The following is a 144179-nucleotide window of genomic DNA, read 5'->3' as shown; positions in this document are numbered from 1 at the left end:
GGGGATGCTGTTACCAGGTGTTAAGGAAGAATTGCCTCCTTGAGGCATAAGCCTGTGCCTCTCTGCAAAAAGCAGAAAACTGAAAGTGCATGCACAGACTCAGGTTTTTGTGCCTCCATGCTGGCTTTCCATCACTAGTTTGCTGTGGTACCAAATTCAGTGTACACATGCTACTTCTGTCTTCTACTGGTGTCGGGTGTTGAAGTACAGAGGCAGGGTTTTTTTTTGTGGCACAGCAAGGCAATTGGAGATAAACACAAAGAGAAGTTAAACCAGCCCTATATGCTCATGAGCAGGAAGAAACTAAGTTAGGTACTCACTACCAAAGTTATAAGGAAATTGCCTTAATTGAAATGTCTCATAGGCAAGGTAAGGAAGTTGCTCAAACCATATCAAAACATTGCATGCTTTCTTTGTGTGATGTGATAAAAGGGGTTACCTGTACCCTCCCACTCTGCTGGGCGTCTTGCTTGTAACTTTTGTGGAGGACTGCAGACATATGGATCACAAAAAATGACAGGTAAAAATCAGCAGCTAGTTGTTATTTTGCCTCCCTTATTGGCTAAGCCTCTCCCAGTCTTCCTTGTATCTGCCTCTCTTTTCATTCTGGTGATGCTGAAAGGAGCTCACACACCCTAGTAGCATAATCAAATCAGAAAATGAATGTGGATTCCTACTGAAGTACCTCAGACTTCTGACACCTTCAGAATTGCATTATGTTTATTAATTTCAACCTACAGCTTTTATAATCAAATGTTCCCTTTTCCAACAATAAATGTTAAGGGCAGGAAAAATGTATTTAGTATCTGTTGGAACTAGAGAGACAGTGGAGACAAGTAGTGCCTGAGTAAGTTACTGTTGCAGGTATTTTCACCTCCTGAAATATAAAACTAGCCTTCTGTTCTTAGTATCAAAGTGTGTGACCATATCAGATAATTGCTCTTCCCTTTTCTTATTCCCTCTCTCCTTGGGAGCTCTGTTCTCAAAAGGCAATAGTAGCTTCTGATGGAAATTTCTGGTAGTACAGTATGATTACAGAGGAGAAGAGTAGCGAGTGTCTCAAACAACTGCTAGAAACTATAAAGCTGTGGAGAAAAGTGCTCCTGAGTTTTTACTTTGTTTTTCAGCTGGGGAAGAAGTTTGATACTGGCAGATCTCAAAGTTAAAGGATGTCTCTTCAAGAAACAGTTTAGCTAAAGAACAGACCTCCTGCTAATTCACAGACAGAAATCCATTCCCAACTCAAAGTTTCCAGGTGCCTGACTTTTTTGGCATGTATCCCACAGGGAGTCTAACTAGGAAAGCAAACCCTCAGTGGCTCTGAGGGTCTGCATAATCCAGGGAAACTAGAGGAAACCTCTGAAAAAAATGCCCCATTGTTGTCCCAGGCAGTACTTTGATCTCAGCAACCATGTTCTTAATCTCATACATAAATGAACTTGCTTCTTTCAGACCTTTCATGCTATAGTCAACTCTGCTTTATTTGCATGTTGGATAAACTTTGTCAGCAGTTTTAATTCTACTTATGTTGTTTATCTTGCCTTACTATGAAAGCTTTTGGGATAATTAAAGTGAGCAAAGGCAACACTTCAATGTAATAAAGGGATAATATTTGGTTTAGTTCTGCAGACACCCAGTTGGTCTTAGATTGCAACAAAGATTTTCAGAATGGATTTGAGAAGATTATGTAATAACTGTGCTCAGCAATATTAACAAGCATAAGAATTTTCTGGCATTGCTGTCTTGGGCTTTTTAGGGTGGTTTTTTTTTGGTAGATCTGATCTTTTTTCTTAATTTGCATCAGGCAGAAATATGCAGTCTTGCAAAGTCCTCATGATGTCTTGGGAGGCTCATCCAGGAAGATAATGCTTTATCTGCTAAGGTTTGGGGCAGGACAAATGCCAAAGTACACTTGCTCTATAATCACTGTGATGATTTTAAAACACCTGGAGAATAACTCTTGCTTATCCTGCTAGGTAATCTGACAAAGAAAAATTATAAGTAGTATCCAGGCTGAGGGCAATACAGCACAGGGAAGAGTTGAAGGCAGTGGTGAAGAAAGGCACTTTGGGTATTTTTTGCAGCTTTTCCAGGATTCATTGTCTCAGGCATGTTCAAAGCTGTCATTGTTCATATATATATTCATAGGTGGCATCTCTGTTCCAGGAGAAAGACAAATTTGAGCTCTCCAGATGAGCAAACTGCAAACATTATCAGAAACTCTCTTGGTGTGAGAAAAAGTACTCAAAATAGAACCAGCTAAGGAATAAATATGAACTACATAAAAGAACTTGAGGAGACTTGTCCTCTGTCTGCTCTTCCACAAGCAGCAAGGGACAAGTCTTTCACCTAGGAAGCAAGCCAAGTGTATGGGGAGCAATGTCTGGTCAGGTATGTCAATAGATACGAAGCACAGGCCACTTCAGTCTAGTTCACACGAGTGTTGCATTGCCTTCTAAAGTCCTTGACCCCTTACAGTAATGTCTAGAGCTTGTGTTATACTGTGTCAAATGTTATGGGCTTTCAACAAATGAGCGTAAACAAGTCCTGATAATAGAAAACTTGTGTTCTAATGGAAGAAAACAAAGAAATGGTGGGAAGTCTTTCTTAAAACAGAAAAAAAGAAATTACATACTTCTGTGCTTCCATGGTTTAGTATGATCCTTTCCAAACACAAAGAGTATTCCTCTGCCAGTTTTAGGCCAAAGTATTTGGCATGTGTAGAGAGATATTAATAAGCACAGAGCAATGCCTTCTTTGCAGTGTAGATGATGCCGTAAGTATGTAAAGTAAGCCAAGAGATGCAATAGAGTAATTGCAAAAAGGCAGAGGCTTCTATGGGAACACAGCAGTTCTCACATGTAGAAAATCATATCTGGGAGATGTTGAAAAGCTCTGGAAATATATTGCCCTCCCTTCTGCACAGTGTGGTGGTTGCTTTCTAAAGTAATTTACTAAGAATGAAGGTCAGCTGGGATTGAACAGACTATGAGAGTAGATGAGATGATTTTGTTAAATAAAAATGGATGTTACGGGAATGAATACAGAAACTATCAAACTAAGAACTCATTTTAGTAACACTGCGTGACTTCTCAATATGGAGCAGCAGTCATAGGCCTTAGAGTCCCGTGCTGCTGCCAGCTGGACTCCTGACACTATACAGCAGTTCTTGTGGAATACAGAATCTTGCCCAAAACATGTGAAAAAGCTGCTACATAGGACAGAAGAGGACAGTCACGTGTGTACTATTAGCCTAGTATAATCCTACCAATTGCATGGCTAAAACGTCTTGAACTCTGTCATGTCAGAAAGCAAGTGTGAGTGCTATGTAGGCAACGCAATGCTTATACATAAACAGCTGTATTGTTTGAAAAGTTCGTGTTTCATGGTAAAAAATTTCTCTTCCTGAAGGAAACTAGAGTAAAAAAAAAGATTGAATTTGAGAGATGTGGTAACTCAAAGTAGCAGCATTTATATGTCAGCAACTTGCAGAAGTTTGTGAGACTATGGAATATGGTGCTGCATTTTTAAAAAGCAAAAAACTGCATGCTTACCATAGCAACCTTTTTGCTCCATAGTTCACATGGCAGCTTGCTCAGGAAACTACCACGCATGCCTTGGCAATGTGACATTATTTATTTGTGAAGACTTTATGGTGATTGACTGTTGAAAGAAACAGTTCCCAGCATCTAGATACAGCTGTTGGATGAGAGAAGAGGAATGAGAGTGTTTTATACTCTTCCTGTTCAGCAAAAACCTGTATCTTAGGATCACAAAAAGTGCAAAGATTCAGTGACCAGGACAGCAGTAGCAAGTGTCTGAGCTACTGGAGTTGATAAAAATCAACAGCACTTTAAAAGTGCTCTAGAGACTAACTCTCCTGCATAGACAATCCTCACAAGTTAAAGAAATTGAACTCCCCTCATGGGCACTTAGTTCACCGGAATGATTACAACCCGTTCTCAGGAAGTGCCTTCAGAGATTTCTGATACATTCTGAAAACTGAACCGAAATTACTAGTTGATTTGATGCCTAGGGGCTGCAGCGCAGCAGAGCTGAACAGATATGTGAGAGGGAATATCCCTTCCCTGAAGCAGATATAATTTGAGAATTCATCCTGATTTCTGTTTTTGAGAACTCCTGAGATCCCACAGAGACTGCACAGGCTGATTGGCATGTGGTTTTATGGGGAGGGTGAGAAGAAAGGTCTGCTCGTCATGGATTTCCCCCGCTGCCACTCTCACTTAAACATGAACAAGTTCTGAAGGAATCCACCAGGCTGTCCTGCTTTCTGCCCAGCAGGCTGGCTGCTTGTTAGCCTTGCGAGAGAAAGTAAGCAGAGGAGGCCAGGATAGCGGCTGTTCAGAACATTTCAGGGACCGCATCCCTGAAAGAAAGCACAAAAGCAACTGCAGAAGTGGTAGCCTGGTGCATCGTGCAGTTAAGTTTGTGATGAGAGCGCATGACATATCTCTCTCTGTTTCAAAAGTTGTTTTGTTTTTAAGATACCATTTGTCAGGGACCAGCTGCTCCACAAGTGCTGGGAGCCAAGGGTGAGAGAGAGGGAGGCAGAGCCAAGTCCTCTCTGACAAGGACGCAGGACCACAGTACCCCAACAAGGACTGCTGCACAGGGCTCGGTCAGTGAGGAAGAGCAGACAGGGGACATGTGGCCACTGCACCAGCCCCAACAATGAGGCTAGTAGGAGGTCAAGCCAGGGAGCCAAGTCAGAGGTCAGCGAGGTGCAAGACAACTTAGGCAAGGATGAAGAAGCAAGAGCCTGAGCTTAAATGCACCTCCTGAGTCAAGGAGAAAGAGGTGCTTCCTGGGCCATCTCACAGCTCTTTCTCACAACATAGCTGTTTTCACAGGAGTTTCATCCAAGGCTGCATGGTTGTACCATGGCAGAGCCAACCTTGAACACAGGCAACTAAATCCTGAGGAACAGGATGGAAAGATTGCAGTCTCCCCTTCTCACACAAGGCCCTGACATCCTGCATAATTTTGAAGACCTTCTGCTCACTTAATTTTGAAATCTAAACAGTTCCAGCCTCATGGTAATATGATATTTCATGGGTTCTTTGTTTTACTCATCTTTCAACCCATTACACTGTAGATGATGGACCTGGAAAACATACTGCAAATAGCAATGTATCAGGCATGCTAATAAAGTTGATTTCCTTCAAATGCTCAGTTACCAGGAAGCAGAATAAATGTGTATTATGAAACAATATTCTTCTGACTTGCTCCTCTCAACAGGGCATTGCAACCGCAGAAAGTATTAGAAATGGAAAACTCCTCACCTTGTCTTGGCTGACTGCCTTGCCTCCAGTACAACGTGCTGCCAACAGAGATCTGTGATTCCCTGCTCCCATTCCTGCTGAGCCTGCTCTGCGGTTCCAAAAATGAAAGTGGCAGCCACACAATTCTCCTTTGAACCCTTCCCTTCCAAACCTTCCAGTACTACTTCTTCTAGCAAACAAAGCAGCAAAAAGGGATGCAACAGAGCAGCTGCTGTAGTGGGGATGGAGCATTTCAGAGAGGCAAGGCTTAGCTTAGCCTTGACCCTAACGCTGTGCTATCATGTTAAATCTGTTTGTTACCATGTGAGCTTGAGAGGCCCACATTGGCAGATATGTGCAATGGTGTAAGAACTGAGTGTGCAATGCTGTGTATTGTTCAGATGGAACATGTTACAAACGGGGAAAATACTAATTAAGATATGGAAGGCAAGGACTGCTTGCACTCAGATGAGCTTGACAGTTCCCAAGGATGAACTCCCATCTTTCAGTTTGCTCTCTCCTCCTCTCCCCTTTTGACCTGATGTAGTATCAAAATCACCAAGAAAGCAGAAAGGTCAGATTCTGGGAGCATACTACACTAGCAGTTCTGTATTTGTGACTGTGAAATCAGATTTGACTTGAACTGGTCAGGAAAAAATATCCCTCTTCTTTTCCTTTGTAAATGCTGTACCTATTATTATTTGAAGTTGATTTTTTTTTTATCTTTGGGTGCTGTGACAAACCAAGGCTAGGTTCTGACAGACCTGTCTAAATGCCATCTTCCTGTAAATCCACCCAGGAGCAGGTGCAGCCCTCATGCTGGTGAGCCAGCCCTTGTCCCGTCTCGTCTTGTGGCAATTGGCAGGCGTGAGGCTGCAAACAGGCCAACCTCTTCTCTGAGGAGCCCTGCAGATGCGGTTGAGTGTCCTCTTTCTGGCTGATGGGATGAGAGAGCTGAGGAGCTTGGGACTAACGCTGGGAGAGAGCTAAGCAACCTCACTGTGTTTCTTTGCTCCCTTACTCCACCCACAAGCTGCTGTTTTGAGCTCAGAGCTGGAAAAGGGTAGGCGGAGGACTAGTGCTAGAGTTCTGGAGGCTGTTGCTGTGCAGAACTGCTGTGGTTTGTTCAAATGCCTTTTAATTGCTATGCTTCTTGAACACCCCGTATCAAAGTTGGACCCCAGACTGCCCATTTGCCCTACCCACGCACAGCTAAGCTCACTTATTGCAAATATTGCAGAATTTCTGCAGCCCTTGTATACCCACATGGTTTCTGATATCTATGCCAGGAATTGTTGTTTGGACTCTAAATGGCTTTATACTTTCTGGGTGGTTTTTAAATTGGGTATGCATCTCCTCTTGACCCATATTGTGTCAGCAGTTACGGAAGAGAGAAGCTGTGGCAGATGAGCTGGATACTGTGCAGAGTGCAACTGCTGCTCTTGGGTGGCTCTTCCTGGGGTCTGGGCATGTTGTGGGTTTGCAGATATCTCATCAAGGATTTCTCACTTCCTTTCCTCATTCCCTCTGGTTTAGATTTTTCAAAGTTTTTTTATAGAAGTGAAATGCTTGCCAGTACTACAAAGCCAATATTATGGTCTATGCAGAACAAAACCTCCTATTTGTATCAGTTGCATATCTGCAAACTTCTGTAAAGTAAGGTGTGCAGCATTTCTGCATAAATATGTAGCAGTAACACCCAGAAAAATGGCTCAGAATTTGGCAATCCTTTTACAATGCTTATAGTTACTTAATTTTTACCTCATTAGGGAAAAGCAACATTTAAGAGACTCCTACACTCTGTCCTGTAGCAGAGGAGATGGAATATAAGGTAGTTTAAGTTGTATTATAAGTAATCTCAGATTTTTTATTTTCTGTTTTTACATATACAAGGTCAAGTGTTGTCTCTGGTAGTCAGTGAGCTTACTGCTTCAGTCACTTAACAGTGAGAGGACCACTATCAGTTCTTGAAAGTTTGGTGAGAAAAGAAATTGAAACAGATAAATGATCTTTTTGACCGAGGGAGGTTTTAAAAATTCCTCTGACCCTGGTATCAAAAGAATTCTTTTCTGAGGTTGGAAAAGCTCTTTGCAAGGAGCTCATAGTTTAAAAGCACTGAAGCTGAACTCCTCAGACACAGCTGCTCTTCACAGGCTATTTTGTTTCACAGTCTTCCCTCCAGCGTGGTTCAAGTTTCATGGTGATTTCAACAAGCCCTTAAAAACAGCTGCTGCATTTAACGGAAAAGTCTCCTGGTTTCTGACACTGCCGAACTTTCCCTCTGAGCTCCTGACAGAATGGCTAATTTTGAAAAAAAAAAAAAACAAACCCACATGTGGTGTTTTATCATTATGTCATTTTTGGGACCAGCTTCAGCTAATTGAACTTCCCTCTTATGACACTGGAATTGACAGTATTTATAGCAACCTAATTTAAATTTTCATTTCCCCAAATGTATCTGCCGTTAATACTAAGTTTAAAGTAGTACTGCAATCTCCCAGCAGGCTCAGTTTTCTGATCTAGAAGGCTATTGTAGGTGGTATTTAGCCAGCTGCTAGAAGCCAGCCTTCTGATCTCAACAGTTCAGTTGTTAAACCAGCAGTAGTGTTTGCTTTTCTCTCTTTTTTTAATCAATTTGTTCATGTTAAACTGTTCTGGAATTTCAGTCCATTGGAAGAAACTGACATATGCTATAGATCTATGGACTTGTGAAGTTAAACTAAGTGCTCTAATATTTAAATGACAGGTTTCTTCTCCTAGGTGTGCTGTGAGTAGCAGGGAAGGTTTTTGCACCTTATGATTATGAGCAGCACCTCACTACTCATCTCCACCTCCCTCCTCCCCAAACCTCTTTAAAAATGAGTTAAGCTTCTTTGATATAGGTGCTGATTCGAGATACCATGTTTGTGTTCTCATATTTTTTTCATTGTACCCAACACTTGCCAGTAGGAAAAGAAAAGCTAAAGTACCACTTGGTCAACAGGATTCCCTGGCACAGACTAAAGACAGTTCAGACACTGGTCATAGTATCAATACTGGCGTTTTGTTAATGAGTCTTTTCATATCCCTCATGTCACAGCTTGCTTTTTCAATAACCAGTTGCCTTCCAGCTTTGACTGTAGCTTCAGAAAAATAAACCCTGTTGACATTTTATGCTCTCAATCATAAACCAGGAGATTTTTGCAGACTCTGCACAAATTTTTAAAATAACTATTGAGATGGGAAAACAAAATAATTCCAGATTGTTCAGTATTTTGAGTGCAAAGAGACAGATTTTTATTAAAAAAGAAATCTTTCCATCTTTCCAGTGTGTGTTTCCTACTCTAGTTGCACACTCTGAAGATGTATAAGGTTTACCTCTGCATAGGGGCCCTCCACTATTTAGCAGTCCTAGAAAAAGAAAAGGTCTAGTTTATGCTAGAAGACAGTCCACAGAGGAAACTGCTGATAGTGTGGCCAGAAATGATTCATTATTCCAGTGTAATCATGGCCAGAAATATAATTGCCTAGACAAGTTTAGAATTAGGCAGTTATTTGTTAGGAGAGTAGAACAGCATTCATTAATAATTATATCTTTTAAAACTGTGATTTTAGTACCTTCTTAAGAAATGTCATATCTCTGACCTACGCTTCTCGAGGTGAAATTTTGGAAGTGCAGTGCTAAGATAAAACTGCTTTGGTTTTGCTGTCTTCCTTTTCCCTCTCTTCCCCTCTTGCAAAGGTTGCATACCTGAAAGCACTTGGTTACCTTTTCCTTCATTATCTCACATAGGAAGCACAAAGGAAAAGACCTGTGTACAGCTTTTAGCCTATGTCTTCTGAAGCAGACTGTTTAGGAACTCAAAATACAATGCTTTTTATCCTGAATTAGATTTCCTTAAATGTAAAGGAAGTTTTTGGTTGAGTTAATAAAATTTTGAAAGAAGTCTGTCTGGGATACTGTACTCTGTACTGGTGTCAGAGGCTAAAGAGCACAGGCTGACTTTCTTTGGATGTATGTGATCCTGGCTGAGGCTGCCTTTGACATTAATGTACTAGGTGACAACAGGCTACAAAAGAAACAAGTGCAGTTGTTCCCTGTTGTGCTTGCCATCATTGGATCTTCACGTAAATTCTTGGTTGTAGTCAGCATTGTATCTTGCTCTCCAGCTACCAAAGTAATGCTTCACATGAGAAGAGGCAGAGGACTGCTGTCTACAAAAGAGGTTGCAGTTAAGATTCATTTGGCAATGTGATACTTAACATTCTTAATATGTATTTAATATGAACTTCATAATTTCCTTTTAGCATTTAACTTATTTCAAGAAAAACAGTTCTGCAGCAGCTCAAGTAGTTTTGATTATACCCTTCAAACTATACTTTCAAACACATGTATGAGAGAGACTCCATTTCCCTGTCAGAGAATACAGTAATTAAGGTGGAACTACTTGTTTTCATGTCCAGTTTCACCTTATTGCTAAGATCATGTTTTTACTTTTCAGTTTCTGTTACTGTCCTGTCAGCCATTTACCTCCAGGAATCATTGAAGTGACTGGAAGGACAGCTGATTTTTGCTCTTTCTGTGACTAATTTTATTAGCAGACAACAGAAACCTTCCATTTCAAGAGATCTTGCAGGAGGATGTCTGTCGTCTTTATGTGCTCTAGTGCTAAGCAACTCTTTCTCTTGCATTGCTGATTGTCCTGGATTTGCTTTGCAGAAGTAAAAAAAACAGGGCTATCTTCCCTTCTTGTTTTCTTTATTAAATCTCTACTGAAATTTGAAAGACTCAGAAACACTCCTTGAGGTGGATACAGGGTCTCAATTAATATTCAAACTATTTAAGAGAATGAGGACTTAGTATCTGCAATGACAGCAGCAGAAGATTCAAATACAGTTCAAATTTAGTTGTTTGGAGGGTGCAGCCAAAGAGGTTATAGTTGGCTGATCAAATCAGACAATGCTTTTTTGTTTACATTACAGGCAGTAGTTTAACATATTCACAGAACACATAAAAAAACCTAGTCTAAACAGATAGGATTTTCAAAATTTAGGAGGGTATGCTGTTTTTTAGTGATGCAAACTACTATCCAAGTATTACAGTATGTGAAGCATCAGGAAATTTGATAGAAGCTAATGCATTCTCCAAGCTCTAAAATTAAGCTGGTTATTTATGTACTGGCATATGGATTTAGGTGCTATATGTGGATACTTTTAAGGCCAACATGGAGAAATCAATATTTCTCCACAAACTAGCTCACCTAGAAATGTGTGACCATGTAACAGCATACAAAGGCTAATGAGTCCTTCTAACAGCATTACAACTTTGAAGTTTATTTACTCTATTTAGGAAAATGAAGGTGTACCTTGTACTGCACAAAGTGTTTGGTCTATTTATTGACATCTGTTTTCTCTGCAATTATTTTTCACATAGCATCATGCTGTCAATTTTTTTTTTCCATATGTGGTAATTAGAAACTAGACAGATGTTCAGATTTAATGAACTGGGTGCTTTAGTAAAAACTCTTAGAGACAAAGTATCCTAAAAAGGAAACTTGATAACTGATGTGCCAAAGTAATATTTGCAAGATTTTTATTCCCCGTAAAGAGCTAATGCTAACTGTTTTTTGGAAGAAAAATTTTGGTCTGGTTTAGATCTTGCATGTACGAGTGCATTTTACGTCCTGTGCATTGGAGTAACACATGAGTAGTGTCTTCAGAACTGTGGACTTATGCTGCAAAGGATTCGATCTTGGACATGACTGCCAAGACGTGCCCAAAAAGCTGAGCATCAGTAGGAATACCTGTAAATTATTGCCAGATTTACAAGTGCAGTGGAATGCATCCCAAAGATGAAGACATATTTATTGGATATAAGTGTTTAGGAGGGCACTAATGTGGTGGAGGGCTTTCTTCTGCCATAAAAGCACAAATTTGGGGTATCTGGTAGAGTGGAGATGAGGAAGGAAGGAATGAAAATCTTTAGCTTTGCTGTCAGACTAAAGACAACTGCACAATTTATTTCCCTTTCACTGCCTAGCCTTCATGTCTTATCTTTAAATGGGGTAGGTTGAAGTGTCCTACAACAACAGTGAACATATAAAGATTGAAAAATACAGTTATTAGGCAATATCACATTATGTTGAGCAGAAATATAAACATCAGTGGTAAATGTGGGCAGAGGCTAAACTTCTTAATGCATACATGAGCAAATCTTGGTGTCCTTTAATATTTACATGGCTAGATTTCTCTGGCCTGAAAAGCTGAGTTGTAAGTTAGTGAGAATCTGAGGTATTCCAGAGGCTGTGGACTCCGACTCCTATGGAACTATGAAAGCTTTCTGAGTAGTCCTGTAGTTCATGCATGAAGCATGTGTTAGGAGTTTATAGGCAAAAATTCCTTCTTCTACACCTCCACACCCTAGCTGCCTCTGAAAGGTGGCATGCACATCATTGCCACAGGTCAGCCAGGAGATTTAACTAACAAATACCTGTGTATGAAAGGAGCTTTGTGGAGATGTCCATTTTAGGATTCTCTGCAGTTGTAGGTGAACCATATTTTGTGACTTGGGCAGTGATTCCCAGTTAATTCTGTGTTACCAATAACAGTGCAATAGCTAGCTAGCTAGCTAGTTTTGGCAGAGATCAGTGTACCTCTGTGGGAGTATATAAAGTGCTTTGACCTGGCTTCCTAAAGCAGAGAGGCATGCAGGATTATGCAATCATTCTGTCTCTTCTTTCCTCTTTAAAGAGCTGGCTAATTTCAGAAAACTTTAACAATGGAGCAGAAAAGTAAAATCAAACATTTTTACAAAACTTCTAAGACCTTAGTTAGCAGCTGTGGGAAGAGAGGATCTATTACTGTACTGCTGGTGGAAGGGCCATGGCATGGCAGCATCCACACAAGAGCTGGATCCTCAGCCAGGGTCTGTTGGGCAACCAGTTTTGTGGTCCCTCCACCCATAGGACTGCCAATCTGTGAGTCTTTGTGACTCATGAAGAGAGTGTGGAGTGATGTGTTTGGAGAAAGGTGAAGAGGGTTTTTTCTGTTGTTACTGGTTTGGTTTTCTTTTAAAGCAAATCTTGGTATGGGCCTGACTGGTCTGGATTTCTACATCACCTTTCTCGCAACAGTAGACACATTTCAGTTATCTCTTGTAGACTTTGTGACAACCAAGCTAAAACCACTTTTCGAAAATGTGGTAACAAAGTTAATAGCTGTACAGATCCAGCTACACATGAGCAGAAAGGGTGCTGAGGTTCACAAGCATCATGACAGCTCTGGTTTGATTAAATTGACATTCAGCAGCTCGCTGTCTCCTGTCACAGAATTGTGCCTGTTCATCTGAAAGACTCAACTGTGCTCAGGGACCATCTCCCCCCTCTTTCTGATCTAAAATCTCTGTTAAAACTTGCAAGTATTTGTAATGAAAGGCCAGAGATCGTGAAAGGGTTTCCCAATATTATTCTTGTCTAACTAGCAACACTGCTTTTAAATAGCACGGACCCCCTTCTTTCCCTCTCCAGCTTCATTTGCTGCTAGAAGTATTTTTGATTTGGGCTGTGTTGAATTCCCCAGGGAAGCTTGAAGCTTGTTTGATCTGTGCCCTCCCAGGTGGAAGCAACTGTGCAAGACTGTAAAGACTAAAGTTCTTGGACAAGACTTTCAAAGCAAAGCGAGAAATTGCAGAAATTGACAGGAATTAAGGAACAGAAAGAAAATACCAAAGATGAAATATGCAGGTAAATTAATTTTATAAATACTTTTTTTTTTTTCATCTTAATTCTTAGTTTTTTATTTAGCTTTCTTAATTTATATAAACAGCAGTCTTCAAATCGTTATGGCATTTGGTACCCTTCCGAGTTAGTTTCCATAGCCAGGGAAGTTGCAGTGGATTTGCAGGCAGACCTCAAACCCTGAAACCAACATAAAATGAAAAGGGAAGAGAAACTCTATAAATAGCAGCACAAAAATCAAAAGCCTTAGTAAAGGAGTTTAGATTTTTTACACTATGTCATAGTTTAACCGTGCTCCGGACCAAACTATGCAGTCTCTCTCTCACTCCCCTCACCCTCCGAGAGAATAGGGAGAGATAATGTAAGAAAAAAGATTTGAGGCTTCAGATAAGGACAGAGAGAGATCCTTAAAGTTACCATTATGGGCAAAACAGACTCAACTTGGGGAAAACTGTTTGTTTATCACGAAAACCTAAGCAGGATAAAGAGAACAAGTTAACTTCCGCTCACCCCTTCCTCTTCCCACGCTTAACATTATCTCTACCTCCTTCCTCTTCCTGAGTGGCACAGGGGGGAAGAGGAAATGGGAGTTATGGTCAGTTCATCACACAACGCTTTATGCCGCTCCTTCCTCCTTGGGGGAAAAACTCCTCACATTCCTCCCATGCTCCAGCCTGGGGTCCCTCCCACGGGTTGCAGTTCTCCATGAACTGCTCCAGCACGGTGTTCTTTTCCATGAGGTGGGATCCCTCCAGAACAGCTGCCCCAGCACAGGCCCTCCACGGGCCACAGCCTCCTTCAGGCATCCGCCTGCCCTGGCGTGGGGTCCTCCCTGGGCTGCAGGTGGATCTCTGCTCCTGCGTGGGCCTCCATGGGCTGCAGGGGCACAGCCGGCCTCACCATGGGCTGCACCACGGGCTGCAGGGAAATTCTGGCCAGGAGCAGCATCACTGCTCCCCCTCCTTCTTCACTGACCTTGGCGTCTGCAGCCGTTCCTCTCACAAGAAATTCTTCACAGCTGGCTCAGTCAGACGCCTCTCAGGATCTCTTCTCATCTCCTCTCCACTTCTTGCAGCCGGGCCAGGCTGAGTCGAGCCGAGACGGCCGCCCGGTGGGAGGCCAGAGGGTGAGGCAGCAAGGCTCACAAGGCTTGCACTTACACCTCTCTGCCCCTCCTTCAGCTTCTTCACATCTTCTCTCTCTCTTTTTTTTTTTTCCCTTATTTTTCCCCTTCTTAAATATGTTATCACAGAAGCATTATCACGGAATATTCCATCACCAACTGGCTTGGCCCTGGCCAGCAGTGGGTCTGCCCTAGGCCCAGCTGAGTCCACCAGACAAAAGGGAATCTTCTAGCAGGTTCTTGCAGAAGCTGCTGCCACAGCCTCCCCCCTCCCCCCCGCCCCTAAACAAAACCAACACACATTATTACTTTCTAGGGTCAATGGACAAAAGATATCGTGGGCCAAAGATGCTATCTTAATATAGGGTAAAGGTTCTATTAATAAAATTGATACATTGACTTAAAAAAAAAAAAAAGGAAAAAAAAATAAGCAAGATCTGGCATAATGAAAGCTTTGGTCATGTGGGAGCTGTGCATTTCCCTGTCCGTGTGACCCTGACTGCCAAAGTTAGGTGTCAAGGATTTGCAGGCAATGTATCTGAAAGGTTATGTCTTTTTGAAATATGATATGCAATTTCCATGTGCTTAGCAGAGAGCTGCCAAAAGCTTGCTGGTAGACATGTCCTCCTGAGCAGCAGGTGGCCTACAAGCTTAGGGTCTTGATTGAGACCTCCAAATTCTGCCATGGTTTTATGTGGCAAACTTGGGGGATGAATTTCCCCTATGCTTTGTACTGACTTAGATGCCTTTGGGAGAGGGCAGGGATAGTCTCACTGCATGCAGTGACAACCAAAACACAAGACAACCCCAATTTTTGCTAACCAGGGTAAATGTATTTTGCCCTCTTGTCAATATGGATCATCCAAAATACTAGCAATAAAGAAAATAAAACAGAGAAGGTAGTGCATACTTTCAGTGATATGAGGATGGATTGTATCTGCTGATCACACCTATTCATTTCAGAAGCCTGTTGCTTTGGTACGCTGCTTTCTCTTTAGTGCTCTGGTAGATGTCCAATAGTTTGAAGTAGAGTGAATAAGGTAACTGCAAAGATGAACAGATTTGTGTAAACAAATGTGATTTTATACACCTCAAATAAAAGCCAGGGAAGTACTCTGCTGTGAAGGCAAACAAATGAATAATGTATAAGTACCTCCATTAAGTGAAAAAAAAAAATGTACCTTAAGGGAAAAAAAAGTACTCTAAGCTGTACTTAACTGTAAAAAGATGTATTATACAATTGAAAGGCTCTGGACTTTTAAATAATGATATAACTGACAGAGAAAGTGGTACCTCTTCTAGGGGGTGAGGAAAATAATTCTGAGCATCTTTGTGCCCTGTGAGCTATGTTCCCATCTCCTCACTAACAAAATCTGCTGGTGTCAGTAGTACTGTCATTTGCTTCCCTTTTCAGAAAAGCTGTTTAATGGATTTCACAACTGATCTACTACTAAATGAAATGAATTATAATGGCAGCTTTGTATTATGGGTCTGATTTTATCTGCAGACACAGATAAAGTAGGGCCTTGCCTTTCTAATTTAGTCTACCTATGGACCAAACCATGGTATGGGAAGGGGCACATTCCCTGTAGGGGGAAATTGTTTTTCCATTGAAGACAGATTATTTAATGAGAAGTGTTGTTGTTCTTCATGACTTAGAAAATGTGAAGAAGACTTCTACTGAATTGCAAATGAGTATGTGGCTGAAATGTGTCCAAGACAACTATAAACTACCATTATTTGATTTGGAGGAAAATGCTGGCCCTATGTGTGCTGCAAAGCAGGGATTAAGACAGCATCTCCAGGAAACCCCACTCCTGTGCCCTGACCAGGTAGAACTATTTTGTTTACGATTACTACATTTGAAAGGCTTCAGTTGTCTCTTGTTTTGTCTTTGTTCCCATGCAGAACAAAAACAAGTGTTAAAAGCTGATGTAGTGCTGAAGTATTTCCCCAATCCTCAAGAACTTTGCAGTTAGAGAGCTTCACAGGTGTTGGGGACTGCCACAGCAAGGTGGCAGGGCCTCTGTGCCGTTCCTAGGGGTGGAGAGCCGCGCATCAACCCCTGCTTTGATTTGCTTTTCTTTAATGGCTGATATTTCCTAGAAGCTGCAGTAGTAATGGACTTCCTTTCTGTCCTCCTTGGAAACAAACATGCATCAAAATACCTTCCTTTCTTTGTGAGGTGTAGCGGATCATGAAGATCCAGTGTGCAAATACATAAATTTTTTACAGGACTTAAGAGACTGTTAATGCTAGCTGTGAAGATGAATTTATATACTAGTGGAGTTGTGTTAATCTTACAAAAATGATAGCTGCTTTAGCCAGTTAAATCTTAAATTAAAATTATTTATTCCTTTAAGTATTAATTCTTGATGGATTTATATATGTGTATATATGTGTGTGTATATATACATATATAAAAATTGAAGTTGTATGCACCATTCTTCATTAATTTTTGCTTATTTTCTCTCCAGAAGTGTCAGGGAGCGGCTGCATTCTCCCTGCTTACAATAAGGCCCACTTACACAGGGTGCCGGTTCTTTGATGTTCTAGTAGTCTTGTCCTGGCACTACTTAACTTTCTCAGAAGTTAGTAACAACCGGTTGAAAATCCACCGGGAGGATTTCTAGCTAGCAAGTGGGCAGCTTCTGCTAAAGTTAACCCTTTATAACTTGTGGAAAAAAAGAGTCCCTTTGAGAGAGGAGTGAAGGAGGAGTTCTGTTGTAAAGCGCTGACAGTAGTTGTGTTAACTAAACTCCCAGCAGAGCTGAGAGTGGATGCTCTTATTCATTAAGAACTGAATGGACTATTTCACAGAAACCAGTAAATATATGCAGAGTTGAAAGGCTGTAGCTGCTGCAGGTAAAATAGCACTGGGTCTCATCATTTCACCAAGAGGTGAGATGTAGTATTTACTCTTTCTGATCCTGTTAAATCCTAAGGGCTTTGTCTAAAGCTTGTTGAAATCTGTTTAAGAGGCTATCATTAATCTAGATTGACTTTGTTTCCAAAATACTTTTGTGGTTTTTTTTTTTGTGGTTTTGGTTTAATTAATAACCTTTTTTAATCTTTCTGTAATTCTGTCTCCTATCCATTCCCTGGTATTGGCATACTGGACATTTTTTCTCCGGTTGTCTGTGTTATAGAACTGATAGAAAATGGCTGAAGTTAGATGAATGTAAATTTTCTGCAGTCCAGTGAATTTTGGACCTTCTTGACTGGGAGGAAGAGTGAGGTGTTAACAAAAACATGACTCCAGGTTAGTTGATGTGCCACTGGTACCCATGGCAGACTTCTGTGTGTTTATCACTAGAAGAAAATACAAAAGACACGTGTGTGGAAGTCCAAAAGAAAGCAGGTCAGCAAAAGTGAAAGAGGGGCCATCTTTTTTTTTGCAGAAGATTTGAAAGGGGCATCCATATTTTAAAATAAATCTTAAAACTCTGCATGGACTTTTTCCTTCAAACCACAGCACTCATCTCTTGCTAGTATTTCAAGGAATATTGAAATAGTGCAAATCTGAAGTAAGGGAGAAGCATAACATGTCAACTTATTGCATATACTTCTTTTAGAGTTTAGTATAGTTGAAAATAGTGATGATGTATAAATAGTTCAGGAGCAAATCCCCATGTAATTATTTTTAAGTGACTGGTTAACACCTAAATGGTTGGATGTTACAAATTACCTCTGAAATTGTTGAACCTCTTGTAAAAGAAATCACTTACAGTATTTTATGTATCTTTAAATTCTTGCAATGTTTTAAGTGAAAAGTAAGTGGCAATAACACTGCTGGTTTAGCTTTTTCCTTCAGTTAATATATACCCAAGTACTCTTCTAGCATTTTCATTTGTGTATCTATCACAAGATTTCCTATATTATGCCCCTATATTATGCTCTGGGAGTTTAGAGAGACACACTAAACTGAGGGGAAATGAGGCTTAAAAAGTAATTTATGTGATATTTTAGAACCAGGGCTCTCGGAAGAGTTTAAGTGCCTCTCAATTTGTATTTTACATATCTCCTCCCAAGACAGTCAAGCCATCTAGTGGAACACTCAGACCTGGATTTAGCATCCAACGGATCTCAGAAAATAACAGGGAGAACTAACTCATCACACAAAGACGGTGTGGTGGGCCAGTTTGTTTTGGTGGTCAGCTAGGAAGGATGGTTAGAAGAAAAATGCCAAGATACACAAAGATGAGTTGGTAAATTGGGATGGGGGGAAAGGATTTAGGCTTTTAACAAGAAGTACTTATCCCTGATTGGGTGCATCACTCCACTCCACTTACAGTAAAGCTTTTTCTTAGTACATTCGACTGCCTTTTAAATCACAGCTGAAGAGGAGACTCCTTATCTCCTAGTTCATCACTAATAGGACAACAGGTGCTCAAATCCTTCTATGAGAAATCAGCGCTAAAATGGTAGTTAATTCTCTTAATCTTGGAGTTTAGCAACTCAGTTGTAACTGTTCTGTATATTTTTATGTCTGAGTAATCTTAACTGTGATTAGACTAAGCTTTCCTATAACTATCACTCAAATACTGGTTTAACTTTAACCAGCTTGCTTGGCTTGGCCCATGTGGATTAATAGTTTAGTGAAAAACAACTTTAACTTTTTTCCTGTTTGCTTATTGCAATATGTGGAACATAACATTCAATAAAAATATAAACACATCCTTTATTATTAAATTCAGCACTCTCTAGTAGAATTTTAAGCAGTCATCTCTGAGACCTTTTAAGGCAATCTGTTTTCCTGAAGCAAGAAATTGTACAGTTCGGCACATTCTCTTTGCTGATTCATGTTAATACCTGTTTTTCTTTACTGTGGGACTGTTTCATATAAAAGTTTCTAATTACAGTCCTGAAATATGGACTTTAGATGTCAGGTTATGTGTAATCTTCACTCTCCAAGACTGTAAGAGAAAAATGGTCAAAATAATCTGATGGGCCTAATTCCAAGATGGTGCCTCTTAGGGCTGCAGCAATGCTATAAGAAACACGAGTGGGCAGGCGAGTGGGCTGGCCAGGTACTGCTAGCTACAGTCAAGGAGCAGCATTGCGTGTCCAGACACCATACAAATACCTGGCAGGCAGAAGTTCCTGCTCCGATGATCTACTGGCTTATGGGATACATTTTGGTAGTGTTCATTTGTGGATATTACTGTGTTCAAATATAATGCTTGGACAGGTAAACAGCAATCTAACTGGCTGTTGGCACAGATCAATATTTATTTTCCTCATGAAGCCAAAAGTATTGGTAACATGTTTTGCTGGAGACACTATAAGTGTTTCTGAATACCAACAGGGCAACACAAGTACCAGAAAACAAAAGCACTGAACTTGGGAGGGCAACCTGTGAAACTGCCCATCTTCATTGCTGGCTCCTTATGGGATTAGTATCCAAAGTGTGGAACTATTCTATTATTTCTGGAAAAAAAATATTTATTTGTTCGTTCTTTCTGTTATAGAGTAACTTTTAAAGAAATTATCTTTTTGTTTCCTCTTTTAAAAATGCTATAGGCCTTTTAATTTTTTTTTTTTTCCTTTTTTTCCCACAAAACCATGAGCGGGATAGAAAAAGCCTAGGACCAACTTGATAAGACATTTAACAATGCCATTAGTTCTCAGTGTGTTTCTGGCACTTGCATCAGTGAGCTGTTCTCTGTCTGGTTTGCTTTCAAATCCCACAAGATATAGCTTCATTTTTTAAATATTACATTTGCATGGTGTTCCCTAATCCAGAAGTTTGACTCCGAAGAGGAAGGAGCAAAGCACCAAGTTTCCAGGGCTTCCTCCCAATCAATAAGACAAGAAAGAGGCTGTAGGGAAATAAATACTTAGTACTTTCTATGGTGATCTGCGCCCAGGCTTCCTCATTTCTAGGGAAGAGCATCCTGTCATAGGGAGAATGAAGCTGATGGATGGGCAATTGTTACAGCATGCACCTGGGAAGGAGCAGGAGAAGAAATATGCATGCCAGTTCTTGCTGTAATAAGTATCTTTATCTTTGAGTCATCTGAGCAAATACAGCTGAACCAAACCACCTTGCAGAAGTGAAAAATCTTTTCAGAGTATCATTGCTACCCTGCTTTTGGGTTAATTCAAATGTTTCCTAAAAAAAAAAAAAAAAAAAGGAAATATCTTCTTTTGGCAGAAGCACTGAATTCCAAGTATATTTACAGGTGTGGGTGATGTACATGCATCCCTGAGGGGTTAGAAATCAAATATCAGGGAAAAGAGTGGTATTTCCTATAGATTACTTTGCATAGATAACTTTATTGTTCTCAGTGACATCCCTTCCACAGAAGAGTTATCTAGCAGAAATGCCAGGGCTTGAAACAGAAATGAATTTATTTGCCATCAAGATTTTCTAACAGTCATCTTGCAAATTACTTGAAGCAATAATACACATGTAGCTTCAGGGAAGCTTCTATCTCTATTTGAGTGAACAGAGCAGCGGCATAGTGCTTCTTCATTCACAAGACCGAAATCATCACATCCTTCGCTAGGCTCTTTTGTGCAGTTGCCTTGTACCTAGCCTTGGTGCTCCACCTATTTAGCTGAACTCAGTCAGAACAGTTCAAACAACTGTGAAACAACTTGTGGAGCAGTTTGAGCTGTGCTGTTCTGTAGCTCCTTGCAGGGCAAATAGTGTGAGTCAAGGCAGGTGGAACTTCATATCCTGAATTGTGCATTCAAATGCCACCAGGTATCTGGCCATTTCATGCACATGTTTTCTCCACCAGTTTAGGAATCATAGAATCATAGAATCATAGAATGGTTAGGGTTGGAAGGGACCTTCAAAGGTCATCTAGTCCAACCCCCCTGCAAGGAGCAGGGACATCCCCAACTAGATCAGGTTGCTCAGAGCCCCATCCAGCCTAGCCTTGAACGTTTCCAGGGATGGGGCTTCCACCACCTTTCTGGGCAACCTGTTCCAGTGTTCTATAACTCGCATCGTAAAAAAATTTTTCCTAATATCCAATCTAAATCTACCTCTCTTTATTTTAAAACCATTACCCCTCATCCTATTGCAACAGGCCGTACTAAACAGCCTCTCCCTGTCTTTCTTGTAGGCCCCCTTGAGGTACTGGAAGACTGCTATCAGGTCTCCCCGGAGCCTCCTCTTCTGCAGGCTGAACAGCCCCAACTCTCTCAGCCTGTCCTCATAAGAGAGGTGCTCCAGCCCTTTTATCATCTTCGTGGCCCTCCTCTGGACCTTCTCCAACTGGTCCATGTCCTTCTTGTGCTGGGGGCTCCAGAACTGGACACAGTACTCCAGGTGGGGTCTCACCAGGGCAGAGTAGAGGGGAGGAGGTTACAAAAAGCCTCTGCGTCTGACAATGTCTTCTTTACATCCACTAAGCAAAGATCAAAGGAGGAGGAGCGTGAAGACAGCTTTAAAAATAGAGAGAGACTTTGCCAATATGCTTGTCATTTAGAAAAAGCTTAATGTACAAATGTCATGGAAACAAGCTGTTCCCACTGAATAAAACCAATACGGTTCTTCATATTTCTTCCTTCTTAATCTTTTTAATTCAGAGGAAAAAGAAGACAAATGTTAAACAGCTAAAAGCAAATATTTTCTATGGTAGCAGTCTAGCCATCAGAGTTGTTGTTTTTTTTTTTGTCTAGTCCTCTTTGAATATTGTATGCTACAGTTGGAGATCTTTGAGCAGAAAGCTATCAGGAGAAGTAGATTTCATATGGGCGAAGTGTGGGCTACAGACAGATGCCTTCATACTGCCACCAGACACCAGACCATGTCTACATTGTTTGTAGAGGTTGCCTATGTCTTCTTCATGGCAGATGTCGACATGGCCTCCAACGGACAATTCAGACCCATCCATTGACCACTAAAAGAGAGGCTGAAGGCTGTGCCAGCTGAGGATCAAACCTTCTCTCTGCTCTATTTCTACCTCTCTGAAATTCATGGCAAAACTTATTTGAAAAGCCTACCCACTACTTTCCCATCTTTCTTCTGTTTACCTTCTGCTGAAAGAATATCTGCAATTCTGGAAGTGCACATATTTCATGCTTCTGTGTTACAGCAATTGCTTCAAATTGAAAATAAATATAGCTGAATCACTAAATACATTTTATAGGCTGGAGAAAACAGGGTAGCAAGGCAGGAAATATAATGTGGGAGTTCTGAAAAAGCAGTCTATTTCTTATGTACAATTTTAATGTTTCTTTTCATGCATTTGATAACTGAAATAAGTATAGCCTAATTTCCTACCACTGCAGTTTTGATACCAAATTAGCTTCCTCTGTGCGTAGATTGTGACTAAAAGGTCTGAAAGAACAGAAGATCTTCCACCTATTCCTGCATTATCTTCCAAAGAAGCTTGGGAAATCACGTGAAGCTTCTTTCTAGAACTGATAGGGGATGATGTGCTGAGCAGCCGGTAAAAGGTGTTACAGCACCTGCTAAGCAGGTGAATTCAATGGGCATAGACATTTTCTGACACATCTGTGGAAGTGGCCTGGCAGTGGTGCCAGCTGAGCTGCCTGAAGTCAACACACTCCTCAGAGGGTCCTAAGCCCAGCAGCAGGAGATGCTTTCAAAGTGTATAGAAACCACAGATAATGCAATGCCTTTGATTCACTGTTATTAGCCAAACTGACTGGAAGTTCTGTTTCAAAGGAAGCTAATTAAGCTAGGTGGCCTGCTAGCACATTTCAGCCTTGAGACTGTCTTCTGAACTCTCATGCTTAGGAGTGAATCTGTGGTCTTCTCCCTCACCATCACCAGCACAAGTGAGACTCTGAACTCCAGCCAACACAGATACCAAGAAGGGCTAATTGACATCTCTCCTTGCACCATTTTCCACTCCTCTCTCATATTTTTGGAAGTAGACTTTAATGTTTAACCACTTAGGAGCTAAGCTCCTAAATCTGATTGCCCAACCCAAACATCTTACTAGGTTTGTTCCCCTTGAATATTGATAACTGGTGCTGATGGAGTGCTGTCAGTTTCTATCTCGAAAGCAGGCAGCTGCCTGAAAGGGGCCTGCTGAGTGGCACAGCATTGCCTTGCACTCGTAGCAGAGCAGCAGACGCCGTGCTCTCTTCACAGCAGTGGCACAGCCTGTCAAAATGAATGAGATCTTATCACTCTTGAGGTGTGATAGGAAAAACATTTTTCAGTCCATAAGACCATTTGAGAAACACAAGAATGTAGTGATACAGTGATGCGGCAGGAAGAACGCATGGACTCATCGTAACCGCCAGGTTACCTGCCGCTGCCCTGCCAAGGGGGCCATGACTGCCCTCAGGCTGGGTCTTGCTATCTGCTCTCTCCAGTTACACACACTGGATCAGTGGCCTCCCAGGTGCCCCGCAGCCACCTCGCCTGTCAGATCAGTACTGGTGGCTGTGTAGCAGAGACACTAATGGAGGCAGCCACAGGTCCCAGTGCTCAGCAGCTGCTGGAGGCAAACGCATAGAGCAAAGGGTTGAGGGTGAGCAGGAGCAACGGAGGGAGTGTGAGTGGCATGCGCTGTTGAGAGACTTCTTCATCACAGTGAACATGCACACGCATGTGTTCATGTGTGGTAAGTGATGTTTGCAAAAATAAAGTCTTGGGGCTCTGATCATTACTGCCATGTTACGCACTGTGCCACAAGTATTTGAAACTGCAGGTTAAGCTTAGGAGTGATTCTTAAGACAGACTTCTCAATGCACACGTCAGGTTCATGTGCTGACCATTGGAGGTTTCTAATTTCTCCAGCAGCAATCTCGACTGAGATACTTTGAAGCAGCAGAACACTGCCACACTTCATTTGGCACAGATTTGTGCTACTCAGTACATTGCATGTGTTTGTTTGTTTGTTTTTTAACAGGGCAATTCTGAATGTGCAAAACTGCTCCTGAGGTTTTCTTTTTGTTTGATTTTTGCTTGAGACCACCTGAAACTTCATCTCTTGCCATTTTTCTGGAGGTTAGGTGCCTGTCTTTTGAGACAATAATCTAACACAAGTTCTTTCAGGTTTTCTTCTCAGTTTTATTACAGACTTTGGAGTTCTTTGTTAAAAAAAATCCTGCCTTATTTCTGTGTGATGAGCAGCCCTCCTACTTCTGTAACAGTTTAACAACTTCTCCACAGAAGTCAATGGCTAGTATTAAACACAGCGTGTCCCTATTGTTGTCAGAAAATCTTATTGCACATTTTCTTACTTTTCATTGCTACCCACAACTTTCAGATTTGGAGTGAGGCTTCACTTAAACTTCTTCCAAGCTCTGAAGCCTGTAGCTGGTCAATTTCGCCTACTTGAACATTTTCTTTTAACTTCCTTATTATTCCTGATGCCACAGGATGTTTGATCACTTCTCTGGGCTGGAGATGCTATTCCACTCAGACACCTGCACAGCTCCTCTTTAGACTCAAGATATCTGTAAATCATAGAATCATAGAATGGTTAGGGTTGGAAGGGACCTTCAAAGGTCATCTAGTCCAACCCCCCTGCAAGGAGCAGGGACACCCCTGACTAGATCAGGTTGCTCAGAGCCTCATCCAGCCTGGCCTTGAACGTTTCCAGGGATGGGGCTTCCACCACCTTCCTGGGCAACCTGTTCCAGTGTTCTATAACTCGCATCGTAAAAAAATTTTTCCTAATTTCTAATCTAAATCTACCCCCCTCTATTTTAAAACCATTACCTCTCGTCCTATCACAACAGGCCCTACTAAACAGCCTCTCCCTGTCTTTCTTGTAGGCCCCCTTGAGATACTGGAAGACCGCTATCAGGTCTCCCCGGAGCCTCCTCTTCTGCAGGCTGAACAGCCCCAACTCTCTCAGCCTGTCCTCATAAGAGAGGTGCTCCAGCCCTTTTATCATCTTCGTGGCCCTCCTCTGGACCTTCTCCAACTGGTCCATGTCCTTCTTGTGCTGGGGGCTCCAGAACTGGACACAGTACTCCAGGTGGGGTCTCATGCAAGTTTGGAAGGCAACAAGAGGTGACAATAGGCATAATTTTAAAGCAGAACCTCTTGCTCTAACTAAAAGCGTGTTGCTTGCTTCATGTGTAATCGAAGGTAGACTAGATTTACCTAAATATTTAAAGATACTAATGGGTTTAAGTGAATCTGAATGCAAGAAAAGTCAGCATAAAGCATTTTACGCTTCACTTCTCCATCTGATTTTCTCACTTGCCATGTTAGATTGCAACAGGTTCATGTTTGTGGCTTATGGTTTTTCTTGCACTGCAGCCGTGTTGCATATGTTGCATATTATGCAGAAACACTTGCAGTCTTCTGGAGGAGACTTTTCTTCATATAAAAGCCTGAAAATTCTTGACCTAATGGAGCTTCAACTGTATCACTGTAATAAAGTCTAATATACAGCAGCATGGTGAAGCTAATTCTGGCAACTGCCATTTCAGCTTTCTCAGAGCACGTCTACACACCCTAGCCCTGACTATGCTGCACCTGCTCCATCCATGTGCTGTACTGCCCAGCTGCAAGCAATTCCTGGCAGGAAGTCAAGTCTCCGCATTAGGCTTGGTGCAATGCTAAGCCAGAAGTCTTGAGCAGAGCTGCATAAATTAACACAACTCTCCTCTCCTGTTTACTGCCATCATCTTGTGCAGCAGACTGTTCTTGAGAGATGGGGCTTATTTGCTCAGGGCTGTGCTAACTCACTCTGTAGTGAGTGAAACCTGTGGCTTCTGGACCTGAGCTGATGCACAGATGGTGAGGCACTCAGGTGGGTCAGAGCCATGCCCATGCAAATCTAACTGCAAACTGTCTCCTAAGCATCTCCTTTTTTTTTATTCTCTCAGTCATGGAGAGGGCAAAGATCCTTACAGATACTCCTTACAAGGTCTGGAGGAAAAAGGCTAACAGGTACTACAGCTCAGCCGTCTCTGCACTTGTGCTAATAGGTACAGGATCAGATTCATAAGCCCTGATTGATAGATGTAGGTTAATTTTGTTATGCATACATAAAGTTCCACATTTACAAATGGTTGGCTCTGAATGTGCGTAAGGTCCACCTCAGGGCTGTACTGATATGGTAGTGCTCTTCCTGGCCAACACCTGTGGCTTGTATTTAGCTAGCCAGGAGGAAATTTGTGACCCTTCCTACCTGAGCACATAGATAAGCTGATGCGTGGGTAGGTTTCTGAAAGCAAGAGACAGTAGTGCAGGCACTTTCCCTATTTATTTGGCTGCTTCTCATCACTTAATTATTTTCAGAGGGGTGGACTCAAATAGGCAAAACGATTTTAAGGACTTTCCTTTAAAAAAGGAAACAATATGAGCAACAAAAAATGTCGCAGATGGAGAAAACAGACTTACTAATCATTAAACCTTCCTTCTGTAAATAAAACTTTCTAAGAATTCTTCACTTTTAGTTAGGGGAAAAGAAACAATTTTTTAAAGACAATTTCCATTTGCAGTACTGCTATGGGTAATAGGTTTTATTCTGAATATCAGACACTTATATTTAAACCGTCTCTTCTTTCATGCTTAGATCCGCTTTTACGGTGCAGTGTATCAATTTGAATGTCCACATATGATCAGACATGGAAAGAGTCTTACAAACTGAGCAGCCGTAAAACAGTATGCCTGTCATCTTTGACCTCTAATGATGACAGTGATTCTTACCCAGTCTGGGGAGCCACGGTTTTAAAATAGCTCATAAGGAAAAGTATGGACTTCAGAAGGCATTCGGAGCTTCTAAGCTGGATGCTTAACTTTTAGACAGTGAAGCTTTTTCTGTATCAGATCCATCTTCATGGAGCAACAGGAGGTAAAGAAAGGCTAAGTTGCACAAGTATGCCTGGGAAGATCTGCAGGCTTACCATAGATAATGATTTGTGGAATTAAGAACTGCAGAACATTTGCAAGTGTATTATCTCTGAATGTATTTTTCTGATCCAGCAAAAACCTAAAATGTAACTTAAAAATGCTATTTAAATCAATGTACTTAGTTTTAAGCATAGTGAGTAAGTCTATTTGTGATGCTACATTTCAGTCCTTACAGGCAAGATACCTTTGCTAAGTGTCATAAAAAATGCAAGGATTAGCAACAAGACTCCAAAGTAACCGATAAATGGAACTGGTGTCTGGAATGCAGTGAAAAGGAGAAGTTCAATAGCAACGGAAATCTGTATTTTCCTATTGTGAGACTAAAGCGAGAAGTGCATGAAGCTTTTCAACTGTAAAATGGTAAATATGCCATATCCTTTGAGAAAGATTCCTTGCCATTTGTAAACAATCTTTCAAAGAAAAATCTACATTCAAGTACACAGGCAGTTTCAGCTATCTGTCATAATGCTACTTTTTCCTTTCAGTGAACTCGTACACTGAATATGGCGAAGGAGCTTAAGTTTTGGAAACAAAAAATCAGTAATGGAATTTGTGGTACTACAAAACTCAAACAAGGAAAAATTAAAAGGAGTTTTGTATTAGGAGTAAGAAAATCAAACCCATACTGCTTTGTGCTCTCCTGAATGTAAGTTTACACCTGTCTTTTTTCGGACTGGATTCACATGTAGCAGCTAAGTGCTTTTCAAAACCAGCTATTAGAAGAAAAGAATCATCAGGACCAAAAATGCAGATAAAATATTTGTAGTGACCTTTAGAGTAAACTAAGAAATTGAACTGGAGTATTCCATGGTGTCATCATTTGTCGTTTGCTTTAAAACAACTTTAAAAACAAAGAAAGGAATCCAAAGAATTTGACTGTTACAGAACCCTACTGATGGGGATAGTCCCGGTACATCTCACAGCCCTGCTTCCATAAAGCTACTGCAAGAAGCAGGCTCCCAAGTCCTACTGTGTAAAAGAAATTGAGAGGCCAAAGATGACAGCTAGTCTTTCACATATGAATAAACCAGCTCAATACTTATAGCCAGATCTTAATTCAAACTTAATTCTGTCAGATTGGGAAGAATTTTCAATGTGGAGCTACAATTCTTTAAAAACCCAGTTGTACCATCAAGAGAAGCAAAAAAAAAAAAAAAAAAAAAAGAGTCTTACAAATATAAACAAGATGTTGTGAACAAGGAAAGAGCTAGTTCAAGCTGACACGACAAAAAGGAATGTATTCAAGCTGCAGCAAGTTTATTTCACATTCAATGACAGGAAAATATTCTAAATTAAACACAAAAAATGGGAGAATGGACAAACAAAAATCTTCAAGAAATAATTCTGAAACTGGACTATTAAATTACAAAATTATTAATCACCACTTCTAATCCTGCCAACAGTGTAAAGCGGGTGGCCTCATGACCACTCAAAATCTCATCTATTTTAGGACTAAGCTAGCACAGTATTAGCACTACATAGTATCCATCTTTTCCTTTGGAAATGAACTTCATAAAAACAAAAGCAGAACTGCAGATACTGTGCACACTGCTTATTATTTCCAGTCACAAAATACCACAGTCTGTAAACAAGGCACTCCAAAGGCATGCAACTGTCCTGCTCATCTAGAGGGAAAGATAGTGCAAAGTCATCATCTTTCTCACGGACGTAAAAGTGTTGCAGAAACTCTTGACGTTTTCATAAACAAGCAATGCCTCTGGATGTAACTTATATTCATCAGTTACATATTTTGTATCCCCAAAGAAGGCAGACCTTTATTTTAAATAGGCCTGAAGTGTCTGCTGTTTTTCAGATTATGTATTTGGTTTGCAGCATTTCGGATGGTGGAGACAACAGCTCTTCTCTCTTGTCCAGCATGGCTCTGTCCTGACATTCTGCATTACTGTCTTCGCTGCCTGTTGCTATTGTCCACAACTCACAACGTCTCATGGAGCAACTGGCATTTCCTTCAACATGGATGTTAGTTACTTCTAGGCAGACGTAGTGTTCCTCAGAATCAGTCAGCCGTGCCTACCTGTAATACTTAGCTAAAGTTTCACCCTCATCTGTAAATCAGGGGGAGCGGACGGGACTACTATATTTCATAAATAGCAAGTACTATGAAATACTTCATAAAGTCAAATAATTTCCTGTTTATAATTAGGAACTGTGAATGCAAGTTGCATGTGCTGAGCACTTAAGCTTACCTAGGTTTGCTACTCTGGAATACAAACCAGGAGAAAAGTCAGCCAGAACTTTTTCATAAATGTGTACACTATGCTTTGTGGGTTTTTTTAAAGAAAGCAGGAGAGATATTATTTGTGCATGAAAGTAAAGTACTACAGATACTCCACTGCCATAACTCCAGTCTACAGCAGATTTTTTTTTACAAGATTTTTAAATATTGCTAAAAGTTTCTTGCTAAGCTTTACTGCATAGCAGATACCATGGGAATTACCCAAACATAATGTATACAGAACATTGTGCTGCCATCACCCAGTTGTGTATAGTATAACTCTGTGTCTCAATCATTCACTCCAGAAACTTTAAACATAAAAAAATGGAGCGGAGAAAGTAGCAATCTAACACTTTCAAAACCCAAATAGCATTAATGGGAGACTTCCAGCTTGAAAGTTTATGCTTCTGTCTGGACATACTTACCTGGTACAATTACGAAACTCTGAGTAAATGAAAAGGACTTTACCTGTGCTTTTTGCATGCCAGTAGCTTTACAAATAGTCAGTTTAAAAGATCTTTGCCATGGGCATTGCATAAATAATTTTATATACATAAGTATATATGTATATATATTATCTATGTGTGCATGTACAAATGCATATTAAACAAAAGCCCTAGGAAGATTTTAAAAACCCACAGCATACTTCATAACTTATTTTCTAGGATAAACTGTATTTTTAATTAATCACTTCAGAAATCGAAGCTGTCAGTGACCTTTTAAAATGACTATACATATACAGCATACTGTTAGATGAATACTGATTTTTTTCCCCCTCCACTGCAAGCAAAGTTTAGAGAATTAGTTTTTATACTGAGAGATAATTATTAAGCTTCAATTTTGTTTCTTAAAAATTTATAATTAGGCCTTTTGATTGTGAACTTTCTCTTACTTGTTAAGTCCAAGTAACCAAGCAACTATGTGCAGAAATTAACCTTTTTATTATTTTGTATACTGTAGTAGTAAAGTTTGTTTGAAGTGCATGAATAAAAAGTTAGTGAAATTACAGGAGGAACAATCTAATATAGCAATAATAGGTGCATTCACTGTGCATCTGAGAGGAGGAAGGGGGAAAAAAAGAAGAGTTTTCACTCATTTTGGCCTAAAATGTGTTCAGGTTTCCAGGATTCTGACATCAGAACCCAGATAACACTGGTTAGAACCGTAGGGCTTTACAATAAAAGCTAAAATATTGACCATATGATGGCAAAAAGTCTTTACTTTGTGGTTAACTTATTCTCTTCTAGCTACTCTCTGATGAAGTTGGTGGCGCTGTGGAGGATGATCTTCTTCTTCTTGACAAAGATCGTGATCGTTCAGCACTATAGGCAACATGCTTATCATAATTTTGTATCTGAGCCTCTATGAAATCCCTCTGTTGCTGGCTGATTGTCTGGCTGATCAGTCCAGGGAGAGCTTGAATGCTACCAATTAAAGTTTCCAGTTTAGTTTCCAGAGTAACAATTCTCTTCTCAAAATCTTCACTTCTTTCATTTAAGTCAGAAATCATGTCATACATGATGTTTTGAGTCTGAAAGCAGAAGGACGTAAAGAAAGGTTTAGCGATATCTTACAAACATTGTAACAAGCAGCACAACTCTGTAAGGGTTTGTTAATGCTTCTGAACGTCACAAAAAAGGGTACGTCTATTATAACTATCTAGTCTTGTGAAATAATTTTCCTTGTAGAATCAGAATAAATTTTCTCCTTAATTTGTTGTAATATCTTTTGAACAGCACTTTAGATGTCAAGATCCAAATGAATTAGACAAAAGACCAGACCTTTTTTGGAAGTTCAGGTGCTTAGAAATACAGCATGCTAAGCTTTGTGAACAGTCAGCTGTGTAAGCCACCAGGAGACAAAAGGATCCAAAGCTGTGATCCATCCTTGACTGTTCTGTATTTCCTCTGGTTTTAAACACCCTCATTCTTCTAAGCAGAACACAAATGTTGTTCATCTGCTTTCTCCTTAAACTAAACAGATTTTCTTGAACTGGCTGTAATAAGAGTAGTTGGGTGGATTGTTTTTGAAATGTAGTGCAAGGAGTGCAAAACTCAATTGTATGTTCTCTGCTTCTGTGTTCTCCAGTCTATCTACCCTCTAAAAATAGTGCTTGGTTACAGGAAGTATATAGGGTGTACTTTAAAATGCCATAGTGATCAGTAAAAATGTAATCTGAAATGTGTTACTTCATAGAGACTTGGAAATGGTTAAAAATAATGACTGAATTTCTCCCTCTGATAGACTGAGACTTCAGATTAGACTTAATCTAGAGTCAAAACTGGATGTAATTCAGTAGACAAATTGGTTGACGTTTATAAACCATCCAAAGGGAATGAAAATTAATTGAATGACTGACTGCCTGAAGTGTAAAGCACTTCAGTATCAGATGAGCATCAATAACCTATTTCTCTGTCCCCTGTTTCAATATGCTAGCATAACCCTTGAAAGCAAAGAAGTCCACATTAAATAGTATCTGAAAAGTCCTCATCAGTTGCCAGAAGTATTAGAATTGAATGTATTTTCAGCAACTGAAGTTGTCAGGTGGTTCTCTAAAGCAAAAGGGGCATGAACACTGAAGAGTTTAATCTCTGCTTTGATGCACATTAAATTGAGGAGGGTTTTGAGGTACAGGAAGAGATGTACAAAAAACTCTCAGGAAAATCCCATTAATGCCTCTAATGTAGCCTCAAATTAAGATCAAAGTAACTGTTAAATAATGAGGTCTAATGTGAAACCTGGAATGCTATCAAGCTCAGCTCTCTAACTCTCTAGTTATTATTTTATATTAACGAAAAATCCCAGCAACGATAGACAAGCAGTTTGCAACTGAATAGCCTCTTTTACCTCATCTCAAATGGCTTAAAAAATGGCTTATGATATATCAGCAAAGTAGGCAGCTATTACTCATTATAAAAACTTAAACAAATGTAGACCTAAATTTAGCTGTCCGAAGTCACTGTTGTGTAAGACAACAGGAATAGAAAAACAGAACTTCTAATTCCAATCTGCATAAAAGCCTGTGTACTATGGTTCCCCACTGCACTGTCACTGTCATCAGGTGGGAAATCTCTTTACTATGCAGCGCTACTCTACTATAGCTCACTCACAGTTCAGCTTTTAGCATGACCACTGCAGTCACTTCAGGAGCTCCCAGGATCAGCCTCGCAATTGTGAAATCTTTTTCAAATGTACAAAACCAAGATGTTTTATTCAGTAAGTGTTACCACAAAACAGACACATATTTTCATTTTCTACAAATAACAAACTTGTTAACAATATCTGCATGTATAATGCATAATATTTTCACTTATAAACTCTTCACTTTGAAAGGCTGAATATTAAAACAACAGTAGTTGCCTACTAACCTTTGCCAGGTCCACCAAAGTGTTGGCTTGATCATTCAGTTTCCTTTGTTCCATTTTTACACTTCTTAATCTAAAAAGTGGAATTTTAAATCAGATTTTTTTTTGGTGGCTGTGGTTATATTAGGATTTCTAAAAAGCATGCAGAAAACTTACAAGAGCATATAACTGCATGGACAATGCCTTGATTACTTTGTGTAAAGTCAGAATTGGTCATGTGCCTGCTACAATGAGAAGCATGCTTCTTCAACACCGCAAAAAAGGAAAGAGCAAAGAAATGTGATGTCCTTGAGAATACCATTTGCCATGGTCAAAGTTGAATTCAAAAAGGGAGATAACAATTTATCCAGACAGTATGAAAGAAAGCCAAAACATTCCTCGAAGCCTCAGTATCGTGACAAGTAGATATAGGAAGAAACATAGAACAACTGGTTTTTTGTCATGAATGTTGTAGCAATTAAGAATCTTCCCATGCCTACATGACTAGATACAGGTATTAGCCCTGTTCTGTCGGAAATGGATTGGGTTAGCAGGTGTTTGAACCTGATGGAAATACAGTGATAAGTGAGTTTTTCTTTACTTTAAACAGAACTTCCATCTGACCAGCAGCTAAATAACCAACATACTTGCCAATACATTTAATTTTCTTACATAATTTGTGAATCTAAATATGATTACATTTTAAACTTACATTAGACATTCCTTTTCAATGTGCTATTTAAACTATAGCATTGAAAAAATATGAAAGAAGCAGGAAGGGTTTATTTTCCTTTGATGCCTACCTATCTGCATCATTATTAGTTATGCACATTCTTTGAAAGGAACATACATGACCTTTCTGGTGTATTCCCTGAAACAAAAACAATGTTTTTCAGATTAACTACTAAAGGAGTGGTTTGTCAATGTGATTTTCACAAATAAGCAATTTCTACCTTAAGTATGAATCATTTGTTCAACATTTCTCAACAGAGAATTACTTGGACTTTCAATTTTTTTTTTTTTTTTTCTGATGGCTGTTCTAAGCAGAAAACAGTATTTTTCAAAAACAACACATCAATTTATAAACAATGTGTGATAAGATACCATGCAGTCTAGTAATATGTCAAGGGCCACCCAAGCTAACCATTTGGTTAGCTGTCAAATGAAAATAAATTTGGCAGCATTTTGTGGCAGGTGCATTGCTAATGCATACTCTGCCTGTTTCTCCGTCATGGTGTTACTTAGAAATCTGGTTTAAAGAAAGCCTTCTTGGAGATATTCCAAAATTAGGAAGTTTCTGTTGATATCTTTACTTACTGAGCACTTCCTTTCATATCTAAGCTAAGTACCATAAGAAAATAAGTTGTGAAGAGTGAAATATCTTTTAAAACACATGGAAATAACTCTATTAGGGTATAAATAGTTTACAGAAAATTGACATTCTTGCAGCTTGTTACTGCAATGTCATATGCCCTTCCTTCCCTGGGGGCTTCATTCAAAGCACAACATATATGCAGACTGTAGGAATGGTGCTTTCAAAGGCTATAAGCTGGAGCTATTCTAAAGCAAAAAATATAGAGGAGTCTTGAAGGTATGGAGTTACATCATTATAGTCTCTGAACTGAATAATTATTCAGAGGTAAGCATGTAATGATTTGACTGGAGAACGATAACCCTCGTGTTTTGGTGAGCATCTCTCAAAAAATTTGCAGAATGTGTTTTCTTCTCTTCTTAAGATTCATTGACTCATCTGTTTGCCAGTCAGTATTTAAATTTTAAAATTCCAAGAAATCTATTGTTATTGTAGCAATACCAGTACCAGCTGACACCAACATGGTAATTCCTCGTGGTAACCAACCCAATACCTATCACGGACTGTAAGAACGTATGTCTAGGTAATGGCAAGGCTTTAGCTGCAACAGCTGGATTTAAAGAAAACTGTCAGACTTTTGTCCTTAAATTCATTAAGAGAAAATGTGAAACATCTTGATTTTATGAACTTCACTTATCACAGCAAAAGATCATGATTCTGGATCGCGTTTCCATGGCAGCAATCAGACCACTGAAGTTCACAAATAAAGACTCTCTTTTTGGCATGCAGACAGTGGTAAATTCTGCAAATTTAGAAAAGAACAGCTCATACAACTTACTTCCGAGCTCTATTTTCATTTTGTTGAAATAAAAAGACAAAACAAAAGAAAACAAACTGTAAAATATACTAAAACAACCAAATGAGCACAGTGGGCTCGATTCAGCAGGTGGGAAGTCCTAGGGAGTTGCTACTTCTTTCAATCTAACTGCCTGAGGTGGAGTTTAACTCATTTGCATTAATGAAGAAGGAAGCTACAATAGCTTCAAGTCTTCCCATTAACTATCATCAGGAGATCTTCTTACTCATACAATATATAAAATGTACATAAAATACTATAATTTAGAGTGATGATTTCACCTTCATCTTATTTAGTGTGCATGAGAAGCAAAAAAGACCCAGACTAGTCGAAGGCAGTTTTAGAACTGTGACCGTGAGTTTGAGACTGTTATCATGATCTGCTCTGGTTTCTTGTATAAAACTGGCCCTGAAACTTCACTCCTTTTATTTCTGTCTACAGTGAAATGGTTGGAAAGTTGAAGGAGGGAGACTAATAAAAACATAAGAATCCAGAAGGATGCAAAAGAGCCATAAATTATCATGAGTCATTTGAGAAAAGTTCAAAGATGCAAAGTGACAAAAATAATTTGCAACCATCTACTCTGCTACAGCTGGAAAAAAGCAAACTGCTAGAGCAAGGTTTTAATTATGGCACATTTGTCAGCATATTGAGAAAATTATGTTGGTTTTTTCCCCTTAAATACAGAAGTTTTATGAATGGGATACAAGTGCTAAAGGACAGAGGAAATGCATTATTAACATAGCTCTTCAAAGTTTGACTGGGACAACTACGAAAAAATTACTGCTGCGACCTTCTTCACTCCACCTGATAAACACACTTTTAAAGGTAGGTGCAGAACAACACTTTTCATCCTGTGAAGCTTTTCTGGGCTTGAACGACACATAAAGCTGCAGATCGAGCCTGCTGTGCTTTTTAGATTCTTCTCTGAACATGTGCACACACACACACACACACACACACACACACACACACAAAATAAATAGCAAAGTTAAAATGTTAAAGAATAACCTTTGCAATCTAGGATTCAAGTCCAGCAAAGGATGCAGAGGACATGCCATCCTCTATACTAGAACTCCTGCAACTCCCTTCCGCCTCCCAATCCTTTAAGCTAAGCAGGATGACCAAACTGGGAAAATATACATAAAAATGCTTCGACTTTTGTAGTCTTTTTATTTCTTCAAGTATTTCTGCAATAGCACAGTTAACATTTAAGCCTGCAAGTTTGCTAGATATAATATAATAATGAAGGTTTACAGAATACTTCATACCTTAAGCTTACCTACACATTGCTTTAAAACATTGCTATGAAACAGAGAAACAATAACTGTTAGCCTAAATTCACTAACAGGAAATACGACAACCTGGCCTTTCCTTCCAGTCTTTCCTGCAAGATGACACAGGTGTTCTCTTCATGATGGATGCTTCCCTCACATCTCCTCACAGGTTGGCTCAGACACAAACCCACACTCAAAAATTATTGAAATATCAGTTTGAAATTAAACTTATTTAATTTATCTACATCTCCCCAGTATCTCATGGAAACTACTTTCATAGGCTGTACAAATGGCTGCCTCAGGCTGGATGGGGACATTGAATAAAGCAGACAAATAGTGGCAGGGGTCCTGACCATTCCTCAAGAAGAACTGTGGTTCCCAGGCACAAGTCTTTTTTCTCCCATGTAGTCCAAGGAAGAGTAACTGAACCATTGTGCAATTCTGCTGGTTTTGATGTGCTTTATGAAAAATATGTATAATGAATTTTTTAGATAAATACTTACAGTCTGGCAATACCATAATTCATCTTAATCCTACTACTGGTTACAGTTCTCAGGCTTGTTTTCAACCCCTTAGGATTTCAGTAGAGGGGAAGAACTCATCTGAATCATGCCAGAGGTGCCTGAAGGTCACACAATGACTGTTGACATTTTCTAGAATGGATGTCAGGGGACATAGCTGACATACCCACATTTGATTTTATGCACTGAGAATATATGGTGGAGAGAGGCAACTAATTGCTGTTGTGCTGTAAAACTGACGCTTGATGCATAGTCTTTTCAATAAACACTACATACATACTCATAAAGTCTCTTCTATCACATCATTCTGATTTAAAATTATTAAAACATCTACTACAAATGAAACTTTTTTCATTTTCTTCTGTCTACTGTAGCTTGTACCTTACTACCTGTAAGCAAATATGTAACAACAAAGGACAGTCTCAGTGGCAAAAGACAAAGAAAGTCTTAGATAATTCAAGAAGCATGTGAAACTTCTGGAAAAATACAAACACGTTTGATTTACCCCATATTGGACATACACAGCCAGCATACCTTTTAATTTTTTTGTAAACAGATAATAGAGTAAAACCTTACAGTTGTCTTACTCTTAGAGACAAATCAACTGCAAGAGCAATGTTCTATGAAGGGTGAAAAACAGCGAGGAGGGAGAGAAGGGAGGGGCAGGATGGGACACAGGGACTAAGAGTGACTATGAGGGAAAGGGAAACTAGGAGAGAAAACACTTGGCGAGGAAAATCAAAGCAAATAGTACTTACTGATGAATAGCTTGCAAGAATTTGCGTTGATGTTTCCTTACTTTTGCATGGTCTATCTTTTTAACCAGCTTTGTGTTTTTATAAATTAACCATGTTTCCCTGAGTACATTGGCCGCTGCATTTTTCACCTGTTTAATAAAAGAAAAACACCAGGCTGACAAAAGTAGCATCATGTCGTATTTTCTCTCTTCTGCTACAAACTCTTTCTAAAGTACTTAAGACCCTGCCTAACTGTGGGAAGTGGGTATATCAAGAAGCTGGAGTACTGAGGGCAGAAAGCAGTAACTGAACCAACGGGACTGCTGAGCAATTTCTATGTTACTTATAAGCATGATATTCAGACTAGCTCTCTTTGCACTGGGGAATAATTTGTCTCTCTGTAAAGAATTAGCACCATTTGGTGTTTATGGCAATATAAATTACAGTGAGGAGAGACTAATGCATTATCTGTATTGCAATTAAATGTATTTAATAGGATCATAAAATTTCTCTCTTTCTTGTTCTATGGTTAGTACCACTTAATTCTCTTAGCAATTTAGCAGTCTTTTAAATTTCCAAAGCTGTTTGAACATACTTTTTTTCCTTTTTTTTTTTCTGTCTTTTTATTCTTGTTTCTTTTTTACCATTCTCCGAGGAGACAAAAAGTATCTTGTCAATTAATGTGGCCACTGTTCTATTTCATAAGTGCTTTGAATTTTTTTACATAAAATGTTAAAGGTAAGAGTACCTATAGTCCCTTCTTAGCCCCACCAAAATTTTTCATGAATGCTTGAAAACAACAGACAAAGAATTTCAATGCTATGATGATTAATGACAGAATTACTAGGTTACTTGCAAAGGCAAACTGTCCTTATTATTCATCTTTATTTTCCCTCCCTCCAACTTTGTATCATGCCAGTCACTGCAGCATCAGAGCTAAGTCATTATCTAGGAAAAGGCATTGCAGGAATGTTATGCAGTAGCTCTTTCCAGTCAGAAGTTCCCACCTTGTTCCTGTAGAAGTGTTGAAGAACCTTCGTTCTGAATTCAACGGAAGCACAATCCCATTTTAGAGACTTTCCCACAATCTCTATCTAGTCTTTGCATAAAATAAACTTTAAAAGGTGCAGATGAACACGACTCAAAATCTAGACAATATTTACAAAACTGTTTTCCCTCCTGAAAGACATTTTGAGCTCAGCTGTGAGATTACACTGGAGAAGTGCCTGTTTTAGGAAGGGACAAATGTTGCCTGTGGTCTACGATCAACAAGACCTTCACTGACTAAAATATGAGTGTAAATCAACAAGCTCAGATATGACACTTCAAGTCACACACCCTTTATACCTATGTAAGAACTGTCTTCCCACTCATCCTTAGTCTTTCCCCATCGTGACTGCTTACAGGAGATACAGGCTGTTAGTGGTGACCAGCGTAGAAACAAGGGAGCCAGCACAATCAGAGTGGTGTGCTGATGTGTCCTGGAAACACAGCATGTAGAGACATGACACAGCTCTCCGCAGCAGAGGAGCATGGCACCACTGCATGGAGCTGTGCTGAGGCTCCCAACCTCCTTCCCGCCTGAAGAACAGCCACAGCTTCCAGCTTAGGCATCGGCATCCCTCTCCACCCAGCAGTAAGGATAAGCTCTGCTGAGTTCCTGTTGTGAGTGTAAGGACCTTCCTTGCCATATTTGCTCTTCTCGATAACAAATATTAAACAAGTTGAGAGGACTGTGCAGCTCCTACTCATTTTCTTGCTCCCTCAAAACTGACCTGTTTCATTCCAATAAAGGATTTTTATTGCCTTGTTTGCCGCATTCTTTAATTTTCCAAGATGTTATTGTACTTTAAATATATATTTTATACAGAAAATGTTAAAATATTTTTATGAATTCTAATGATTTCTAGAGGGCTTTTTCAAAATAATGTCTTCTAAAACATCTTTCAAGGTACTTCAGTACTGCATGGCACTAAGTGAACCCTGTGTTGAGTACACAAAACAACTGCAAAGAATCTCACTCACAAACTGAATATGTCTTTTTCTTAAGAACATCCATCTTAGCTTGAAATTCTTCTATATATCAGTCATTTCACCTATTTTAGCTACAAAAATCTATTTATTCTTCTCATACGCTACATGAAAGCTTTTTAGTTTAATAGAACAGTCTCTAGTTTCACAGCACTTAACTTTTGGTTATACCAATTATCTTCCAGCTGCAAGGACCCTCTATAGAAGAATGTTCAAATTCTCAAAATCTGCTGAGAACTCAGTTGCCCTCAATTCAGAGAAAAGGTCAAGGCATTTGATTCCTTCTCCTTGCAAAATCACACCCGTGAAAAAGTTGATTATGAGAACAGAGCAGATTATTTAAAATAAATGCAGAAAGAAATTAACACCCATTTCCTTTTCAGTTGTGAATATAAAGTGTGACTTACTCTTTTAGTTAGCTGAGTGTCCATCATGAAATTATGCACATGTTTTTCAGCTTTGGTAAGTTCTAACTTCCTTGCCACCACAGCCACCACCAGTGCAGTGCACCCAGCACCCTGAAAACAATAAAACAAACCCCCAGGATGTTACTACTTCATTTTGTAGAGTTTTTATTGGAAGTTTCTCCTTTGTTGTAGAAGTACAGCAGGCACCAGATGATTCATTCCTGGTAAATATAGTGAACATGCTACAGCTATTTCTGTTCAGAGTAATAGGAAAAGTCAGTAATTACAGGCTGGTAAACTGTCAAGGCATCAAAATAATTAGTGAGCAGCATCATTTAAAAGTTCTGCTTTTTTTTTTTCCCCGCAGGGGCTGGAAATTTGAACACATCACACTTCTAGTGCATAAACAAAAGGAGTGACCAGAACAACTTTTAAACCCAGAATATTGGTAAATAAATGCAGAATACCCTGTTCTTAACAACTGTCTCAAGGTTACAGTTACTGCTAAAGAGGAAATAACATCAATTAGAATGTAGCACACAGAAAAAAAAGAAAAGTTTCTTAGGATTTTTTTGTAGGGCCTAAAAGAATAATACATTTAATATTTAATCACTTTAGTATACTTCCCTGTTGTTCTCTGAGTCCTTCACCAATCTCTTCCTATAATAGTTCTGCTTATCTTATTACCATTTAAAAAAACGCACATGCACAAGACCATTTATTCAAAACTTGGATGGAGAAAATGTCCATTTTCTAATTTGTGCAATGTACATGTATGGATATGCATATATATTCATGACATGTATGTTCAAAAGAGGCCCAAGGCAGTAGGTGCCTGTTGCTTTGAAATGACAATGCCTTTCTAAGCATAACAAATTTAAATGGATTTTTTTATTGGCAGGGAAGAAAGGAAAGGAGAATAAAATGAGCCAGGTAATGACAAGTAGCATCTATTATACACATCTAGAGGTATCATTTACTCTACAGTATTAATAAATTCTGCTGCCTTAGAACTTTTTTTTTTTTTAAAAAAAAGCCAAATCTTTACAGATTCTTTGTAAAAAAAAAAGTACAACAATCACATTAAATATATGAGGCTGTGTTTAACTTGCAGGTTCACTCCAATCTAGTTGTTATCACACCTGTATCAGTTCGTCTCCAGTATAAAGCAATCTCTTGCTGCACATTGAAGCTTACCAAATTTTCATTTGCAGAGCTTCCTTCCACTCTTTCTTTATTTCTCCCATCTACACTCTCTCTATTCCCTACCTCTATAACTGCTTAGGCTCTCCAGAAAATCCAGAATAAATCTCTGAATCTAGCTTTCAAAATACAAATTCCATTAATAAACACACAGAGACTGTAAAGTAAATTAACTAATTAGAAACACTTATTCACATAGTGTCCTCAAAAAATGTATCTGCTCTCTCTGCTTACTTACTGAGGCACCCAGTGAATTTTCTGAAAGTCTTCAATTAACTAATTCTCCATTCCCCTGGTATATTATTCCAAGAAATCCATCTGCTCCCTCAAAACCACCTAATTATTTGCAGTTAGTTCTCACCTATCAAAGCTTCTATCTCCAACAGCTCTTAACATTCCCTTGAATGAGTTTTTTTTGTAATTTTGCTCCATTTCATGCTTCTCTCCTCTCCTCAATACTAAAGCTACTTTCTACCTTTGCTGTTCCCTCTCCTTCTGTTCTTCAGCCCTGTGTTGATAAAAGTTCAAGGAGAGTCAAAATGGGGCTACAGGTTCCTTTGCTTCTCCAGATCTCACTACATTTAAAAGGAAGAAGACAACCAATGCAGCTTAAGGCTGAGTAATTCACAAATGCACTGAGCCCTCTGAGGAGTAGCCAAGAGATGCTCTACCATATGCCCTGCCTCCCCAGAAAATAGACAGCTTTCCTTTGGTCTCTGTCCTGTGAAGGAGGGCAGGACAGAAGTGCTAATATGCAGAAGACTTCTCTGTGGGCAAATAGATAAATAAATTACCCCATACAGTAGCAAGAACGTGAAGAGAACAGCAGGCATCTCTGGGCCCAGTATGTCAGGATAACAGGGGCCAGATGATTCAACAACATGAGTTCTGCCTGCTTACAGCACGAATGATAAAACAGAAGGAGATTATTAATACAGACACCACTGGCAAAGTGGCACAAACAAGCTGCTTATGGCAAGTTACCAGGGAAGAGAAATATTAGGTCCCCTTTTCCAGCCTCTCCCAAAAAGGCTGTAGGAATGCTGACAGACAAAAGGAATTCGGTTTGAGTTGAAATTATTCCCGTTTCTGCGATTAACTGTCATGCTTTTTCAGAGTGGCACAGCAGCTGTACCAGCCAAACACTGTTAGAATCAGGAGGTTTCTACCTCACATGAAAGACACTGCCTGCAGCAGCAGAATATTGCCACCAGCAAGCTATGACTACCACCTCTGCTGTGTGTATGCACCATCTTCCTTATCTCCAGAACAGCTTACTGCAACAGCAAGGTATTCTAGATTGAGGTTATCCCTCTTGGCTTCATGGGATATGACGGGATCTCAGGATATGAAAATGAACTTTTTTAGCATTTCTGCAGAGCAGGAAGTATTATATTACCTGCATGTTTATGTTTCACAATACCTTGAAGGAAAACAAATTACGCTCATTCTTTAAACAACTAACAGCTTACAGAAGTAAGATTGAAATTCCACTCAAAGTACATGATGCTAATTAATTTTATGTTAAAGTGCTCTGCACTATTATACGATTCCCCTAAAGATCTCAGCATCCCTAAAAATACTAATAAATTGAGAATTATTCCAAATTGCAGAAATGAAACAGAGGCGATACAGTTGCTTCAAAATGGTAATATCTTAAGCATCATACTTGCCATGTTTTTGAATATCCTGATTCACATGAAGATCAGTAACATAAATTCAATGAATTCATGCTCATATGTTCAGGGTTTTTTCTTATATCGATACTACATAATGCAGCAGCTACTTTTTAATTAAAATTGCTTAGACTAAGTAAAAGCACCTTGATAATTGTTTGAACTGCAAGAAGAAGAGAATAAAATTCTAAAAAGTATTTTATTTGATTACTGCATTTTATAACCTCCAACATAATTTGTTTTATTCTGTTTTGAAGTAAATAAAATAAATCACTGCTTCAAGCTCCCGCTTAACTTTCAGGGGAATTGTATATCATACAAAGGAAATGAAAAAGGCAGGAATGTATATATTTTCAAGTATCAGGGCAGTAAGTAATTCTACTTTGAATTTGCACCCCTCAGTCAGTCCCCTATCCACCTCTTGCATTACAGAGTTACTGTAGTATATTTTGACTTCATAAGCAGCTTGATTTTAAGGGCACTCAGGACTCCCAATATGACAAAATTTCAGGAAAACGAGAATCAAAGAATGAATATTCAAAACATTCCTTCATTAGTCCACTGCAGCTTTAGCTAGAGATAGGTATATATATGAAACCTACCAATGTCTACACCATTGAAGAGTTCATTCAAGGTGTGGCTAAAGTAAAAGATGAAAAAATAAGTGTCATGCTTCAAAGAATTAAAAAGCATCAGTTTGTGTTAGTTAGTAAATGTTCATAACAATGTAACTCAGAACTAAAAGGTCTGACTTAAGGCTATTTCACAAGAAAGGGAAAAAATGGCCAAAACGTCAATTAATTCATGCTGACTATTCAGATTTTCAGTGATCTCAGGCAAATTTGAAAACGAGACAATTTAGTTTTCACAGTTTCTCAAAGTCGCAGAATTATTTTTCTATGCAGATAACTTTTGTATGTGTTCACATGAAATTAAGCATTAAACAGTTAGAAGCTGTGTTGACAATTTAGACACAGCTGTTAAAAAGCCTAGACACAAATTATTACAGCACATACAGTGTAAGCAACTTGGGCAAGCCAAAGTTAGACTATATTGCTCATTTGCTCAATTTCATGGAAAGAGGCAATAGCAGAATTAACCACCCATTGATCTGATCTCTTTCACATATTCTATGATTAAGGGTTTGTCAGCAATCACCAGTTTTAAAAGCTGATCTACCTGAATTTTTCTGTTTTCCAGAAAGCATGTACAGGCTGAACACACTTATCTACTATACCAGGAGAAGCTCTTAAAGATCACAGATTTAAAAATGGGCTTCTCTAAAATGACAAGACCAGGATTCCACCGATCAGCTGAGCAATGCCTCTTTTCAGTTTGGAAGGATCTGAAGATGAAGCACATGAACCTTATCCTAAATGCATAGTATTTCTTGCTTGATATTAAATGGTGCATATTAGTCTTCAGTAAAAGCAAGAAGTCTGAAAACAAACACATGACACATCCTTAGTCTTTCAGTTGGACAAAGCAACAAACACTGGACTGTATAGTGACATCAGATCTCTGAGAGTGATGTAAAACTGGCATTTGTGAGCAGCACAATCTTGAAAAACAAGGTCTACAGCCATTTACACTGGACAGAAGTCAGCTTGACTGTCAAGCTATTTAGCTGCTGTCCTATATGAAAACATTTTGATGTATATGCAAACAACTTCAGGACATTCTTCATCTCTTTAATTCTAAGCATGCTACTCCAGTTCAAGACAAAGAAAGATGCCTTCAGTTCAAATGCTAATACAGGTAAGCAATAGTCCATGAAAGCTCTCTTTCGGTACCTTCTCTGATGTCTTGAATCCCAAGTAAGTTGCCCTGATAGACATTAAGTGTATGTCGGTATTTGACTCACATGTATACTTAGGTACTTGTTATATACTATTAGGCTAATTATTTTCTCAGTTATACAAGTCTAAATGATGACTGATCTTCCTTAGAAAAATGAATGGAAGAATGGACTAAGTTGAAGGAAAAAATAAAATGTCAACAGGCACTGGCGTTTTAACATCAAGCCCCATACTATTTGAAAACAGTAAGAGAAGAAAGGTGCAATTCATTGTATTTTAAGTTACACTTTAAATTTAGCAACTGAACAAAACACTTAAAAATGCCGTTCAGAACAAAATAACTATTACTTGGTGTTATCTTTCAGTTTACCCTTAGGCATCATAAACTGCAACTTTCCTTATCTGTCTGCACAGTCTCTCCTCTTGGCACTTAATTCTGAATTATTGCAAGCTTCCTTTCATCTGCTTTAACAAAGCAAATTATCTCTTTCTTAGCCATATCAGGGATTGCTGCAATGGATATTTTCTTTGCCTGACATTTTTGTTAGGTTACTCTGCTCTGTGTCCATCTATTCCCTTCTCTATGGCATATAGAACATTTACCCTCAGTTGCAGTATTTTATGACTACTCTTCCATCTCATCAGTATGGAAGCAATGGATTTGAGCTCTAATAAGCCCCTGCAGGCAAAATCCTTCGCATCATCTCTTGACTTCGGAAAAGCTCCCTGGAAACATGTACAGATCTAATATATAGTCTTCTTTCAAATTCCTTCCCTTCTTTTTTAGGATATTACTTACTACAAAGCCTAGCAAAACCAGTGAAGGTACCTAAAATTCTGGTGTGTTAAGATCACTTGTTTTGATCCTACATAATGTCTCATTGTTCCTCATACTCTTTGCTATCTGGAGATGGCAAACTGTTCAGGAATTTGGATTATATATTTCTACTGTCTTTACACACTACTGGTATCAATAGGATCAGGTGTTACAGTCCCGAAGTGCTACAGGAATATAAATACAAATAAATAAAGATGGTAGGTCTGTATTAACCAATTATACTGTACACATCACAATACTAGACCTGTCCTTGCCTTTATTCTCCTTCAGATGCTGCTGTGGTTTACCGACATTAGGTATCAGTATACTTACTATATACTATACCAGCTGCTATACCTTTAGCAGTCCAGTCACAGTCCTCTGTCCTTCTCTTCACCGATGCAACCCATCCTGAGCTTTCTGCTGTTATCATCAGAACCACTACACCCAAAGTTACCACAGACAATTTTACATTACGGTACACCACAGCAGACATAGCCATGGCAGCCACAGGGAAAAAGCTCTGCCAACAGTCCCCTGTTGCCTTAAGTATCAGTTGAGGCTATGAAGTTCAGATCAAGACCATGCCTTTCCTACTGCTTGCAAGTGCTAAGACTGAGGGTTCTCACTGATGCAATACACAGTAATAGCAAAAGTGCAGGGTTCAGGATTCAATAAAGTCTAGCATTTACATCTTACATTGTGGTAAGGGCCCAATTTTAGTGATAACCAAAGAGAGGTGCTTTCAACTCTTCAACTAAAGGGTGAGCTAAGTCAAAGAATGGTTAGGACTGGCTGATAAACCACACTGAAAATAGCCGCTGGTCAGCAGAGAAACCCTGTAATCCTCTAAGTAAATACCTCTGGCATTTCCACTTGGTTCTTTTTCTAGTAAGGTTTCAAAATACCTTTACAAGACAACAATGAATTGAGCAATTTTTGCGACTGCCTGGAGGTCATATATATGCCTGGAGGGTGCTGTTGGCAAAAAAAGGAAGCAACACTGTGTATCAATGTCTCAGCCGAAAGTCTCCTGGCAGCTTTGGTTTACTGGACTGGAAGTGAAGTGCAGTCTTTAGTGCTGTAGTTGTCACAAAAATGTCCTGCTATACTTGCCTGTAGCTGAAAGAAGGCATTTGCCACACTTCTTGCTCATTTCCCTTGGGATCCACTGAGGGAGAGAGAAGGTCCGCTTTGCAGACATATTGTTCTGGTGGGAAATTTAGCTCTGCACCAGAAAAGGCACAACATTCCTCCTGCTGCTCTGCATAAAATGAAAATCCCGTAAGACTTCAACCAAGGTACTCTGTTCATTTGGCTCTCTAGAAGTTGGACTTGGAGGACCACCAGGGAAGGGGAAAAAAAAAATTAAAAAATCTTGCTTGAAGTAAAAAAAACCTCTCCAAAACAAGCAATGAAAAGTTAAGGGAGGACTCCATCAACATGACAGACAGAAGCTAGGGAAATGGTGTTGTATAAATGTGGTTTTGCATTTGTCATAGTTTACTGGGAGAGATGTGTAACCTTGCAACACTGAAACAAAATATGATGTATAATAGGACAACAACTATGCCGTCTCAGCCAAAAAGGTGACCTGAAACAGTTTTGCATTATTTATACTTTCATATATTCAAGTTTTGCCTGGCTACTATTGTCTTCAGTGGAGTTTGTCTGCACCACAGCTAGAATGCTACTGCAACATTTAAACTTCTAATCTATACAACAGCAGATGATCAGATTCTTTTACGTCTAATCAGTCTGTAAGGTTTTTAGCAATGCTGCAAAAATAAAAATTATGAAGAGCATTACATGTCATATACAAATATGAAATGATTGAATACTCTCAGATACAGTAACGGGCAGTGGGTATAAGGGTGAAGTAAAGTCCTTTCCCTGAGTAATGCAAGTTGGGTACTGGGAAAGGTTTCTGAGACAGCACAGAAAATGATGACTTACAAAAAGAACACAATTTATCTTCCACAGGGAAACTGATAAATGATAGTAATGTTGACTTAGAGAAGCCCAAGAATTGAATGCACCCTGGCAGCTGGGCTCCTGGGTAACCTTCAATGGTCATAACAGTTAAAAACCCCCTGGAGATCAAGACAGTTTCTGCCGATGTATAAAAAACCTTCTTCCTGAGTAAAGAGGTGAAATCTGATTTTGCTAAACAAGCAGGCTCAACGGTCTACAACACTGACTGGAAACGTTACTTTAATAATTCAGGATGACGGCTACCGATGATGTTCTTGTCCAAAACCTTTGTCTAAATACAAAAGTTGTATGAGAATACATGTAAAATATATTAAAATTGCTCTATTAAAATATGAAGTTATTGCAGATGAAACCAAACCAAATTGGATTTTTTTCAAAACAAAGCAGAAGTTTTGCTGTAACAGTCATCGCTTCTGGTCATATCTATGTACACAAAGATAACACAGGGCAATTGCTGTTCATTCCAGCCAGTAACTGACTGCCCTTGAACTTGCTGAAATACATCCGTAACTCCTAGCTAGACCTAAGTGGGAAACAGTTTCCCTGGCCTCTAACACGTCAAAAACTTCCCTGCTCTACTAGTACGAACTGAAGACCTTTTGAGGATTTTTTTCCCTTAATTTTTCTAATTCTAAAAGACAGTTACCCTTTCCAGGAGATTTTGTTTACTCAAATGGAGGTACAGCCTCTGCTGTCCTTTCACATTTTATATTTCTGGCCTAACCACCACTACTTCAGAGATTACTCTCTGGAGCTTCTCAACTAAATTTTGATAATTTATTTTTCTTTACTTCAGTTAGAAATTTCATCGCAACAAGCCATAGCAATAAAATAATACTAAACTATGTTTGTTCCTTGACAAAAGTTTCTATTCTGGCAATATGGTGTGCTGGAACAACAGTAGAGGAGATGAAGAATTTCTGAGCAGCTCAATTTGTAATAGCTTCACCTCTAATAATTCAAGCATCATTAACTGTCTTCTGCATATTACATTTTTGCTTGACACACTGTCCAGTTAGGTTGTATTATGTTAGAAGGATTTAACACAATCTGTTCTGAATCCTGATGTCACATATTTATTATTGAATTCTCAGAACCAACTGAATTAATTTCTATCATGTAAGTGAGACATGGCCTTGAGATGCTACCAATTTGCATGAAAAGCTTTTCATATTTTCTTGTACTCTCAGGAAAGTAACAACTGAGCTGTGTTCTAGATTTTTTAAATTCCTCCAGTAGGTTTCTCATCCAAAAACTACTCACCGCATTGCTCTGACCTTTTACCACCAATACTAGAAAAGATTAAAATATTACAGATTCTTGATCAATGTGCGAAATGTTTTAGGTAAATCTTTAAATAGCAATACAATCTATTATTCTTTTACTGTTATTACAGAAAATTGAGTTGCTTCTATCAGATCAACCACACCTATCTACCTACAAAGCAGCATATTGGTCTTTGTCATATCTTTTCAGCTCTTTGAGTGTAATTCAAAATACATTTCTGTGTTTCATAAACAATTATGTGTTTTCACAACTCATTACAGAGTTAAACAATGTAAACAAAAATTTTCATTAAAAATCCCACAATGTTTTATTATGTAAAATAATTTATGACCTTTTTGTACATTAGCCATAGAAAGTTATATAAAATGATTTTAATATTTCATTGCTCAAATCTGATGTTTACTTTCTTTTTTCTAAGAATCATCACAGAAGATCTGCAGCCAATGTTAGCTATGCAGTTAGAAGCTACTTTTTTTTCTTCTTCTTACAATCTAGTAACTATTAAATTTCAAAGATGTTACAGTTCAGATTTTGCTACCAATAAAAATCATATGGTTAAAAACCATACTACTCTAGGTGCCACATTCCTCTTGTAGATAGTCCTCTGTATTTGTTGGTAAGACCAGGCTGAGCCTAAGACAGAACTGTATGCACAAACACCACAATTTAGCCCTAGATAGAGAGTCCCCTATTCTCAGAAACACCTCATCCTCATGACTTTTTTTCATGATGCATAGGAAAGGAATAGTGATTCTTTTGAACTAAATGCAGACTTCCACAAGGACATTAAAAGTTGCAGCATGAGAAGCTTTAAGATCAGATCTGATTCATTTTTGATTCACAATCTGGAACTAATAAAAACCACGATCCCTAAAGTCAGCTTATACACATTGACTGCATTACTCTAATGAGAATTCTTCACTTCATGAGCGGTGTTCAAATTCTGTATTTTAAAAATGCTACTTAAAAGTTTTCCAAAATAAACACCTAATCTGGTCCACCACTATGATGTAAATCTAAGAAAATCTTCCTGATTTATTTGATTCATTCATAGGCTTAATGATCTCATTACAGTTCATTTCAATAACAGAAACATTTAAGCTGCACCTTCAGTGTTAGTGAAGTAGACACTCTGAAATAACAGTTGTTTCACTTAAAGCAATCCTCATCCAAGCTATAGCCAATCACCCTGCGCATCCTGTGGTAAAACAACTGCAGCTCATCCATTTTACTGTTGCAAAGCAGTTTTGACCTACTAATTCTGCAGGTCTGCTTCTAACTACTGGTGGTTGGCTCTGCAGAAAGATTCTGCATCCTTAGCTTTGCATCATACAATAAATGCACTAGCTCAACCAATAATGCTGGATGCAAAAGGAAAAGACTCCTTTTCAAATCTTGCAACAGATCCTTGTATTTGGACTGGGAGGAATGGATTGCCATTATTTTATCTTGCGTAGGTACAAAAGCTTACAAAGATCTGTAGAAATTATCCATCTCACAGTCTATAATTATACATCTTCACATACCCTCTCATGCTTGCGCCTCCTTTTACTCCTACCAATCTCTACTTCCCTTCTTTAAATGTTTGCTAACTTCATTACACTCCTCATAAAGCAAGGAAAATTTGGCAAACCACTCCAAGGCCCTATCTCCAAAAAGCCATTAAGGAGGTGGAAGTGCTGCTTCTATGCAGCAGTTCCACTTGGCACTAGCACAAACAAAGCGCTCCACCTCTACCTGAGCTCAGCCTGCTGACCAGGGTCTGAGAGATCTGCTTGGGTATGCATTGATAATCACAGATGGCATCTTCTGTGGGCTGACAAAACTCCAACAAGCTGGATGGCACGGTGAAGATGCCATAGGTCTCTCAATCTCCTCTATATCCTGCTCTGATATGAGTGACAGCACTCATATTTCTATCCATTCATCACACTCTAGCAGATGTACCTAATGTATACAGAGGGTAGAAGACACATTTACTATCCTACGTACAGTTCACCTGGCCCACAGTCTACTATTGCTCATCTCATTGAAAAAATACGGACATGTAATCGAGCTGAGGTACCCAGTTCAGTTTCACTTGCCTGTCTGTAAAGCATCTCTGCATTAACTCATTGCACTAACTCTGTATGGCTCTGTGTCAGTATCTTCATTAAAGATTCACCTATTTAAGTGCTTTGGAAGACCAAAAAGTAAATTGTTCATTATAAGAGTACATATTTTTCCAGTATTTGCCGCCTTTGTTCAGTTTTCTTTCTTTTTTTTTTTTTTTAATTTTTCTCATACATCAGACTTCTTTGCTGGCTTACTCTTAAAAACTCTCAAGGCTTTCTTCCTTTTAGGATAATCTAAATATGTGTAAAGATTTTCCTATTTTCCAGCAGTGTGCATTTGTAGAATTTAAAAGATTTCACTTGAACTAGTGCCTCAAGATAGCAGTAGCTGCAGAATCAAGAGCCAGCATAACTTGGTGCCACCAGCGGAAGGCATGAAGTCTACTTCACGGCTGGAGCACAGCACAGGGTTTGGCCTGGGCAGTCCAATTTCCATTACAGAAAAAGCAATGCTGAAGGCAGAAGTGGGCGGAGAGCCAGAGCACGTGGGCTCTGCCTTCACTGGAGTCAAGACACTGAAAGAGCCCTCCATGGGCCACCAGTTTTGCAAAGCCAATATTAACTCTTCAGTGGTCTGTGTAATTATCCTTGTATTCACAAGTATTTCTATTTATTCTCCCTTCCATCCTTTTTAGCAGGGACTTTATCCAAACGCAAAAACTCAGTGGTATTTGGTATTGATCACACTAATCCAACAACGTATTTGCTACTTCAGATGCTAAGGAATTACATTTTCCCTCTTAAAATCACATACATGGTTTGATTTTATTTGTTACCTTCATTCAGCAATTATCCTGGTGTACCTTTTAATTAGAACATCAACCACTCCTATTGAAATAAAAATCGGTAAGTCTGTTCTTTTAGGATCTTATCTTTTCTACAACAAACATTAGTTACCGTACAATTTCAGAAGAGTAGCTGGTTTTAAAGAATTATGTTCAAGACCTATAAGCTTTTTGGTATTATTATGTTCACTGTTTCATTCTTCGTATCTTTCAGATCCTTCATTTAAAAAAAAGAGAAATTTCAACATCTGACTTTCTCTCATTGCTCCGTAATTTTTTTTTTCCTCACAGATTATATTTGCCAAAGCAATATTGCAGATGTCCTTAAAAATGTAATTAGGGGTCAGGCTTTCAGTATTGTTTCACCTGTCATCACACACTAGCTACCTGGCTAGTTTTTGGTTAAGAATATTTTCTGTCTCTGGAGGTATTTATCCCAAATTCATTACCATGAGACTCTGATTGGAGCCTTCGTGCTTCCAAAGCAGCTTTAGAATTTTTAGTCATTAAAAACAATCAAAGGCATGGAGGTGAGTATTATCCATACATTTTACAAGTCTAATTTTCAATGGAATCTTGTTTCAGTTGTGAAAAAGAAATGCAAATGCTATGTATTTGTCAGTACTTTAGTTTTTCACCAAAGTAATCAAAGCAATTGCCATAGTTTTACATCTGAATCCAAACGGTGCTACCATAAGTAAAATGACAAATATATCTTGTCATCCTATAATTTCAGCTTCTGTGTAGTTCATTCACACGTACACAGACTAACACTTGCAATAATCTTTTTGCAAGTATTTTTTTCCAATTTTGTTTTTACCTTGTTTTTGTCATAATAAAATCATAAGCCTACCCGCAACCACTCAAAATAACGATCCAGATGCTGCTATCATTTGCACTAGCATAAACGCAAAAGCAGTGAGAAACCCAGAGATGATCAGTATCAGTATTACTGTTCTCATTGCACTTCTGCAGGGCTTTGAAGGTCCTGGATTTCTGTTAGCCTCTAAGTTTTTTTCATAATGTTGAAAAGTGCGGAACAATTTGAGTGAACAAAATTATCTGATACCTGCATCTCCAAGTACTTGCTTCTTATTTCTAAACCATGCTTGGGAAGAAGAAAAGCTTTATAACAAGGTTCTGTCCCCATTCTGCACACCCCCATGGCAATACATACTGCTTGTCCTCTTTTTTTCCTAATGAACTTATGACCACATTTTATTCTCTCTGGCATCACGATACAGCTCAGAAAGAGAAGCAAAGGCAAATACCCCAGAAGATGGCAGATTTGAGCTTAACCAACAGCCTTTAAAAAAGCCTTTTGAGTCATTCCTCTGCTTTCAGCCTGCGCCTTCCAACTACATCGCAAACTCTGTGTTTAAGGAAATATGCATTTGCCACCACCAGTAAAATGTACTGGGAGTCTTTCTCAATAAAGATCAATGACGTGAAACCTGTGAGATGTTTTGAAAGAAAAAAAAAATCATTTGGAAAAAATTCTTAAACATTACAAACATGCATTGATCTATTTCACTCTTTGAACACAAAATACACAAAAATACACAAAAATTTTACCAAAACATCTGTTCAAAAGGGGCAAATATTTGATACCATTTGTTTTCAGCCATAATCCCAATTTACCTGTTTTAACAGAAGGTAGACATTGGAGCTGTATTACTTATGATCAATGGCAAAATTTCAGAAACAAGCATGATTCTTACTGTTACACACAGTACATACGATGCTCATTCTGCCGATCTCATTCACATACAAATAAAAGTGGCAGAGTCCGGAGCTTTTTTTACTCCAAATTTACTGTAGATATGTGCAAATTTCCCAGACATTATAGTATACCACCTTACTCCTTGTCTAACTTTGACCAAATTGTGCAATAAAGAAAAACTAAAACCAGACATTAAGTACAGTTACTAAATATAGACTGAATATGCATGGACTAACAATTGCTGCCTTGTATAAACTCTTACAGTGAAATTGCACTACATAAATCCACTGAAAACAATGGAATGCTATGGACAGGACATTATTAGACTTACAAGAAATAATGTAGAAAACTATGCTCAACCAAAATGCTTTAGGAGATTATCCATCATCACTTTTCCTTGTTTGTGAGTAACTTAATTTTAAGAAACCAAATTCAGAACTGTAGATTCATTATTAGTACTTTTCCAATTACACATGTCCAAAGATAATCAAGATTATATGATACCTTAACATTTAACAAAAGACTCTTTTGAGATTTTGAAGCTGCAAATTACACCAGGGTGGAATTTGTTTCTCTGTATTTCATTGCACAACTGCTAAATTTTACCTAAAGAACAAACCCCTCAATTCCATTACCAGGAATGAAAGACTGTGGGAATGGTGCAAGGAAGTATATATACTCTACAAGCCAGCAAATAAATATTTCTTCATAGCTACCACAAGTTTTGAGATTAATTGCAGCAAACTTAATCTCACATCCAATGAATAAATTCAGAAACACTCACCATGATTCCAGTGAGTAAACAGACTCCTTTCCCACAGTATGTATTAGGTACCATGTCACCATATCCAATGGACAGAAAAGTTATTGAAATCAACCACATTGCTCCAAGGAAGTTGCTAGTAACATCCTGTTGATCATGGTACCTGAAAAAAATAAAACAATTTCTCTATCATTAAAACTTTTTTAAAACTTTGGTGTCATCAGAAAGAAATCTCATTAACTGGTCACACAACCATTCCTGTATTCTATAGTTATTTCCTTTTTAAAAGAAGCTATAAGGAATTAAATAAAACTCAAATACAATTACATCAGCGATAAAGAAACAGAAGGAGCCTCAATAGCACCAGTAGTAGAGATACTCAAGATGGTTTACAATTCAGCATTCTGTTATTATTATTAAATAAAACCCAGAAATCTCTTGTTCTTTAATAGAATCTCTTCATCAACGGTACAAGTCCTGTTAATCCTCTGCAGCGGCATAAGACACCAGTTTACTATAGCTGCTGCAGTCTGAGGCAAATATGAAAGTCAGAAAAGGATGCGTTAGCAAGCAGACAGCAGACAGCCCCTCTGTCTCCTTGGCCTAAATCTAAGTCTGTGATTGGAAATCTAATAACAAGCTATCATGTAAATGCTGACTTAGACAACCTAAGATCTTCCCTCTCCTTCAACATGTTCACGATAAATAGAAAAGTATGCCATTGTATTTCTCGTCATCAGAAGACAGAATAGAATAGGATGGAGTATTTCAGTTGGAAGGGACGTACAATGATCATCTGTTCCCACTGCCTGACCCCTTCAGGGCTGAACAGAAGTTAAAGCACGTTGTTAAGGTCATTGTCCAAACACCTCTTAAACACTGAACAGGCTTTGGGCATCAATCACCTCTCTAGGAAGCCGCTTCCAGTGTTTGACGACCCTCTCTATAAGGAAATGCTTCTTAATGTCAAGTGTAAACAGCTGACACAGCTTTGAGCCATTCCCACACATCCTGTCACTGGATACCAAGGAAAGCTCAGCACCTCCCTCTCCACTTCCCTTCCTCAGGAGGCTGTAGAGAGCAATGAGGTCACCCCTCAGCCTTCTTTTCTCCCAACAAACCCAGAGTCCTTAGCTGCTCCTCACAGAACATGCCTTCTAGCCCTGCCACCAGCTTTGTTGCCCTCCTCTGGACATATTCAAGGACCTTCTCATCCTTCTCAAATTGTGAGGCCCAGTACACAGTACTCAGGATGAGGCTGCCCCAGCACTGAATACAGCAGGAAAATCACCTCTTTTGACTGGCTGGCTATGCTGTGTGTGATGTACCTTAGGATACAGTTTGCCCTCTTGGCTGCCAGGGCACGCCGCTGACTGCTGTTGAGCTCAGTGTCAAGCAGCACCCCAGATCCCTTTCTGCAGGGCTGCTTCCAGCCATGTCTCACACCTATGCCCAGCACTACTCTGTCCTAGGTGCAGAATACGGCATTTTTACTTGTTAAATTTAATCCCATTAATCATAGCCCAATGCTCCAATCCATCTAGATCCCTCTGCAAGGCCTCCTGTCCCTCAGGAGAGTCAACAGTACATCCCAGTTTGGTATCCTCAGCAAACTTGCTGATGGTGCATTCAACTTCTGCATCCAGATAGCTGATAAAAATATTGAACAGGGCTGGCCCTAGAATTGAGCCCCGCGGAACACTGCAGGTGACTGGTTGCCAGCCAGATGTAGCCCCGTTCACTACAATCCTTACAGCTCTGCCCTTCAGCCAGTTCTTCACCCAGTGCTCATCTCACGTGTGAAAAACTTGCCCAAAAGGATGCTGTGAGGGAGAGCATCAAAAGCCTTACTAAAATAAAGAAAAACTACACTCACTGTCTTCCCTTTGTTCACTAGGAGATTTTTACCTTAAATATAGCAAAATATCCCTTTTTTTGTTAAATAAGCTATTAAGTGTAATTTCCTGATGTGCCATTTGTTGTCTTAGTTTTAATATTCTAGTTGCATATGTTTATTTTCTCCTTCAAAGAAATCAAGTTCAGATGAATAATCTAGTCTTCACATGAAATACGCACTTAATCAACTGGGAAGCCATAAGGACAATTTTTAGGGCCAAAACCTGTTGTCACCACTCACTCTGTGGGGGAAAAACAGCCTAAAGGAGGTGGAATTTTGCGTCCCAGTCAGAGCAGCTTTGCAACAGAGAATTTGCAATCTGTGGCAGCCGCTGCAGCCTCAAGGTTGCAATAACCCCTGCAGCTGCTGGGAAGCCTAAGGTTAGCTATCCATGCTGTTGGATCCTCAAGGCTATTATTTTAACCAGTTCCTAAATCTGTGTCTCACAGTGGGTCACAGAGGGCCATTAGGGAATTAGTTCACAAATCCTTAAGCAACCTGCTTTCCACAACCGAAAAAATTGCGTCAGTTTTCTTCCTTTCTGGACTGCTGTGTCCAGAACAGAGCAGGAAAGCAGAGTGAGCACAAAGAAATTCAGGAAATTCCCTGTTCTCTCATTTGCAAGATATTCTTTTTAAATATCTGCAAAGTGCCTTCTTCAAAGTCCCCCCTATGCCCTGATGGTTCCAACAACCTGAAAACTTTTTCACTGCCAGAGATTACAGCAAGCACTCCAAACAAGTCTGTTCCACATTTTACTTGTACTCTTCTCTCTCCTGGTGTCAGTGTTGTCCTTCTCACATCCTTTATACAAGCTTTCAGAGGTTTTTTTTTTTTTGTTCTGCAGCTAGAACAATGCAGTAACAGCCCCCATGACAGTGACACAAATAATAACCACAACAGCAACAAGAGTAGCAAGAAAAATGACAGCAAACTTGATTTAACTCATGACCACAGAGCTTTGCACAACAAAAGAGAACAGACATAGGTTTTTTTCCAGTCTGCACTAACTATTATTTTAGTCTCCACTTAACAAACTTAGCAAATAACGGCTGTGAAATTATGGATGCAGGGAGAGAGACATTCATCCCACCAGGAGGCAAGATGAAAGCCTGTGCATCATGCAAGTCCCTACAGAGTATCAAGTAAGTGATAAGACCTACAGGTTTTGGACAAAGTTCAGAGAAGGGTGCTAGAGCTACAATACATATTCTAAGGCTAGCAACTCAGTTAAATACTAATAAATGCTCACATAAATATTTATAATGCATTTCTTAATGCCCCTCTGGGTTTTGAACCTCTCCATTTCCGTACTTCTGAGAGAAAACAGTTTTCCTATATAAAATGCAATGCTTTTGATTTTTTTCTACATTTTGTCCAAATAGTTACATCCTTACAAAATTTCAGCCCTACATGTTGATAATCTGGATATGACTGAAAATAGAACATTCAAACCCAACTCAGTAAATTAGTGAAATAAACAAAAGTTTCAAATAAAGAATGCCAAAAACTCTTAAGCCTTGAACAATACAGGGGAAAGATAATGGAGTCTTTCTCCATTTATCCTCCTTTTACCCATGCCAGAAAACACAGAAGTCAATCTACACATAGATCATTTAACAAAAGTGACATAGGATTAGATTTTAAAAATCATAACAGTAGTTTTTCAATTTTCGTTGCAGATATGGATCTTAATTAGTAAGGTTCTCTAGATTAAATTCCATCTGCATTTAGTAGCACACTTCAAGGACCTGTTCAAGTGTTTTTATTTTGTTAGCTCAGTGCTCTTAGATTTCCTACTCTGAATATTTCACCTGGTTGTGATTTTAAGGTTATAGTTCAGCAATCACATGGGCACACTTAACTTAAAAATCATCACCAGTATTTACGACTTCACTGTGGCTAAGAAACAAAGGATACCCTCTCTATGGGCTCAACTGCTCAAGCATGGCAAAGCATGCAAACTACAACCTAATTTACTCCTTCAACAAAACCAAGAAACCCTCTTTTTCTCTCACAAGAGTACAGGGTAAGTTGAAGGACTGCCTTCTCAAGTTAAAAATCTGTAAGTAAAATAGAGACAATCTAAAAAGGGGGTGGAGTCACCATCCTGATAATCCCATCATTTCTACATCAATCTACAGGCAGGTGGATTGTTTTTGTCCTGTTTTTTTGCAACCTCACTTGTGATTTTTGAATCTCTGTGCTTAGTAATTCTAGTACATGCCTACATCCTTCCGATTTTCGTAAGATTATAGCTGTGCTGGCATATACGTCCAAGTGCTCTACTATGTCATTAGGCGCCACCATCACGTGGGATTCAAGACTGAATGAGCAAAGCCAGGGGAATCTTTGGCTACTCTGTGTCCACCATCAGGTAGCAAATTATTACATCTATATCAAAACAGGAAAAACAATTTCTTTAAAAAGTAGGAACTGCAACGTCTTATTTGTACAGCCAAGGGAATGGCTTAAAATGAGCATAAGAGGCACTTAAATTGCTTTATTTTGGGCAGGGGGAAAGAAACCTACTCAATGCCTTTTTGACTTGCTGTCAAAGTTATCACAGCCCTAAAGACTGAACTCTATTTATGCATGGAATAGCAAAATAAGCACAGCAGAAGTTAAACTTTCCCATGTTTTTCCATCAGTGCACCTCTAATATGTTGCACTCAAGTCATCAGAATGGCTGAGAAAAGTCATTCCCATAACCGTATTTTTCACTTCACTATTGAGACTATCCCCAGCAGAGCCAATTGCAATGGACATTATAGGGAGGAGAAAAGCCATCCACATGAATAACTGGAGCAGAGCTGTCCTGCTCACTGTCAGTCGGCGTTAGCCACTACAAACATCTCCTCCTTCCAGCTGGACTGTGAAAGACAGCTTGGATGTAACACACTTCAGAATTCAACTGCAGTGTTCCAAAACTATCCATTCACTCTGTATCTGAGAGCTCTGAAACAGCTCAGAAACCCAAAAGCTCAGAAGGTAACGAAAAATAAACAAAGATTTCCTTTCAGTGACAAGTTCCACACAAAGCAAAATCCAGTAATTGTCAACCTACTTCCAAAGCATAAGCTTTTTTGTAATTAATCTTCAGTTTGATAAAGGTTTTTATTTATTATAAAGATTTTTTAAGAATTTGAATAACGACAAAAATATTTATTTAAATATTTAAAGCCCACTACTCTTAGACAATACAAACTTGCACTAGAAACCCAGCGAGTCATTTGAAGATAAGAGCTAGCAGTTTAATTGTGTTAAAACTGCAGCTATAACTATGCTGATTTTCTGGATCAGGTCCAGCCTCACACAGCAGCAGAATAAAGGGTCATTTAGAAAAGCTGTCTATTCCCCTGTGGCAGGAAAATCCTTGGCTGAAGTCACACAGGAGTAAGTATTACTTATCACTTTTTCTCTTCTTCTCTAATAAGGAATGTGCTAGCAGACAGGCAGTGCTGCAGCTGGAACACGCTACTCACCAGGCAATCCTCATCCTGTGAAACTCTGCTATCCAGTTCTCATCAACCAACCTATATAAGTCCTGAGACTACTCTAATTTAAAGAAAAAAAAAAATAGCTGAATGATTAGATTTGTGCAAAAATAGCATGGCTCAATTCCTTCCCAAACCAAACTGAGTGGGAGTTTTACCATTCATCTCAGGAAGACACAAATGTATTCCTCAGCTGACAATACTGCAGTGGCTTGGGTTGTCAAAGTAATATTCCAGATTCTTTATCAAACCAGTTCTTCTGGTTTCACTATGGGTATTGTGATTTCCAGCACTGCTTTCCTTCAGAACTATGTTCATACTTGATGATGTTTCATTTAACTGGTAAAACATCCACTTTTTAGCTGCATGCAGTTATCACATGTTGACATCCTGACAACTAAGACAAATGCATCTTACAAAGTGACGAATAAGAAGAAATCAAGTATAATATTAAGCTTGACCACTGACACATTAATTCACATCTAGTAGCATCATTTCAGTTTATCTTACCTCCATAAACAGCCTCTGATAACTTTGCCATCTTTGGTTTTGTTTCTTGAATAAGTCAAGTAAAGAACTGAAAAAACAACTGAAAATATGACCCTTTTTCTGGGGAAGAAAATGGCCTCCTTTTATCATAATTATGAAGAAATTCTTGGCCAGTGCTACAATGGCAGTCCAGACTGAGTTTAGCCTTGTCAAACCTTAAAAACTTTTAGACTAATAAAATCTGGAAACAGGCTTAGCCCATTAAATCAGAAACTTGTCAAGACTCTGCTGAGACACTGATTGATCTAACCAGCTATTAGAGCTCTCCCACAGTATCAGGCCATTCTGTTACTAAGTGCCTTTTTAGTCTTAGATAGTAGGTACTGTCAGCTTTTTATCTGTTTATACAGTGATGATAATAGGTCTTTTTATTTCTTCTCACTTCCTCCTGTTTAAAAGAAAGAAAGAAAGCAAGCCCCATCATGGCACTTGGAAGGAACAGCGGTGCTGACACCCACTCTAATGAAGTCAAGGGAAGAAATTTTGCCTGCCTGGACACGTTTAGGATGAGAAAAGCAGCTTGAAAAGCACATGTCACTCTTTGTCTTTTTCTAGCATGTTTGCTGACATCCCCCAAATATTTACAAAGACCAACAAAAATGTTCATGTCACAAAAAATGCTTCATGAAAGTGCAAAACACCAAATGTTTGGATTTCATACAGACAGACTCACATCAGCAGCAGTCTTGAACTCAAACAAAAGTAATGGGTGCAAGTAAGCTGTCTGGATTGCTTCCACAGGGGTCAAAATGTTCATGGTTTTTCTATTAAGAGTATTTGTGGACTATTTATGGAAAACTAATAAATCCAACAGAGAAATGTTAACTATAATTATGTAAGTAGCATATGTTACTATGTTAACTAAGACAGATGGAAAAAATAATCTAAAAGAAAAAAGGACAGAGGAGATAGAGAAATCAACACAAAATAGAAGGGTGACATGGCATATTTTAAGAAATTTTATGATTATTCTTGAACATAAATTGCAGTTGAGACGTAAGTGTTAAGACATAAAATTATTTAAATCCCTAGCTGCTGTCGGATATCTACATCTCAATGCTTAGGCAATGGGTAACCTGTCAGTAGAGAAATAAGGACTAATTACCATTTTTTCAAAGGGTATCAAACTTTGATTTGACCTCCACTGGTGAAGATTTTTCCTTGTTTTCCTAGTGCTGCAGAGAGCTGTTGTTCTGCTAAATCAGTACATCTGTCTGCACCCATAGTAAATGGAAAGATTTTCCATCCTTCCAAGAGAAGCCATTCAGCTACAAACATAATCTGAAGATATCAGTTGCTGAAGCTCCTTGACAGTATTACCTGCCTTTCTTTTTTTTTTAAAACTTGCATTCAATAAATGTGTAAGAGTGTTAAGGAGAACCTGTTGAATCAATACTGCAAGTATTGGGAAACTGGGAAACCTTTAAATTTGTGACAGAGAGCAATCCACTAAGAGGAACAGCAGCAAAGGTATGAGTGCTCAGTATCAGGCCCTCTTTAGCAGGGCCTGTTGTGAGAGGACAAGGGGTAATACTTTTAAAATAGAGGGGATCAAATTCAGACTAGACATCAGCAAAAAAATTTTTACAGTGGAGGTGGTGGAACACTGGAAGAGGTTGCCAGAGAGGTGGTGGATGCCCCATCCCTGGAAACGTTCAAGGCCAGGCTGGATGAGGCTCTGAGCAACCTGGTGTAGTTGGAGATGTCCCTGCTCCTTGCAGGGGGGTTGGACTGGATGACCTTTGAAGGTCCCTTCCAACCCAAAGTATTCTATGATTCTACGATAGTGTGCTAAAAAGTACTACTATGAATAAAGTGATTAACTACTGCTTCCAAAGGTCTTAGTCTATATGAAAACACTAATGTGTCTTATGAAAGTTTTTAGAGAGTTTAATCAAGGAGCATTTTTTCTTGCCTCGATTAAGAAACAGACCTAGCACCCTGCAAACCCCACCTTTGCAGCTTATCCCCCAATATAATATGTTTACTCCCACAGTGTTCTTTTCAGCAGTTTTAAGCTATTTTGTTCATGCAGGGGCAGAACTGAAGTAAAATCTTAACTTCACTGTGGTCAGCAGCAAAGATCCCATTGACTTCAGTGGGATCAGATTTCTATTCCTTTTTTTTTTTTTTGCCAGAGTTTCCACTGACCATCCTTTAAAATGTTTTCATTTACTGTTTTCATGCTTATCCATTTCAGAATTCTTACTTTGCCTTTCTCTTCATCTCCTTATCCACATTCTGGATGTCCACAAAGCTTTGCTGTTATGCGTATCATTATGTATATCAAGAAACATCCTAATAAAACTGCTAAAGCTAATTAAACTTTAAAAAAAAGTAAAAATGTATGCGTCTCCTCTTCAACATTTAGAAGCATAATAATGAAATGAAATGCTTGTTTGGGATTTAAACTTAGCTATAACGTATATTTAACTTCCAAAATGCTTATTGTGACTCAGTAGAATAACACTAAAGATCTTGAACGGCTGTATCCAAAATCTTAAACCAACCTTTAACTCCTAGAGATCTGAATGAGCTCTACCTGCAGAAGGGTTTTTTAAACATATATCCTGACTGCTCTGAAAAACAATCAGGTTCACTGTGTCTAAACACAACTCCTTTTAATAAAATATGCACAAGAGAAAGAGAAAAAAAAGTAAGGCAAGGCCAGTAGGGATGTCTTTCTGTCTCTCAGAGACAAAAGCTGGGACTAACAGTAGCATAACTGATTCTTCCAACTTCAGAAAACTTATATTAATTATCCTTTGTGCAAAATTTTGCTCAATGTTAAGTATTTTGACTAATATATTTCATTATATCCAGGCAATCTTCTTTCAGATAGATCTAGCTTCCTCATACTATGGAACAGGCTCAGGGCTCAGCTTCTCCCAGCTCTACTGAAATTTGTTTCCAATTGATGTTACTCTATCTCCAACAAAAACAGTTTTCATGTTTCACAGGGTTGCCTTCAAATTTTAGAAACTAAACTCTCTAGCCTTTCACAACTGCTATATACATGTCCAAACTGTGCAGAAAAACTAAGCATGCTTCATATCGCTCAAGTGCTAAGAGTCAATCTCAGGCTCTAATGGTTGTTGTTAGCCTCTCGATTAAGAGTAGCAGCTGGCGCTGAAACAGTAAGGTCAGGAAGAATCTTTACCCATGAACTTTGGCACGCGTAGTAAAATGCACTCCATAATTCCATGATCATATGCTACTTTTTAGTCTTTACGAAACACACCAGTACCTTTTTCAATGCAAAGTACAGGTCTCCTCCACGAACAACTGTAGTGCAAAATATTTTACTGTAATACAATTTTCTGCTTCATTTTTTGGAAATGAAAAATCATCTTTAAATTTTTTATAGCTCTCTGACAGTCCTCCTGCATGAAGTTAACCATCTTTATTGCAGCTTATCATTATTCTGGTAGTCTTGACTTTCTGAGCTTTTAGCTCCGTACTTCACAGTTCGATTAGCCTAGATGCTCAAAGCTCTGACTAAAAACCAAAGAGCTCAAAGTCCTTTATAATGACATCTATATTTAAAAGCAAATCTCTTAAATTAGACATCCAAAAGTTGCATAACTCCAAAATTCTTCACTTTGCCAAAAATAGCAGCATGTCCCAAAGCAGCAAAATGGCCCTTTAAATGCCTCAGGGTCCACACGTGAAGCAACATGGATGGAAAAATTCTTAGGGATCAAATAATCTATCAAGCTTCCCACAATTCACAGGAAAAAGAGCTATTGATACCCCTTTTTTTTCACTTTAGCAGCTTAATGATGAGAGCATTCACTATGGGGAGTAAATTTGCTTTAAGTCACTTCTCAAGCACAAAGCTGATTGATATAAACAACTTCTTCTCACTGTCCCTACCTGTTAAGACACAGATGGTGAAAGGATCTCTGAATATCTTTTTGAAGCTATTTCAACTTTAAATGGAATTCAAAATGAAGAGAGCATGACTAACCTAGTGGAGAGAGCTACTATCTAAAAGGTTTAGGACAGGAGCTGGAGAAGGGAATGTGTCCATTCCAATCCCTGACAAACCACTCCTTTGAGTAACCAATAGCTCTGCTTTCAAAGCAAAATTCAACAAGTAGTCCATAAAGAAGTGAGACTGCAAACACACTGACTAATAGAAACAAAACCCAAAATATCCAAGAGCTGCTCTTTCTGTAGTTCTGTACATCATGTTTATCCAATGAGGTTCAATAAAAAAGCTACTATAAATACAGTTACAACAATATTATAATGCATTAATATAAAAGAAGTAAACTGAAGTGACATAATTAATCTTGAGCGAAAACTTTTATTTTTCAGCAGTGCACTTTGTAATCTTATTTTTAAAGATATATATACGTATACTTTGCTTCTGCAGCGATGTTTTTTATTACACAGTGTAAACTTTGAAATTTGTCCATACAGTAAGAATGAATCTTATTTTTAAGGTTTATTTTATTTTTTTTAAAGCCTGTAACAGCATTGCTTAAAGCTGTGTTATGATAGAAATATGAATCATTCAAAATCAAAGAGTTTCTTAATGAGCTCTACTGAATCATTCTTTATATTCACTAGCAACTAATTCCTTTTTAAAATTTTCCCATCTTGCATTTTGCATTTTCTCTGGAGACATTCTGTTACTATTTTATACACAAGCCCCCATCCTTTAGAAGGAGGAGAAGTTTGTATTTTGTTCTTTTTTTAAAGTTGAGATCATCAGAATCAACTGATCTGTAAAGAATCTGAAGTAATTTGCTGAAGAAAAACTTCAGAAACAAAAGTTTTAGAAATTAGAAACATAATTAAATATTATGCACTTCAAATTAAGCCCATCTGTTTTTTCTGACATAAAATGGCAGAACTAGGTAAAAGTTAGTCTGTCTTTTCTCCTGTATGTAGGAAAAGGGGGGAAAAAGAGGAGGAGGGAAAATTATACAGCAAAGATTATGCTGAATTCTCAGAGAAGACTTTCTGACAAACTGAGCACTCTGAAGGTATTTTTCTCTCACGGATCTAATTTCTTTGATCATTGTGCAAATTCTATTTTTTAATATCTTGTTTTTTCTACAGCAGAAGCTGATGTATTGCTCTCCATAAAAGAACTGAAGCACAAGCTCACAGCCGTTAAGTCTGCTTTTTTTTTGGTCCAAACTTAAAAAAACCCCTCAACTTCTGGATCAGACTGGAAGCCTGCAGTCAGTGTAAAAAAATTAATTGACTGCCTCAGATTTGGGACTAGGCTCACACCCTCTCTCATGGACACCACTGGACCATATACTTAACTTAAATCAAGCTGAAGTGGACTTATCCCTTGAATTTCCTGTCTTGAAAGGTTGTATTGAGTTTAGATTGTGTAAGTCACACTGCTTGAAACCAGACAGATTTTACTGAATATTTATAAAGACAATTCCAAACCCAAAGCCTGTGTACTTTTGAGAGTCATGTGAAAGTTGTGCTACATTTCACTAACAGTTCGTTACTGATATACTGGGGACAGTTAGTACATTTAAAGTCATGATACATAAAGACATATAAAAACATAACTATATATTGCTATTTATCAAATGAAACAAGTAAAGCACTTGTAACATACATATTTTCCACTTATATTTTTATGTATGAAACTTCAGCATGAGGCTCTCAATATTTTTTTTTTTTTAAAGTGTTCTCCTTTTTCAATTCTATTCTTTTCACCAAACTGATTAGAAGGCTAGGAAAATACTTCAGGGTGAACTTTGTCATGAATCTAGAGACATTCATCAATCAAGGTTGGATCAAGAAAGGTTATCTACACAGAAGACAAATTTTTGTGTCTCCCTAGTGCTGTATGCCTTACAGTGGAGAGAGTGCATACATTGATCAACTACGGGATAGACTTCTGCCACAAAGCTCTAAACGCAAAATGCAAGCTGAGAGAATACCATCGTTTCAGCCAGGCTATCAGGAATGAAATATAGCTGTATGTACTGCTTAACTCTGATGATGATAAGACAGGATAATCCTCATTTGCTTATACAGACCTCTGCAGTGCCACATTTGAGGACAGAAGTATTGCTCAGCAGAATGCACCCAAAAAGAAAATGCTTAACAGACCTTCACCATAGTATGTTAAAAATGCCAGATGCAGTTACAGTTTTCTTTGCTCCATTTTAGGCCTTGACATGTTGCAGTCCAATTCTGTAATACTGGGAGTGTGATATTATAAAAAGTCTGATTTTTCTGCTTTCTTCCCCACTTTCTCATTAAAAAGATTAAAATAGGCTTTCTGGTTTTGCTAATTTTGCATTTTCAACGAAATTTGTTGTTTGTTTTCAGGACAGAATGATTTTTAAGTTCACTTACCCTGCAGGGATCATCCTCATTTCGACAATAAACATTAATGAAAAAAGAAAAGAAGGAACAAGAAAAAAAGATCTTGCAGTATTTTCTCTAAAGGCCATGCACATGACAGAGTTCCTTCTACTGCCATTTTTTTTTTTCTCGAGACCATTTTGTCGCTTGGTATCTTCACCTGCACTCAAGACTTTCTGACTTTTCTATTGATTTCAGTGAAGCACTGAAGAAAGGAATGAAACTGTGCTCTGAAGGAACTCAAGCAGGTAACATTTTCAGCAAGAAAGAGCACTTATATATTGTCACTCTGTGTTGTACTGGAGGAGAGAAGTCTGGATGGAGTGGCAACTGAACTTACCTTTTCCACTGTCTACACTTACAGCACGTGTCTTGCAGCCTATATGCTGGAAAAAAAACCTTTAATAAAACAGATATTATCTAATGCCTATTGATAGCTGCTCTACTGGTAATTTCTATGCAAATCATACAGTACATCTATATGACTTTCATATTTAAATCTTTGGTCATGATTCAGGGAAGCAAAGACGCCATTAGGGGTCATACACAGGAAGATGAAATGTTAAACAAACTTGAAATCTAATTTACAATACTCTTTTGGCCCTAGAAATGAGACGAGTTCACTGATGGGACAAACACGGGGAATAGTATATGCACAAACAGGTCTAATTCTAGCAAGAAGAACGTTGCCCTTAGGGAGACATTAGTCCTCCTCCTTTCACTTGCTTGGCAGAACTGGTCTTCTGCAAGACTTTACATCTACAACAGAAACTGAATCCAATGGGAAAAAATAAAAAATCACAGGCATTTGTAGAGCTCTACACATGACTGCAAAGCTACAACTTTCCTGGCATTTTAACTGTTTCAATTGTTCAGCTTCATAAAAAAAAAATCTCTGAGATTATAACTTGAAAGCATTACAAGGGATAACAAAAACAGACTTTTTTTTTCAGTTTTGCTTCTCATTTTAAATGAGTAATGACCACCATCTTACAAGTCAAAGACACTTAATTCCATTAGCAAAAGTCCATGACATTCAAGAATAAACAAGTCAGAGATACTCAGCAGAAGATGTTTGGTTTGGGAGAGGAAGAGGACTAGACACTGAACTGAAGAGATGTTTTTCATTCTAGCAGATTTGCGAACACTTTATACTTAAGTTGTATTTCTGTAGCCACAAAATATTCATATAAAATTTATAAACAAGGCATATTTAACATAGACTGAAAATTTTCCTGTAACAGTTCAACTACATTTGAATGTTACTTCTTATAGAACGCAAGAAAAGATGTGACTAAAAGTAAAATAATCTTTCATCTTTAAAAGAAAAAAATCTTGAGTTTCTCTAGATTGCAACTTTTGAATTCAAGTTCCCCCCCAAAGGGGAAGAGGACAAAGACTTCCGACTATACGGTTTAAAAATCCCTGGAAAATACATCAGATCTACAGTCTTACTTTTCCATGCCACCCAGCTTTAGTCAATTTGTTCTTTAGGTTCAGGAGTTGTGACTGAAGAGAAGGTGTGGAGCTGCATTACACCCACACAGCCTTCTGCAGGGGATGGCCTATGTTTTCTGAATACCTCTCCCCAAAGCATTAGAAAGCAAAATGTATGCATACAGAATTAACACCATTTCCTGCATTTTCACATACCTTCCTTTGCTCCTCAGAATGGGTACAGCTAGATTGTATCTCTACCTGTACAATAATTTTAAACTACATAAAATCATTAGCACTGCTATCATACTGTAATAAAACTTTTTGCTGGGCAAGTTCAAATCATTTTGTTATTCAGTACAAGGACACTACACCAAACAACAACAGTAAATACACTTCTCTGCATGGAATAGACACAAAGAGCTTAAGTGACTTTGTCCAAGGTCACAACAGAACTGTAGGATGAATTCTCTATTTCATGCTTTAACAAACAGATCATCTTCTGTATCATTTAATAATGGCATTTTCCCCTAAAAATTTCCACTTTTTAATACTTTTGTGAATTTATAAATTATTTGTATACATTTAGTATACTTCTGTTGGAATACTAAAACCTTCACTTCCATGTTTTCTACTAGCAACCGCACTACTGCTGGTTACCCGAGTAACAGCAAAGCACCAGGGTTGATCCTATTAGAACCATGCTAACATTACTTCAGTCTACATTTTTATTTTCTTTCGAAATAAACTGAAAGTAGAATGTGTAGTTCCTGATGCAGATCACTGCATCTCCAGCAGACAGTAGAACATCAGGCCACAGCATCTGCTTCTTGGCCAATTATCTGTGCTAGACCTCATTTTCCAAAAATCAAGAGAAATCATACTCTTTTCCATCAGGAATACAATCGCTGAAGGACAACAGTGTCCTGCTGTGGTACACTGATTGCGTCAGCAGGTCTTCTGCCTCCCAGCACACAAAGAACAAGGAAGGCAACCGATGTGCTCTGCTCATGAGGAGATTCAACTGCTTGAGCAAATACCACTCTAAAAGTAGTATTAGCAAGAATCATCATGCACAACTACTGTTAAATACCGGTAGGCTTAGAAAAGGAAGAAAATTGATGCTGTGAGTATTACTGAGAGCTGACAAGTGTCTTTGGTGTTAAATTAACTAAATGTAACATATAATTTGCTTTTGAATACCATGGAAAGAATCTACTCTGAAAGCCTGCAATTTAACACGAAAGTTTAAGCAGCTGAGGTTACAATTTTAGAAGCTCATTAGTCTGAAGGTGTATGATGATTTTCTGAAAAGATGAATGATTAAAAACAAAGTCAAAAGGAAAAGAGATTTGGGCATGAAAACTTGATCTGACATCTCACTGTTGAATTTCAGGCAATGTTGCATCTCTATGATTTCAGATAGTGGGAAGTTTTGTAGGTTACATCTGCATTCTTTAAAGTATAAAATACCATAACAGATCACTTTTAACTCAAGGAACTACAATATCAAGTATCTTCTTCACTCAGTGAAGAGACAAATCGTTTCTATCAGAAAACTATTACTTAATGTAAATAATTTGCAAGGTCATTTCCCACATATGCTATTGCATGCCCAGAAATATGCAGTCCAGCCCCTGGACTGACACTAAAGTCAGAAAGGAAAACATTCTAGAAAATTCTCAGGTGAAGTCAGTTAAACTACGTGTCTACAGAACTGATAAATTTAGGTTATTCAATAACAACAAAGAGTACAGTGGCTGACAGAGACAGGATAAGGATTAATGTCATCGCTCTGTAAGTACCAAAAGCAAGCCTGAAGCAGTGAATCGATGGTGTACTTGCCAAACCACACCTGCACCAGAGTAAACTCCTACCAGCAGCCCACTGCAAACCCAGCAGTTGGTGTGCAATATTTTAGAAACCCATGTTTAAGTTACGGCCTCAGATGTACTATAGCCAAATACTGAATTCCAAACAAAGCCACTGACCATTCTGACGTGACTGATTATAAATCAAAATACCTTCCATGCTCTTCCATATTCTCCTCCAGAGCTGGACCAAGGGAGCATCTTCTCCCCTTCACATCTCATATCCTACATCCATCCTTCATCTACTGGAGAGGTGGTAGCAGTAGAAAATAAGCCAAAAAAGGAAAATGGACTCAGCTGAAATTCTCCTCTCCCCTCAATCAGCATCAAGCTGCAAAGAGACTAAAATATTTTTAGTCCCTTCCTTTTACATCAAATTCTTCTGTTTAACACTCACACAGACAGCTAGGCCAAAAATGTCCTTTGACTCCTTGGTTTTTTTTTTTTTCTATTTCAAAAATATTCAGACAGCATGAGACAGCTAATATGCAGCAAACTAAGGGCAGGAAAGCACTACAGGCTCATAGTCCTTTTTGCAAACAAAGACAAGGTACTTCAGCTAGTTTTTTTTTTTTCAAATATTATTATCTCTTGTGTTCATGCAAAACAATATAGACTTTAAAGATAATAATTAGGTACTGGTTGAAGTCTTATAAACTATGACACTTCCATATCATGGAACTGTTAACTCCTAGATAGCTTAGCACCAGTTATTCAATCGGTACCCATTCCTGAACACAGATTTTCATGGTTCCAGCTGACTTGTATTACGAAAGCATGAGATCACCATGTAACAGCTTTAACCTGCATAGGTTTTGACAGCTTAGCCCCAGATTTTTAAAGATTTTTAGTCACATCTCTACTGTTTGCTCTACTGTGCAATGACCAGAAGCGTATTACTTTCAAACTGTGTCCCTTATGTCTTTGTTGGTCTGGTATTGATCCTAAGAAAGAAACACCCAACCAAAGATACAAGGATTAAATAAAATGAAAGTCCAGCTATTCTGCTCAAGCAGCAAGATGCTAATTATCTAGAAATGAAGAACATGTTCCAAAATTCATATGCATAAGCTAGCAGTGCCTTGGGTCATAATCACTAAATTTTACCCTAACTAGAAGGAACTTCACCTCCTCTGCTTGAGAGGGACGGTTAGTAGCTCAAGGATTCATGAAGTAAAACCCCAATGTAGAAAGGTATAAAGTCCTAAAGGAAAAAACAGAAGGCCAGTCAGGTCACGCTGGGTGCCAGGGAGGATCATCCATCGATCAGTGCCAGCAGCACAGCAAGAAGCGGCAATGCAGCAGCACAAAGATCTGTCCCTGGGAGCTGTGGAGGCCAGACCTTCACCACTTAGCACACGCCTGCCCAGCCAGCAAAGGCTCTTTTGGTGTCTTACTGGGGTGGTGAGCTCCTAACGTTTAGTCTAGTAGTTCACTAAATTCCAGCTAGCTTCCAGGTGCATTAGTAAGTAATAATTGCTTTGCACTTTCAAGCTGTGCATATGCTGCTTGCAGAGTCTCTTTGCACCTGCTGAAGATGCCTAAATAATCTGCCCCATAAGAGGGGTTACAGCATTATTGTAGGCAAGGAAATTAAAGCATAGCTGGAGTAAGTGAAAGCCCTGGATTGCAGAGACGGCTCTGGAAAAGCTAGTTTTTAGTATCCTAATCTCCTTATACAAAATCCTGATCTTTGAAATAATACATTCATTTGTTCATGCCACACAAGTCTCAATTCCTAGGTTTTTAAAACCCTTCTGCTTTGTACTTCAAAGTTGCCTACAACTCAAAATACTTTTAACGCAGCCTGTCCAATGAGACAACTGCTATGTAGCTACATTTGTATCTACTCAAGTTTACAATTATTAAGAATACCCTTTAACATGGCCTGCTTTATTATGCCATCATAATAAAATAAGCACTGGTGGAAAAAAATACATCATCGCATTCCTAAGACCGAGACACAATCTTGCAGTCCTGGCATACCCAAAATATGAATCCTATTCAGTTTATATTAAGAAAATAATTTGTTTCCTTTTCTAGGTGATCATGATTATCACATAAGACGATCTTAACAGTGATATTAATAAAAATCTTCTGTCCTACAGTTACATCTTTAATCATTCCATCATTTATTGTTTATGTATTACAATGTTTTATCGTTTCAAAGATGGTATAATCCGTTTCTTACTGTTATTTCCACCTTTTAAGTAGTCTTTTGCAAGTCATTTATTTGTAAATATTTAGTGAACTAATGGAATAAATACATCTTTTAAAAACAAAAAAAAACCAAACCCAAACCAGATGTTTTATTCCTAGTTATTGCCAGACATCCTTCTCCATTTCTGTTTCTCTCTCTCTCAAACGCGCACTGAGATAGATATTCCGAGGTGATGGTAACACTGCTTTTCATGCGCGCTGATCACAGTAACAGTGGTTATTTCCTACCATTGCCAAACCTATTTTCAGACCTGTACACAATTCCTTACATCTGATAGTTAAGTTTGTACCCAAGGCTTATCCCAACAACCACAGCAACTTGGCATGATTACACAGTCAGGATGCAATCATTTTAGATCCACTTTAGATCAAAGGCCTCGCAGTCAATGCAAGTCCATTGCCTTTCACAGACTTTGCATCAGGTTCCAAACCAGGTTCTGCAGCCCCCGAGAGTAACACCATCTATTACTGTTTCTGCTCTTATCCTATTCAGGTAGCTGCTACTCTGGGACATTTGGAGTATTTTTTACCTTCACGGCACTTTCCAGTGATTGGGGACTGGTCTCTTCTGCTGTCAAGCTTGGCACCAGAAGATAACACTTACGCACTGTCACAGATGCCGTAAATGAAAGTATAGCACAGAGACCCAGTTTTGTGCCAGGCCATTCCAACTCAACCTGATGTATGTTGCAGTATAGCTGCTTGCATACATAACAGGAGTACAGCTGACTGACTCTACTAGATAGTGGATTTTAAGATCCCACTGCCAGAATGACATGAATATATCTTCCCCTCTGCAACTGAGACTAGAGAGCCTCTCACCTCAGCCTTCGCCACTTCTGGCAGCAAGTCTCTGTGGGGAAAACAAGCCAACTAGTCGGGCATTACTCCTGCCTGGGCAGTGTTCTCAGCGCAAGCTGTCAGCATGGTTGGCATCGATCAAAACTGAACAGTTCGTCTTCAACTGCTGTATCAACACATCATCATCATCTGAACACCTCTAGTTTTCAGAAGTGTTCAGCTCCCTTTTTTTCCTCACTGCACATCTAACACTGAGATCCCAGGAACACACACACACCACTGATAACGGTGGAGGAGAAAAAACCAGATCATAATGCATTCATTCTGATTCAGTTACCCAAATACAAATATCTAAAACATACTACAAATGTTAGACTGTAGGGTATTTTTATAAAAATATTTTAAGTAAATCAGCATAAACAAAAATGAAAAAGGTGTCTGGATTTCAGTTCAGAAATACCATTGAAATGTCACAGAAATACCAGTATCAGGATATGAGAATTCCTGTGGTTTGGGCCAAAATGGGGAAAAGCCTTGTCACTTGCAGTTAAATAAGAAGGCAAAATGTCCTTCCCTCTACCACTTTGTCACATGTCCTTTGACTAACAATCTTTTTTTTTTTAATATAAAACCAGTTGAAAAAGAAATACTAAGGGTGAGTTCCTTGGAAGAGAGGCAAGTGAAGAGCCTGACTCTTCAGGGATAGCTGCCTGCGAAAAGTGTGCCCATCTCATAGGGGGAGCCAGGGCTGTCATGTCAAGGTAAGTCTCCCTAATCCCTGCTGTACACATCACTCCAGTTTGGTAGTGCCTGATTTCTACAGCATTAATTTCTTACAGTCAGCAAGGCAGATCAAGTCATGCAGGTAGAGCTGCGCCCTCTTCCACTCCTACTAAGAGAAGGAAGCTGACATTTCAAACTTGACACAATGTAATTTCCACCACACTATCTCTCCCCTGTAATTGACCTTATAGACTTTAATTTTTAAGACTGAATTGTAAATCCCCATTTTGGGGTGCATTTTTCAAATACATTAAGCTACCAGAGCAACAAATTACATTTTGAAGTGATAAGAAATTGATTTCTTTTTCAGTTTGATCATATTTTCTAAAGACTGCATTTAAAGTATTATAGTAAATAGTTTTCACTCCTTTTGAATCAAAATATTCTGAATAGTTTAAGATGTTAATTAAAATGGGGAGGAAAAAAATTAACTACTGCATTTAAAAATACAAGGACTAGAGGATGTATCTTTGGATCCAGTAATGAAATAACGATTAAAAAAATTCCATAGATTGCTCTCGTATCTGGAAGAATTTGCAGTGTGTACAACCAGTCTTGCTGAACAGAAGAAAGATCGTTCCCTGAATTATATTTTACAGACCCAAGATTAATGAAAAAAAAAAAGGCATTTTGTCCTTGAGAGCAGTTAAGTACTCCTTTGTCGCCATTCTCATTCTCTTCAGACTTTTGTGTTTTGAGAAATAGTTTTCACTTTGTTCATCCTTTTTATGAGACCTTGGAACTATATAGTTTTTCCATTTAATTCTGTTCCCATGCAACTGTTGTACATATAAATCCTTTGTAAATAAAAGGGAATTTAAACTAAAAAAAAAAAAAAGTTTTCCTGTTTTAGTTTGACGACTCTGAAAAACAGATATATGATCTTTTTTAAGTAAGCAAGGATATTTTTTGGTGATTTTTTTTTAACTTTTAGTCTTTTGCACTCCCTTCCCCCAAGTTGAGTCTGCTATTTTTGGACTACAGAAACACCGATCTATGTTGGCTTCATAAATTTTTGGGAAGGGATGATTATATCCACTGAGTTACTGCAGCAGTTATTGTAACTTTCCATAGCTATGGGGCTAATTCTGTAAATCCAAACAAACGAAATAATATGTTGCTACTTGTATTCCCAAGATTCTTTTGCTGAGAATACAGAAACAACATTGTTCCAAAGGGATGGAAAGTATTAATTTAAAAGAATAGAGATCAACCTCTACATGCACTAGAATAGGTACCTCTGCTTCCTCCATTAAATGTACATAAACTGTTTCATCTTCAAGCAGCTTAGGAACACATAATTCAGCTCTTCCTTCTGGATACACCTAGCAAACCGTTTTTTTTTTTTATTTGGATCAATTGTACTTTTTTTGTATCTGGCTTATCTGTATCAGACTTTCACTAATGTACTTCTTTGACAGACTCCCTTGTTGCCTTCATTGTTAGATTAAACTATATCTGATGTCTACTGGTAACATTTGAAACAAAAATGTAACCAGTTGCATCTGGTTTTACGTTTGAGTTGCTTTGAGGTGTAAATGCTATAAAAGAGTAACCTAACATTTACAGTTAATCTACACTTAGCCTGCAGAACCAGGAATTAAGACTAGAAGGCAGAGAATCATTCATTCATAGCAGAGATTTAAGTCAAGATGATGATGGGTCATCTTCGATCACTGTTGTGTTGAATATTTAACAGTTAACTTCTGCCACCACTGGAGAAACCTGATTGCAAGTAGCACATTTTAATCTCAGTGAGCCAAGAGAAAGAAAAGAACCATGATAAATGGCCAGCACTGTCAAGATACAAACAATATTTGATCTGTTGACAGCAATTACACATATTACTTAGAAAAAAGAAAAATCATACCTCATTGCTTCTGAGCTATTGGGGCTAAAAATAGGTTTTAAACTAAATACCCAAGCTTAGTCGGGGGGGGGGGGGTTGTTTTGTTTTGTTTTGGTTTTGTTTTTTCAAACTACTAGCAAGAATCTTCACAGTGGCGCTGCGGAGACTGCTAAAGGCAATTTCCAGTGGAGTGCGGCCTTGGGATTAAACACACAGCGCAGACCATCAAATAAGGTTCTCAAGCCAACCAAAGAACTCAAACACATGCTGCAAGGAAATCAGATAGCTAAGAAACATTTTATCCTGCATGAATTACAACTGAAAGTCCCGGTGAATCCACCTGTGTGTATCAAATTAATCCTTAATGTTTGTCTAGCCATTTTTATGTGTGAGCTGCTTACTGGAAGCTTTGTGATGGTATCATATTTCCAAGAATCAAGATGGATATTTATTTATTTGTAGAAAACAAGAATGAGCAGAGAGTAGAAAAGGATTTCACCTTCAAACAAAGATGGATTTTTTTGGTGTGTTGTTTTTGTTTGGTTGGTTTTGTTTTTGTTAGAGTAAGGAACGAATATGGAGCAGAAGCTGAAGGAAGGAAGAAATGCTGACTAAACAAATTGCTCCATTTGAACTGACTTCATTATCAGAAGTTAGAAAGGTATAAGCAGAACCGAAAATAGTGCCAAAAACGTGCTCTCTGAGTAAGCAGAAAATCCACTTCTGCTCTCAGTTCTGCTGCTGTAAATCCACAGTAACTCTGGGCATGTGATATGAGCTGTTCTGGATGTACAACAGTGCAACGTGGGCCCACGTGGCTCATGTTGCCCTGACACACGTGGACATCATAGCCATGTGTGCATTCAGAAGGCAAGGACCTTTCTTCCTTTGCACAGAAAAAATAAAAGATCAACAAGAGTGACTACCTTCTACATAACCTAGAAAAGCAGCACACTTCTCACAACAGAGACAGGTCTTCTCCAAATGAGCAAAGCAAGTCTGTCAGGCTTTTCAATGACATAATGCAATACATATACACTTTTTTTTTTGTTTGAGAAACCAACTGTTTCTATTTTAACTGCTATAAACAACTGATGACCATGTACAGAGCTATTTCAGTAACAAGATCAGTATGGGGAGCTGCAAAAAGTAATCTGCTTACAAGGCTTGTAATTTGTATAAGAAAGTAACATATTCATAAGTGTTCTAAATCGTGTGCCTCAGAGATGTTATAAACACAAATGTCTATTAAGTTAGACCTAATAAAAAATTTAGATTTTCATTATGAAGCCCACATATGACAGACAGCAATATACTGATGCTCTCAATGAAAAGGCAGATATTAAAACTTATGTAATGTAATCTTCCCTTCAAAACAGACATAAAAACCTAAGAAATAAAAAAGCAAGAGTTGCTGGCATTGTGCATACAGCAACACTTCTGTGCTTTCCCCACCTTTTCCTCCCAAATACCCTCAGCCAGATTACTCTGCAGCCCTAGCAACCTCTTTATACTCAGCTGGCTGTCCACCATCATTATCTGTACCTCATTCTGCTCTCATGGATGACCTTAAACTGCAATCCTGGAAAATACCTTTCTCACCAATGCAAAGTGTCACTTGCTATAATTAGCATTCTGGGAGCTAACAGTACAGCTACCAAGGCATTGAGAAAGACACACGTCCTGCCTTAGTTCAGCGTACATGAAGTGATTGATCAGATGACCATTAAAGCAGTGAAGTCTTTATTCAGACGGCCAACTCACCAGCCTCAACCCATAACCTGCCTGTACAGGGTTTTCCTTAGAGAGATGGATAATGATGCTCTTTCATGTTATCTTCCTCACCTCGAAACGTGGTGCTTCCAAATCTCCCTTCCTATTTGCAGGACAGCCTTCAACAAGAAAAATCTGACTTTGAATAGAACAGTCTCAAAATCAGGCTGTCATTCAGCAGCAACAGCTTTTGCTGAGCACACACACCTTCACAGTAAGGACACTGCCTACTGCGACTCCCTCCCTCACCAAGGACATTGAATAGCATGAGAATGTTTAAACTCAATTCCAAAATTTTAACATTTTAATCTATTAAATCTTATCACCATCACCTTGTTGCAATTTGGATGGCCGGACTCAATACACTGAAGAAATATTAAAACTGCTAGTGCAAAGCTTTACGTAAAACTACTACATAACATAAATTAAAGAGCTTGGTGCTAGAGTGATGCTGAGAACTATTTAACACCATCAAATTTCACTCAAGTGAATTCCCCCTCATCAAAACAAAGCCACCAGACTCCTAATTCCTAATTTCTGCTAAATGTCTCAAAATTCATTAGGGTTTCATGGATAGTGTCAAGCAGAATAGCAAATACTCCTTCTAATTATAACATTTATTTTCAGAATCATTTTGTGTACATAAAATAGTCTATTCCAACAAATAAAGATTCTCTCTAGTCAAAACTGAGGAAAAAAAAATCAAAAGCAGATGAAAGAACTGTATTTTATTTGTGTAAACTAAACTTCTAACTACTGAGCAAATCAAGGCCATTAAGATCTCAGGAGACATCTGAGGACTATGACCTCTGCACAGCACAGAATGGAGTCAGTGGTTGCATCTGTCCTTTCCCATGACAAATGGCTACTGTATCCGTCTCCAGACAAAAAGGGATGTTTAGCTTCAGATGGCAGAGTGTTAAGAGTATTCCAATGGGTGGGGTTCTGGAGTCTTCTTCTGAGAGTTTTTAAAAATGTACTTATCTATGGGCTATGGATCTACATGTTTTTAGTGGACTAATTAGTGAGTGGAATCCAGAGCCAGTATCATTCACTTAGCTAAATACTTACATATTCCCTTAAGGGAAAATGTGAGGCAAAATACGCAAAATTGGCTGTGCAACTAGCATGAAGGACATAAGTATCTAATTCCCAAAGCCAAGATCTATCCCTTTTAGTATTCTTGAAATATAAAACTAACAATTTTGTTAAATGTGAAGGAACATAATCTTGGACTGGACTCCACTGTCAGAAGTTAATTATGCTAGACATATTAATCTAATACTGACTTCTATATTTAACTTGCTTTTAGTTGTGTTTTGTTTCAGTTTTAGAGGAGTCAGTGGCTATCCAGCTTACTGTCCAAACCATTACAATCAATTCAAGGACAGCAACTGCAGATTAAAATGTGGAAAATCCATTACTAGGTTAGCAAAGAGTAGAAGAAAATTCAGCCTTGTTTGCAACCCTGAGTTCAGTGTACCTGGCCAAACAAATAAGCTTCTTCCCAGGATCACAGTGATGCAGAAATGCCTCAGTTTCTAAATAGAAATAAACAAACCCACAAAATAAAAACTTTGTGATAGTTTTGTCTTCACTCTCCCTGATTGGAAAATGGGTGAGGTAGTCTTTGTTTCTTTTACTTTTAGTATTAGTTATACACTACACATTCTTGTCCTGCCATCTTTATACTAAGAAATAAATATGTTTTACAAACATGTGTATCAAACAGTAGCTAATATTTTTTCAGTAATTTTCACTGAGAGGCACAAGTTTATAAGCTAATTTTGAATGCACATGTATTAAAAAGTTAATAACACAATGACTATTCAATGCTATTTTTCGTAATTATAATAATACAGATTATTAACCAGTGATACGTAAAACAGTGACAGCAAAGGATGCTGATATTATTCAGAGCCACTTCACAAGTGACAACTTGGGAAACGCCCAAGCAGACACTCAGGAATTCCTGAGCAGTAATTCTGTTGAAAGAAGAGTGGTAGAAACAGAGGTGAAGAATGTGAGACAAAGAGGAGAGGCTTTGCAGAAGTCAGTTACATCTGAAACAAGAACATGCTTATCAAAATACAACTATTATAGACTGAGTTGATATCTAGAGTGCTCCGTCTGCTCTCACTATTCCAATATTTTGGAATTATAATATGTCACTGTTAACACAGCATTTTCAGAACATTCTTAAAATAGCATTTTCATAACATTCAGAACCGTTAACATAGCATTTTCGGAACATTCTTAAACGATTAGTCTTGCCATAACATGAGGAAACAACATTCACACAAAGCATCTACTGCAACAAACTACATTCCAAAATTCTGGCAATTTCAACAGTAAAAGCTACAATATCAACATCATCTCTACACTCAGGTTGTAAGATCAGCTATTTTTCTTTGTAAGAAATTGAGAAGTAATGCAAGGAGTAACTTCCAAACATAACATAACAGTTGGTGTGCAATTTAACTGCTGATTTAAATCAGCTAGCTGTCACAAATAACTCCCCTAAACTGCTTCTAAAATGGGCAGATATGGAAAGGAAGAGGAAAAACAAAATGGTCCACAACCAGCAGCAGAAATGCATTAAATACATTGAAGATCTTCCAGCTTCAGTAAGGAGAAATTCATTCCAGGATCTAAGAGCTGTCCCAGGCATTAAATCTTTCATAGAGAAACATCGTAATTGCCTCCTTAGACTTAACCTATCTTATATTCCTAAGCAATCCTATCCAGTCAGAAGCTCATTTCTTTTTTGTTAAAGCTATGCTTGAGAAATTCAATTTCAAGCTGTCAGCACTGATAGCCATTTATTCTGCACCTACACTAAAATCTGTGGGAGGGGAAGGTTGGAAAACTAGCTGAAATGGATGGAAGTTTGCCTCTCAAATGCACTTTTTCTGATTTTTAGGGGAAGAAAAAGAGTTATATTACTGTTCTGCCTGTTTCCCCTTTTTGATCTTGCCAACTCCCCAAAAATATTTTGCACTTTTTTTTTTTACAGCATTATAAAACTAATATTTAAAAACTCCAAATATTTTCCATTGGAATTTTATCTACCTTATCCTCAATAAATTTAACGTACAAACAAAATAAATGAAAGCTGATATCAATGCAGAATATCAGTAACTACTCTTAAAGACATTTTATAGTATCTGTCCACTGTGTTTTAGCAAATATACCTAAAATCATATCAAAACACCAAAATCAAATTATAATGCTCCAGTAAACAGCATGGCACAAACCTCTCTGTAGAAGTCCTTCAGATTAAAAGGCAAAGCATTCCTGACAATCTGTGACACAAAATACAACCCAAATGACACTCAAAATATCAAGGACCTGGAAGCTCTATTCCATTAAATATTTACGTCCCCTGAACCCAAAACTGAAGAGGCAAAACAAGAGAGAAAAATAGAAAGACAGACAGAAAGAACTAAACAAACAGAACAACCTTACCTTTCACAAGCTCGGACAGTCCATGCAGCAATTATCCATAATGAGATACTAAAAACCAACAGTACAGTTCCTGGACATATTGTCATTAGAGTCTTCATAACAAAACGAGTATTGAAGTTTATCTTATTTAATGCTCCAATGCTTCTAGATGAGGCATCAGTGAAAAGTTTGCTATGCAAAAGCATAACTCTGGCAATAAGATATAGTCTTAAGAACATTGGAATAGATAAAATAATATCCACATCAGCTGTTGTTGTGGATGGAGCGTAAGAAAAGGCGAGCCGGGCTGTCCATGTGAATGTATAGTTCCCAGGTATGGGATGTATAGCACACACCAGTATTTCCAAGCAGATAAAGAAAATACGCTCATAAGTCATGGCTATTCTCCAGTCATCTGCTCCATTGTCCACCATGAACAACTGAAATAATAAAATATAAGGTTAACTTTAGTACATCATTAACAAACCTTGTTATAATTCCATTTTAAAATACCATAGTTTTCAGAGCTGCTAATGACCACTAGAAAGAAAATAAATGTGCCATTTTTGAAAATGATATTACTACATCACTATGAAGTGAAACATAATTCTAGTTAAAACAAAAAGTATTTTTTTATGCACTATTTTGAAAACTGTATATGAAACTGAATTTTCACATATTATTTACTAAGAATTCCTCACATTTTCCTTAATTGTCATTTTCGATAAAACAAAACTCTGGACCAGTTAAGCCTTGTCTCTTCAAAATCTAAGTTCATAAAATAAAGAAAAATTTAAGAAAGTGTTTTCAGAATGGATATCTAAATTATAAATTGAAAATACTTTCTAAGATGCAACATTAAGCCTGCCCTAGAGTATACTCATAATTCAGTTAGGACAATATCATAGCTTCTGCAGAACCATTCAAGCTTTCTTTAAGCTTCAAGCACCAATATAGATCAATGTAGGATGCAAATGTACACCAGACACTACACAAAGGCTCAAAAAGTTATCTCATGGTGAAAACCTGAAAAGCAAAGGCTGGCAAATATCAGAATAGCCCAGGGAGTCAGGTGGTGTCTACCAGTAGCTGAAAATTATGTGTACATGTTGGTTCTTGTACAATCAGGGCCTTCAGTTTGCCACTCAGGAACAAAGGTACTGAAACATTTCACACTGTTTAGTAAATGATGTTCCTGATGATTTACTAAATAAATACTTAATCAAACAGTATTTCTCATAGTAGAGAGTAGTGGTATGCAAGTTCCTTTTCAAAAAGGAACATAACCCATACGACAAAGAAGATGCAATCTCAGTGATACGAGAAAATCTTCTCAACACTTCAACTATAGTCTGAATCTAAACAAGGGCTGTTCAGTAAACAGGTAAGAGGAAATAAAAAGAGGTTTACAGGATTTTAAAAATTAGATTATTCAAAAATAATGTGTGAGAAGCAAAAGTACACAAAGAATATGCTTCTTAATGTAAGAAAAGTATTTTCAGCACACTAGACACCATACATACAGCCAAAAATGCAGTTACTCATCTGCACTGCTCTTTGCCCCTTTCCATCTTTCAAGAGTTTAAAAATACAAGCCTGATCTCTCTGTGTATGTTTTTTTGAGACTGAAAACACTCTACATCCTCCTCCCAACACACTGTTTGTCTTTCAGAAAATTGCTCCAGTCATTTGATTAGAAAAGTGATAACCACAAATTAACTTTATTGTACTTGACCTGATACTAGAAGAAATAAAGAAGTTACCCATTGTAAGAAAAAAAAAAACAATGAAACAGATATCTGTATCTGTGGACCTGTTTTTCATCCCTTTATGTTCTCTCCCTTCATCTTACTGTACTGGGTGTTGGTAACAAGATTTTGGTACTGAGAAAGCTGCAGGGGTCATGTTGGTGAGAAGAGGTCAGGGGCTGCTCTGCTATGGACTCACTGCAGAACATAGCTGAGATCATCAGTAACACTGGTGGTGTTTCTGTGAAAGAATATTTAAGAAAGGTCAAAACACTGCCCAGGCAGTGAAGAGTTGGGGGAAAAAAAGTGTGAGAAACAACCCTAGAAATTCTAAGGTCAGAGAAGAAAAAGGGTAAGGATGTGCTCCAGGCACTGGAATAAAGATTTCCCTGCAGCCTATGGAGAGGAACATGGTGAAGGAGGTTATCTCCCTGAAGCCCATGGAGAAGACCATGCTGGAGCAGACACCTTGCCGTAGTTTAGACCCACTTGGGACCAAACTACACAGTCTCTCACTCACTCCACCAATCCTCCAAGGGAATAGGGAGAGAAAATACAACAAAAAAGGCTCAAGGATTGAGACAAGGACAGGGAGAAATCATTGAAGTTACCATTATGGGCAAAACAGACTCAACTTGGGGAAAATTATTTCTTTATTACTAAAACCAAAGCAGGATAATGAGAACAAAAAAGAGAGGCTGTTCAGTAGGGCCTCTTGTGATAGGACAAGGGGTAATGGTTTTAAAATAGAGGGAGGTAGATTTAGATTGGATATTAGGAAAAAAGTTTTTACAATGAGGGTTGTAGAACACTGGAACAGGTTGCCCAGAGAGGTAGTGGAAGCTCCATCCCTGGAAACGTTCAAGGCCAGGTTGGATGAGGCTCTGAGCAACCTGATCTGGTTGAAGATGTCCCTGCTTCTTGCAGGGGGGTTGGACTAGATGGCTTTTAAAAGTCCCTTGTAACTCAAATGATTCTATGATTCTATAAAATAACTTCCCCCGTACCCCTCCCTCTTCCTGGGCTGAACTTCATTTCAATTATCTCTACCTCCTTCCTCCCACTGAGCGGCACAGGGAGGGAAGAGGGAATGGGGGTTATGGTCAGTTCATCATGTGTCGCTTTACACCGCTGCTTCCTCCCTGGGGGAAGAACTCCTCACATTCCTTCTCTTCCAGCATGGGGTCCCTCCCACAGGCTGAAGTCCTTCATGAACTGCTCCAGCGTGAGGTCCTTTTCCACGTGGTGCAGTCCCTCCAGAACGCTTGCCCCAGCACGGGTGCTCCACGGGCCACAGCCTCCTTCAGGCATCCGCCTGCCCCAGCATGGGGTCCTCCCCGGGCTGCAGGTGGATCTCTGCTCCTGCGTGGGCCTCCATGGGCTGCAGGGGCACAGCCGGCCTCACCATGGGCTGCACCACGGGCTGCAGGGGAATCTCTGCCGGGAGCAGCATCACTGCTCCCCCTCCTTCTTCACTGACCTTGGCGTCTGCAGCCGTTCCTCTCACAATGAATTCTTCACAACCGGCTCAGTCAGACGCCTCTCAGGTTCTCTTCACATCTCCTCTCCACTTCTCGCCGCTGAGCCGGGCCAACTTGGGCCCAGACGGCTGCCCAGCGGGAGGCCAGAGGGCAAGGGCTGCAAGGCCCACAAGGCTTGTGCCTCCTCCTCTCTGTCCCTGTTTCAGCTTCCTCACATCTTCTCTTCTTTTTTTTTTTTTAATTTTTCCCCTTCTTAAATACGTTACAGCAGAGGCGTTATCACTGAACATTCTGCTACCAATTGGCTCAGCCCTGGCCAGCACCGGGTCCGCCCTAGGCCCAGCCAAGTCGACTGGACAAAGGGGAAACTTCTAGCAGGTTCTTGCAGAAGCTACCACCACAGCCCCCGCCCCCCGCCCCCCTCCCAACTAAACAAAACCAACAGATACCTACGCTGCAGCCCATGGCAGATCCTGTGCCAGGGCAAGATGGAACTGCAGAGAGCTCACACTGGAGCAGTTTCTCCTTACAAGATCTAATGCCCATGGAGGACCCATGCTGGACTAGGTTCAGCCTGAACGGCTGCAGACCGTGGAAAGAACCCACACTGGAGCACGGGAAAAATGTGAGGAGGAAGGAGCAGCAGAGAAGCACTGTTGTGGTCCCCTCTGCCGCTCATAGGGGAGAAGATAGAGGAGTTGGGAATGAAGTTGAATCTTGGAAGAGAGAGGCAGGACAAGGTGTCTTAGCTTTTGTCGTTGTTTCTCACCATCCTACTCTACTTTCAACTAGCAATGAATTAAATTAATTCCCCAAGTTGAGCCTGTTTTGGCAGTGCTGGTAATCGGTAAGTGACCTCCCATTTTTATTTCAACTCACAAACTTTTTCATCGTATTTTCCCTCCTTGTTCTGTTGAGGAGGAAGAGTGAGGCTGTGTGGGGGTCTAGCAGCTGGCCAAGGTCAAACCACCACTTATATATAAGTCAAACCACCACACTTATATATAGTTCTTACCTCCACTGCAATACTGTTAAAGACAAAGAAACACAGTATTGAATCAAGCTAAAGTAATGCTCAGTGAACTCAATATATGCAACATGAGTGGATATACTTTCTTTGACCTGTGGTCATTCTGCAGACTTTGCATACTAGATATCTGAATTGATACTGGAGGACCAATTTATGTATGTATAACCGAAGGACTGCTGGTTTGCATTTAACAGATGTACTATTTGGTATGAAGGGGGAAACTTTCAAAGTGCAGTAAGGCTCAAGCACATTTAATTCTTGTGATTAGCCTGTAAACGCTGTCAGTTAGATCACAGAAGTACTACATCAGTTATGAAGAGGTCAAGGGATTTAGAACACTGAGAATACAGATGAACAGTAACCAGCGTGACTGAAAAAGAGACAGATGATATATCTCTCAAATGCTGTGTGGATTTTTGAAGAAAAGAATAAAATAACAACAGAGTTAAAAATCTCAGTTCTCAGGTACATATGAAATACATGTCAAACTGGCAGTGTTTGAAAATTTCTTTTAAAGTTTCAAAATCTGCTGAAAAAAGCAATGGTCTTTTGTCCTCCCCTTTAACTTACCATCTTGACAGATTTCAAAAAGAATTCTATATACAGAAAGCCAATTAAAGAAAATGATACCTTAAGCACTGATTCAATTTAAAAGATGCAAATAGAAGAATGTTGAGTTAAACCAAGGCATTAAAACTTGATCTTACAATTTTCATAGAAGAAAATGTTATTTAATCACTGAGTTTTTTAAAAAAAATATAAGATGTCATTATGGAATACATACTGGGTAACATATTCACCTGTCAGTGGAAGAAATCCTAGCGCTACAAAGAAAGAAGTTTCTCAGTAGTGCTCAGTGGAACACGTGATGTTTGCAGACACAGAAGATCCCTATCAACTTCCCTTGAATTCAGCTGCACCAATTTCTTCTAAGAAAAATAATATTTTTAAGTTATAATCTCTTCAGCTATCATATGAGATGCAGGAGGTGAAAACACGGAAGGCAGAAAACACCAGAACCCACAATGGACCACAGATTCAGTACAAAAATTTCTATTTCATAAAAACATTAACACTTCAAAATCATATTTATGAAGAATATTTCCATACAATTCTGTGTCTCTAAATTCAAACTAAGATGGATATTAAACACCCTGGAACAAATATGGACCTCTAAACCAGGCTGTGAATAACAATTAAATTGGGACGTATCAAAATGACACAGAAATTCATGTGCATTTTATATACTTGCAATTATGTAACCGACTAAATGCAAGTTTCACTTTTAATTTGGAAGATAATGGAGGTATTTGTGTGTGCCTGGTGCTTGGCTAGGCACATTTCCTATTTGGAAAGCAAGGAAGGTAAATGAATGAAGAGACAGAACAGCTGAACAGCACAATTTAAAAGGTATGTATACAGCCTCTCAGCTGCTTTCAGTCAATCCTGTTATGATAGCCATACATTCATTTCCAGATACTACTTCCCATTTGAATAGAGAATTATGCTAGCAATAAAAAGAGAACACCATAAAAGAGTGAGCAAACACTTCCTACAGAATTAAGTCTTATGCTCCACAGAGAGGTCAAACTCTAGTCAAGGTCAAAGATGTTATGTCTCTTCATAGCTTTCAAATTTCTTATAATTATTCAGTGTTGAAATCTAGTGCAAGTACTTCATCAGTGTTCTGCAAGGTTCTTCTAATAGGAGGCTCTCATATACCTTTACTAAGTCTCCACTCTATAGGAGAAAATTTAAAGTTATCTTCACCTGAAATTATGTAATGTATTTCCAGCATGTTGTGTGTAAATGCAAATCTTTAACTCCAAATAAATGTGATATTTGATATTTGTAATGCCATACAGTAAAAACATAAAAGTAAATATAATATCATAGATATTTATACAGGTATGTGTATATTTACACAACACATTGTTAAATTCATGTAACACCAGATAAGAAAAAGAGAAACGCATTCAAAGTAGACAGATAAGGGATGAAAAAGACCTTTTTCGATCAGAAGGTATGTAATTAAATGGTCTGTAAGTTATCTAAAGGCCTGTCCTTCACCTTGGAGAGCCTGCAGGAGTTCCAGAGGGCTGCTGTATTCCTCATCCTAAATACGAAGCCACAGAGCAGAGATGTTTGTAGGTTTAAGTCGTATGTAAAGTCATGAGGCATCAAATACCTTCTGTATGCAAAGCACAGAAAGCAAAGGCTACGTTTTTCACTAAATTACATGAGGGTTTGTCTATCTTATATTTTCCAGAATGTTTCCCACATCCAGAATTAAAACCAAACTTTCTGGAGGCTCAGTAGAAATTGATCCACAAGGTCTTGTGGATACGGCTATCTAGCAAATGAAACATGCTTAGTTCACTCAAATAGGAAAGCTAAACTGCTCTACCACTTACACATGTATACAAGCACTCCTCACGCCCTCCCCCCAATTATAAAAATGACAATTTAAACAGAAGATTGTAAAAGGCTATTACTCAGCATCAGAAAAAAAAAAATTATTTGTATAGCATATTTACTTAAATTTGCCATCTCAGGACAAAATGAGTTTTTCATAGTTACTGATATTTTGCTAGAAACACTGTGTACGTCAATGCACATGAAGATTGTTTTAATGTGTTCATGTGGTTAGCTGGTGGCTAAGCAAGCTCCAAATACTTCTCTCAAAGACTGCATTTAAACCTTACCGTCTCAGGAAGGGATGCGCAGAAGAGGCTCAGACCATTTGTAGTCTTTGTGAACCCTGTTTTCAGAAGTGCAGCATCAAAACCTTCACATTAAAAAACATCTGAATAATACATCTCGGTTACTCTGACAGGCCACATACAAACACAACCATTTCAAAAAACAGGTATGTGGTAAACAACATTCTTATCAGGTTTACCTATGCTTTTTTTTAACCTCTATCTCTCAGATCATTCTGAAAAACCTAACCCAAATACTCTATGAGGTTTTTTAAAGAAAGGACGTTTATGACCACATAAAATAACATAGGGTTAAATTCAGCCTCAGCACACAAAGTTAAATGCTGCCCACTCTTATTTCCTTTCTGTTTTAAATCACGTCCTGGCAGTATTCCTTTTAGCTTCCTTTTTCCAAAGATATTCAGAGGCATTGGTCAGTATTATTAAATGGTACTGGCCAGACTTTCAGCTCTCTTGTTCATCTCAAACAACTGTGAAAGAGCTTCACACCACAACAGCCTACAATGCTAAAAGGCCACTATAGGAGTCAGCAATTGCTGAAACATATGTAATTTCTTTTCATATAGGCCTCTCCATATGTATGTATGTGCTCCAGGGACCCAAAGAAGGTGAGATGCTCCTAAAAATGCCATTCTTTCTATCCAATAACTTTCTATGCAGGTAATACTGATAAGAATTGAAATCCAAGGACTACAAAGGGAAAAAAAAGGACATTCCAAGATATCAAGATTTCTTTCACAATGCTATGGAGAAAAAGAACCCCCTGAGAAAAGCGTCACTATGCATTGAACTAAGAAATCATCACAAGCTCACAAATATATAATAAAATCAAAAGAATTAGATAATGAACTTATTAAGAGAAAGATTTTAAAAATTATTAATATCAAAACAAAATATTTTTTCACTTTCATTATTAAAAAGATATTTCACAAAAACAATTGCTGGAACTATCACAGTTGAGCTTCCTCAGATCTGTAATCAACAGGGAGATATTTAGTTCTATTAATTTTTATGAAACTTGAACCAAATCAGAGGTCAGAAATAAAAGTCCGCTACTTAGGGTTACTATATTCATTTGAGATACTCAGTAGACACACCAGTAAGTGACTGAATGAAACTGACTGAATCAGGAGTTTCTACAAAGTCAATGTCCACAACAGTTATTTCTTTACTTTGATAATATTATTAATTTACCAGCTATTTCATTATACCAAAGTTTCAGATCGCACCCTCTCCTGCTGCTTAAAACACAATGAAAATAAACTCCTTAAGTTACCACACGTAGAAGGCTTCCATCCAGCACCAGTAGTTCCCAAAAGCTCTTGTGACTGGAGTTGACAGTCAAAAAAGTTCCCTGAGCAGATACAGAAGGAGCATGACTTATTAAAGTTCTGAATATCGCTAAGTGCAAGGAGGATAACAGAGAAGAAACAGTGGAGGTAGGTCTCCTGCATATACATGCAAATTGAGAAAATGGGACCAGGTCACTGAAATAGCATTAATCTTGTTTTATAATATTTATTATTCTGTTATTTAAAAAGCTGGAAAGAAATAACAAAGAAAATAAAAAGAATATGTACGTTACTATGTAACACGTGTATTTGCCAGAGAATACACTGGGTGACCCAGAGCAATCCAGAACAGCAGCTTCATACAATTGACCGAGATGGAATGAAAAAGATACATTGTTTAAACCACAGCTTTTTTTTTTCCCCAAGAACCTAAGGACTGGGCAAGGTTATTTGGATATAACTAGCCCTTAGAAAACTTTTAAGCACCTAACCTAACCACATCACAACTGGTTCAGAGCTCAGCTTCCATCAGCTGCCATTCCACACTACCCCCTGCTTTTGGTGGTCTGCTCTAGCTCGCTCTTACTGCTGAGAGAGTGCAGCAGGACATGAGCTATGCCAGCTTTCTTACATCTAAAAGGGAAAGTTGCAAAGAAATAGTGAATTAATTGCTTTGGTTCCCTTTGCACTTTCACAAACATAAACAAATGACCACACTGAACAAATTACCATGCCAATAAAATAATCCCAAAACAACAACAACAAAAAAAAACCTCTTTAGAAACATCTTCTGGTCTTTTAGGTCTGCTACAACTATTATGCTGATCTTGGCAGTACAGGGATGGAAACACAGATTTTAAAGTTAGGGATGAATTTAGTTTTGCACTGAAGCAGCAGTTGCAAACTTTCATGTATGAAGAACACAGCACATCTTCCCACAAAATAACCACGCTATTTTACAGAACTAGTTTTTAGAATGCATTTTTAAGTGGTCTGTGTTCTATTTTTCCCCATGTTGAGTTCCTCAGAAATGAACTCCGACTCTACAAACTTCTTGCAGAAGTCACTGGGGACAACTATCTACATTTCACTATTTTTATGTTGTTACCTTTAAATTATTATTTTACAATTTTTAATTTAAGATTTGTTTTTCTTCATTCAGTACTAAAAATAATTTGTTCTACAGATTACTGCATGAAGAAATGCCATCTCCCAAAACGGCTGCCATCTGCCACTGTTCCCAATGTGAGAGGAGCCTCACTCTCTTCAGGGATGATCAGCTTCACTACTCCTAGGAAAACTGTAACCAATTAAAAAAAAAAAGAAGTATTTTCTGAATAAATTGGCAATATTTTTGCAAGTGAATAAGGGAGACAGAAGTTAAAGGAAGAAACACAAAATCTGCAGCTAGATAAAATGAGCTGACTCATTCATTTTGCCAAAGGAGCACACCAGTGACTCTAAACTTTGGAACTTGTTTTTAAGGAATGACTAGTGCCAACACATCATATACACAAGAATCTCTCCTTTCATTTCCTCCTTTAGTTTTACTTATGACATAAATACTTCAAGTATTTGGGAAAGTTTGTGTGTTTGTCTTTAAAATGGGTAAATTTTTATTTAACTGACAAGGGGTGAATATACATCAGCACCACAGGAATTTTAAAGTCCCTGTAGTGTTTTTACTGTCTCAGAAACACAGTTAAACTGGGAACTTCAATTAAGGAAATGTTTAAATTAACTCCAAATACAGAAATACAAGACCTAAGTAATTAAGCATTGTCCTAAAGCATGACCACCTCAATAAGGGAAACGAAGAACTGGGCAGCAAGAGAAGCAGAGTGGAGTTAGATGTACTTGTGTATTTAAAAATCCTTATAAACATAGTCATGCACTAATCCTAAATGTATAGAGGCATTCCTGTAAGAACTGCCTCTGTAATTCACCCTGGAAAGTAAAACTGGGAGGAAGAAGCAAAAAAGCAGCAATAAAGCAGCACTAGTACCTGTTACTCCTAAAGGCCTAAAGTGGGCTTCTGTCTAAACCATATAGCAGAGAAAGTCTTCAAACTGCTTCAAAGATTAAGTTAAAATATCTTTAAGAAGGGAAACTTTCAACATCAGGTTAAATAAACATAGATACAAGTCTCTTTACAGGTATTTATCTGCACTTCTTTATAGGTAAAATACTATTTTATTTGATCACTCCTAATTACAACTGCAGCTGCTTTCTTGGGGAAAAAAAAAAAAAAGACTCCCAAAAAACCCAAATTCTGGCATATTCTGTCTAACACATCTTAGCACACACAGTTCTTATTGCTGTCCCATTAATCACTTGAGTGTTATAGCTTCATCAAATCTATATAGCTTACAGTAGCTCTCAGGTAAAAGATGCTGTGTCCTCAAAGCTACTGTTTTTTTCAAGAAGTCCAAAAATCAAACACATGAAACAAGTTTCCATGGAGTGCTGCCAACCTCATTATCTTCCGTGGTTTAAATGTAAAATTATTACTCAAAATGTTTTTAAAAGCTTTATTTTCACAACTATTATGCTCAATGGGACAGTCCATGGTAGCAAAACATCTGATCTCCAGCAGTTAACACAGAATGACACCAGCCACAACATACATACAAAAGTCACAGGTGAAATTACTAATTTTGGATGAGCTGACATCTCTGATCATAGGACGGATATAAAAAAAACCTGTTCATCTTTTTTTATTTTCCTTCCAAGTGCCAAATGGCAGGGGAAAAGAATAGTCTGCCAGCTTACAGCTACACTGACAGATTCCTCATCTGGCTCCACTGCATTCCATTCTGTTGTTGGCAGGTAGACAAATGTCTATTCATATATGGCTGCACATAAAGGCGGAGAATGAAACATTTTCCTATCTGACAACCAAAACTGGAAAGTAGACTGGCCAAGGGTAGTAACCTTTGATCTTTTTTTTTTTTTTAACACATTTTGCCACTAAACTATCTTAAAACTATATGGCAGGTGAACTGAGAATGCATCATGCTCAGCACTGGTCTATCCTACCACATAAGGATTTAGGTTTTTTAAACTATCACACTGCAGAAATCACAACAGAATGCAAGTTACTGGCTTTTACCACAAAGCCTAAATTTGAATGAAAACAAAAGGATGAGGTGGGCTTAGTGTGAAGCCACTTTATCCCTGCCACCATTCAGACAAGGATCATGTTCAGCAGTAGCTGTCACAGGGTACCTTTTCAGCTATACTGGAATTTGGATGGATGAGAACTTCTCCTGTATCAGTCCATTCTTTATGCAGAGCCCACGAACAACTCTTGGGCAGAATCCTACAAAGGAATCTGGAAACAAAGGAATCCACTACAATCGGTATGTAGCAGCTGCACAGCAATATCTGAATTTTACACCTACTGCAGAGAGCAGCTCTGCAGGCAAAGAAGAAGTTGGTAAAGAGCATCCTTAGTTTATTCATAAATCAACATCTGCTCAAGAGTTTCAAACTCTTCTTGAATAGATATTTTAATAAAGACAAAGGTGTTAAGGATCAAAACCTTAGCATATAATGAGGATGCTCTAAACTGAGAGGCTCTGAAGGTCCCACTAATTTAGGTACTCACAAATACAGATTCTCCTCTGAAGTCAAAATATACCTCAAACGTGTATCACTGGTGTAAAAGCGGTAACTAATGTTGTACCAGAAATACACCGAGAATATTTTTAACAAAAACTTAAACCTAGGTGCTATCAGTAAATGCTCAGTGATTACTGTTGCTAGTTGTATTTATTATTTGTTTCAGGTAGGAAACAATTTATTTTGTGCTGTCTCACCACATCTGAATATTCAGTCTTTCTCCAGTTTCTCAAACTGAAATCAGGGTTCTATGCACGTGAATTTTATGGATGTAATGGTACAGACTGAATCAAAGCTACTATACAATTTTTATTTTTGAATAAAGATATGCCTCATTCCTTGGCTGCAATAGAGCTTATTCTTAAAAACATAACAGCCATCACAAAACAAGAAACACCATTCACCACCTGGGATGAATCTTTGTTTTGTTAAGAGACTGAAGATGAAGCATTGCTTCATAATGCATTATTCTAGTGAAAGACACTATTGTCAGAGGTCAGGGGTAGGGCAGGTGTGAATGTCTGCATACACCTGCAGTAATGCTACAGAAGTTGTAGTGCTATGAAAGCTGGAATAAACAACTGTAATAGAAATAAAATGTTTCATAAATATTCCCAACAGTATCTCATTATGACATACTGTGAAGGACTGCATTCATTTTACATTGCCGTGTTTGGGACATCCGCTAAAGCAGGCTGGCTTTTTAAATTATAGGCATAGCTGAAAGGCAGCAAGTGTCTTATTTACGTGACAAATGACTGATCTGAGCACAAGACAGCAAGGCTAAGCTTCAACTGTAGTTAGAAAGCCTTCCTCAGATTACTTCCACAGCACTTGAACTCTTCATCTCCATGTTCCGTTTTGTAAAACATCATTTAAGTGACAGAAAAAAACGTTAGGATTTATCCAGGTAATTCCCTTTGACAATGAAAAATACAATATAAATGCTTGTTATACATGTGTTTCCTTCTTTACAGATTAACTTCCACCTACCCATCAAACCATAGAACTGATGTATAACTGTTCATGGAAGACACAGCTACACTCCAAAATACTACAAGTAACAATACTTTTTGTAGACTACAGATAAGAAAGCTCAGAAAGCTCTTTACCCATATCTATTGATATGAGCCCACATATATTTATTTCTCAATTATTTTTATATCAAATACGCTCTTTTATACGCAAAAACTTACTTTGCCTCTGATATCTTCTTCTGAATATCCAGACTCAATATCAAGCTAAGGTCCCTTCCCACAGACGCATCCTTAGCAGCAGCAGTGGTTTTGCAAGACAAACTATACCCAAGAGTTTTATCTGTAGAGCCACGTAACTCTTTACTTTTGACCCCCATTGCTTCTGCAGTCTTCAAGAACTTTCTGATATGTATTCAATTAGAATTCAATAAACAATTCTGTTGGTCAATCACACAACACAGAAGCCAGCTCTCCCCTGTTCATCAGGATAGCTCTACAGGCATAAAAAGTTTAGAAGGTGCCACTTTGACAGAGTAGATTTTCCTTTTAATAAATATGCTTCTTTACAGAAAAAAAACAATTCAGAGCAAGTTACTCTTAAAAAGACTAAGAGTAGGAATTTTAAAATATAAAGGTATTTAAGGCCTCCCCATTGGTTTTACTCTATATGGAATTCACAGGGGTATTTCCATATGCTGTGAAAAGGCTTAGTATTTCCTCAAAAGGGGTTTAATTCCAAAAGGACCAATAGTCTCCATCAAAATGAATGAGATAAGGAAGCATCTTAGAAGATGTGCACATCCCTCTTCAGAATTCATCCCTCTTCACTCTGTCATAGAGGAGCTAACACTCACATCCTTTTGTTTTTACAATGTCAACATAAAACTATGTTTAGTTCTTCTGGTTTTATTCAGTGAGGGAGGGGGGATACAGTGGTAGCTTCTGTAAGAAACTTCTAGAAGTAGTTTCCCCTTTGTCCAGTGGACTCAGCTGGGCCTAGGGTGGACCCGCTGCTGGCCGGGACTGAGCCAACTGGTGACAGAATGTTCCCTGATAACACCTCTGCGATAGCGTATTTAAGAAGGGGAAAAACAGGAAAAAAGAAAAAAGATAAAAGCTGATGTGAAGATACTGAGTAGGGGCAGAGAGGGGGAGGCGCGAGCCTTGTGGGCCTTGTGGCCCTCACCCTCTGACCTCCCACCGGACAGCCGTCTGGGCCCAACTCAGCCCAGCTGCAAGAAGTGGAGAGGAGATGAGAAGAGATCCTGAGAGGCGTCTGACTGAGCAGTTGTGAAGAATTTCTTGTGAGAGGAACGGCTGCAGACGCCAAGGTCAGTGAAGAAGGAGGGGAGCAGTGATGCTGCTCCCGGCAGAGATTCCCCTGCAGCCCGTGGTGCAGCCCATGGTGAGGCCGGCTGTGCCCCTGCAGCCCATGGAGGCCCACGCAGGAGCAGAGATCCACCTGCAGCCCAGGGAGGACCCCACGCCAGGGCAGGAGGATGCCTGAAGGAGGCTGTGGCCCATGGAGGGCCCACTGTGACAGTAGTTCTGGAGGGACTGCACCCTGTGGAAGAAATTACCCACGCCGGGGCAGTTCACGAAGGACTGTGGCCCATGGGAGGGACCACACAATGGAGCAGGGGAGGAATGTGAGGGGTTCTTTTCCCGACTATGAAGCAGCGGTGCAAAGCAACAAGTGATGAACTGACCATAACCCCTCTTCCCCGCTGTGCCGCTCCGGGGAGGAAGGTAGTAGAGATAATGTTAAGCTTGGGGAGAGGGAGGGTTGGGGGGGAGGTTATCTTGTTCTGTGTCTCATTATCCTGCTAGTTTTAGAAATAAATGAATAGTTTTCCCCAAGTCGAGTCTGTTTTGCTCGTAACGGTAACTTTAAGGATTTCTCTCTGTCCTTATCTCAAACCTCGAGCCTTTTTTCTTATATTATCTCTCCCTATTCTCTCAGAGGGTGGGGGGAGTGAGAGAGAGACTGCGTAGTCTGGTCCTGATCGGGGCTGAACTACGACATTATTAAGGACTGTTTTCACACAGATGAAGGAGTCCAATTGCAGGAACTGTTCAAGAAGGAAAAGCAAAATGAATCAGTAAATTACAAATGTGTGACTCCCAGCAACTACATTAAAACAGTATTACATAAAATATTTATAGGTGATATTAACTGTACATTTTCAGTTGCAAAGGCCTGAGTTCAGATACACTAGTTTAAAGTATAAAATGTTCATGTTTTACCACTCTCTTTATACAAGAATTATTTCTAAGCTGCAAAATATGTTCTCATGACAATCTCTTCTGATCTTCTGACAGCCATAAGAAGAAATCACTTAATGTAGCTTTCATTAAAATAATGGGACAAAGTCAAGCTACACAATTTCTTTAAAAAGACAGTGTGATATATAGGTATTTTACATATCACATTTCCTGAATGGAATTTTTTCCATTCACATTTTTCAATGTAATGTAGTTTATGTTATTTTAAAAAAAAAAAGTTACATTAAACTCTATTTTTCTTTGTGTTGTCATGATGTGTAACTTTCCTCTTTTCCACAGAATAGAGCTGTGGAAACTTCCCCACAAAATTAGTTGTTTTTCTGCGTACTTTACAGTTTATTTTCAGCTAATAAAAGAAAGTTTGTACAATGACCAATATATCTAGCTTAACTGCAAGCTAATTACAAGATCAATTACAGTGTCCTCTCAGGGGTAGTTTACAACTTAAAAGGAGCTTCATAGGCCCAGAGCAGTAATTCATCTTCTAGCAAGGGAGTGTGACAACAACTTTCAGCATCAAAATCAAGGGTGAAAACAGCTGATTGAAGTTGCACAGAAGCCTCCACACAGCTTTTTAACTATCCCAAGTCCTACGCAGCAGCCATTCCTTTTCTGATCTCTGCTCAAAACGGACCATAAACGTGTCTCAAATCAAATTCAAAGCCCAGAATACTACATTTAGTAGATCACATACAAACCAGAATCACAAGAGTGTTTATATTCACTTGTCAGTCTTGGCACACTTTCACTTAAATCCAGGCAAACCAGAGCTGCAGCCAAGTACCTGACGGAATTTTCTGATCTGAAGTCCCCTCAGCTGACGTATCTGACATGCACAATACTTTCACATTAAGATGTGCATGCAGAATGCCTCTAAGATCATAGGCAATGTTGATTGTCAATTGTACCTCTGTTGATTTCAGCTAAGCTACACAATTTATAGAAATCCAGAATCTGATCTCTGGTTACAAATGTTCTCCTCCCACAGGGGCAATAAATACCTTCTCACACTTCATTATGCACTACTATGTCTTGATAAACTTCTAGCAGCCTCAATAAAAAATGCTCAGAACACTGGTGCATATGAATAGATAATCTAGGTATGGCCAGGCCAACCAGTCAGTGTCCTGACCATCAGGTACAAACTCCTCCTATGTTCTAATGGAGCCTGTTGGAAATAGAGGCATCTTCTACGTGTCACTTTAAGGCAAATGGCCTCAGATCTTTTTGAATGCTGAGCAACACTTAAGGATTTTCTAGCCTGCCTTCCACGCCTTATGTAGTACTGTGCTGTGTTTCAGAGACACTGGGCACCTGTAAATTTCCCTGGGTCAATAGGTTCTGCAGATATAATCCATCAAAAATGTACTGAATGGAAACAAATCTAAGTATTCTCACAAAAATACTCTAAAGTGTTAATTTGACAGATACGGTGATAATTTGGCAGTTATAGTGTTAATTGGACAGATTAACATCCTGTCCTTGGATTCCTATATGATTTTCTGCTGTTAAATATACATACAGAATGTTCTGTTTAATACACACATGGAATATGTATTAAACTTGATTGGCGGAAGGGAATTTTCAAGTCTGTACATGAAGTTACTGCATCCTGGATCAAAACCAGTACACAGTGAGTTTTTTTGATGCCTGATCCAAGGCCTATTAAGAGAAACAAAAAAAAAAAACCCCACTAATTCTCAACAGGCTTCAGATCAGAATAAAACTATCACTCAAAGTTTATTTCTTGATTTTCACCTGTTATTGCTCTCTGTGCTCTTAATCTAACTCATTTGTTCGTGCAGCAGAAGTTCCACAGTCTGTGTGTGCAATCCCCGATGATACAACACACCTCAGTTTAGGCAAGGTAGACTCAGCACAGAGCCAACAGATTGCCAACAAGACAGCAAATGAGATGCACACATATCACCCCATATATAGGGTGGTATGCAGATAATATAGGTAATATATAATAAATAAATACATAATTCCGCCTACAGAATACCCATTACTTCTTATGACAAGAAACTGTAAGGAGTTTAACTTCATATGTGTTCATGAGTGCAAAATTTTTACTGCAGAACTTTCCATTTATGTCAGCAAGATAATGAAGCTCCCGTAAACAATATTTATTGCATTACCGAACTTATTTGCACAATAAACAGGTCAAGATGTGTATTTAGTACCACTGTTTCCTGTTTCCTGATACTATCTGTTCCATTTATTCAAGTTTTCAGGAACAGGAAAAAGAAGAAAAGATTCTTGATTCTTCAGCAAGATATTTGGGCTCTCAGCTGCGATAACTTTCCATAAAGTTAAAGAAGACTCCAAATCCGTCAGTTAGCACATTATTTTCCCACCACTTCAGAAGCATCTAAGGACCGAAGGTGCTTTCTCCCTGGAGCCCTGGGAGGCTCTGTTGTGAAAGCAATGGCTTAACTTAACCTTGGAGTCTGCAAGACTTCCCACTAAGTATGAACTAGCAATACATTTTAGAAGTTGATAGAAATCTCAACTGACATACCAAAAAAATGAAGATTTCTCTTCACTTCTGCCAATACCAACAACTTTCATGTTTCTGCATGAGTGAAAGCATCTGTATCAGGGAGAAGGAAAAGGGGTTCTGATTCTTTCCCAGAGAGCGCAGGTTAGCATTACTCAGGTATACTATTATTCAGGACAGGCAAGAGAAGGACAATGTTTATTTACAGAGGGGATACACTAAGCAGTCCGTCACCAAAGGAAATGTGTTCCAGTGTATATATTCTTCCAGTGACCACCGTCTCTCAAGAAATACCAGGCTATGGTGAAATGCTCAACAAAAGACATTAAAGACCTCTTACTGGCAACCTCAGAGAATTTTTATTTTAATCCTTTACTCTAAGTAATACAAGAAAGTGCCAGTAGAGCTTCACGAGTGCATACTTAAAAAGCATCTCTATCTCCAGCAGTATGAGAGAGAGACAGGTCTATTTTTCAATATAAGTAGAAAAACTACAGCTTTACCACGTGAACTGCCACCCAAAATGTTCTTAAATTCCACTTCATTTGTTGATCTAACAGCAAATTCTGCTAGAGAAATATGGAACGGAACAATAAGCTTTCTAGGAACTACAATTTCGACCATATTCCGTGCTGCTGCTTCTTTAATTGTGTAAACTAGTATTAAGTAATAAACTGTTTACGTGTGAAGTGGATAATTTCTACATCAAAAATTATTATGATAATTGGATCATTCTATCTTCTTAGCTCTTCCTTTCTCAACCTCTTCAAACTCTCAAGTGGAATAATTGTCAGAGAAATACCTGTTTTAGGCTGGGATAACAATGAATTACATTTTTCCCATTGATCTTCTAAACACAGGGCACTTGGTTTGAAGAACTGCATCAGCAAACACAAAACTGGAGAGAGAGTTACACATACTTCATAATCTCCCAAGTGTGATGTTTTCAACAGCATTATAGGTATGACAACAATGGACCAAAAAGAGAACACACAGATTTGCGGTTGTCACTATCCTCAACTCCAGCATCGTTACTGTTGTTCATTAGGGTTGTTTTTTTTTTTTTTTTTCTAGAAGGGGGAGGGATGTGAAGGAAACTTGCTTGGAATTTTTACCTGCTTTTCTGGACATGATAACGTAATGATTTAAACCTAGCTGGTTACATTTGACTTTCATTATAGTCTTAACAGTAACTCACATTTGTTAAATTTAATAACAGCTCTTGCTTTATTCTTAGTTATACTGAATAACTAATACAACGTGACCACTGAAAACCTATTTGATGAAACAATTTTTAACATTTCCAGCGTTTCACAAGACTACGTGGCACCTATACGGGTTACTCTATACCCTCCTGGAGATTTTGCCCTGGCCAGTGCAGAGCTCCGGGCCGGTTCGGGGAATTCAGAGACAAAGCTATGTCTCTGACACGTTTTGAAGGGGTGCCTGCGGACACGACCAGAGGGGTCCCTGTGCTGCGGGGGGAGCTCACCGGGCGCCCATCCCCTCTACCCTCCCCCCCCGCCGCACCGGGCCGCGCGCGCGGCGCGGAGCTGTCCGCGGTCCTGAAAAGGCGGCGGCGTAAAGCCCCCCCCCCGGCGCTACCCTCCACCCCCGAGAGAGGGAAGGTGCTCCAGCACCACTGCTCACCAACCGCAGCCTCAGCAGGGCAAAAAGAAAACTCCTTTGTCTCACGTCGATGTACTACTCTCGGTTCTTGGGAAAAATCCCTGATGGTCTTTATAAACTTCCTTTCCAACTCCCTTAAAAAGCTCAGCAGGTCCAGAGCAGGCAAACTCTGGAGTTCGGTTTAACTGACTGGCTGACTGTTTTTGAAGCAAAACATACAGGCAAGGTCATTTTAACGGAAATACTAGAGTCACCTGCTATGCCACTAGGCAGTGCCCCATCAACTCGCTTGCAGCCTGGCTGTTCGGACTTCCTACCAATAAATCAAGGTCACAGACTACTGAAAAGAACAAAAAAGCTGATTTCCACTTGATGGCATTTTAGGTCACCAGCAGTTTCTAAATATTAAATCCGCCACCAGTAATAATTACTAAACTGTCAGCTTTTTTTTTCCCAACATGGTTTGTCTCGTGCTTTGTAGAAAAATCTACTTATGTTTAGGTTGGTTTGCTTCCACCCGAGTATGAAACGTACCGCATCGCAAGCAGAATGCACTGACCTTCTTCTGTTATGTAGAACAATTTCTCTCCTCCCAATGAATTCCTGTTTATTTATACTATACTTACTGGTACAGTGTGCTGGTAAAGTCTACGCTTCAGAGAACAATTAGAAAGGAATGTTCAAACTTAAACAGGATTGACAAATAGCTGGTGCAAACAGTCCTCCAGGACACAGCCAGCCATCTGTGGGCATGATTCTACGGACGTGATTCATTCTACTGCACAAAGCAGAAGATTTGCTTGAATTAAAGACATGTGTGCCTTCAGAAAACAGTCAGCTTTAAAGATTATTTAAAAACCACTACATTATCAGGGTTACCTAGTATTTTATTTTGCCTGGAGAAGATTCTGTACATTCAAAAGCCAAAGTATTTTAATGGTTCTGCTTCTTTTTAGAGGTCAATTGTAACACAAATTTACAGCCACAGATGGACGTAATTTTTGTTCTGCATGTTCTTCATCTTATTTTTTAAAAGTTAAGTGTATGTACAAAACCAGACTATGCCCAAATTAAAAAGCTATCAGATATCTAATAGCTAAAGGTGGTACTATGCCCTTTCTTTCTAACAGACTCCTTGAAAAAGAGAACTTCCTTTTAATTTTCATGATGAATGACAGAGTCCCTTGAAGCTGCAGCTCACTCCAAGCCCTGCCATGACTACTGCACTTTCCGGTGTCTCTAAGACTGAAACATAGGGTATTGCTGTTTTACAGGCAGGTGTACTTGTGTTCTATACTGTCAGGCAGCACTGAAAACTACATTAACCTTGATTAAGTCACTCAATTGCATAACTCCTTCCATATAGTTGCATATATGAGTTCTTTAAAATTATCAGCAATTTTTTAAAAACCCTACAGAATTACAACTTTAGTTTTTTAAGATTGTTTTTTCTGATCCATAACGCACTCATAGGGAATGAAAATTTTTAACTATTTACCCCAAAAAAATCCTAATTGAATCTTGCGGTAACTACTTAGGATAAGCTGAGGCATACAGGGTCCTACCACTATTTTGGTTATCTTGCAAAACCATTTAAAGTTTCTGGAAAATGCACAGAGTAATTAAAATGTTTACAGAGATTTTTTTCAGCTTTGCTCTTCATGCCTCAAGCACCACTTGAGGGACGACACACCAAAGGCGGCTCCCACATTGCAGCAGTGCCACTTATATATTTTTATACAGATACAGGAATCTCTTTGTCAGTACTCTAGTACTTTATAAAGATGCCCTTTCACTAGAACACTTGTTTATTGAGTACAATATCATTAAACAGCTTTCATTATCTTTGATATTAATGCAGAGGAACTGGGTTCTGAGCCAGGAACAGAAGTTTTGCATGTGCAAGGACTGCACAACAGGATCCAATTCGGCAAAGAGTCTTCAGTAATACAATACTTCTCTAACATTACCTTAAGTAGGAGACTGTGGTACCATTTCACATTGAAACAACAGCATTCATTTGCACACAGAAGCAAGCTACTATACAATTCTTGATTTGGGGTTTTTTTTACTGATTGGTACCAGTGGAAAAGTCTTCTTTGCCCTTGAAAGCTGTCATTGCAGCTTGTAGCTCAAAGTATCTCTAACTAACCTGAAAAAGCAAAAGCACCAACGTATCTATGAGTAAGCTACTTTTCCCTTCAAAACTTTGAAGTCTATCTGTTGTATGTTTCAGTTGAGTTGAAACGACAAATTTTAATTTCTTCGTCAAAAAAAATCGTAACTGAAATTAGAACTAAGTCACTCAGACAGAACTTGTAATGGTATTTGTGAGACTTATCCTACACCTTTGATCATTATGCTTCTCCTATCTTTAGCCCTACTTTTCTTGACAGTTTTCCTCTGTCACATTCCCATTGGGTACGTGGCATTAAATAAAACAAGTAAAACCTAAGTCTTCTCCCTCCTCTTAAACATTCTCCTAGAGTACGTTCATATTTGAGACAGCGCCATGAAGATTACGTACCTTGCACAGCGAAGACAATTAACCTTGCCGTCAAGAGAAAATGCACAGCATGAAATTTAGTCACTGGGAAATAAAAGACTGTTGCTGCATATCTGCTACAGGAGACAGCAGGATGTCACCAAGAAAGCATGTTATAACCTCAGGGTTAAGCGATCCTATAGCACAACCGCAGCCAACAGTCCCCAGCAGGCAAAGCTTGCCGGCGCGTATACACCCACCGTGTTTCTCTCCAGGGCTGAGGTCCATTCACCAACTTCAGCAGGAGCGCGGTGATCACGTCTGCTTTCTGAGCCCGCTGGGAAGCGCCCAGTACTTACCACCACCGCACCCTCAGACACACCGCCTCGCATCCCAGCCAGGCCCGCAACACTCGCTAACCCACAGAAGGAAATGTTACCTGGATTTCCCTTGCGTGGTACACGATGATGAGCCCGAGCAGGATAATCGTGGAGAGGCTAATAAGGCATTTCAGAGCGAGGGAATACAGCGACTCCTGCAAGAAAAAGACACCGCCGTCCCTCAGAGACCCAGGCGCCGGGACCGCTCCCGCCTCACCGCCACCCCCGGCCCCGGGGCGGCCCGCCTCGCCTCACGGTGGCCGCGGGGCAGAGCGGGGGTCGGCGGCACCCGGCCACAGGCGGGGGCCTCGCAACGGGACGGGGCTGGGACGGGGGACGAGGTGCCCCGCCGCGCCGGGCTCTCCGAGGGGCCGGGGCCGCGGGGCGGTGGGGCCGGGCGTGAGGCGGGTACCTTGGTGTAGGCGCCCCAGGAGAGCTCGGTCTCGATGACCATGACGACGATGCCGAACATGCCGAAGATGAGCGCGTAGTCGCTGAGGCGCTTGCGCTTCTCGAAGAGCGCCCGGCGGTGCCCCAGCTTGTAGCCGATGTTCTGGTTCTTCTTCTTGCTGGACTTGCCCCCGCCGTTGTTGGCGCCGCCGGGGCCGGGGCCGGCGGGGCCGTAGAGCGCCAGGTTGTTGGAGTTGTTGTGCTCGGGCTTGGAGACCACGATCTCCGGGGCGGCGGGGGTGCCGGCGGCGGCGGGGCTGGCGAGCGGCGGCTGGAGCGGCTGCGACTCGGAGTCCAGCTCGTGTAGGTTCCTGCGGGACGAGCTCAGGTTGCTGAGCGGCCGCATGACGCCGCCGTTGTACCTGCAGCTGCTCATGGCTATTTCGGTGAAGGGGTTGCTCTCCCGGCGCTGCTGCTGCTGCTGCTGCTGGTGATGATGGTGGTGGTGGTGGTGGTGGTGGTGGTGGTGGGTGCTGCCGCTGCTGACACTGCTGCTGGGGCTGGCTGCCTGCTGCTGCAGGCTATGGCACTGGTGGTACTGGGGGTGGTACTGAGGCTGCCTGGACGCGCCGGCATGGCTGGAGGGGGTGAGCTCGCTGACGTTCAGCTGGCTCCCCTGCCGGGAGGAGGCGGCGGAGGAGAGCGGCGAGGAGTGAGTCCGGAAGGCGCCCGAGAGGGGCGAGGAGGCGCGGAGCAGCAGGGGCAGGTTATCCCCCGCGGCTGCCGCAGCAGCCCCATAGTAGGCGCAGTTGTTGCACTGGAGGCATGGGCTCTGCTGCTGCTGTTGCTGGAGGAGGCTCTGCTTGTCCTGGCCGTGCTGCTGCTGACAGTGCGGCGGCGGCGGTGGCGGGCGCTGCTGCTGCTGCTGCTGCTGCTGCTGCTGCTGCTGCTGCTGCTCGGGGCCGAAGCCCGCCGGGAACTGCCGCGGCGCGTCCATGCCCGGGCCGTTAAAGCCGCAGGAGGACCGGGCGGTGGTGCACCCTGCGCAATGCGTTATGGTCGGCAGGGGAGAGTCCTGCTGCCGCCACGAAGGGCCCATCCCGGCTCCCGTAGAATCCAGCCTCCGCGTCCGATTGGTCGGGCGGACCAAAACAACGGGCATCACGTCACCTGAGGGAGGGGGGACCGGCCGCGGCGTGAGGCGGCGGGGGCGGCGCAGGGTCCCCCCCCCGCCGCCCCGCCCCGCGCGGGGATCCCGCCTCCCGCCCGCAGGTAAGGGCTGCCCTCGCCCCCCGCCCCCGCCCGCCGCGGAAACCCGGGGGTTCCCGGGGGCGGGGAGCGCGCTCGCTGCCGGGATCGCCCCCGCCAGGAAGGGGCCGCCGCGGCGGGGCTTGCCCGGCTCCCCCGCTCCCCTCCGCCGCCGCCGCCGCCGCTCACATCTGCGCCGTCTCCGGAACATGGGCGCCGCGCCGCGCTCCGGAGCTGTCCAGCGGTGCCTCCCTGCAAAACACAGCGTCGCGTCGCCGCCCGGCCCGCCGCCCGGGGCCTGGGGCCGTGCCCGCAGCCGGCCACCGGAGGGAGGCGGCGAGAGGCCGCGGCCTCGCGGGCCGCCGTGGGGCCGGGTCGCGGGGAGCCCTCCGCGGCACATCGCGGGCCTGTCGCGAAGCGGGGCTGGGATTTCCGTCGGCCGCTCGTTGCCTCGGCCGGAGGAGGGAAAGGCGGCCCGCCGGGGTGTGAGGCCACCGTCCGGGACACCGCGGGGGCGGTGGCTGAGGGGCTGGAGAGCCGGGTCGGCAGGAGCCGTGCCGTGAAACGCGATGGGTGTCACCGCATTCCCCACCGGCCCGGCTTGCTGGCACGCAGTGCCTGTCCAGGCCCTCAGTTAGCCTGCTACCATTTTGCCTCTTCCCCTTCCTTTGCCTCCTGAACTCTCACTGAAAAAAAAATCATTCCCGCAGCTCCCTTAGGCAGAGTAATTTCTTGCACCAGGTAAAGCCTCTTTCCTGTGTAAGGGAAGATTCTTTAAGGGAATAACCATGAAAACGGTGAGTGATTTACCTTGTTATAGTTGTGCCGTTCTTGTCACCTAGGTGAGATTTTAAGAGGGTTTCTTTTATTTTGTTTTTCAGTCAGGCAGCACTGTCTTTGCGGCTTGAAAAATCAGCTGGAAATTTAATAGGGTGGAAGATTTCCTTACATCTTTAACTTCTCTCTAATGTCAAAGACAAAATTCGCTAAGCCTTGTGTAGGATGAAAGCCTACATCTTTATGATTTCTGTGTCTCACACGACATTCAGTTCCCTGTGAAACTCTACAGCCTTGAATGGCTTGCATTGTAGAAATTTGAGTGAGGCACCATCAATGACAAAGTTTTAAAATATGCTCTGCTGCAAAATTGCAGTGACTTAATTTCCAGCCAAGGTGTTCCTTTTAAAGCAAGCACGTACGGCAAATCAAACACAATCAAACAACCCCTCACTAACATTGTGAATATCGTGGTTGTACAACATAGATAGATTACTCAGAGAGTTACCAAAAATCAAAATCTTTGAGTATGTTTACATAGCATAGGTTATTTTGGAAAAAGCACCAGTAAATAGGAGTATGTGTGATATAGAGCATCGTAATGCCTTTTGGTAATTCACACTTCATTTAACAACCAAATTTGAATTAAAATCCACACACATTCTTGCATGAATGATGAAGCGCTTTCCAAATACAGCACTCTGTGTTTTTAAATTATACTAAAGTGTCTTTGGATGCTCTCCATTGTACTCAGTTCAGAGGACCGAAGATCAAGGAAAAAAAAGACAGTTTTATTTTTAAGAATGAACAGTGTCTAACACAGCTTCAGATCTTCCATTGTTTGTTTGAAAAAACATGATGTCTCACTGATCCTATTTTGCCTGTGTTCTCAAACACTCACATGAATTGCGTGGATCTTAGAAAATTAAAATCTTAGGGAACCCAGGCTTTTATCACTTTGTAAATAACAGTCCTGTACAAATGTGCTGTCAGAATATATGTTTTGAGAACTAGTTAAAGATTTAGATAGGCCTAGGTGTTGTCTTTCCTTTTCTGAGCATGCTGTGTCCTTCATGTTTGCTTAAAGATACTTTCTTTTAAGTGTTCTCCTTAACAGAAGATAAAGTCCTCAGGACCTACTTTACCTTGGAAGGCTTTTTAAGAAATTGCTAAATCTTCATGTTTTATTTAGAAGTCACCAAGGCTCTGTCCTGTAATTTCATCTGCTCTGGTCATGCAAGGTTTTATTAGAATTGTGAAGAAAATGTTTGTCTTTTTAAAATCTTGGTAGACTAAAATACATGATAGCTGTGTTCTACATGGGGAAATTATTGCATTTATTCTTCTAAAAAATATATAAAAGTTACAAGTCCCAGTTTTACTACATCTACTGCTGCTATCCTATTTTTTTTTTGTAGAAATAGGAAGGACAGTGTTGTTACTGGCTTCCATCTACTTGCTTGATTTTTTCATTATAAACGAATGAATATTCCCATGTTTAACACAAGAGGTCATACTCATCACATAGCATTTTATAAAACTAATCAACTAGAGGTTTTATTTCTATCCCAGGTTCCATTGTGCAACCTGGGATATCTCATCATATTTTCAAGGTCTAAAATAAGAATTGTTGAGAGTCTGCGTTTTCATAGCTGAAGAGGTAAAGCTTCCTTTGTATAGCAGTGATTAATGAGCTGGAATAGAAATATGCTATTTAATAATATCTTCCCCTGTAAAATAATTTAAAAATTTTACTTTTAAAAATGAGTGTATTGATTTTCAGAAATAAAATACATTCTTCACGTGAATTGAATTGTTATATTATTTTGTATCACAAATAAATTAGCATAGGCAGCTCGGAGCTGCTAAATCATACTAAACTAGGAAAAGTGAACCCCCATGAAAAAAACATTATCTGTTTGGAATTGAGAGCTTTGATTTTCTTCTGCCTTTACATTGTATACTGGATGGAACTATTCCTACTGATTGTTATAGAACCTACTGCTGCTTTGCCAAAGAGGCTGATTTCTCACACGTGTGCGTGTACATGCCTGTGTGCACACACCTTGGTATAAAGTGAGAGAGAGACAATTACTGCAGATCTCATTTGATAATGATCATTGTTGGAGATGTTTGAAAAACAGAATTTTTTTCTAAACCCAGTAATTGCAAGAACAAGATAAATATTGTTCAGCAGAACTGTATCAATAGCAGGACAGGAAGCTCAACAGACACAGGAAAAATTAGATTTCTGAGAGGAAAAAAAACACTATGGAATATTTGAAGTGTGAGCTAATGGCTAGTCATTTGAAAAGCTCACATAACAACATTCAGTGGAGATGCAACACCTACAAGCTACAATAAAAGGTATTAGAAAGCTATTTTGGCTGTTATCCTATTGCCACTACTCATGCCAGACTCCTGTTAAAATCACTGAGAATTCTGTGCTCATAAAAATGTCAAAAATGTAGAAAGATAGTAACAAAAAGGAAACAAAAGGAATTAAAAAAAAAAGCCTAGGAAATTCCATTCTGTAACAGTATTTTGAACTCAAAGCATATTCTGCACAAGTCCTAGGAGTTTATCAGAAGCACTGAAAAGAATAGACTTGTCCATTTCAAAAAAAGCAAGCGGGTACATAGCTCAATGTATACACAGAAGGATACCATTCAGTGAAAGCAGAGTCACATTAATAAAAACAGAGGTAGCACCAACCGCGGAAGGGTATCACAAGATCATTCAGGGCTATCAAGGCAGCAATAAAAATGCTTTGTGAGACAAACACCGAAATGACTGTGGTACAGCGACCAAGATGATGGCATGGAAACTAACCATACGAGCCACCTGTGTAAATTACCTTTTGCATACCATCTGGCAGGGCTTTTGCTCACCAGATGTCTCTGACATTCACCCCAGCAACTTCTGTTGTCAGGTAGTTTTATGCCCTAACTGGAGTGTCGCCCCTGCTGGGCCCGTGCTCATCTCAAAGACCTTCCGATAATGTTCCACAGTAGTGGGGAAAGGAGAAGAAATACCAAATAATGAGTCTGTGCAGATCGTACAGCTACATATTAGAAGGAGGCACGCTTCACTGTTTCTACTTTTGATTTTATACTGTTCTGCTAACCTACACTTCTGCTTGTCCAGCGTGTCACCAATGAATATGCAGATTTACTCCAGTTCAAAACCTTCATCGATTATCTAGGACAAAGATAAGGATAGTGGATTGACAACTCTAAAATGCTAACCAAATTTTTCAAACATGGTATGCCTTAATTCATGGGGGTGCAGCTTAAGGAGTGCCTACAATTGCTGCACAGCTTTGCTCTTGTCAAGAGGCCTTCCTCAAGGGACAGAGGGTTTTTGTATTTTTTTTTGCTAACAAAATGTTTTGTTCCTATTAAACGTTGAAAATATTGGATGGGGTCCACAAAACAGCTGGGAAAGTATTGCTTCCCTTAATTCACTTTTTCATCCTTTCTGGGTATTTTTATAGTACTTGGATCATACTTATTTGATACTAATGACTTTTTCTTGCCCCTACTTTTTTCTCATTATCAAGGGATACTGCCACCTACAAAGAATTTCTTCGCTAGCTGATTGCATCAGCATTAATACTATTTTGCACAGCCATTAGAGGTGCTCAGCAGGTGACCGCTACATTATGTTTAATCTGACTACCTTTTATTATTCTCACAGAACTTTAACTCAGTACAATTACTGAAATGATAACATCATTCAGTATTTCTGTTTCAGCCTGTGCAAAAGCACAGAGCGACTTTGAGTGTGAAAGGGAGTTATCAAGTGTGTGAGCTTACTTTTAACCTTGCAGAATCTAGTATTTGAAGAATTTTTACCCGCTGAGTCCAGTTAGACAACGTTTACATCTAAATGTAAGGTCATACCTTGCAAAGTTGGTAGTGAGCAAACTGAACATGTTAGCAGCACTTTTCCTCTCTGTAAAATATGTATTTTCTGTTTCTCTTTAGTTGATTCTAAATTATTAAATTTCATTTGCCCGTATTTGAAAAATGTGTTTTCTTCCCATTGATACTTTACTATCACTGCTTCCGCTTTACCATCAGAATGTAGTTACTGTGGATTTGCAGTGGTGGTGTTGTATTTGGAAAACTCATTCTAGGTTACTTAATAACATGATCCCTTGTTAGGCTGTAAAGTGTGAGAGATGGACTTTGCTTTCATCATGTGACAAATGTCTGGTATTAAATTCACTGTAGGTTCTTCCAGTCAGTAGCTTTCCCAATTCAAAACATGTATAAAGTGTAAGGTTACTTCTTTGGTTGTGTTTACTGGGGGCTTTTTTATTTATTTCTGCAGTCTTGGTTTCCTGAAGGACTCTACAACATCCACAGTATGTTGAAATGCCATGTCACAAAAGTCCATTTGGTCATTGCTGTCGTCATCATACCTAAAGCCTTTTGGATACGTTTGTACACAGATGTCAATGTATGCTGTGGTCCTGTTTGGAAAATTTATATACTTGCAGAACAAATGGAAGCAGGGAAAAGAAAGGCAATGTCCAATTTTATGTTACCTGCAGTCCTACTTTCTGCTCAATATACACTTAATTGTATTTGAGCAGTTGTTTTTCTAATTTATGAGATGGCTGACTGCAGGAACGAGTTTGTGACAGAAGAATGGAGCAGTTGCTGAGGGAAGAGCATCTCACTCCTTCCTTCCTAGCTAGGACTAGAACATCTGCAGCACCTTCTTTTTTCCACTCCCCTCACCTTCGCATTACCCCTCCTTCTCATCCTTCCCTACTGCAGAGGAGACGAGACTCTTACTGTTGTGGGACTTGACAGCACCTCTAGGTCAGGTGGTGGAAGACAGGGAAGAATTCTGCGGCTCAGCTTTTGTCAAAGTAGGGAGTTATTCAAGCGATCCGTGCTCCAAGCCAGCTCTGGCTTGATAAGCTCAGCAACTGAGCAACTATTTGAAGTTATTCTCCAGAAAGTGCCAGGAAGTTTCATGAAATTTTCATTCTCTGATGTATAATTCTTCTCACTTCTCTCCTTTATCCCTTGTATTTCCATACCATTCAACCAAAAAATTAACTATGTTTTTGAGGAAAGGACTAGGCAATTTTAGATATAAAAACTAAGTTTAAGAGAAAAGGGTTAAGACTTTTCACATAGCCCATGAAGTCTTATCCCATTCAGAAAATATTTGTATAGAATTGAACTTCCTTCCTTCCAGCTGAGTAAAAGCCATCTCTGCAACCCAGTATATCAGATAAGTAGCTCTTGTATTAACAAAATGACATTTAAAAATACATATAGCACTGTAGACTGCTTTAAAGAGTTAGGATAATCAGACCATTTCTCAAGGGAGAAACTTTTTTTTCGTTCCATCTGCAACTTCACACATTCAAAATATCTTCTACATTAGAGTAGTCTCATGCAGAAATGGGAAATACATGGACAGTATGGTTTCTTCACTCCTGACCAACCTTTTAGATTCTTTATCTTTTTGGAAGGTCAAAACCAAGTTTGAAAAAGATCTGCTACCTTCAATTATGAAATCTCTGCTGTAACTATTATAAAGTATGTCCTTGAAGTTCTTTCTCAGGCTAATTTTTCTAGTATTAAAAATGTATCAGTGTTCAGGCTGGTCCCAATAAAACTAGAAGCCTGTCCTCTGGAGAAGAAGCTACCCGTAGGCATGGTAGGGTATTTTCACCTTTCTATTTTCACCTTTGCAATCATTACTGCAGAACAAATGAGGCACATAGGTAAGAGAGCTTCCTGTAGCATCTCAGGAAACAGCAATACAGATGTCAGATAGTGTTGATGTTCTCTCTTTAAATGTAAGCTAATTTCTTTTCCACATAAACACAGTAGGGAAGAAAATGTAATTTTCTTTTCTGCCAGCCTGCTGGAGTCACACACATACTCCATCTCAGAGAGCAGGTCCTAAAAATCAGGATGTTTTGTAGCTTGGTGAAGGAAAAACCAATCCCTCCCTTACAGTTGTCTAGCCATGAAATGTGAGATAACTCATTGGGTCAGACAGAATGAAAGTATGCAAGACACATGAATCTAGCCAAAACCCAATCACTGTCTTTGCAGTAGGAACATGAATCCCCCTCTAGGAAATAAAGAGAGACCCTTTCACAGACCCCTCTCTAAGAGCAGTGCACAAATGCCCACTGAACCCCTGCAACATCTACCACTGTCCTCTTTGGAGGAGCCAGCTGGCCATCTCCAGACTTTCTTATTCAGGCTTCTACTGCTATTTTGGCATATTAACAGCATTTGAGTGCTCGGGGGAGTGCACAGCATTTTGAGCCCTAGATCTTAAAGCTGCTTTCAGAATTAGCCTGAAGTCTTGAGGCTCAAATGCCGTTTGCTAGAAATTTGTAACAATTTCTAGGTGTTTATTGTGACCTTAAAAATTGCCTATACTTTACAATATGCTGGGCAGTTGTCATTTTAAGTCTTGTTTATGAAAATCCAGCATTTCATCTCTTAAATTTTCTAGGAAAAGGAGGATTCACTGCAAGCTAATGTCATCATATTTATTTGTCAGTCAGTTAACATTCAGTTGCCAGTTTGGATAAGTTTTTGTCCTGCTGCCCTCCCCATGCACATGCTATGTAACTGACAGCACTGTCATTCCAGGAGGTGAAACAGGTATGTGACTGTTAGATTAAAGCAATTCTAAGTGTCTACATGTGCTCTTTACTAACTCTGGAGAGCAACTTCAGCTTTGGCAATTTCTTTTTCAACTTCCTTAGGCTTGTTTGTGATTTATGCTTTATGCTTTATGCTAAGCATATTTTGCATAACAGAAAAAGGAAAAAAGACTTTAACATAAAGTATCCATAATTTTATTTGTAACATGAGGAGTCTGGTGTTCGTGAAAAAGAAAAGACGCATTATGAAAACCTTGGCTATAATTATTCACAAAAACTGCCTAGACTATTTTTACTCTGATCTACTAGAAATGTACTTTTTAAACTCCTGAAGAAAACTTACCAAATCAGTATTCAGTAGTAGCTAAAAGGAAATACCAGAATTATCCCTCTTAAATTTTCATATCTTCTAGACCTAGTGGCCGGTTTTACAAAAGTTAATAGTTTGGTTCTACCTTGTTTCATTTTTTTTTTTTTGACTGCCACGAACATGGACAGGATATCTAATTTACTATTGAATGGTATGACTTTGCAGAAAGTACACTCCGGCTTGTGTCTGCCTATTAGATTAGTCAGTGCTACCATGCAAAAAAAAAGCAATATCAACAAAAGTAGGTAAGATTACAGAACTATGTGCTGTGGCAATTCCATAAGGCTAGAAGTAGTTATAGTGAGGAATAAAAATAACATACTGCTAAATACATTTCCAATGCAAGTTAGAATGAACTGTCACCTTGTCACATATCTGGTTGAAACTGCAGTTCCCCCAAAGCTGGGTAGTCATTTGGGATTTTTTTTCCCCCTGACAGATACAACATTTTCCACAAAAAAGAATGGTGCCTGTTCCCAAGTTGTTACATGACAGAAGTAAATAATCTGAAATTGTGTTGGTGAAAATCAATAAAGCCCAGCTCTGCTTTCTCAAATAATCAGCTATTACTTCGTGATCCCAGTTCACACCCTTTTCAGGCTCCCTTCTGTGCATGAGGGTGTTGGAGGAGAAGTTTTTGTATTTCTCCTTCTGAGGCTGTTACATTTAACGTTAAACAAAAAAGTCACAGAATGCAGTCATGCCTTTGAAGTCTGGCAGCTAAGACTTGAAGGTGAATACCATCATTTCTGCTCCTGCAACAATGAATAGCTGTCTATCCAACACAGAAAAATACTAAAAGAGTGGCACAAGAATGTCTCTGCTCAGAATATGTTGTGCTGTCCTGTGGGGCTGGATCTCCCAGGCAAAGCTAGAAAGGGATTGAAAGTTTGCAATGCTCTGGGTGACTTAGTCTAACAATAGGACTAGTGGATAAGGGAGAGAATAATACCACCTACTATCAAATTATATGTTCATCTGTTTTCCTTTTATTGCAATAACTAAACCACTTAATTTTTTAAAATTACATTATATTACACATTGGGAGTTTCTGGTTTTGTCAGGGATGGAAAGGACTTTTAAATCAGTTTCATGTGAACTTAAACTTCCCAGTTTTCCTGAAGAAAAAGAAATTATTCACAGTTTTACTCCTTCCGACTTTGTTCAACTCTGTGTCAAGTGTAACGCTTTCATTTCTACAGGCAAGTATTTGCACAGACCAGATGTGTGTGCCAGAGAATGTTTGTTCATGTCTTTCTACCGAAGTAGCTCTTTGCAGATTTAAACATATATTTTGTAGGCAGAGTCTGAATATTTGCTTTTGAAAACTGTCCTAGAAGACAGGGCAGATATAATTGCAGAATCTAGGTCAGGATGATAAATCTACAGCAATACAGGAGGCATTAATGAAAAGCCATACAATGAAAGGTTTCATTTTCTAATGAAATGCAATGGCTTGTATTTGCAGAAAAGTGGCTGCTCTATGGTAGGCACAAACTCTGCCAATCTATGTGTGTCTACACGAGCACCTGTAGCTTTAGGACTGCAAGCAGACCAGGAAGTTAGGTGCTAAAGCACTGGAAATGGATGCAAAGTTCCCACACTGGAGGAAGAGCGACACTTCTGCCTATTATGTGGCAAAGTGTGAACCTACATGAAAATGTCCCCTGGTGTGCTCATAAACTATTTGTAAGTGGTTAAAAGCCATTCAAGTGGATCAGTCTTGCTTATTAGTCTCTGATCTGTAGTATAGAAGTAACTCACAACAATGGAGCTGGAAAAGAAAATGAGACAGCAGTCACTATGAAGGAATCCTGGAACTGTTGAGAGGAACTATGGGAGGCAGAAAGAATGGTAATGAGGGATTAAAAAAAGATGCAATTCCAAAACAGATGTGACAGCAGATGCTTAAAAAAATCTGAGACATGAGAAATGACAAGTGTAATTACAAGAATGAGAGGTGATATTTTGGTCAGCAATACAATATACAAAATAAATTGTCTAAATTCAATGTGCCACCAGCACCAAATTTCTTAAAAGTGCAAGAATGTCAGTAATTAAATGCCAATGATAAATTCTGGGAACAGATTTTATCCACATAGAATACAAGTATAATTTTGGCCTAAGTCCTGAACAACGGAAGTTGGCTTGCTGAAGTAAAATTCATGCTCTTTTAAGAACAGTTCTACTGGTGAGAAGATCTTGTCATCTTTGCAAATTTGATCTATGTCTTCAGGAGATGGAGGAGATGGCTGACCTGTCCTTTTGGTTGTGCTCAGCTTTAGAAGGCGGGTAAGGCCTGTAAGCACTGGAACTGTCGCTCTTTGTAATCTGTGGGGAGAAGGCAATGCCCAGGCTCCAAGTTTAGATGAGTATTCTGCCCTTGACAGGAGCTAATCAGAGATTCAGGAGAGTGCTAAGGACTTATCAGTAATACAGGGATAATCCATCCCCCTCGCTAGTGCTCACAGGAGCAGGAGAATGGTGATACATTCAGGCTGACTTTAAGTGACTTGGGTGGCAGAAGTCGGGTGACTGGTGTGGAAAGATCAGTCCATGTGGATGGAGGCGGGGACAACCACAGCTCTGCTGCTGGTAGGAGCCGCTTTCCAGTGCATCTCCCTGTTGGGGAGGGCATGCCTGGCTGATCTCAGCTCTGCTCCAGAGTAATTTTGGCAATGATGGCTATGAGACAATAGGTTGGGTCTCTCTTCCAAGGTCTGTTATTTGAAATGCTGGATTTAAATCAAAATTAATACCCCAGCTGCTTTTTAGTCTCTCTGAGCTAAAAACTCAAACTTAACAAAACAGTAATTTGCGAAGGTTCACATTTTATGAAAAAAAAAAGAATTCCATTATAAATTTAGAATATTCCCCTTTCTAAAATTTCATTTCCTTGGCGCTAACTTTTCTGGTGAGAGAGAGAAGACAGGTCCTGTTCTGTTTTTGTGTAATATGTATTTTATTTTTGGGCCCTTTTATTTAAAACACATTTTAAAACACATTTTGTCTTGTAACATTGAGGGGTGTAGAAATTTAGAAGATGACTCAAAAAAGCTAAGTGAGGAGGGCATGTAGTATGTTTATTTGTGGCTTTTAGTGTTTTCCATGCCTTGCCATGGAAATTATCTCTTTCTCAGTCTCCCTTAGCACTGAAGTGCCCTTCTTGGAAGGAAAAGTCCACTGCAGCACTTCAGAGAAGAAGGTTATTACATTGCCTCCAAAGTTATTAAGCTGTTTTCCTTGTTATTCTTTGTCCTATTACTTATGCATCTTTGGCTGCGAATACATACTAAAGCTGTTCCCTGAGCTACCTGCAGTGACAGATAATATTTGTACCTCAGGTGACTTTGTAAAAGAAGTTTAAAAATGTTCATTTATTATTACGTTAAAGCAGTAGTTTCCTAAGGTTCCCAAATCTATATTATTTGTTGAAGTGAAGTTTATCAACAATGTCCTAGCAAAGAACTCATAATTAGTGAAGACCAGCCCTCTCCAAAATAATTTTTGCTGTGAAGGCATGTGCAAAGGTAAACCCAGTTTACTTTTCATGAGACTTACGAATGTTTGGGTGTTTATAAACGCATGTGTAGCAGAGCAGTGCAGTCAAGGGAATAGATTTGTTTCTGCTATACCTGTGAAGAAAATGGCTCAAGCACTCAGAAGGTTATGCCAAACCCTTGGAGGCAATGTGCCATGTCTTTTGGAACTTCTTAGCTGATATATTTTACCAAATTGACAACTAGATCAGGTGCTGAGCAATTCTGGAAATTAAGTCAATTACTATGATACTGACAGATTTATTATTCTTTCTTAATTCTAGTACAAACATATATTTTTTTGGTACTAGGCAGAAGAATGGTGAAACTATTCTAGGCCTAAAGAAAATAGTGGCACGGTGGCAGTGCAAGCAAACACAGGTGAGTTCCCTGGATCTGAAGACTTTTTCTAAAATAATATAAAAAAGACAATGTCTTATTTGTAATGTTGTGGAGAAGATGAATACCAAATATGTGCGTAGTGGACCATCTGAGAAGACAGTATTAGGATAATCAGTAGTTTTGATTTAGGATGGCTGTTTTTTGTGATGGCATTCATTCTCTTGCAGCATTAAAGTGAGAGTATTAAATAGATATAGACATCATATTAAAAACAGATTACTAGAATTATGGTAATTCATGGAGGAGGGAAATATATGAAAAGAGGTGATAAATACTGAAATTAGATGTACTGGAAAACTGGAAGGTACTTTCTCAGTAATATATGATGGTGAACGCAAACAAGACATGCTAGGTGAGAAGATATTTCAAGGAGAAGCTTGAGAATTTTGCATATAAAATTTGAAGAACTGTGCACAGTATTATTCAGTTTGTCTACCTGCTGTAGAACTCTTGCATTTCTGTGTAAAGAGATTGCATAAATATGTTTACTGCATGAAGATGTTGTATATGTTCTTGATTATGTATGAATTAATGAAACAGGCAAGGAGATTCAAAGCAGAAGACTATCTCTGTTTCTTACAGACAGCAAATTCTTAGTTTATGTTTATTATAGTTGTCTGGCACAATGTAGCCTTGTAGGAATCTCCACAAGTAAAATAACCTGGTAACAATTTTGTATAATTCTTGAAATTTCCTATGCTAAGCAGTCATTCCTTTACATGTATTTTACTAAAGACAATCCCTCTCATTTTGGCTAACTGAAGGAAGATGAAAGAATAAGGTCACTGATTAATTTTAACAACAGTAGGGATTAAATTCTGAATAAATAGTTAATGGCAATGAATAATCATGAGTTGACTGTTAGCATTTTTTCCCCACAACTCCTGCATATAGGGATAATATTTATTGCAATACTGTTTCCAGCCCATCATGGACGTAAATATCCACTTTTTACAATAAACTGAGTAAAATCATTCTCCTTTGGCAGGGGGAATATCAGCGTTTTTATAACTTCTGTTTAAAAATTCTTTTGCTTTGTCCTCATTTTCTCTGAATACCTGCATTCTCTGAGTATCTCAAAAGTGAACTTTTTGGCCACTTAATTGCCTGTGTCCAATCAGCTTTTTACAGTGACCCAGTTTAGCACTAAGTACATGACCAAACCAGGCTGCAGATGTGTCATAATCCTGATACGTGAGACAAAGGATCAGTGAAGCATGGAAGACCATACTGGGCTGCATCAAAAGAAGCATGGCCAGCAGGCTGAGGGAGGTGATTCTGCCCCTCTACTCCGCTCTTGTGAGACCCTTCCTGGTGTACTGCGTCCAGCTCTGGAGCCCCCAACATAAGAAGGACATGGATCTGTTGGAGCAGATCCAGAGGAGGGGCACGAAGATGATCAGTGGGCTGGAGCCTCTCCTGTGAGGACAGGCTGAGAGAGTTGGGGCAGTTCAGCCTGGAGAAGGCTCTGGGGAGACCTTATAGTGGCCTTCCAGTATCTAAAGGAGGCCTACAGGAAAGGTGAGGAGGGACTCCTCATCAGAGAGTGTAGTGATAGGACAAGTGGTAATGCTTTTAAACTGAAAGAGGGTAGATTTAGTTCAGGTATTAGGAGAGGGTGGTGAGGCACTGACACAGGTTGCCCAGAGAAGTTGCAGCTGCCTCATCCCTGGAAGTGTTCAAGGCCAGGTTGAATGAGGTTTTGAGTAACCTGATCTACTGAAAGATGTCCCTGCTCAGGGCAAGGAGGTTGGAAGTAGATGATCTTTAAGGTCCCTTCCAACCCAAACCATTCTGTGATTCTATGTAGTGAGATGTAAAAATGCCTACTGGAGTTGGCCATGGTGATGAGAGAGGTAGAAGAAATATTCAAGATGGATTTGTTCTGGGCAGATACAAACATGAAGTGAGGGCTTAGCTACTCATTACGTGTAAGATTTTAGTCCTGGGCATCCCCAAAACCAAGTGACTTGAATAATTTAACTAATAGAAGGGAAATTATCTATATAGATAAGTAGCAGCTATGATGGAGGCCTTGAAGCCTTGAGTGCTGGTCTTACATCTTTCAACAAGTCCCCCATAAAGAAGGGATCCAGACAGACAATTTGAATACCTATCCCATATTGATTTCTAAGTAAAAGAAGACATGGGAAAAACAAATAAATAAGGGAGTATCAGCCAGTGTTTACCTATGTATCTGGTGATTGAGATAAAATAGCTGAATTACTAACTCCAGAACTCTTGCTGAAGACTGCGTCAACATCACGTAGCTGGCAAATGGCCAATATGATGCCAAGGTTCCTGGGATGAAAAGTGACACTACAGGCTGGTAAACCTGATGTCAACACTGCAAAACTGAGTAAAAATGTTAATAAAAGGTAGAAGTTATACACACATGGATTGATACAATGTTGGTGAAGAATCAACTTTTTTTTTTTTTCTTCCTCTTAAGGAGGGTTCCTATCTAAAAATCCAATGGATTTCCTTGAAATAAACACAATTGTGTTAACAAGGGACAGCCATTTAATACACTTGGATTTCCAAAAGGCATTTTAGTGAGACCCTGAAAGCAAGTTGTCTTTGCAGTAAATAATCATTACTTTTTCTTTTCCCCCAGTAGGTAATTTTTCTTAAGTGTTAGATTAGACTGTTATGTGGCAAGACCACAGCACTAAAATTTACTAAATAATTTTATTTATTGAGGTGGAATAGCAAGTCACTTCATCAAAACATTTCAAACGCACTAATTCTAACAGTGTTGGTTTTTTATTTTTCTCTGTGCATATACACTTTAAGAGTATATTTGTAAGTACTAAGAGGGTGTATAGCAGCCCTGGTAATCGTACTGCTCTTCCATCAAGACCCTACTGTAAATACATAAATAAAATAAAGGAAAACAACAGCTAAATATGATCAAACTCTGCATTAAATGCAGTGTACCTTTATTTTGCCTGTTGTGATGGCATGAGCTGTGTGGCAGGAATACCCCTTCTGAGATGGCTAGGTGACTAGTCGGGGCAAAGAAGGAGCCTGCTCCAGCAAACCATTCAGGGAACTCAATAATGAAAAAGCTTTTTTGCTCTGATTTTAGAGGAAGACTATTCACGTGACTGAGTTAGCTGAATAATCAGAGCAATTGGATTTAAAGTGAACAATAAATAGCCTTTTATCAGAAGTTATAGTTTCCTCAAGGATGATAGACAGAAAGGTTTCTTGTCTTTTGTACAGTGTTTTTCCTCCCTTCCCTTGTCACCTTATGTACATATAGTAATAATAGCTTGAGTTTTATACTTAACTATGTGCAATTGCAGGCTGATTTAATTTAAGAAAAAAAGGGGGGGAATAGAATCCTTGAGTTGCTTTTTGACGGAGAGTTCGTCAGTATTTTTCATGCAACGTTTTTCTTCACCTTCCCAAAAGGACTCATATGCCAAGCGTTTGCTTGTCATGGGGGAAAAAAAAAAAAAAGAAGTTTCAGATTTGGGGATTTTATTCCTTTTCCATTACACTCTGTCTCCTTCAGTAAACTAGATTTGGGAAACAGTTTTCGCTGACAATATTGATTTCAATTATACAAAGAGGGAAGTTATAGAAGGATTATTAAGAGAGAAAGAAGAAAAGAGGAACAGTGTTGAGAAATGCTGATCTTACCAAAAGAGGAGCACCACTGCAGTGGAGATATTCAGTTAATGAAAGATAAGCCTAATCCACTTTGTACATTAATTTCTCCTTTGAATTCTCTCCCTTTCATCTAACGAGAGTAGCATTAGCAAATAATAATCATGCTTATCTTGTAATCTTGTAAATGTAAGAAAAATAAAGGAGAAATGAAGAAATTGAACTTCAACATTTGCAGCTGGACTATAAATACATAGGACATCTATAAATATATAGGACATTGTTTTGTGTTCCCTTTGTTTTATTGTACTCCGTCACATGGCTAAGCCAAAGACAAAAAAGGATCTATTTTAGATTTAGTTACAGCTTTTGCAGCACTCAGTATTGTGGAAAAGACAGCTTTCTACTTCAATACTGCTTCCCATAATGTTTGTCTTTTGCAGATGAATTACAAAAGCTTTGATTTTAATTTGAGGGAGAGTGATGTAAAATTACTGAGGCATCAGAGAACTGGATAATCCTTCTAGATCTCTTTTTCACAAATTGAGTTAAGAGCTGGATGACACAGTATGGTTTTTTATTGCATAATATGTGTGACCATATCTTATGTTCATTTGCTTAATTCATTGGTCTGCTTCCTGATAAATGCTTTGCTAAACAACTTAATCTTTCTGTATCTTTTAAACCATTTATTTTTCTCAGAAATGGCTTTAATATTTATCTGTCTTATTTTTTCATAGATATACTTTCCACTTTAAAAAGGCCTGAATTTCAGAAGGTGCTGAGAATCCCATCTTATGTATCGGACCGTGTGAATGCATGAGGTTGATCACTGAAAGCAGTCATTGCAGGCCAGTGAAGGTCTTTGTCTTACTCTCTGTCCTATGTAACTGCAGCTGATGCAAGGAGAAATAGCAATCCCTGTATAAAGTCCCTATCAGAATTGTGTTTGAGCCTACTTTCTAGTCATCTGTTTTCAGAAGTATGTAAGCCAAATTCCTCACCTCAAAATCAAGTATTCAAGTAGGATCAAATGCTTATAAGAGTAAGTGAAAAGATATTAATTTCAATAGATGCTGGGTCAGACCTCTGTACAGTATCAGATGCTCTACCCTCTCTGTATCTGTGACATTAGCATATTATCTCATGAAGCTACTCTGGTTTCACAGTGCTGAGCATTGCAAAAACCTAATTTTCACGTAGTGGAACCCTGCCTTAAGCACCTAGGCTCCCTGTGTGGGAGAAAGAGGTATTTCCAAACAGGATCCACAGGAGCTAGCTAATAGGTAAACACAAGCGTAAAAAAAAAATATTTTGTCTGTGGCCTGTTCCTCAGGTTAGTGAGACACAGAGGTGAGCACCTCTCTCTACTTTGAATTCAGAGCCTGAAACCTCTTCTGAACGCACATGAGTATAAAAGAGAGCCAGAAACAGGAACAGCATCTTCCCTCCTACAGCATCATCTTGGGATTAGAAACTCATCTCCTACCTTTTGGAAAACCTCCCAGACTAATATTTTACTGTGTGTATCTCTCCCCTGCCAGAGCATTGAATAAAGTCTTTGAGGAGGAAAGAGAAGAGAAAAGGAGCGTGACTGTACAGCCTACAGGCTCCAGCGATTGGTCAGGCAGGGATTTGTGATTCCCAAGGCTCTGGTATTTGTCCTGTACCAGTCCAGTGCATCACCTCCATTTCCTTTTCCAGATGTATTTTGAAGAAAGCGATGTCTGACGTTATATTTCATGAAAAGTGCAGTCCTCTAGATTTTGCACAACATGCTGTATGAAAGCCTACCAGACCACTGCCTCAAAGACATTGATGGAGTAACATCTAATTTCTGCATCCAAGTGAGATTATGTGTTAACTCTTCAGCAAAGACAAGACAATGCTTCCTGGTGCAGGAAATACTTAGAGGCAGAAGCTAAGCTGATTGTGGATTAGGTCCTGTGAATTAGCTCTGAGCAGATCCCTGATGAGCTCCCAGATGAAAGTTAGTCTTTGTGAATACATATCATATTTTGCTAGTTCTTTTCAGGTGGAGAAGGAGAAGAAAGAGTATTAAAAGCTTTCTGGTCTTGTGTATCTATGTATCAACACAGCAGCAAAGCACAGCTGCCGTTCTGAGTTCCCTTGTGTTGCCCTTTCTTGGCATGCCCACATTGCTCCAATGATTCAGAGTCTTCCTACATTTTCCATGTGACTAATCGCTAGTAAGAAAGAAAAGACAAGATAGCTGTGGTTCATTCGAGGCCTCTTACTTGTGATTCATCAGCAAAAGCTTTAAAGTTTTGTAAAAATGTGTTTATTGAACTCAAGCGAGATGGCTAACAGCAGCAATGATTCTGTCTCTGCTGGTCTAATATCCCCAGGGTTGAATTTTAAATTATTATGTGTATTTGACTATATTCATCCTTCTAAACTGGCTTTTTTTTTTTTTTTTTCCCATAAGAGCTGTAGATCTGTTAATCCAATAGATACAAATTGAATGAGCAAAATTGTTCAGAGAACATTACCTTGAGCTATAAAGCACAAATTGCTTGTCCAGCCAGCTCAGGTATGTCCCAAAGTCTTGTTCTCTGTGCTTACAGTCTCAAGGTGAGCAACAGAAGGAAGGAAGCCCAAATCTGCCTGACCCCGTTACTGTAAAAATGCCCTAAGTCTCACTGCTCTCTAAGGCTTCTGTCTTAATCAAGCATCCTCTTCCAGTCCCTTGTGATTAGTGATCTGGAGTTGCCTTTCTGAGATAGGAGCCTCTCTCCTTTTAAAAAAAAAAATAAAAAAAGCTGACAAGAACAGACCTAAAATGCAGTTTAGAACATTTCTTTTCCAGGACTTGGATTCAATGCCTCCTCTGCTTAAGGTAATTCTCTAGGACACCCCACGTCACTTTGATCTAGGCTGGGCCTGGGGACAGATGGTGCCCTCAGGCTTTCCTCCTGGAGCTAGGCCACAACACAATTTTGTAAAAAAGCAAAATTCACTGCACCAGGATGAGTTAAAATTTCCTGTTTTTTTTTTCTTTTATAAGCAATTACAGCAAATGCATTTAAAGTTTTCAGTAAATGAAGAATACCAGCTCGAATATACATATTTGCAATTACTGAAATCAGCTATACATATACCATATATTATCAGCTGTAGTTTTCCTGTTGATTAAAGAATTCCTTATCATAATTGCCAAACTGACAAAGTATGTTTCCCAATTCATTTTCTGTATAGTTTTTGTGACTTCTGCTGTGTATCACAGGGTGCCACTACAGATATGTGTAACTATAAATATATGGAAGCCAAAGAAAATGTTTACTTAATAAAATTTTATGAACAAACAGAAGTACATGGAAAGTTGGAGCATCAGCTGGGTTTTTTATTTGTGCAGTTCTTCTCAAGAAACAGTGGGGATGCAGCTTAATTCAGCTGTGTAACAAAGGCTAGAAATGCAGACATTTACAATTGCGTGGAAGATGTTAGCATAGCAGTTTCTACAGCAGAGACTTGCACATCACTGAAGCGTCAGCAAAATAAATTTGTTAGACATTAGAACAGACACTGATGAGGTAAAATTTCTCTTCTGTGTATGTCTGATTGAGCAAGGGAATTTTCGTATCTTTTTGTTTATATATTCTGCGTTTTCTGGCATGCTTTAGGCAAGCTTAAAGGGAAGAACCACATTTATTCAGAACAACAAATGTCGTTCTTCACTTACGCTCTTCCTTATCCTGTGATTTCTCAGCACTGCTCTCTGCGCCAAGTCTCTTAGAGCAACCCTGGCCCCAGCCCACGGCCAGAACAACAGGGACGTGTGCTGTGTGTGTGCCTGCACTGCGGGCCTTCTGCTGGTATTCAAACAGAAATGCTCCTTTCTTCTCAGCCGTGTTCCCCCTCAGTTCGTGAAGACTGAAGTGTTTTTACATCGTGCTGCAAGAGTGTCCTAATTTCCATTTTCCGTTTAGCTACCTTAGCATAGCCAGGCATCTTCCTGTGTGTGGGCCAGTCCCTGTCCTGCCTTCCAGTACCGTGGTCCGTCTGTAAGCTGCGAAAGCAGTGCGGTTACGTTGCTCCCTTCTCATGACTTGGGTGGCTTGTTCCTAGTGCTACATACAGCCTCAGCACATCAGAGAGCAGAACGTGGCTGCACCAGTGTGTGGTCCTCTCCCTCTTCTCCATCTACGGTAAACTCGCCGGAGTAACAAAGTTACTGCAGGTGAGAAAGCCACTTTTCAGCCTGAAAAGGTCCTGTTTCTTTTTTTTATCACTATTTGCGCATACTTAGATACATTAGCGAGAATGTTCTGGTTGAAATCCTGCCTGTCATGCCTGTGTGATTAATCACATTATGAGCTAAACCTTGAGAAGGGCTGAACACTTGAAAGCATAATTCATTACATCTTGATACAACATGTATTTGTAGTTCTAATTTGTAGTAGTTCTCCACGTATGGAGTTCAGTACGTTACACAAATAAGGCTAGATTTCACCCAAAATATTTGCCTCTAAAAATAAAATAAAATGTAAACAGATTAAACTCAGTATCATCCAAGCTCTAGTCCCCAAGATAGATAAATATTTAAAGATGTGATTTGTAATTGTGGTCTGCCATTCCCCTAAACCATCCTGCAGTGATAAAAACGAAACACTTTTGCCCCTTAGTTAATTTTTAGCATCGTTCTAAAATGAAAAAGAAAATAAAATGTTTTGGAATTAAATTTTATAACATAGAGAAAAGAATAAATATTTCCAAATGGACAAATAGAGGACTAAACAACTGTCATTCCTGTGCCATTCAACATAATCGGGCTGTGCCTCTTCAGAAGCAAAATGTCAAAACTTCCCATAGCAAGCTCCCTTCTACGAGCGGGTAGCATCATACAAGGTTCCAGAACATCCCTGAACTGACTGGTGCATTTTTTTACAATTGAAGACTTTATTTTTAAGAGGCAGTGTTCTGTTGTCTCAGCATTCAAGACATCTGTGGCTGTTGTATGGGTCCCAGACTTCCAGTATTTATTACTCCACTATTGTTCATCCTGCCATCTTGTATTCAGCCATACAAAGCATTAAATGCAGGCACACATGAAGCTAGGGAATTCTTCATATTATCTGTCGATAAATAAGTGGCATAAGTATTAACATAGAATGGAAGTATTAAAATAGTTGACAGCCTTATTATATGATATCATGGTGGCCCTCCTAGATTTGAATCTTCCTACATGCACTGCCCTTTAATGCTAGTCTGAGAAATTTCGCAGGTAGATGAGCACTAAAACAGTGTCTGATACAACATGTAGGTACTAAGCTTGATTCTTTATCTTAAAAAACAAAATTAGACAAGAAACTCCACAACTGTTATATATCAAAGTCAGTTTGTCGTAATACATCATTTTAGAAGCCCTCATCCAGACAGGACAACCTGTAAGGTCCTAGGGGATAGTCACACCTCCTGCCATGTGACTACAGAAGTGGATTGGGGTTTGCATTTAATCTTAGGCCAGACTGAATATTCATGTCTATGCATACACACACTTACCCTTCTCCTCCACTCCTTTTAAACAAGATAACTCCAGCTGGCACTAGACTTGAGAGGGATGTGACACCTGAAGCTTGCTCTGACACTGTTAGACTTGCGTTATTTTCTAGAATGGATCCGACATACCCCGTTACCTTTTTTGGATTCACAAAACTGTAAGCTAAAGAGACTACCATGATGCTTTTACTCACAAACATTTCTGCATCTTCTGTGAAATTACCTCACTCAATACACGTTGAAGGACAGAGAAAGGTTCTCGCTTCACACAGGATTCCTGAAGATTACTATTCAGTTTTAAGAATTTTACAATAGCTGCCAAATATTTTAGAAACCAAGTAAAAGCCTGGAACAGGTTCTGTTAATTGTTAAAGGTGGTGTTTGATGCAGGTAATGCAGTCATTCCAGAGGTGATACCTCGGAACAGAGTCTAGCCTTCACATAGGGGCTTCTGTAACTCAATGAACAAAAGGTGTGTGGCATTCTCTAGTACCCTTCTAAGAGGTGAACTGTATTAATTAAACCAAGCAAAAGACTGGAAAACAGACTGTGCCTCTAACTCAAGTATGGAACACAGTAGAAATATTTTGGTGAGCAGGAGTTTCAGTCATCTGGATTTAAGCAGTTCTTCTTATATTGTGATTTGACTCAGACCATAGGTGGCAAAGGATTCAGGTCAAGGTCTAACCCTAAATATTTTTATCAGTACAATATCTCATGCTGTTCTTGCAAATTGTATTCCTTGTGGCCATAGGCTGGACTAGAAGCTTAACAGCCCAGACCTGCCAATAGTAGCAAGAAAGGCGTCACAAATTCTTCAAGTGAACTGCCCTGATGTCTTCCCAGCAGTCAAACAAGCCAGTCGCATAGCTCCAGGGTGGCTATCTGTCTGTATAAGAGTGGTGAAAACCCTAATGTATTTACTGAAGAATTAATAATAAATTGTGTTATCCCTTACATGATAAAAGAAATGTTTTCGTTTAGGTGCAACAAGATTTTTGTATTTGGGAAGAGTGGGCAAAAGAAGAAGAAAAAGGATAAAATGAAAGAAACATGCAGCTTTTTACTGAAAATCAGTATAAGGTTATCCACAATGAGTTTACTTATCTGCCAGTGCTTTTGTTGTTAATCACAAGCGTTCAAATGCCCACATCTATAGCCCAAATATTTTCAGTACATGTGTTCGCATCTGCAGAATAAGGGATGAGAGTTTACAAATTGTTTTACAACTGAAATCTCAGCCTATTTTAATTTTCCAAATAGAATCCAGAATGCCTTTCTCTTGACAGGACTAAAGTTGTTGAGGAATTTAGACAAGATTAACAGACTGTTTGGGCAACAAAGAAACATTGGAAATTACAAAACGCCAACTTTCTAATATTATTCCAGAATATCCACTAAGCCAAAACAAAGTGGCTTAGTGGTTTGGTTTTTTGTTGTTGTTGTTGTTGTTGTTGATTACAACAAGAAATAACATAACAAATCCTAAAATCTGTATTTACTGAAACATAAGAATAGCCATTTTCCCCCTAAATGAGAGATATGAATTATGTTTCTTAGTGGAAGAAGAAACCAGAGCTGACATGTACATGATTAAGAGAACACTTAGCTTTCAGAAATGGCAGAACCAGAACATCAGTTTCTGCCTCTGCTCACCTTTTCTGCAATCCAGTCTTGCTGTCTAAGCCTCACGGAAATATTAAAATAACTGTCTTGTAGTTTTAATATGCACCTGTTTAATGTGTTTGTGCAATGGGAAACGTGGAAATAAAGTGTTAGACATCACTACTTGTACTACTTGTTTTAAGTATCAATTATAAAAAGTCATTAAGGAAGGGCCAGATTAAAAAAATACATTGTTATAAAACTCTTACTTGATGAACAGCTGAATTTTGGTAGACACAAAAGTCCAGTTTTTAAACAGCACGTATTAAGTAGTACTTGGCTGTTCTACTGCCAGGATAGTAATCGCGGTAGGGCTAGATGGTGCAAACCATGGCTGAGGCTGGAGGCAACTCTGATGTCAACAGAAAGTTATCATATGCAGCTGAAATGGAAAACAAGAGCTGTTTATCCACTCTATGCTCCTTTCCCAGTATTTCTTCACTCTGACACCCATGAACAGAAACAGCTATTACATCTATTTTCAGTGCTTCTTGAAGCACTTGTCTTTAAAACATGACTCACAGCTCTCCCTTTCAGCCCTTTGTTCGGTCTGAAGCGGCATGCAGAATTATATCACAACTCAGCTCTGCAAAGAGAGAGGTGAACGCAAGTCTGAGTCTGAACCAAGGATGTATGAGTGACTCCTGTAACTCTGTGGAGGCCACTTTAAGCTGTATTGATTTCAAAACTTCACTGTCAAAGCCTTTGTAACTTGTCAGTAGATTTGCAAATAGAAAAGCAAAGCAGAAGGGAACTAAGGGAGTCCAGTGCAAACTGTCAAGTTTTTTGTATTGGCAGAGCACAAAATGCACAACTACCAAGACAATGCGAAAGCAGAAAATCTACTAAGATTTTACAATGGGATCAATCCATACTTACGGATGAGATGTATTCCTGAATAATCTCTTTCCATTTCCCAAAATATTTTTTTTTTTTTTTTGCTAATAACCCAGTGTATCTCTTTGTTCCAGCTCTTTCCTGGCATACATATAATGGAGTTTTATGCAATAAATCTCTGTAGGCTGTATTCATCAGGCTTATATAAAACTAGCAGACTGCCAAAGAGCAATGTAGCCAGCACTGGCTTTCTATCACAGAAACAGGGATGAAATAGACCTCAAGACGTCTTCCAGTCAATTCCCTTAATCAATTGCCTTCTGGCATTCCTGACACCAGATTGTCTAGTCTAAAAGCCACAAGTAAGGGAAAATACATTGCTTTTCAGGACAATCTCCTCGAAGGCTAAAAAATCCTAGTGAGCTTTGTAGACAGTAGATGCAACATCTCTTATTTTAGGGATGATGTTACCTGTCTCTCATGACCCTTCAATAAATGTACTGCAGAAATATAGTCCAGGTGGGAGCTACCATGAAACAAATATAGACATGGTTAGAAAAATAGTCAAGAGTTCTTAATGGTTCACCGTCAAACTGTAAAATACATGAAATGGGTTTTCACATTAATGATCCAAATCCTTGAGCAGACAGTGCACTTAATAAGTTTGTGTGTGTATGAAGTGGAAAAGAACACACTCACTTTGGCAGATCAAGAACATTTAAAACGATCTTGACAATTCAAGGAAATAATCTGTGAAAAATATTATGTTTCTGTGGGAATAATCATCACAGAAGTTTAACCTGAAGAACATCTATGCAGCAGTCTGCAGGAAAAGAGCTGGGGATGGAATGAGTCACAGGCCAAAGAGTTTTTACTAACTGATATTTTTTCAACAACGCATCATCTGAGTTATTAATAGGACTATCAATAGTCAAAACTCACTAAGGAACTCACAAGAGTAAAAGCCTTGCTAATGAAAATACTCTGCTTTAAGTACCACAGTTTAGAAACTATTGTATTAGTGGAAATCTTGCAGAGGAGACTGACAACAACAGGAAACACGTGAGCTAGGGCGGAGGAGATGTGAGGAGTTGGAGATGACTGGGATATTTATTTAGTCTAGGGACTACACTGCAATGAGAGAATTAATAAGTATTTCCCTGTGTCTCCTGGATGTAGGAGGAGAAGCAATAATCCTAAATTGCATATAAATTAGATGGTTTTAATTGTGTGGATGGTTAAGGGCAGGAATGGATTATCTAGGGAAGATGATAGCATCTGCTAGGAAAAAAATTTGGTTGGGAAATTTTCAGGCAGAGTTCCTGCGGTTGGGGATGAACTAGATAATTTTAAAAGGTTCATTCTAGCCATATTCTCTGGTGTTCTATCTATAAGAGCTGAGCATCCAGCTCCTGCTCTCAGCTAGTTGTAGAAAAGCTCATGACATATTCTTTGCTCAATGCATATAATGGTTCACCAGATTAGATCATTAATTTCCTGCTGTGGACCTCATCTACACAATGTATCCCATTCTTACCACAGTCAATACTGCTGTCTCTCACTGACCTCTCCAGCAGCATCATGGAAAGCCTGTGTTTTCTGACCTACCTTGTGTTTGTCTCCTTGTGTTGTGGTTTTGTTTAGTGAGGGGGGGCCTAAGGTGGCAGCTTCTGTAGGAAACTGTTAGAAGTCACTCCCCTTGGTTCAGTGGACTTGGCCGGGCCTAGGGCAGACCCGCTGCTGGCCAAGGCCGAGCCAATTGGTAGCAGCATGTTCTGTGATAACACCTCTCCAATAATGTATTTAAGAAGTGGAAAACAGAAAAAAAAAGAGAAGAGAAGATGTGAAGAAGCTGAACGGGGGCAGAGGCGCGGAGAGGGAGGCGCGAGCCTTGTGGGCCTTGCAGGCGTCACCCTCTGGCCTCTCTCCAGGTGGCCAACTGGGCCCTACTCGGCCCAGCCCAGCTGCAAGAAGTGGAGAGGAGATGAGATGGCTGATGTGAAGAGATTCTGAGAGGCGTCTGCCTGCCTGTTGTGAAGACCTTTTCTTGTGAGAGGAACAGCTGCAGACGCCAAGGTCAGTGAAGAAGGAGGGGGAGGAGTAATGCGGATCCTGGCCAAGATTCCCCTGCAGCCCGTGGTGATGACCATGGTGGAGCAGGTTGTCCCCCTGCAGCCCATGGAGGTCCACAGAGGCGCAGAGATCCACTTGGAGCCCATGAAGGACCCCACAGCAGGGGAGGTGGATGCCTGAAGGAGGCTGCGGCCCATGGAGGGCCTGCTGGGGCATCCATTCTGGAGAGACTGTACCCCGTGGAAGAGATGACCCACGCTGGAGCAGTTTCACGAAGGACTGTGGCGTATGGGTGGTACCCCACAACAGAGCAGGGGAGGAATGTGAGGAGTTCTTCCCCCGACTATGGAGCAGCGGTGTAAAACAACACGTGATGAACTGACCACAACCTGCATTCCCTCTTCCCCCCTGTGCCGCTCAGGAGGGGAAGGTGGTAGAGATAATGTTAAGCTGAGGAAGAGGGAGGGGTGGGGGAGGTTATCTTGTTCTTTGTCTCATTATCCTGCTGTTTTTAGTAATAAATGAATAGTTTTCCACAAGTCGAGTCTGTTTTGCCCATAACAGTAACTTTAAGGATTTTCTCCCTGTCCTGATCTCAAACCTCAAGCTGTTTTCCTTATATTATCTCCCCCTATTCTCTCAGAGGGTGGGGGGAGTGAGAGAGAGACTGTGGAGGCTGGTCCCGATCGGGGCTGAACTAAGACACCCTGACACATTACTGGAGGGCAGATTCCTTTTCCAAATCCATGACTGCTTTTAATTAGGGTTTATTTTAAAGTGTTCCAGTAATGCTCCAGCTATGACTTTTTTTTTTCGTCAGCAGCTCTGCAATGGTGACACAATTTAAAGTTCTGTCTACTTAGACACAAAGAAAAATAGTTCTCCTTACTCAACTTTCGAGACTTTGGTGTTATGCCAATGCCACGTGATGTGAACGTGAACAACATTGTGTTCACATGCCTATTGGAGCACAATATGTGGTGCAGCACAATGCCGTGTGTCAGCTTTTGTCTGCTGATGGCTATAGCCCCTTGAGCCAAATGCATCAGTGTATCAGAACAACAATAGCTTTCTTTTTTTTTCTCTTTCTAATTTAGAGTAACAAATGGTTTTTCTTTATTTCAACTATAGTTAGTTCTAGTAATAGAGTTGGACTGATATCCACAGAAAACAAAGCTGTGTGTTCACCCTTTCTTCTCTGTTATTGCTGCAGAAAACCGGTTTAGGATACAAATACTTTAAATATTGTGTATGTAATCTGTCTGATAAAAAAAGAATTAAATTATCCTCTCTTCCTGCGATCTCTTTTAAATCAGCACAGAATTATCTCCAATAAAACATCCTTCCCCGCCCTCCCCCTGCCCAGCCCGTCCGTCCCGTCCCCCCCCCCCCCCCCGTGGAAATTGCATAACATTGCTGAGAACAAGTTCTGGTCCTAATTTACAAGAATGAGACATACTTTGGCTGAGGGAATGACCGTGTCCACTACTGGCAAACTTCTCTCAAAACTCAGGCTTATCATCCTCTCTGGTTTCCATAGCAGTACCAGATACAGAAGTTTCTTCAGCTACTGCTGAATCTTTAACCTTGCTTCTTCAGAAAAGCATTTTAAAAGTAATGACAACTAAATTCAGACATCTGAAATCAACCTTCAGTGCGGAGATGCCAGGCAAGTCTGGAGTAACAGATACAGAGGACTAATTACCTCAAAAAACTGACTGTGACATGTTCGTACATGCACCTCTCAAATGGTATTAATTTACCAAAGAGGAATGAAACTTAACAGATTATGGCATGATACTAATAGCACAGCTGCCTTTTTGTATCTCCAGCTCACTAGAAACTGCTGCTCCCCAAAGAGAACTTGGCTGCAGCTATCTTGTTACTTAACTTATGCATACAGGACCGTGGTAGACCTTATATGTGAAAAGCATACACATCTAAGAATGAATAAAAATGTAGAAGTAGTTTGTTTATCATGGGACATGCCAAAATCATCTCACTTTGTTCATGTGAAGCTCCAGTTTGTTTTCACTGCAGATTTTCAAAGATGTGGTTACTCCAGAGGCACATCCCTCTGCAGGTGTTCTCTAAGACCACTGCATTCTTCTGAAGCAAGGCAAAGCCCACTGGTGAAGCACGAGAGAAGCAGGGAGAAAAATGCCTCTCTTTGAGGACGTTATGGATGGAATTTCTGAAATAGGTCATTTCACTCTTGCCACAGTGTAGAATTTTCCCTGTAGAAGTTCTCCTGACCATAACGGTGGAAGGGGAGAAGAAAAAGGCATGCACTATGCAGTCTCTCTTAGATAGATTCTTATGTACAAGCATGGAAGAAAAGACTAAAACTCCTTGCAATCCACCAGACATTCTTGACTTCAAAGCCAATTTGCTAGGGTATTGCCTAGGTGACAGCTGTTTTAGAAATTTCCTAATGCAGATTAACACTCTGGGCAACAGTTTATTTGGTAATTCAAAACCAAATCCTGAACATACATGAGTGTTCCAGACCTCTTGTGTCTCTCCTGCAAGCTGCATAACCTATGAACTTGGCCCACAAAAGCATGTGCTAATTAATAGATTCATTATCATGGTGTGATACACATAATCAAATTTTTACATTGTCTTCGACCCAACAGTCACTGGCAATATTTCAATGCAGGGTAACTACTTTAAGTTATCATATTATTACCCTTCTGCATGTTTGAAATTCGCATAGCTGCAAAGCATTAATTTTGTTCACAGTTGGAGTTTCTGTACACTGATGTCTCACTTGAGCAGTTTAAAGCAAGAATTGAAATCTCTCTTCCAAAACTTTTCTTCTTTTTTTTTCCGACATGCCAGAGTGACATTTTAGCTGCCTTGAAAATACTCCCTCTTTGAAAAGAGCAGAAGATACTGTTGCTTTTGGATCGTAATGGCTCACTTTTTTTTTTTTTTTTGACCAAATTATCATTTCCATCAGTAGAATATTCTACTTAATTATTTCCATGCATCAGTCAGCAACCAAAGTAGAAACAAAAATGCCAATATATCTTAATATCTTATGAAAAAAATTCCAATTAACATTTGCAGCTTTGCTGTATGAGAGCTAAGTGCTTGATCTTTTACCACTGTTGTGGAAAAAACACCTCCATGAAACCTCATGAAAATAACCTACCCATACTTCCACTCAGAAAAGTGTGAAATCTTGTATCACAGCACTTTGAGACTTAGGTTCAAAAGTTTAGTTTGCAATTAATTAATACATGTTATGGACATGTGCAAAGCTTTTGACACATACCTGCACGACATCCTTCTCTCTAAACTAGAGAGGCATGGCTTTGATGGATGGACCACTTGGTGGATAAGGAGCTGGCTGGATGGCGGCACTCAGAGAGTGGTGGTCAACGGCTCGATCTCCAAGTGGAAACCGGTCACAAGTAGCATCCCTCACGGGTCCGTGTTGGGCCTGGCCCTGTTCAACATCTTTGTCGGCGACATGGACAGTGGGATAGAGTGCACCCTCAGCAAGTTCGCCGATGACACCAAGCTGTGTGGTGCCGTCGACAAGCTAGAAGGGAGGGATGCCATCCAGAGGGACCTTGACAAGCTGGAGATGTGGGCCTGTGCCAACCTCATGAAGTTCAACCAGGCCAAATGCAAGGTCCTACACCTGGGTCGTGGCAATCCCAGGCACAAATACAGGCTGGGTGGAGAATGGATCAAGACTAGCTCTGAGGAGAAGGACTTGGGAGTCCTGGTGGACGAGAAGCTCAACATGAGCCAGCAATGTGCCCTTGCGGCCCAGAAGGCCAATCGCATCCTGGGCTGCATCAAGAGGAGCGTGACCCGCAGGTCAAGGGAGGTAATTCTCCCCCTCTACTCTGTCTTGGTGAGACCCCACCTGGAGCACTGTGTCCAGCTCTGGAGCCCCCAACATAAGAAGGACATGGACCTACTGGACAGAGTTCAGAGGAGGGCCACAAAGATGATGAGAGGGCTGGAGCACCTCTCCTATGAGGACAGGCTGAGAGAGTTGGGGCTGTTCAGTCTGGAGAAGAGGCAGCTCCAAGGAGACCTTACAGCAGCCTTCCCGCTAAAGGGGACTTGTGAGAAAGATGGGGAGAAGCTCATCAGCAGGGACTGTTATGATAGGAGAAGGAGTAATGGTTTTAAAATAGAAGGAGGTAGATTCAGATTAGAAATAAGGAAATTTCTTTTTTTTATAATGAAGGTGGTAGAACACTGGCACAGGTTGCCCAGAGAGGTGGTGGATGCCCCATGCCTGTAAACATTCAAGACCAGGTTGGACGGGGCTCTGAGCAACCTGATCTAATCGAAGATGTCCCTGCTTCTTGCAGGGGGGTTGGACTAGGTGACCTTTGAAGGTTCCTTCTAACCCTAACCATTCTATGATTCTATGTTGCATTTCATACAACCTACACTTTCAGCAGAGCTAGCAGGAAATCACCCTATTATATAGACATTTCCAAATTAATGTCTGTCCCAAATAAGATCATAAAATGTTGATGTTTCCCACAGAGGGGAAAGTTCTCACAAAAATTTCAGAGGAAAAATACTAAAAAATATGAAAATTGTTAAGGACTACTAATGCCTTCTTAGTCCAAGCAAAATAAATCAACATTTTTTCATTTGTTCGTTTGCTGTTACTACATGTAGAGAGAAAATTAAGCTTTTAGAGGTCAGAAAAAAATTATCCATTTATCAAAATCAATATCAGAATAACAGGTTGGAAACAACATCTTTCATCCTTTGCTCACATACTTCTGTCGAAACAGGATGGGAACCAGAGACGGGTGATGTTTGCTCACTGAAGCAATTGCTGCAATGGTTTAAGATGTTGTTACCTGAAGTGAGAGCTCACTTACTAAGCCAGAGCCACTGGGTTGAATCATGCTATTCCTCCTTCTCAGAGTGAGGTCAGCAACTAGGTTAGGTTAATATAGTTTCTTTGTCCTAAAGGTAATGATGAACATTGGATAGATCCTTTCCATCCATTCGTTTTAAGTTCTGGCAAGGAGACAGTAGCAAACAGGCCTAGGAAAATAGCTTTTCAATCCACTGCATTTCTGAAGTGAACATCTAATTGAGGCCTGATAAATTTTTAACTGTTTTAATTCTACCTTCTAAATCATGAAAATGCAACCACCTAGAGGAACTGTTGGCAGCATACTAATGAAACGCGCTACAGACTAATGCTTTTTCTTTTCCTTTTTCTCTTATGAGCTGACTGCTTCTTCCCATAGACTGTTGTGAAGTCACGCACATGCACACAAGGTTGTGGGCTCCTCTTATCTTGGTAACCCATCCAAAGCTTAACATGAATACTGAAAGAAGTTATATTAGGCACAAATGTGACTTAATGGACCGAACTTTCCAGCACACAAACTCCTTTATTTAGTGAACATGAAACAGTGGGTTTGAGCTAGCCGAAGGTCTGGACTTGAAAATTAATTGAAAAAGTAACAGCAGCCCTTGCCAGCCTAAAGCTTATAAGCTGTACAGCCACCTTCTGTGATTATTAGTCTCTTCTGAAGAGAAAGAGGGGGTTGCATGGCACTTTGCTAGGGACGCATGGCACTGAGCCACACCATTTGTATCCCATTACTTTGCTTTACTTTAAGCTAGTACCTGTAGCTCCATGCTACTGCCTTGTGCTGATGTTACAAAAATGGAGAATCAGGGAGCCAAACCCACCTTACAGCTGCTGCTCACTGCCAGTGTAGCAGAGAATAGGGACAAGGAAATTTAATCCCCCTTACTTAGGGCATTCAGGCAATCCAGAAGAACAGTGTAAAAACAACCAGTTCCTATAGAGCACCAGCATGGAGAATCCCCCAGGTTTATGGAGAATACACTGTATGTGAGGAAACCAAATCTCAAATCCAAATTTGACACCAATGCTAAGATGTATTTATTTATTTTTACTATTAAGTATCAGATATAATTGAACTGGTCGTGAATAAATATCCTAACAGGACATGACAAAAAAAAAACAGAAAGAGAGTGATATTATGGGGTACACATACTGCAGTGGTAGAGCGGCTGACTGTACACAGACCTGCAGATAAGGTGTTTCTTGATATCCTTCCAGCGTGTGACCACTTGCTGAAAGGCTTTTGGCCTGATCTTATAGCTAAATGTCTGGTTGGAATTGGAAGAACCTGACTGCTGTCACATCGTCACATCCCAACTTTATACAGTGGGCAAAATAAATTCAGTCATTGAATGCTGAGTTTGTTTAACAATAATGCTGTTGGAAATTGAGATATGCTAGCGCTTCATTGCATAAGAGGCATGGAAAAACACTTATTATTCTTAATTCTGAGGGAAATAAATTATATATATATTATATATATATAAAATAAATATATATATATATAATAAATTATATTTTGAACAGATAAAGGAAAAAAAATGGAATGACCACACAAATGAAAAAGTAAAATGACATCTTCAAAATTAGTTTGTGTTTTAATAAGAGTCAAAATTAAATCAAAGGAAGTAAATATACATATTTAAAAAATCTCAAAAATATCTGTATGAAGTTATTGCAGCAATATTGGCAACAAAATCAACTCGCTAATCGAAGTCCTTAGAGCTTTTTCTCAAAGTGCCAAATACAAGAGAATTATCAAATCTTAGAGGGAAAATTATGGCTTTTAAGGAGTTTTAAACATATATCTATTCTCATGTAATAGGTTAACGTGCTTTATTTTAGCATTTTAATTTTTTCATTATGGTTTTAATTCCCAGAGGGTCCTGAAACAGACTTCTTTATCTGTGAGAGTTAAGTGATTAAAAAAAATAAATCCTTGCAGTAATCACTAGTCAATTAAAAACAGTGCTAATACGTATATCCACTAGCTAACAAAATTCTGCTGAATTTCATTTGATTTTCCCTGTAAACAGGAAAGAGTCCAAGTTGATTTGACATCTGGCTTAATCCGATTAGAGACTGGGTCTAGGTTTGTTTAAAGTTGGTTCTTGATTTGTTTACAAATTATTTTTGTGGAGTGGGGAAGCAGTCTGCAAGTAAGAGCAAGAAGAGGTGGGTCTGAAAAAGACCTGCACATCTTCAGCCAGGATAATCATAGTATAATCATAATATAATCATGACATAATCCTAATAATCAGAATATAATCCTGTGTATAATAATAAACAGGAGATGTATACGTGAATTTTAGCAACAAATACATACAAGTCTAGCCTATGCAAAAATGGCCTAGTAGGTTCTTTGTTTGCTTTGTACAGACTGATTTCATTAATTAGAGCTTTATTTCCAGGATGGCAAAGATGTGTGAAGCGCAAAGCCTGACAGAGCCTGCTAGGCAGCACATCGGCTACCATGAACACAAAGGTTCCTGGAGGCCCCTGTGGAAAGAAGTCTTTTTCCAAGCAAATTGCAAGACAAGTTGCTGGATTTTTGTTTGCCTTTTAAAAGCCACAAGTTTAAGTGGCAAAACAGATGAGAGGAAAAGACAAAGTCAAAATTTACAGGTAGATCCCTTGCAGCGACAGTGGGATTTGAAATAAATGCTAAGGTAGCACAGAGTGTTTCAAAATGATAGAGAGGGAAAAAAACCAAGACTTATGATAAATTTTTATCACACTGTGTGCATTGCTAACTATGGAGCCCTCTTATTGCTCACCATACTCATTTTATCTTTTCCTCATTCAGAAAAATATATGTGTCACAAAGAACTACATGCATTTTCACATGTGCTTCTACACTATCAGCACAGTGGAGCTCCTGTCTTGGGCTATGATAGTTTAGTGCCGCAGCAATACAGTAATAATAATAAAAATAATGATGCTGATATTCTTTGCAGATCCTGTAGGATGCTAAGTTTAAGGATTGTCAAGCAGTTAGTGTTACTATGGGAACTGATTTCTTAGTTAGTCACACATTGAATGTTTTTGTCTCACTCTGCACTTAGATGAAAACTGTTCAGTGATTTTGTTCCAGGGCTGCCTGAGTTGCATGGAAAGAAGTGCTCAGTTCATTAGAAGTGAATCCACTGCAGTAAGTAAAATGTTTTTACCTATAGTAACACATTAAATTAAACCAGTCTGCAGTATTTTCTGATGAAAGTTGGATGCACTTGTAATTCCAACAGCCTTTAGGAGAGACAGAGCAATTAAACTTCTAAGTCGTGACAGCCCCTGCAACATTTCAGAAACTGTGCTGCCTAGACTGGTGCCTAACTAGCCTACTCATTTGGAAAATTCCTGATGGCTGTTATTCCCTATAGAAAGGGCAGTTTTCCTACTGACCAAGAAGTCTTACAATTTCCTTTCCATAGTAAGATAAATTAAAATTACTTCACAAATGACATGAGACAACAACAATGAAAATTCCGGTAGGTCCAGGTTGAATTTAATGTCAGAACACATACACATTCATCTGAAGAAGTTCTGGCATTCATCTGCAATAGGAAACAAAGGTCCAGAACTCAACGGTAGTTGGTAGAGACTGCACTTGAACCAGGGCTAAATTTATGTATTAAGAGTTTCTCTTTCTCTCATAGGTTCTCCTCTCACGTTGTCTATTCTGTTGACTTATGTCATACAACTGGGCTAGAAGCAGGTGAGTGTGATGAAAAGGCTTATATTTCTCCACCGCCGAAGTGCGCTCTTACGTACAAAATCAGTTTTTTTTCCAAAGGGCTCAGAGATAAGTAGTCACACACTTCTGGAGAACCAAAAATGTGCTTACTTAGAACACTGTTTTATACTTGTGTAATTAATATGTTATATATTTGTGGAGGCAAGGCAAAAAAAAAATTAGCCAGGACTAAGGCAGCATTTTTTTTTTCCTAATTTTTCAAACTCACTAAGAGATTGTCAATGTTCAATATTTTTGCAGAAGCCATCCTTTTCCCCTCCACAAACATTTTCTTCTCACTCTCACAAGCAGAATAAATAAATATATATTACATATATATATATATATAAAAAATCAATGTTTCAAACTCCCTATATGAAAGCCAAAACCAACACTTACGATGTTTACACTTCACATATGTCCTAGATTTTAGGCATCCTAGAAGAAGACAATCACTCTGGAAATTTTATTCACCTTTTATTGCTTTGAAATTGTTGTAAAATGTAATACCTGTAACATCCTCCATATAAATTACCTTTTTTAACTACCCCTGCAAGTCTCAATTCATCATCTGAGGTATACTGCAATAAAAGATGCTAGTAAAAGGTGAGAATGTGGCCCTTGTGAGGTACGGATGTGTAAGAGAAACATATCTGTTTAAACAGCACAATCTCTGAAGAGTGATAAATTGTTGTTACAGGAAAGTAAGAGTCTTGTGTTTCATTAAGCTACATCAGAAGCGACAAAATACGAGGTTCTTACAGAGTTAATGGCATAACAGCAGATCGTGCACAGACTACACCTGCTAGCTACTGGGAAACTGATAAGCAGGTGATTCTTTGGGATCTAGTTTGACAGGAAAACCTACCAAACTAATGACAAGAAAACTCACAAAAGATTACTGAGTACCCAAATATTTTGTGATACACTGCAAAAGCACATGGGCAGAATTTAAATTGGTCCCTTGAGGATTATTAATACTGCAATATCTAGTATAATTTAGCTTGAAGATTTACAGCTTGACAGAGGTTACAGAACAAAACTTAGCTTCCAGGGTTGAGAGCCCTAAATCCTCAGCATATCTGCATGCTCCTGCTTTCCTCTGTTACAGTTCTGTCCATGGGATATATAGTAGTTTTCAAATATTTTGATTATTGCAATCTTTCATTTTAAAAAGCCTAGAAAACAAACAAGTGAGGTTTTTCTCCCAGGTAACTGAAGAAATGCACCTACAAGGGGGCTCAAGGGAATGGATGGAGATAAAGAACAGAATCACTTAAGCTCAGCAGTAGCTGAACATGGAGTGTCAGCAGGAAATCATTCTTTTACTTTGAGTTCTAGTTGCTACTATTTGTCACTTAGAGTCATACGTGACAAAAGCAGTTTACTGATCATCAGATTTAATCCTATTTTAAGAATATATGACCAGTACAAGTGCCTTGCCCCAGTAACAATAACAAATTAGCACGACTGTAGTTTTCTAATGTTCATGGTATACAAATCCAGTGGGAGAGGGGAATTGTACCTGCCACTAGGCTCACAGTTCAGAGAGAACTGATTACATAAAATACATACAGTATGCCATAGATTTTGGCATCATCTTGATGATATTGTAGCAGATCTCGATAACCACAGCAACTATGTCATTGAAGTATGTGACATGGAATTAGAGAGTGTTATTTTGCAGCCAAGTTCTGAGCCATAAACACATTTGGGAAGGGAGTACTTCATAGTACCTCTCATATTATCATACCTCTTGCTATAAAAAAATAATCATTTTCCATTAGCGAATGGCAGCACTGATTCTTTGTCCAGCCCAAATCCCTCTCCCACCAAAGCTGCCAGAAGAAGCAGAGGCACTTTATTCTCGTGCGGGTAAATTTCCAGTTATGTGCCTCTCAGTGAAAATGATTTCCATTTAACACATGCCCACCTGCTTGAAGGTAGCAATTTTTCCATGGGTTTTGAGAAAGAAAAGCAAAATCACAAGTCACAGCAGTTTTGAGTCATGGTTCTTCAGAAAAGAAAGAAATTGCCATTGGCTTATAGAAAGTTTTCCAACACAGCTGCTTTTCCTGGAGCTTTGACAGCAGAGCTGTGCCTCTGAATTGTAAACATAGCTGCTGCTTTGGTCCTCAGAAATTCGGTTCAAAAATATAAACACTTTCGAATAAAATAGGCTGTAATACCCTGTGAATTACTGAAAAAGATATGGATACAATTGGTATTCATTCTTTCTCAAATGCTCAGAGACCACAGCAACAGTAATTATTTTTCCCCAAATGCTTTTAAACTACTCCAACCATTGTTCAGTGATTTGTAGGCTCTGCAGAAAAGCAGATGGTATGTTTTGACTGTTGTTTATTTTACTGGCCAATTTTGTTCCACTGTTGTTTCACATCCTTTCTCCTGCTTGTTACATCTGCTCATTTCTTCAGGTTATACTTGAGTAATTCTCCAGGGAAAAGGTCATTTTTGTGTTGTGCATGGACAGTGCCTAACACAGAATATCTCTGCCCTTAGACCAGGTCTCTGGAGGCAGAAATTAGATACTGAACAATCCTTTCGTGCCATGTGCTATCTTGGGTCACTTGAGGTGTTACTTCAAGTTCACAGTAATTTTTGCCCACTTAAGAGACAGCAGACGGAAAAGTGCACTTCACTTGGTGGATTTCAGGAGAGAGAAGGTATCTAAGCAGCAGCAGAAACAGTCTGAATGATAGTCCACTCAGCCTTCCGCAGGGAAAAATAAATAGTGAAAGGACATGGGCAAAGCGAGGAAAACTGTTGACAGTCATGTCAATAATACAAGCAGAAAGAAGTGATACTGAGGAACTGCATACGTGCTCCTCAGTACTTGCTTCTCTGTAAGCCAATAGATAATAGAGGTCCATTAATCCTCATCTCTCTTGTTGTGGAGAAAATGCTATGACTTGCTCTGAAAGTAGGCTCAAATGAACAGACAAACCCATCCAGTTACTTAACTGGAGGCAACCCAAACCTTTGGCTACAGAGACTAGTTTGATTTGAAGTGGCCCACCCATGGAAAACAAGGGGTGAGTACTAGGAAATAACCCTACAGTTCAATTTCCAAATTGAACAAGTAGGAACAAGTACATCTTTTCTGTTTTAAACATTTTTTTTCTAAGCGAATTATTCCTGAAAAACCAAACTATGACTTTTTAATATGTCACTGTTTTATTATTCAGTGTTCTTTTACTGTTGCTTCTCAATACCATTTAAGAATCAGTACACAGACGAAGAGCAGCTGCTTCCTTTTGGTTAGTCTTAATGCAACTCATTTACTTAAAAACAAACAAACAAAACCCCAAAAAAACCCTGAACACATCAACTTTGATCAGCATTTGCACTATATTCTCCCACTGGACACCTCAATCTGTAGGTCCTCATTTTTGGCTGTATGGTCTGTTTATGCAACTACATCACACTATCATGCTCGATCGCTGTTGTAGATATCAGCTGTTCCATTTGTACATTCTACATCAAGAAAAGAGTTGTTATTTAAAATTCAAACTCTTTGTAAATTGCTGAATCAAATGAGCTGAATGTGTAAGTGGACTTGTCCTGTGTCTGCCTAGATACTTTGCATGGCATCACTACTCTATGAATGGACTAAAAAGTACTTCAGTTCTCTGGCACTGCAGCCTGGGGATTGTCCCAGTCAGAGCCAAGATGAGATGGTACCTTCTCACACAAGAGCACAAGCTCTCAGAGTGCCTCAGGGGAGGGGAAATGGCGGGAGATGCCAAATGGCAATCCAACCGAGAGAAACCACTGCAAGAGCTACCCAAGCTCTCACCAGCCAAGAGACAAATTCCGCTTGTGAGCTGTCTCTCTTTCCCCACTTTTTAGGGGATTCAGGTATTTAGATTGCTCATTGTTGAGAGCCAGCATAACAAAGCCTCACTCTCAGTTGCTTACAGACACTTCTAACAGCAAGAAGAAGAGAAACAACTTTATTGCTAAACAACTCTAATAGATGAAAGCTACTGAAGATTATGTAGAATATGTCACTAATGCAACTTCAAGCATGAGAGGCTGAAATGACAGCAATCTAAATAGAAGAAATACCACCTATAGTACAAGCAGTAATTCCAACAATTAGATTAAATTTGAACACACCTTTTAGAAGGACCTCAGAGACCTGTCTGAGCCCAATGAGTCTGTGCTTGTGCAGCTGCATATACAGCACTGCTGTCACAACAGCTATTCCAGAGATCCTCTCGTGCAAATGGTGCTCCTGCTGCATGCTGGGTGCTGAAAGGAATGGCTTCAATAGGGGTGAATGAGAACAGTTCCACCAAAGAGTATATTGTAACTTAGGAGGTAAAGCTATTGGGTAGGAGATATGGGGTGAACTCACTTCATGGGTGAAGTAAGACTATCCACGCTGAGCTGCTTGATGAGAGACGGCTATCAGCTTATTTTCAGGTTGTTTTTGAAGAGATTGATGAAGAATCTTAGATTCATAGAATAGTTTGGGTTGGAAGGGACCTTCAAAGGTCATCTAGTCCAACACCCCTGCAAGGACCAGAGATATCTCCAACCAGATCAGGTTGGTCAGAGCCCCGTCCAATCTGGCCTTGAATGTTTCCAGGGATGGGGCATCCATCAGCTCTCTGGGCAACCTGCTCCAGTGTTCCACCACCCTCACTGTAAAAACTTTCTGTTGTATGTCTAATCTGAATCTACCTCCCTCTATTTTAAAACCATTACCCCTTGTCCTTTCACAATAGACCCTGCTAAAAATTTTCTCCCCACCTTTCCTACAGGTCCCCTTTAGGTACTGGAAGACTGCTTGTACGAGACTGTGTCAAATGTTTGTTTCAACATTGTCGAAACATCAAACCACCACCTGAACAATGGAACATCAGTTAAACCAGAGTACTAGAGTCTTTCTGTTTTCTTGCAAGCCAATTCCCTTATCTTGCAAGCCAATTCCTGTTTTCTTCCTATTGTCCTGCGAATGTCAATACAGAGCTGAATCTGAGAAATTTAGCCTTACCCCCAGGCATGTGCCCAGACCAGAGGCCAGAAAAACAGAGAGGCCCAGAAACGGTATTGGGCATGCATATCACCGCCAGGTGAGGGGTGCAGCCAAGCAAACCACCTCTTGAAATATGCGATGTGATTCTTGGAAGGACAATGAATATGCAATGAGATGAACAATAACAGGACAGAAACAATCAACATCGGACGGAACTAACATTAGAAAGGAACCAACATCAACCGAACCAACATTGGACAGAACGTTCCCCCACTGGGTGAACTGGACTGTCAGGACACCACAGCTCCGTGGTGGTAGCTATTGCAGCTCAAGCTTTTTTCCCTTTCCTTTCTTTCTCTCTTTCTCTTGCATTTGCGAACTTGTTGTCGGGTAAATAAAGTTACCTTGACTCCGTTTTGAGTCTTAATTCTGTTCCCGAGAATAGGAGCAAAACCTCTCTCCAGTGTGTGAGAGGTTGGTCCAGCTGCTTCTAGCCTCCCAGACTCGTCTGAGGTCAGCTAGAACTCAAGGGGGCCTTCCTCTCATCGGAAATCGGAGCGTGACACTGCTGTAAGGGCTCCCTGGAGCCTTTTTTTCTGTATATTTTTAGAACAACAAATTGTGTGTTATCTCTGTGGGTACAGTCTTTCCAGTATGAGAATCAATCACTGATGTTATAAGATCAGTCTCATCTAACTTTTCATGTGGCTTTGCTTTTTTCTTAATTGCATCTAACTACTGTCCTTTGAAAGAGTACTGGACATTCAGAACACGCTCAATTTCATTTCTCAGCACACATCTTTATTATCAAGTGGGATGATAGCCTAGTGCTGTTAAAGAATTAATAGCTTGCCATAAATTTGAGGGGAGATGGACATTACAGGTGGGCAGGGAAGCTGCAAGTGTAAATAAGGAACAAATAATTTGGTTTAAATCTTATGTTGCGGCTTAAAGAGTTATATAGAATCGTAGAATAGTTTGGGTTAGAAGGGACCTTCAAAGGTCGTCT

General features: G+C 39.4%; 1 protein-coding gene and 1 long non-coding RNA gene across 2 annotated transcripts; one reads left to right on the top strand and one right to left on the bottom strand.

The window, feature by feature from the left end:
- Positions 1 to 28170: 28170 nt before the first annotated feature.
- On the bottom strand, positions 28171 to 104302 carry KCNN2 (potassium calcium-activated channel subfamily N member 2). Its single transcript, XM_086770267.1, has 9 exons — positions 104281 to 104302; positions 102866 to 104013; positions 102513 to 102608; positions 80317 to 80735; positions 53839 to 53980; positions 39656 to 39766; positions 37239 to 37366; positions 32539 to 32608; positions 28171 to 30701 (listed from the first exon to the last, which is right to left on the bottom strand). Exons 1-9 carry the CDS (start codon positions 104300 to 104302, stop codon positions 30414 to 30416), a joined length of 2424 nt encoding a protein of 807 aa, XP_086626393.1. The 3' UTR covers positions 28171 to 30413.
- Positions 104054 to 143585, top strand: LOC147596371 (uncharacterized). Its single transcript, XR_015261426.1, has 5 exons — positions 104054 to 104115; positions 115720 to 115816; positions 137495 to 137580; positions 138086 to 138144; positions 142967 to 143585. It is a non-coding gene; the product is annotated as an uncharacterized LOC147596371 (long non-coding RNA).
- Positions 143586 to 144179: the final 594 nt, after the last annotated feature.

Source organism: Chlamydotis macqueenii, chromosome Z (genome assembly GCF_036417535.1).
Source record: "Chlamydotis macqueenii isolate bChlMac1 chromosome Z, bChlMac1.mat, whole genome shotgun sequence".
Taxonomy (NCBI): Eukaryota; Metazoa; Chordata; class Aves; order Otidiformes; family Otididae; genus Chlamydotis; species Chlamydotis macqueenii.
Note: the sequence above shows the minus strand (reverse complement) of the source record. Positions and strands in the feature narration are given on the sequence as shown.

Bases quoted from the DNA above. Each gene is read 5' to 3' on its own strand.
- KCNN2 (XM_086770267.1), bottom strand. From the start codon at position 104,302: ATGTTCCGGAGACGGCGCAGAT. The intron at 39,767-53,838 runs GTGAGTGTTTCT...TATTGTTTTCAG, and splicing joins GTTTACTCACTGGAATCATG to GGTGCTGGGTGCACTGCACT. The intron at 32,609-37,238 runs GTAAGTACTATT...TCCACTTTTTAG, and splicing joins TTCTTGCAAGCTATTCATCA to ATTAAGAAGTGTAAAAATGG.